The sequence below is a fragment of the Dromiciops gliroides genome, chromosome 3 (genome assembly GCF_019393635.1).
Source record: "Dromiciops gliroides isolate mDroGli1 chromosome 3, mDroGli1.pri, whole genome shotgun sequence".
Taxonomy (NCBI): Eukaryota; Metazoa; Chordata; class Mammalia; order Microbiotheria; family Microbiotheriidae; genus Dromiciops; species Dromiciops gliroides.
Genome location: NC_057863.1, coordinates 373,907,714 through 374,051,892, shown reverse-complemented (window position 1 = coordinate 374,051,892; position 144,179 = coordinate 373,907,714). Strand labels below are relative to the sequence as shown.

At 37.8% G+C, this 144,179-nt stretch overlaps 1 pseudogene; it reads left to right on the top strand.

Moving 5' to 3' along the window:
* The first annotated feature begins 67,700 nt into the window (after positions 1-67,700).
* On the top strand, positions 67,701-128,361 carry LOC122747638 (annotated as a pseudogene).
* Positions 128,362-144,179: the final 15,818 nt, after the last annotated feature.

Here is a 144,179-nt window from a genome sequence, read left to right as displayed (position 1 = left end):
AGGGAGAGGGAGAGGAGAGAGAGAGATGGTTGTAAGCATAATCATGGGGTTGCTTCAGTAGATCTGACATTACATTTCCTCCAGATTCTTGTCTTACCTGGCTGTATCAATTATACCTCAAACAAATGTCCATAGTTAAATTAATCATTTTTTCTCACTTAACCTTGCCTTTCCCCCAAAGTGTGTGTCTGTGTCTGTGACTGTGTATGTGTCTATGTATGTTCCAATTCTTGTCTATATTCTTTGGATATACTTTATCATATTGCAATTCTCCTCAGAATCTTGGAATCATACTATTTCAGAGATAGAAAAGACCTCAAAGGTCTTCTCACCCAAGCTAAGCAACAATCCTCCTACAACATTCCTAACTATGATTCATCTAGCCTCTACATTCAATGACATCCAGTGATGGGGTATTACTACTTCCTGGATTGGCCCTTTCAACTTTTAAACAGTTGTAATTGCAGTGAAAGTTTTTCTTTACATCAAGCCCCAGATCTGTGCTCTTGCAATTTCTGCTCATTGTTCTTAGTTCTGTACTCTGTAGCCTACAATAGGACAAGTCTAAATCCTCTTCCATGTAATAGCTCTTCAACTACTTGAAGACAATTTTCATTTCCTGCTTTGTTTACTCACTTCCAGCTCCCTCTCAAGATCTCCAATTATAATTCATTACTCCTTGTGCTCAAAGACCCTGCCTGCCCTCACAGAATCACTTAACACTCTTTGACCTGTTCTGCAGTAATATGGCTATGGGTGTATTCCTGTGAGCTTTCAAGCAATTCATCTTTAAATAGAAATGCTTTTTCCTCTTGGAAAAAGAAAAAAAGAAAATTCTGAATCTAGCAATAGAAGTATAGCCACTTATAAAGCTTGGGAATGTAATCCAAACCTCAAATCCAGCTGGAGCTCTTTACTCAAACCTCTAACGACATACTTGTGTATTTTCCAATTTTTTATTCAAAAATAATTGTTTATTGAAAGATCCATTTTAACAGAAAGTAACTATTTGTATCAAAGATGGTATTTTAGACCAACTTTTAAAGGAAAAGTGATTCGTGTACAATTCAGTACCTTTCTCAGTTAAGCTTCTTCTTTGTCAGTTTACCCTGAATTACAGAATGTGGTCAAAAAGAATTCCTAAGTTTGGGTTTTATTGTCTCCACTAGTGAAATATGAAAATGGCAGCTTATGAAACATTCCTATGATTGCTTCTTTCACAGCTGCTACTAAAGCAATCCCTTCCAAATTTTAGATTCCTTTCCTGAGAACTCTTCTTCTTTTATTTTGCAATGCAGAATACTGACACAAAAAAGAAATATAAAGTACCCCAGGACTCAAAATGCATAGAACCTCTTAATTCCACTCTGTATTAGTTTCCTTCAGATCAGCTATTCAGGGGCAGCTAGGTGGTACAGTGGATAGAGCACCCACCCTGGATTCAGGAGGACCTGAGTTCAAAGCCAGCCTCAGACACTTAACACTTACTAGCTGTGTGACCCTGGGCAAGTCACTTAACCCCAACTGCCTCACCAAAGGGGAAAAAAAAGCCAAAAACAAACAAATCAGCTATTCAATTGTTCCTGTGGCTGGAACTAAATAAACAGAATGGCTGCAACTAGCAGCAGTTCTAGTTCTAGTTCTGCTAACACCTGCCTCAGATACAAAGTTTTCAGAATTCTTTTCATTCATTCATTTGTTAAAGGCATACTATAAGCAACACACTGGGCTATTTGTTAAAAAGGCTTCAAAGAAAATAAGATAGATCCGCTAATTTGGAGTTTAGGGTTTCCTACAAGTTCTATATTCTTAATACTGAAAAAAAGATTTTGTACCAAAAAATCAAATAATATAGGGAAATGAGCACTGGCTTTGAAGAAACTTTGTGGGTTCTAATCTAGATCCCACTATTTATTACCTGTATCATCTTAGGGAAATCAATTGTCACAATCTGTGCTTCAGTTTCCTCATTTGCAAAATGAAGTATATGGGACTAGATTAGATTAGATTGGAGTTCTTTTCTTTTTCTTTTAGGTTGGAGTTGTTAACCTAGGGTCCACAGGCCATGGTCAGATTTCAGGGGGTCTATGAATTTGCTTTATTTTGAATATTTTGATAACTAATTCAATGTAATTGCTTTCCCTTGTAATCATATGTATTTCTTGTGTTTATATTCATACCACTACTATTTGTATAAGCAAAAAATTGAAAACAAAACAAAATATTATTATGGGGGGCAGCTAGGTAGTGCAGTGGATAAGCACCGGCCCTGGATTCAGGAGAACCTGAGTTCAAATCCAGCCTCAGACGCTTGACATGTACCAGCTGTGTGACCCTCGGCAAGTCACTTAACCCTCACTGCCCTGCCAAAAACAAAAAGAGAAACAACCTCATTGTTATGAGAAGGGGTCCACAAGCTTGACCAGAATGTCAAAGGGATCCATGATATAGAAAAATAGATTAAGGATCCCTGGACTAGATGATCTCTGAAATACCTTCTAGCTATAGATCTTACAAAATTTAAACTAAATTCTTTAGATTTAAAGAGGGATTTTAACAGCTTTTATTCCAATGTGTAAGAGTTTATTTTTCAGGGGCAGCTAGGTGGTGCAGTGCATAAAGCACTGGCCCTGGAGACAGGAGTACCTGAGTTCAAATCCAGCCTCAGACACTTAACACTTACTAGCTGTGTGACCTTGGGCAAGTCACTTAACCCCAATTGCCTCAGTAAAAAACAAAACAAAACAAAATAAAAACCAAGAGTTTATTTTTCATTAGGCACACTGTTATGATTTTCCATAATAAAGAACCAAAGAGATCAGAAACTAGAGGAAAAACCATTATGAAAGACATGACAAATAGGTTCTATCAAAAAATGTTGAGGTCTATTGGTGAAACTAAAAGTGTTTATAGGTCAGTCAGTCAACAAGCACTGTCAAATACCAGCTACTATGCTAAATGATAGAGGTTCAAAGAAAGACTCATCCTCCCCCCTCATCAACATCATCATCCTTTCCTCCTCATCACCCTCCTCCTCCTCCTCTTCCTCCTCATCCTCATCCTCCTCATCCTCATCCTCCTCATCCTCATCCTCCTCATCCTCATCCTCATCCTCCTCATCCTCATCCTCCTCATCCTCCTCTTCCTCATCATCATCATCATCATCATCATCATCATCATCATCATCATCATCATCACCACCCTCCTCCTCATCACCCTCATCACCCTCCTCATCATCCTCCTCCTCTTCCTCCTCATCCTCCTTATCCTCATCATCACCCTCCTCCTCATCCTCCTCATCATCCTTTCCTCCTCCTCATCATCACCCTCCTCATCCTCATCCTCATCCTCATCCTCATCCTCATCCTCATCCTCATCCTCATCCTCATCCTCATCCTCATCCTCATCCTCATCCTCATCCTCATCCTCACCACCACCCTCCTCCTCCTCATCATCATCATCCTCCTCCTCTTCTTCTTCCTTTCCTCCTCTTCATCATCATCACCCTCCTCTTCATCATCATCACCCTCCTCTTCATCATCATCCTCCTCATCATCACCCTCCTCTTCATCATCATCCTCCTCATCATCCCCCTCCTCCCTCTCATCATCCCCCTCCTCCCTCTCATCATCCCCCTCCTCCCTCTCATCATCCTCCTCCTCATCATCCTCCTCCTCATCATCCTCCTCCTCATCATCCTCCTCCTCCTCATCATCCTCCTCCTCCTCATCATCCTCCTCCTCCTCATCATCCTCCTCCTCATCATCCTCCTCCTCCTCATCCTCCTCCTCCTCATCCTCCTCCTCCTCATCCTCCTCCTCCTCATCCTCCTCCTCCTCATCCTCCTCCTCCTCATCCTCCTCCTCCTCATCCTCCTCCTCCTCATCCTCCTCCTCCTCATCCTCCTCCTCCTCATCCTCCTCCTCCTCATCCTCCTCCTCCTCATCCTCCTCCTCCTCATCCTCCTCCTCCTCATCCTCCTCCTCCTCATCCTCCTCCTCCTCATCCTCCTCCTCCTCATCCTCCTCCTCCTCATCCTCCTCTTCCTCATCCTCCTCTTCCTCATCCTCCTCTTCCTCATCCTCCTCTTCCTCATCCTCCTCTTCCTCATCCTCCTCTTCCTCATCCTCCTCTTCCTCATCCTCCTCTTCCTCCTCAACATCCTCCTCCTCCTCCTCCTCATCATCATCATCCTCATCACCCTCATCCTCATTGTCATCATCATCCTCGCCGTCATCCCTGCCCTGAAGTATATGTTCTAATTTTTAAAAGATCAAGGTGAGTCAGTCGGAGATTGGCCCTTTTACTTGCTATATCTAAGAAAGGTCATTTGCCCTAACTGGAAATATCCCAAGTGGGGAGGAAGAGGGGAAAGGAAGGCAGGGGAATAAAGAGAAAGACACAATGGCAGGATCCACCTGTATGCCTTAATAAATGTTTAATGCCCAAAGACTGGTGCTGAAGCTTCTAATTTAAGGTGACCACAATTCAGATTTTAAACATACAGTTTGGCGACCATGAAGGGACTGCTGAACCCCTCAACCTTCTGATCTTCACAGTGGGTAAGAAAATGCTTCATTTTTGTGGACTTTCTATTTTGATTCATCTTTACCTGCTTTTGCCTTTAGTAACTTTATAAAGCATTGGTATTATGAAAGGGAAAGGTTAAAGGGGAGTTTAATGCTCTTGTATCCAATTTTAAATCTCACAAGACCCAATGATCTTTAAGCCATAGTGGGAACAGAAGGTCCATGATGGTCTTGTAGGGATTGCTACCAGGAACTTGACATATTCTAACCCCCAACTCTTGCTGGTATACCTAAGTTTATTGTCACTCTATTCTTTAGGAAATCTCCTAGACCCAGTAAGCTAAAGTGGTTATTTGTTGTTGCTGTTATTTTGTTTTAGGAAGAGAACATAGATCTGATTGGATTACCCCCCTCTGAGGTTATAGCAGTGACTATAGCTGTTCTTGTTCTTCCTCTTCAAAGAAAACCAATGACAGTAAAGGTGATGTCTTGACTTGCTCATGAATTTGATTTGAGGCAGGGCTGCACAAAGTTGTCAGCCTCACTCTTCCAAAAATCACTGAATCCAGTGGCAAAACAAAAGTGAAGATAATTGGTGATGGCCTGGAATTCTGTGAATGACCTTGGTGTTATTCATGTCTGACAAATCTCTAAGGGCTCCACCATGCCTACTTCAGCAGCCTTCATGGCTCTTGGAACAAATTGTTCTCATCTGCAAATTCCACTGGTGAAAGTCTTCATGTGCTTATGGTAGATATTGTCCTAACTTATCAATAGTTTTGAGGCCTGTGGGTTACTCTTGACCTAGTTTAGCCTCTTCCAAGATGGCTTTACCAGAGTGTGACTACTGTGCATGCCTCAACTTCTTGGAGCCACAGGTGAAACATGGGTTGTAGGTGGATACCAAAGGTAGATAAGCAGTACTGAAAAGGGCTCAGAGAGCCCTCACACCAGAGGTGCTCATTTTCCTTGAATATCCCATGCACCATTACATGTAGTTAGGAAACTGGAAATTCCTAGCTTAGGGGATTCTAGGTATCAGAAATCCTTTATAAGAAGCAGCTAAATGCTACGTGGATTGAGTATTGAATGGGGAGTCACAGAAGACCTGAGCCTAAAACCAGCCTCAATCACTTACTAGATAAGTCATTTAACTTTTGTTTGCCTTACTTTCCTCATCTGTAACTTGGGGATAATAACAGCACCTACCTCTCAAGGTTGTTGTGAGGCTAAAACACTAGCAAAAATTAAAGCACTATACAAATAATGACCATCCTCCTCTTCCTCCTCTTCCTCATCATTATTGTTGTTGTTGTTTCCAGAGAAGGAACAGAACGGAAGAGATACAAGGAAAGGGTTGGGGAGCAACTAGGATGCTTGAGAGCTAGCTTCTGGAATAAAGAAAAATTGGGCCCCAAAAACCCAGTTCCATGTTCTTCCACACTATGTCACAAATTCCCCAGGGCAACATTGCTAGCTATATCCATTGCACTGATTACCAGTATCATGAGAAGAGCCTGATACTCCTTTATAGCTGGGGGATAAGAGTAATAATTCAATCCATATGAGCAGCTGTGATTCCTACCAACTCAGTCACAAAAATGCTAGTGACTATCAGTAAATGTGAAATTAAGCTTATAAATTGGAGTCAGACTACAGAGGGCTTTAAATATCCATGTCAAGAGTTGGTATTTTATCATATCACAGGGTATCATGGTCAGACCTCTGCCTCAGGAAAATTATTTTGGCAGCTGTAAGAGACAGATTAGAGGTGGAAGAGATTAGAAGCAGAGAGATCATTTGGTCTCTAAAATGGCTTTTAGTTCAGACAAGAGGTAATGAGGCCCCAAACCATAGTTATATAAGTAGAAGGAAGGGGTGGCTGCAAGAAATGTAGAGATGGAATCAACAGGACTTGAGGAATGAATGGATATGGGATATTAGGAAGAAGAAAGAATCAAAGATAACTAAGTTTTCCAGCCTGGATGACTGGGAGAACAATGGTGTCATCAACAGAAATAAGGAAGTTGCTATAATTAGATGCCCTGCTAGACACTGTACAAAGAAAATTTGTTTCTGTTTTCCAAGAGGGGAAAAAACCCACCCTATGACATGGAGCTAGGAGTTTTAAATGGAAATTATGCTCTATTTAACAAAACACAGGGGGACAAGAGCACAAGTAGTTTGCAAAATCACACTCAAACATCTCTATATTTGTTGACATCATGGGGAGCTAAGACCTTTAGCTACAATAACCTCAAATCACAGAGTACTTAACCTAGTTTAATTTGTAATTCTCTTTGAATCTCTCTGAGATTTGCAAATTTAATTATCCCTTTCGTAACTGGGGTGTAAAACCTCATAGCACACATGCCTATGTAGGATCACTGATTCTAGTAATTCATTTTGTTTCATTCATAACAAAAGTAAGTTATTCTTCATAATGTCCTGAGGAGATTGTTCAGAATTAACATGCATTGTCTACAAGAGGAAATATTGAACCCTGGATGAGAGAGAGATAGAGCACATCTTTTTTTTTTTTTTTAAATGACTCCTACTTCAGTGTGATTACTAGCCCAAGGGTAATTCTCTCAATACTGCTACAATGGCCTTCAAAGAAGAGTACAATTCTCTTGAATTATGTGTGTGATATCACCTAAGTGTATAGGAATAAGTAAGGTGAAGAAAGGTAGTAAGGGGAGGAGAATATAATTGGCATTTGGCTAAAGTGTGATATCACCAAGCCCCAGGAGTTCCTGAATTACTAACAGAATCTGTCAGTTGTGAACTAAATTTAGTCAAAATGGGGAAACTGGTTCAGGAAGTTGACACAGCCCAAGGCAACTTAAGTCAGTGCCATGTAAATGGCTGCATTAAAGGCATAATTTTTTTTCCTCCTAGCTTAAATATCAGATCTTAGAAACCCAGATGCCTAGGAAACAACAGCCATGAAGGTAGAAAAACTCTTTTCTAAATAAACTAAGACACAACCAACCACAAGAGAAAATCCTTTGGACCAGCTCCTAATATTTAGTGAGGAAGCCTGGGCAATGTGACATGAGGCCATTATCTTTTGGTTTGTATAAAAGCTTTTGGTTTTAAGGAGGAAGTAAAGCCAGGCATAGAGAACCTGGCTCATGTTTGGGACACTTGTTTCCTTTAAAGGAGTTTAATATTAATTATTTCTCTGTTCAACTAAGTGGTCCCCCCCCCCCTTTTATGGCTTTTGGACTAAAGGAGAAATTTGGTCTATTGATCTGGTTTACTATCTATTATCTCTTTTAAAGTTGTAAAATGGACATTTGAAGAGGAACTGAATCTCCTGATACCTTTCTGGTATTATGGTAGCCTTTGCTATGAACTGATTTTTGCTGATTGATTGAGCACTTCACTGATTGTTCCCTAAGGGATCAGACTAGATTATCTCTAAGGTCCCTTTGAGCTCTAACATTTTATGTCTCCAAGATGGATATTTGCACTGGTATTTTCTAAATGAATTCTGACATTCCTTTGAACTCTACTAGGGCATCAGGTTTGTGTCTAAGGTGTGGCTGTAATTGAAAGAAATTAAAATCAGAAAAAGAAAGCAATCATTCAAACAAAGAGCATTTATTAAGTGCCTGTTAGGTACCAGGCACCAGGCTAGCCACTGGGGATATGAGGCAAAAATAATAACAGCCCATGCCCTTGAGTGGTTTGCATCCCAGGGGGAAAGAACATATATAGAATATATCCAAGGAAAGATAGTAACTATAGGTTATGCCAAGCCAAATGTCAAGGAATCTAATAAAAGTGAAGGGTTGTATTACTGATTTTTGAACGTTCTCTGCAAATCTGGCTGTCTAATAAGTTTTTGGTTCAAGAATCATTTAAAAAAAGCCTACTATGTACCAAGCAACTGTACTAGATGCTGGGGAGAGATGAAAAAAGAGAAAGAGAAACAGAGAGGGTGGATGAGAGCCCCAACAACTGATTAGATATGAAAAGGCCACAAGTAGGAGGATGTACCCAGCTGAGTTTTGAAGGTCAGATCAATCTTATTTAAGGTAATATACACCTCACTTTCCCTTTTTTTGCTAATACCAGGCAACTCCTCAGTTACTCTCTTGGGCAGCTTGATATTTGTTAAAGTAGATACTAAAACCTACTCTTCTCATAAGAATAGCTCTGGGTTTAATTAATTCCTGTTGCTGGAGTATTCCTTCCAAACTGAATGGCATCTTGCTTGCCATGACTGATTGATTATTCAGGCAATAATGAAGGGTACTAACAAAGGCCCATCTAAGCTGGCACAGCCTTCTCCCTATACTCCTAATTTAGAACTTCAAATATCTCTACTTCCCAATCTCATTTGCAATTATTTTTCTTAAATTGCATTATATTAAAGAAAAAAATGGTAAATTATTCATATTTTTTCTTACCTAATCCTAGATTACATTTCAAAATGATGATAATCAACAGGCTGTAGGAGATGGTATGACATTTATAGTAACATGGTAACCAACTTAATTAAGTAATATCAAAGATAAATTGAAATCCCCATGTTCTTTCTCTTGCTTCAGACAATTTTCCCCATGTTATGAAAATTCAGGATGAAATTACATTGCTTGATAACTTTTTAAAGTGATTATTGAGCTTACCAGATACTTTGCAGTTGCCCAGGATCAGTTCTCCACATTTATGAAACGCTCCATCAAGTTGATAAATCTTTATTTTCCTAGTAATTTTTAACATTGATATAAAGTAGGGAGCAACTAGGTGGCACAGTGGAAAAAGCACTGGCCCTGGATTCAGGAGGAGCTGAGTTCAAATCCAGCCTCAGACACTTGACACTTACTAGCTGTGTGATCTTGGGCAAGTGACTTAACCCTCATTGTCCCACCAAAAAACAAAAACAAAAAACATTGATATAAAATCTTTATGACAAACAATTGTACAAAGTAACTTTTACCTGGAACTTTCTCTTTAGAGAATGAGAATCTGTTCATTAAGGATCTTACCTTACCCATATATGCCCAGATAATTGGGTACAAGTATCTCCAAACTTGACTTATGGTACCTTGTTTGCAAACCTGCAGAGATGGTTCCTATTCACAAAGGTGGCTCCTAACTACCTCTAGGATTAAATATAAACTCCTATGTTTGGCATTTAAAATTCTTCACAAGCTGGTCCCTTCCTACTTTTTCAGCCTTCTTATACCTTACTTACGCCTCACACACACACACACACACACACACACACACACACACACACACACACACACAAAAATACAGTAGAGTCATGCTGTCTATTTGCTTTTCTCCAGTTTCCACTGGCAGCTCTACTTGGTTTCCACTCCATGGAATATAATGCTTCACCCAGAATAAGTCAATCACCTGAAATCTCTTCACAATAATAAATGATTGATTCTCAACACCTTCTCAGTTTCCCATGTTACTTCTCCCCTCTGGAGGGCTGGAGGGTAGAGCAATAGACTCTTTGCAAAGCCTTCCTTTATAGAAAGCTCAGATCAGAACTTTCAAAATAACTCTCCATTTTCCATCAGTATCTTTCCCCAGTTTCAATTCCATGGAACAAGATGCCACTTGTATAGGTGCTATCTGGTGTCCCCCTTCAACCCCCACCCCTTACTATTTTTCAGCTTTCTTGTGTTTGTTGTCATCGCTCATTAGATTAAAAGCTTATTTGGGACAAAGACTGTTTTTCTTTTTATTATGTGCAGCCCCAGCACTTGGCATATTTCCTGGCACATAGTGGACAATTAATAAAAGCTTCAGGAATTGGGAGCAGCTAGGTGGTGAAGTGGATAGAGCACCGGCCCTGGAGTCAGGAGGACCTGAGTTCAAATCTCGCCTCCACTTGACATTTACTAGCTGTGTGACCCTGGGCAAGTCACTTAAGCTCAATTTCCCTCACCAAAAAAAAAAAAAAAGGTTTCATGAATCAAAACAAACCTCACACATAAGACTCCATCTGTCAACTCCATGCCTTTATTCTTCTTTCTCACCTCCCTGTCTTGGTTTTCTTCAAGTCTCGGCTCAATCACCACCATATTTTCCTGGTCCCACAAGTTTCAAGTTTGTGTCTGCTTTGAGTGTGTTTTATTTATATGTTGTCTCCCCTGTTCTAATATAAGCATCATGAGGACAGGGGCTTCTTCACTTATGTTTATGTATTCCCAGTGATTATCAAATAATAAATCATCATTGGCAGATTGATAGGTAAATTGAAATTAATAACCAAATAATAATCAGGAGAATTCAGTGTGTGAAGAAAGCCACCTCAGCCTAAGTTTTTCAAATGTAGTTGCTTTTGTGTTATGTCCTCATTCCTGCTTCTATATGTCCATTTTTGCTCTTCAGTCTTTTTTTACATTATTCTTTTCTCTTCCATGGAATTCAGATCAAGACTCAACAAGACTCCTTTTCCCAAAAACCATTCCTGACTAGCCAAACCCAGCTCTGATTTCCCTGTTATTCTGAACTCCTCAAACATTTGACATACTCAATTTTCTTCTTTCTTCCTCTTTTACAGATATCTTACTATTAAATCAGGGTATTCAAACTTATGTTACTATATGACTTTGGGGTACCATTAAAGACGGTAAAGTAGATAAACCATCAGCATCCTAGAGCATCATTTCTCCTGCTAAAACCTCTAAATGCTTTATGAGACTTCAACTAACAAGGTTATTAACACCTCTTCAGGTGTCTGAATCAAGCCTTCAAAGAAGTTTAAAGGCTATAAATAACAAGGAAGAAAAGGTCACCTTTCTTCTCAAAATTTAAGAAAAAGGAGAAACATATAAGTGGAAGAATGGGGAAGTGGATATGGTATGTACGTATGGATGGATGGATGGATGGATGGATGGATGGATGGATGGATGGATGGATGGATGGATGGATGGATGGATGGGTTATTCAGTCATTTCAGTTCTGTCTGATTCTTTGTGACCCCATTTGGGGTTTTCTTGGCAAAGATACTAGAATGGTTTGTCATTTCTTTCTACAGCTCATTTTACAGATGAGAAAAATGAGGCAACCAGGGTTAACTGACTTTAACAGGTTCACATTGCTAGTAAGTGTCTGAGGCCAAATTTGAACTCAGATATTACTGACTTTAGGCCTGGTGCTCTACCCATTGTGCCATCCAGCTGCTCCTACGTATATATGTAGTCTATACCATATGTAAGGGGCTAAAATTCTAGTTAAACTATTTAAAATCTAATGAGTGGTCACCAATAAATTATAAGCTTTAGCAAGAGTTAGACTTTTAAGCATTTATTAAGGAGAATAAGAATTTGGTAAAGAGAGAGAGAAAGGCCTAGATTCATCTATCTATTAAAGGGAAAGTGCATTTCTAGCTCCCTTCTCCACCAGACTCCTCAGGAAAGAGAGTGAGTCAGAGGGCCAGCCTCCCCCTTCTTCCTCCCACCACCCAAAGTCACTTCCTAATTCCAAATAAAAGCCACATGGCCCTGCCCTCAGAGGCCCTCTCCTCATTTGAATTGAACTAAACATTTCATGCACTAAACCAACCTTTATTCAAATGTCACTATTTATATGGAAAGTATAATAATCCTCTTAAGTTATCCATATTTACAACTTGGAAGTCATCTTTCACTCTTCCCTCTCCTTCACCTCCCTATCCAAATATTTGCCAACTCTTCTCAATTACCTCTATATCTCACTTCCATCCCATGCCCTCCTCTCACACTGATAATTTTGTAGTTTAAACCCTCATCACATCACACCTAGAATAGTAAAATAGTAATAATAATTGCTTGATTGTTTTCCCTGCCATGTAGGAGAGATTTGTTCTCTATATGTCCTCTTCAATTTTGTTTCATTTTTCATCAAAAACTTCTTCCTAAAGCATGATACTCCTCAAAAACCTTCATTTGCTCCCCATTGCTTTCAGGAAAAAATACAAACTCCTCAGTCTGAAATTCAAGGCTCTTGTGCATCTGCTTCCAATCTATATTTCCAACCTTACTTCATATTACTCACCTTAACCAGCTCTACTTTCCAGCTAACCTATAATCAATAGCTATTATCAAAATAACAGTCCATTTTCCAACTTTGTGCATTTGCACAAACCATTCATCCTCTATGCCTAGAACATAGTCCTTCCTCATGTCTCCTTTTTAGATTCCTTATATTTCCAATTATTTATCACCCTTCAAGACTCAGTTCATTCTCTGAAGCTTGTATGAAAGACCTAAAAATGCTAGCTATGGCTCTGATTCTCTGCTACACAAAAGACTTTTCTTCTCCTGACCCATTGGTTCCCAAACAAATAATGACAGGGCTAAACCGTTAGGGTACAAAGGTATGATTTTTTTTTCTGTTGCTAAACATCTGACTATTTTTCCCAAGTAAAATAGAAATAATCTGGGGGTTGTGTCCCTGGCTATACCTTAAGTGATAAAGTTAATTGGGAATCAATTGAAGATCATCCTTCCTTTTGCCTAAAAGCCCAGCTTATTCTAAACCTATTTACATTTTTTATTAATGCTTTCTGGTTTTACACCACTGCTACTAGCTAATAAATCTCCACCCCTTCCAGAACCATTCCTTAAAACAAAGAAAAACAATTAGCAAAGTAATATTAAAGCTGCAGTTACAACAATCCGCAGTGATAATCTGCCAGAGTCTTGCCTGGAGAAGAGAAGAGTGTTTCATCATCAATTATCTGGAACCAATGATTAGAACATGTTATTTAATATAAATCTATTTTTGTATAATGTATTTTATATAATACAATGTTTTTGTATTTGTATAATATGATGTGGTTTTGACATTCTTTCATTTATATTATTGTAATCATTGTATATATTATTATCTTTGTTATATTCCTTTGCTCTGCATTAGTTTATACAAATCTCAGGTTTCTGTGAATCCCTGAATTTACTATTTTTATGGTACACGAACATTGTATTTACATTCATAAAGCACAATTTGCTCAGCCACTCCCCAAGCATTGGGTACTGCTTTGTTCCTAATCCGAATCTAGGTATCTATTCAGAGCTCGGTGTTTTGCAGGACTAGTCTCTTTGGGTTGTTGTATGCATTGTACTGTCCAATTTGGGGTGGGCTTTAGAACCCTTTATGAATGTACACATAACTAAATGCCAATTTGAATTGATTCATTGGTGCCTTTCTTCTATGAAGAGAACTGTGAACTTCAGAATATTGTGCTGGACAACAAATTAAAGGCAGAGCTTTACATCCCACCTCTTGTTCTTGCCATGATATATAACCTGAAGAATGAAGCAAAATGTAATGAAAGCCTGTCTTAAGCAAATACTTAATTGCCATAGTTTTCTTCTGTTGAGAGTGACCTTGGATGCTTCCTTCCTATACCCTTGCTTTTGGCTCTGGATGCATAATTCATATGGCAATCAATTAGCTCACTGTAGTGGCTGCAACAAGGGGGAGTATTTCATATAAATCAATGCTGGCCAAATTGCTGGAACTATTAATAAAGCAGGAAATTTGTAAGCACCAATTTGCAGGCAACTCAGATTCATCAAAAACAAATCACTTTATGTTATTTTTTTTCTTTCCTAGATGAGTAGGCAAACTAAGACAAAGAAAATATCAGGGATCATTAAATCTCTATTTCTTAGGAAGAGCTTGATCAGGATGTTATTATTTGTTGGATTTATGAATGGGGACAAGTATATAAAGCAAGTGCCTGACTTTAATCATGTAAAGGACTCAACAAATAGGAAACACTTCTAACAAATTAAAGCAAAGATATGGGACTGAAAAGCCACGCAAAAGATCCATTAACTACAAGAGTGGTTTTCAAATAGGTTTCCCTCCACATAGGTCTTTTAGGTGGCCCCGGTCTAGTTCAAAAGACAAATAATCCCCCTATCCCATGATGGGTTTTCTTTGTTAAAGACATTGCTCTCTAAAGATTTCAAGTGATATTAAAGTACAAAAAGCTAGCATTTTTAAAAATGCAGTCACATTAAAGGTTATGTTCATTTTAAAATATTTTATTGATGTCCAGTTTTATATCTACAATTTTCTATGGGCTTTCTAATTCCAGTAGAATCCCTGTTTTGTAACCAAAAAGTAAAAAAGATATTAAGGAAAAAAACATTTAAATTAGCCATGTCTAACAAGGTATGCCTCATATCACACCTGTAATCTACCACCTTTCCTCAGAGAGGTGGAAAACAAACTTTCTTGTCAGTCCTCTGAAATTCTCTGATTGGTTACTGTATTGATCACGGTTATCTTCCAGGATTGTTTACAGCACTGTGGTGCAATTGTTACTGTAACGTAGCTACATTTCCATCATCCCTAAACTTAGATAGTACAATGCATATAACAATCCAAAGAGACTAGTGCTACAAAACACCAAGTTCTGAATAGATACCTAGATTGAGAGTAGGAACAAAGCAGTGATTATTGCTTGGGGAATGACTTAGCAAATTGTGCTTTATGAAGGTCAATGAAATGTTACTGGGCCAAAAACATTTACATTGTTCTCCTGGTTCTTATTTCATTCTGTATCAGTTCATACAAATCCCCCATTAAGGACTATTTTATCAGGTAAAAGGTCCATATATGTGCTATTTTGTAGTGATAGTGGAAGAGATTTGTGTCATACACATGATTCAAGTTTGCATATATGCATTTAACTTTTTTGGAAGGTGGGGTGAAGTTAGGGGGAAGGAGGAGCTTGGATCTGTGATTTCATTGGTATGTAGAATCCCCTTCCACTGATGCAGACTGGTTCTAACATCTTTAGTAGAATACTATTCTTTCCATGACCTCAAGAACTCAAATGCCCCCCCAGTATGTGGTTCAGCAGTCAAAAGATCATTGACTACAGAGTCAGGGAAGCTGGGTTGAAATCTTAACTCTGCTACTTATTATCTGTGTGACTTTGAAGAAATCACTTAACTTTCTGAATCTTAGGTCTCTCATCTATAAAATGAGAGAATTGGATGAGATGAGCTCCAAGGTCTCTCACAGCCCTTAATCTATGGTTCCATGATGACTCTACTTCCAAATATGAAAGAGAGAAGAGGAAATACATTGAAGATATATAACTATTGACAGATTTTCCCATTTATTACCTCTCCTTGCTGAATCAAATATTTTTTAAGCTTACAGTTTTATAAATCTGTATGGATTACAAAGTGCTATATATACACTAGCTAATTTGAGCTTCTCGACAGTCCCATAAGACAAGACAGTGCAATGAAACAGAGAACTGAGTTTAGAGTAAAAGATTCTCTACTCAGTACAGCTAGGTGGAGCAGTGGATAGAGCACCAGCCCTGGATTCAGGAGGAGCTGAGTTCAAATCCAGCCTCAGACACTTGACACTTACTAGCTGTGTGACCCTGGGCAAGTCACTTAGCCTTCATTGTCCCACAAAAACAAAACAAAGCACTGGAAAAGATTCTATGCTCAGATCCTAGCTCTAACTGCTTACTAAATATGTGACCTTAGGCCAATCACTTTATCTGAGTCTCAGTTTCTTCATCTGTAAAATGACAAGGTCAAAATAGAAAATCACTCAGGCCCCTTTTAGTTCTCTCTGTGATACTGTTGGGATGGCCAGGTAGTGGAGTGGATAGAGTACCAGGCCTTGAGTCAGGAAGATTCATTTTCCTGAGTTCAAATCTGGCTTCAGACATTTACTAGCTGTGTTTACCTAGGCAAGACACTTAACCCTGACTGCCTTAGTTTCCTCATCTGCAAAATGGACTAGAGAAGGACATGGAAAACCACCCCAGTATCTGCCAAGAAAACCCTGAATGGGGTCATGAAGAGTCAGACATGACTGAAAAACAACTGAACAACAACAAAATGACCCTGTTGTCTCTATTTCATACATAAGGAAACTGAGAATGACATTTCTACATGACATAAAATTGTGATATTTGGGAACATTTGTATTTTTGACTAAACATTTTGCCTACCATCCAGCTATTTGAGATACATCCAAAGCTGGAGGGTCTTTTTTGCCTGAAATGTTCATAAAGTTTAGTTAGCATAAGTCTAACATATAAAGTCTAAGCAATCTTATTAAGGGAATATAGCCTGGAATGATGTCAGAACTAAAATGTTGGTAAATGGGGAGCTGGAGCAAGAAAGAACAGAGACTAAATACTTATAGAATATACAAAAACTTCATATCATACTTTCCTCAAAAAGAATTAGAAGGCACTTGATATGAAAAACACCAAATACCTCCCCCCACCACCCCCTAGGGAGGAGGATTATGTTGTGAGAAATAATTACTAATAGTCAATATCTTGGAGGAACAAGTGATCTACTCTTCTTTCTTAGTCCTTTCTCCCTACCTACCCACCCCAACTCAAAAAGGCAAGTCCTCCTTGAGAGATTCCATCAAATGTCCTCATCTAGGTCAAGCCCAAATCAAGCTTACAAAGAATCCTGGATGGAGACAGATCTTTTTGTCTAGATTGTGGAAGGACTGATGAGATTAAGCCACACCTAGGTGGAAAACTATTTTGGATGAGGGGTCTAGAGTTTTTCTCTTATGTCATCTTACCAAGAGTTGAGTGACTTGAGTCATATATCCCTGGATTTAATTTTAATATAACCTCCTCCAATCATGTCAATTATGATGTTAATGAATTAGATTTGATTGTTAAGTTATGGTCTCCCTGCAGTTGGAAGGGTATATAAAGTGAGAGCTGAATGCCATGAAGGGTTTTTGGTCTTAGAAAAATGACAAATAAACCTCCTTTTATTAATAACCACTGGCCTATTAATAAAATTATTAAATTACCCAGAAACTATGTTTTATATTTTTAATCATCACAATGTAAACAGTTTAGCTCAGCTCCTTTATAGCATTATTCTAAATCTAAATTATTACTGGACCTGTGTCCCTGAACCTTGGCTTCTCAGGATTTCCCTGCTGGAGTGACAACAATGAGCAGCTTGGAATCCTAACTCCAAGAGTGCTATGACTCATGTCCTGGGCCCAAGGACTCCTGGCAGCAAGAAGTGAAAAGGACAACTGCAGCAGATGAAACCTAAGTCCATTTCTCAAGGACACGACTCCTAAAGGAAAGAGAAAAGTGGCCTTTTCCCCTCTCCAGTTTAATGTATGTTATCCATGATGAATGTAACTAAGAACCTCACCCTTGGATGCCACCAGAAAGAGAAAGATCACAACTGTCCTTGTTTGGTATTTTAAAGATGCAGCCAGTTGTGGTTATGCAAGCCAATGGAAAGAGGCTGTTCCTACCCATGTGATTGGTTGGTTTTTATCCTTTGCACCTGAAGAAGATCAAAATGACATCACTATGTCCTGGTCAAGGTACAGTGTGTAGGACCATGACTGATCAGACCAATATGAACTTAGAAGTCTCTACCACAGGTCAGACATAAATAGTCCATATGATAATTTAGAGTGGAGACTTCTATAAATTTACACATCTCACATTTCTTTGGAGCTACTGCAATTCTCCTTGGCTCATAGAGCACAACTTCTTTGATGAGGGCACACCTGGGAAGTCCTGTGCCAGTGACTCCATGTCTCACAGTTGATTCTAAAGTACTTCATAGAAACCTTGAGAGTATCCTTGTATAACTTCTTCTGACTTCGTGTGAGTGCTCACCTTGTGTAGGTTCTCTGTAAAATGGGCTTGTAGGCAAACATTCTTTTGGCATTTCAACAACATGGACAGCCCATCAGAGTTGCACTCTCTGCAGTAGAATTTGAATGCTTGGAAGTTCAGCAGCCCTTTCTCAAAAGGGACCTCAATATCTGGTAGCTTATCTTGCTCGGTGATCTTCAGAATCTTCCTAAAACAATTCAATGGAAGCAATTCAGTTTGCTGGCATGGCACTGGTAGACTGTCCAGGTTTCCTAGGTATTCAACAATGAGGTCATCATAATGACTCTGTAGACCTTCAGTTTGGTAGGAAGTCTAATAGATCTTTTCTCCCACACTTTCCTTTGGAGCCTCCCCCAAAGTAAGCTAGTTCTGACAATGCATGCATTAACCTCATCATCTTCTGGAAAATATACAACCTAGGTAAGTGAATTTGTCCACAACATTCAAAATTTCTCCATTTGATGTAACCTATTGTTCCACATATGAATGTTGTGGTGGTGGCAAGTAGAGAACCTTTGTTTTCTTTGTGTTCATTATCAGGCCAAAATTAGCACAAGTGATGGAGAATTGATGCATACTCTGTTTTACCTCAGCTTCAGAGATTGCATTGAGTACACAATCATCTGTGAACAAAAAGTCATGCATTAACTCTCCCTCCACCTTAGTTTTAGCTTGTAGGCTTTTAGTCTTTTCAAGATTTACTATCAGTAAATTTACAATTTACTATCAGTAAATTGATGCTGTTTTTGAAAGTGTTCAAAATATCACTTAAAACATCATGCTAAAAAGCATGTGAGCAAGCAGAGAGCCCTGCTTCCTTAAATTGATGACTGAGAAATCATGAAAGCATTGTCCATTATCCAGAACCCATGCAAGCATGCTATCATAAAATTGGCATATGATACTGATAAATTTCTACAAGCAACCAAATTTTGCCATGATCTTCCATAAGCCCTCACAACTGACAGTATCAAGGCAAAAGTCATTTAATTCAAAGACTTCTATGATGTAATCCCAACTACTCCCACAATTCTATTGCAGAACTAACCTTATTAATGTATATTATATAATATTAGTGTGTCCTACCTTGAAATCCACTTTTAAAGACGTGTAGACTGGGTGTGATGAAGTTAATTACAATGAGAGTTATGTTTCAATCTCATGGCAATGAAATAACCTCTTTATTGAATAGGCACTGTGAGACTAGACTTGTAATGAATTTCTGTCAGAAAAGCCTACAAGATCCAACAAGACGAGTCCACTGTCCCACAGGACCCATAAGACACATGAACCACTACAAGGAGCAGTACAGATGGATATAAACAAAAAGACTGGAGATGTCTAGCTGCCAAATGGAAGGGAGCCTAGGCTTTCTTGGAAGTGTGGTTCATTTGTGAGATTAACTGCAGTGTCAATACCCAGAGCTGGTAACATGAAAGTTTCGCTTTCATTTGAATTTAAACCCAGGTACTTCTCTCTTCCCACCATCCCTAATATTGACCACATCTTTGGAGCCTCTAGATGTCACTGTTCCTTCACAGCACCCCTAGTGTAATATCATTTATCAGGTGGCCTTAGAGATTGTTCTCCTCTAAGAGATCAACTTTTCCTCCATAGAGATGAAAAATTCAGATGGAGAAATAGTCGTCTGTTTGACATATCTCATTCAATTTGAAATGACTGTGGTATTTTTGAGGTAGGTGGTCTCCACTCAATGAAAAGTTATACTGTATCATCAAATTCTCTGCTTTTTTTCTGTGGTTTATAAAACCAAGCACCACATCACAGAAAACACTATATATTCTACTGTGGTTATTTTATAAATAAATTTCTATTTCTTTACTTTTATATAGCACATAAAATTTTCATATAGCTGAAATGAACTGTGCAGAGAGAAAAGTCAATGCCAGCAGGCATCTAAATATTGTAGCATCTGTTATATTTTACACTCTGTAATCACAAATCTTATAAAGCTTCATTGCATTTGAGACTGGATCCTTTGCACACTACTGAAGATTGATAGCCAGGATAATTGTCATTATACTTATATTTCTAATATATTGAACTATAGTAAACTTTATCTTTTTTTCCTCTTGAAAAAAGTGTCTGCTTTATTTTCCCTTAAACTCATTGTTTGCATTCCCTCCTACTGAGATTATAGTCTTAAAAGTCTAAAAGTTTACATTTGTTTGCAACAGGGCAAAAAAAAATTCATATGTTGTATGTATATGTGCATGTACTGACATATCAGTCATAAGTCTGGTCTATCTGAAGAGGAAAAACCAAGCTTGGACCATGAAATGCATTTTATCGACTTGAGCAAAAACATGTAGCTATATATAATTGAAAACACCAATTTTTCAATCGACCCAGAATTAAGAGATGCTCTGCAAAGGCAACCTTAATTTGTTTGATAATCTCATGTTTATTGGCCATGGTCTATTGCCATATTCAGTGATGAATTTATGATCTCATTAAAGTGAGTACTTACTCTGATAATGAAGATTACAACCCCTTCAAGCTCTCATCCTGTGTTACTTTTGTCTCTGTGTCTCTATAACTACCACACAGAGGATGACCCAATCACCAATCACCTCAGGTGAGGACCTGGGTTCCTCCCATTCTCTTGTTGGGGCACAAATACCATGGGAACATATGGGTTGACCATTGGTTATAACACACTTTATAATGTGATCAGCCCACTTTTTTCTCACATTGAGCTCTGATGACATCCTTTTTGGCTTTTCTGCAATTTGTGTACAAGAATATGTTACACACTATTCATACCTTCCATGCAACTCTACATTTAATTCCTCAGAATCTAGCATTCCTTGATCTGGAGCCATAGACCATAATCAGATGGATGTTGTTTTTATTAAAAGCATCATCAAAAGAAATTAACAATTTTCCTAAAGCAATCCAATCTACCTTGTTATCTCATTTCACTTCAAGGCCAAGCTCTTTTTCCGGGTCTGGGGGGGAAGGGGAGAAGCGTAATATATGCAGAGAGCCAGGTACATAGTAAGCACTTAATGAAGGCTTTTTTATTCATACATATGGATGGACCACCTCTTTGGATTGTCCATCCAACTATACATCATGCAGAACCTGATGTGGTTCCTTCCCTGTGATAGCTGTCATTGAGACCTCATTATATTGGGGAAGATTTTGACTCGGTTCTCAGAATGACAGGAAGAGAATAAGCTCTACTGGATACTACAGAGATGAAAAGTCTTCAAGTATGGACTTGGTGAATGACTAGGTGACCACTGCCCAAGAACCAAACTACACAAATTCAGGGAGGATCATTACTACAAGGTTGATCATCGGGTGAGCCATTCATGAATCTCTCTGCTAATGTTTAAAGGGATTGTGATGTGTGCCAGGGGGTGCAGAATCCACAATGATGACATTTCAGATGCATTGATATATTAAAAAAGCATATTTCCATACACAGGTAAACATCCAAATATCATACAAATATAAAGGGATGATGTTTTAAAACTAGGGAATGTTTCTTCTTTGATTATCTTTCCATTTCTGTATTTTTGTTTGTTTGTTTGGGGGGGGAGGGGCAATGAGGATTAAGTGACTTGCCCAGGGTCACACAGCTAGTAAGTGTCAAGTATCTGAGGTCAGATTTGAACTCAGATCCTCCTAAATCCAGGGCCAGTGCTTTATCCACTGTGCCACCTAGCTGCCCCCCCCCATTTCTGTATTTTTAAGTGAGCTTAAATAACAGAACTATTGGAGAGAATTAGACAACAGAGACATCCAAAGCAAAGAAAAAAAAATTACTAGCAAAATTATTAATATGCGTGACCTATGTAAAACACTAAAATTACTACATTATCATTTTAAAGTTGAGTTATATTTAAAGCACCAATAACATTTATTTTACTTTATTGATGCCTCTTATTTTTATATCACATTTATTCTAAATATGGTCTTTTCATGCTCCTTTTCAGTGAAACTTCTCTTGTAACAAAAAATTAAGAAAATAATATTAATAATAATTATTAGCATTTATATAGCACTTTAAGTTCTTAAAGATGACCTCATTTGGGGGCAGCTAGATGGCGCAGTGGATAAAGCACCGGCCCTGGATTCAGGAGGACCTGAGTTCAAATCTGCCCTCAGACACTTGACACTTACTAGCTGTGTGACTCTGGGCAAGTCATTTAACCCCCATTGCCCTGCAAAAAAACAAAAACAAAAACAAACCAAAAAAAAAACAAAGATTACCTCATTTGATCCTGACAACAACCCTATAAGGTAGGTACTAACATTATTCCTATTTTACAGATGAGGGAAGTGAAGCTGAGAGAGGTAAAGCATCTTACCTGCAATACATAGAGTCTGAGACAGGGTTTAAACTCAGATCCCCCTGACCTAAGTCCAGTATTCCAGCCACTGGTGCACCTACCAAATCCAATGAATCTGATAATACATATGAGAGTACACACCCATAGTCCCCTTCCCATCACCTCTGCAATAGAGTTTCATTTTCTCACTTCTTCTTCAGGGCCAGTCTTGGTCATTAGAATTACAGTGTTTAGTTGTTTAATGTTTCTTTCAATTTATTTTTTCTATTTAGTTGCAGTTTTGTTCTTTCCATTTATATTATTGCAGTCATGTATGTTGTTTCCTTTATTCTGTTTACTTTCCATTATGCATCAGTTCATATTTCTTCCCATGTTTCTCTAAATTCCTCAATTCATTATTTTTTACAGCACACTAACAATTACATTCATAATACAATGTATTTAGATATTCTTTGTGGACACCTGCTTTGCTTCCAGTTCTTTGTTAGTAAAACTTGACATTATAAATATTTCGGTATATACAAAGCCTTTCTTTCTGTCACAGGCCAGAGGGTTTGTGGTGGTTCTTTGGTATTCTTCAATAAAGAATTACACTCTTGCACACAGGTGAATTAGAATTAAAGTGGTCTTTTATTTGGCATTAGAGAAAGTAACCAAGTGGGAAGTCAAAGACTTCGGCCCTCAGGGAGGAGGTGGCTTAGGAACATTCTCCTCCTCCTTGAACAGAGAGGGAAGGGAAACGTGTTTATAGAGGATAGATGAGGTATCTACTTGAAAAATGGAATGTCCCCTTATAGAGTGGGGTGGGGAAAGCTTGGATGCTTGTCATATTCCTGAGAATCGAGGGTTGTTTTTTTTTTTTTTGAAACGATGACCTTTGTTGTTATTTCTATCTCCTAGCTCCAATCAGGTAGTAGCCATGCCTAATTGACTTTCCTGATATAGAATATTATCTCCCCTTACTTCTTAGGTATGTCAGTCCTGATATCTAGTTGGTCAACCTAAACTTTAATAGTTCCTTGATTCCTTGAAATGTCTGTCCTGTTATCTGGTCATCTTTGTTTTTGCTTCTCACAGTAGAAACTTCTGATTTATCCTAAGCCCCATGTCATTCCTTTCTACCTCTGGGTATTATATGACTAGAAGTGAGCTCTATGAGTCAATGGTTATATACACTTTTGTTCTTTAAACAAAATTCCAAATTGCTTTCCAGAAATGTTAGACCAATTTTGATATTTATTTCTATTATTATTAGGGATTTAAAGTAATTTTTCATGTAGTTGTTAATAGTTTGGAATTATTTTGAAAACTGACCATATTATTTTAATCCTTTCAAAAAAGGTGAGTTGCAATAGTTTGTAAATGTGAGTATAAAACAAACCATCATTCTGGATTGTTTTCATGGCTTAACTGCCACAAAAATTGTTCCATCCATTCAGGCACTTCATATAGCACATGAGCATTCTCTTGACATCATGTATTAATAATATATTAATATGTAGATTGGCACTCATTTAAATAGGGAATGTTTCTCTTAGCATTTTGTTCCATTTATAAACTTGTCAATTTGTTTAAAATCATAGTTCTCTAATTGATTACACAAAGACTGTGCTTTCCAACCAAGAGAAATATTAAAACACTGAACATCTGCAGAGACATGGTTTAATGAGCAAAGACAATTGAAGGCATTTGCTGTCCTAATTCCCAGCAAGTTGACAGATAATGCCCCAAAACTCTCTTTCTGATCCAGCATTAACTAATAAGCTAATCAGAGCAGAACAAGTCTTCACTGAATGACTTCATAAGAGAACTGTAAATATGTTTAAGTAGTATGTGTGTATGTTTTTTCCCCTTGCTAAACATGTAAACACAATACTGAAAATTGTTTTCAGTAGAGATCTTGGAGTGAGGTGGAAGGAGATAACTGGAAAGCAGAAAGAAAAAGAAAGTGATGTTATCTGATAGTTGTGAACCTCCTCAGATATTGTGATCTCAGCCTCTGAGTTCCAAAGAATTTTTTGGTAGCACTGCACAATGCCACTTGCTTAGTCTGTTAAGTGTCAGTGAGTTCATTAGGTTTACCATAAGGGACACTTGGTCCCAGTGCCTCAGAGCTCTGTAAACTTTCTTCAGAGGAAAATCTTTCTTCATTTCAAGACTTTGAGGTATACTAAAAGGCAAGTGAACTCAGATTAATTGCAATAATCAATCTTGGTCCCAGAGAATGAACTTATTTCCCTACTCCCAGCAAAGAGATGGAGAATCACAGAAAGAGAAAATTTCGTAAAACATCATATGAGGTCATTTCATCAGTTGATTTTATTTAAATATTTTTTGCTTATTATAAGGGAGATTTCAAAAATAGGGGAGAGGGGCAACTAGGTGGTGCAGTGGATAGAGCACCGGCCCTGGATTCAGGAGGACCTGAGTTCAAATCCGGCCTCAGACTTGTAACACTTACTAGCTGTGTGACCCTGGGCAAGTCACTTAACCCCAATTGCCTTACCAAAAAAAAAAATGGGGGAGAAGAGGTTACATATTTGGAAATTACTGGGTTGTGAAAAAAGGAAAGGAATCAAGAAAGCTTTTATTTTTAATGTAGTGTATCAATTTCTGAAGAAAATAAAGAAAACTAGGAATTTTTTAAACTATTTACAAAAGTCATTAATTCTCATAATTTGATGAACTCATAAATCATAATGTTGTCAGGAATAATGACAAACAAAATAGATGGAATTATACTTGTGGGTAAAATAGTTTAAAGGATATAATAGCGGTATGTGAGATTGTTTTCCAAAATGATCTCTTTACAAGTTTATATTCTCAAGAAGAAGGTTGGCCTCAAAGCCAGGAAGACCTAGGTTTTAGTGCCATCTCTGACACAAGTTGGTTAAGTGACCCTGAACAAGTCACTTAATGTCTTACTCCTCTTGACAACTCTCTAAAATAGAGACCATTAAACTTTTTTTTTTGGTCATGGCCACCTATGGCAGGGGAACCTTTCTTAGAGTAAAGTTTTTAAATGCATAAAGTAAAATATATAGGATTATATTGAATTATAGTAATAAAACATTCTTTAAAACAAGTTCAGACTCCAGACTAAGGACGTCTGCTTTGCATATGGAGTTCCCTGTAGCAATGCAATCACAATTCCAGTCCATATTCCTATCCCTATTCCTATCCCCAAAATGTGGCTATTGAAAAAGCTTGGAAACCAAAATATCAACTAAAAATATCACTCACAAAGATGGGCTTTCTATCTGTGTGAAATCACAGCAGCAAAATGCTAAAGAAAGTGGGACTGTGTCCATGTTCTACAAATCAACAGAAAATAAGTGTTGCTAGCACAATAAATTCCTTTCTGAAGAAAATCTATCAAGATATAGTTATTTTTTAAGCCCTAAATTCACTTAAAAATAAACAAGATAGAGAAATGTTTCTCTTGTTCCTCGCTGTTGGACTGGTTAATTTCATGGTTTTATTATGTTCTTTATAAGTCAAAACTCAGCATGATAAAGAGCATAGGGGAACATTATTTTATGCTGATAACTTGCTAAGCATCAGTTATCCAACTCTCCCTCTGGCTTTTATGTTCTTTTTTTGAAATTGGGTAACTCTTCTAAATTATTTTCCCTCTTTTGAAAGGGGTTTGTTAAATAATATGTATCCTGTAAAAACCAAGAAACAAACTAAAAAGAACGGGCATCAAAAAGATGCCAAATCTCTCACAAGTCCAGAAAACATGAAATAACATACAAGCTTGCCCACACAAATACATAACTCATCTTTGTTGAAATGGCTTTTATTTATTCTCATAAGTACCTTTAAAGCTGCTATTTCTAAAATGATACTTTATATTTCTCTTTTTTATTATATTAGCATTAGTATTAAATAGCCACAGAGCATTTATTTTCCAACATTGTTACAACTCAGATATTCAAAGAGAGTAGATTCTTTTCAAACCAGAAAATGTCAGTTTTCATGGCAAAAATTATCCTAAAGCATGTCCAAGTTAATTCATTTTATCATTCGTGACACCAAGTTGGGCCAAGGCACACTGTCTATCTGTATGAGGAAACTTGGATAATGGCCAATTTGCAGAGTATCTACCTTGAAAGCCTGACATTGTCTCTATGCCTTGCATCTTTCACAAGGATGTAAGAATTTGAAACCCCACTCCCCACCATCAGAGACCAAGCAAACATATCAAGATCATATCTTTCAGCCAAAGGATTTTTGAACAATTTCATTTTCCTTGAGAAAAATAAATCTTAAGTATAATGATAAAAGTCATATCGCAAATCAGCAACTTCAGTCTAGTATACTAAAATAATCCAATTTTCTGAGCGACAGGCAATAGGGGACATTCTAGCAAATTCAGGAAGGGGAGATATCTGTAGGTTTTTGTGGGAATAAGAGAATTCTTTTCACTTTTTTCCTCGCTTTATGTTTTCTTCTCTATTCATCAATTGTTCCTGTTTCTGCCCTCTGGGTCCAACTGAAACAAATCTAATTCCTCTTCAACATAAGAACCCTTAAAAATACTTGAAGACTGCTATCATGCATGCCACCCCCAGTCCCTAGTCTTCTTCTAGGCCAAACATCTTCAATTCCTTTAATAAATTCTCATATGATATGGACACAAATCTCTTCCCCATGCTGACAGGTCTCTTCTCAATGCATTCCAGCTTATAAATGCTTTTCTTAAATAGTTGCAAAGAGATGGTAATATTGGGAGGGGGTGGGAATGATGGTAGGGGATGGCAATAGTGAGGAGGAGATGGTAATGGTAATGGGGATTATGGTGAGAGTGATGATGAAATATAGGGTTATTGCTGTTTTAGCTTTTTTTATATACTTGCGTAGAAAATTATCCAGTCATAGAGAGAGGGGAGGTAATAAAAGGGAGACAGTTGTAAATGTCAGCTTTTTCAATGTAAACTCATTTTTATTTTTCTTCTAAGTCAAATCACTTTTGCAACAGTGAAAATTAGTACTTCAAGGTACATAGTGTCATTGATGGTATTACTATGGCAGAGCAAAATTCTAATTAATACAAAGGAATAAAAGGCAAGAAAGGACAAAGCTCTCAAAGGAATAAATTCATTAACTTGGAAAAGGGAAAAAGTATAAGGTCATAGACTGCTGGGTGGGGGTGGAGGAACCCACAGCACTGGGTGCCCAGCAGTCCCATATCTGCTGCTGTTCCTACTCCAGTTCCTGGTGAAACTTGTTATTGTTCAAAAGGAATGAGAGTCAAGCCCAACTTTGATAACATCTATCATCTTTCTTTGGTTAGATTGCAAGTAATTTATCTTTCTTAGTGAAATTCTCCTCTAACCTCTATCTAAAATGGTATGGTATAGAAGAAAGATGACTGGATTTTGAGTTAGATAACCTGGATTCAAATCCTCTCTCTAATATTTATGAGATGTATAACCTTAGACAAGTCATCTCTCATCTTTGGGGCTCGGTTTTATCAGTAAGATGAAGAGGTTAGAGTAAGTTATGTTATTTCTAAAGTCTCTAAGTGATATACAAATTAAATAAAACAAAAGCGGGAACCCATGAGAAGAATGAATTGTGAGGAAGAAAAGCAATAAGATAATAATTTTCCATTTCCAGCATTGAGAATACCTTATTTTACTAAATACTTCAAGAGGAAAAATGAGACCAACTATTGACTATTCTTTCAGCCCAAATAGAGTTTTTTCAACTGGTTAGTTCTGGTTAGGAGATACTCAGTTGCTCCATCCCAGAACATCCCTTGTCCTATACGTGCTTGTCTTGTTAAGCCACAGCCTTGGCTCATTCCCACCATTTGCCTCCTCTGCTCAACCTCATGTAAGGCTGAATGAAACTTGAGGAAATCTCACAATAAGTATAGGACAAATGCATGTTATTAAACTTCAACTGGGCACAAACTACAAGAAATCAGTTCTTTTATTCATCCCTAATTGATCCCCTAGCTCACACTCCCTGGAAAATATGCCACAGCTTCTCTTCTATACTCAAACCCACATAAATCTCTCTCCCACCTGTCTCAGCTAAGGGGTTTTGTCTCATTTTACTGGGGAAAAAAAGGAAGAAAAATCAATGTGAGTTCTTTCTCCCATTCTCTTCATCTCAAAACTCCTTGACATTATGTCTCACTCTTTCTGCCTCTTCTCCAGTCTTTGACAAAGAGGGTCAATTTCACTTGCCAAGGTCAATTTCTTTTTCTCTCTGTGTCTCTCTGTTGTTCTCTCTGTCATGTGTCCATCAATCTGTCCCACTTCCTTCCTTCCTCCCTCCCTCTCTCCACATCCTCCTCTCTTTTTCAACCTGATGTCTATAAACTACCTTTAAACATACCCAAGTCACTCTTATCCTTAAAAATCTTCACCTGACCCTAAGATCCCCCCAAGCTATTTTCCCATATCTTTTTCTTCATTTTTCACCCAAACACCTTGAAAAACTTGTCTGTGATCACTACCTCCCCTTCCTCTTCTCTCACTCCACTACCTGGCTTCATCACTCAAATGAAACTGCATTTTTCCAAACTACCAATTATCTCTAATTGCCAAATCTGATGGTCTTTGCTCAATCTTAATCCTTCTTATCTGTTACATTTGAAGTTGCTGTTTACCTTCTCCTCCTGGATTCCCTCTCTTATCAGGTTTTCACGACACTAGTCCCCCTTGACTATCCTACTACCTATCTTACCTGTCTTCTCAATCTTCTTTGAATCTTCATCATTGACATCATGCACCCTGTGATGAAATAATGGGATTTAGCAGATACTCAAAGACCCATCTGGAGATTAATCTAGACTGATTGAATCAAGTGAGAGTGATTGACTGCTGATTAGCCTACTTCAAGTTCACTGGATTGTAATCACAACTGGCTAGCCCTTAAGAAGGTATTGTTCTCAGAAGCTAGACTGTGAACTCAACTTGAGAACACCTTCAGAGCCAACGAATTTGGATGAAGCCAACCAATCAACTTGAAGCAGTGTGTAAGGACCACCTCTGTTCCAGACCTATAAAAAGCTTCCACAATCACCTTGCAGGAGGGTTCCTGATTGAAGCAGGCTCTTGGCGAAAGACTTGAGGAAGAACCCAACCAGGCTGGAATTCTAGGCTAGATAGGCCTTTTCTTAACTTTCTGAACTCCATGTTAATTCCTGTATGCTTTAATAAATGTTTAATGCCCAAAGACTGGTGCTAAAGCTTCTAATTTAAGGTGATCACACAACATAGATTTTAAACATTACAACCCTAACTATGAATGTTCTGCCAAAGTTCTACCTCATTACGTCTTCTCTGAGAGTTCTCGCTTGGTTACATCATCATCTCCCATTGGTTTAACTATCATCTCTATGCAGAGAATGCTCTCATATTGCCCAGACACTACCTACTGTGAATTCTGGTTCCACATCACCAAATGCCCATTGGACATTTCAAAGGGTGTCAAAGAGACATCTCAAACTTAATATTTCTAAAATTGAACTTGTTTTTTTCTTCTAAACCTTCACCTCTTCTAGACTTCTCTTTTTCTGTTAAAGGCACCACCATTTTTCCAGTGTGTCAGATTCCTATTCTCAGCATTATTCACCTCTCTTCCCTCTACCTCACCCCACATATCTACTCAGGTGTTATATCTTGCCATTTCTACCTTTACAACCTCTCTCTCACTTCTATTCTCTTCTCTCCATAGTCTCAGCTACTACCTTAATTTAGACTCTCATCTGGATAATTGCAAAAATCTCCCAATCAACCTTACTGCCTCCAGTCTCTCTGCACTCCTCCAGTCAATCCTACACATTGTTGTCAAAGTTATATTCCTTGGGGCAGCTAGGTGGCGCAGTGGATGGAGCACTGTCCCTGGAGTCAGGAGTACCTGAGTTGGGATCTAGCCTCAGACACTTAACACTTACTAGCTGTGTGATCCTGGGTAAGTCGCTTGGCCCCAGTTGCCTCACTAAAAACAAACAAACAAAAAACAAAGTTATATTCCTTAAATGCAGATATGACCAAGTCACTCCTCTTCTCAAACAACTCCTGTGGCCTTTCAGTCAACTCCTATTGCCTCTAGGGAAAACAAACAAAAAAAACCCTTCTGCTTTACTTGAAAAGTTCTACAAAGCTTGTACGGAATCCATTTTTACAATCTTCTTAAGCATTGCTCTCCCTGCCTCACACACATAGAAATCCAGACAAACTCACTTTCTTTCTCACAAATAACACTCCATCACTGTTCTCTGTGCCTTTGCACTGGCTTTCTTTCATGCCTGTAATGACCTTCTTGCTTCTACCTCTTAGAGTCTCTCTTCCTTTAAGATGCAGCTCAGGCACCAACCTTTGTATGAAGCCTCTCTTAATTCCTTCAACTGCTAGTGTCTTTCATCTCAAACTATAAATTTAACTGCAACGTATTTGTATTTATTTATTATATGTTCCTGTATACATTTTATATCCAGTTGTTTCCCCATTAGAATGTAATTTCATTGCAAGTAAAGATTTGTAACGATTGGAATGACGCCACCTGCTGGAGACTTACTGTAGAAAAGCTCCACAATGAGGTGAAGGTCTCTGAGGGCAAGACCATGCGTCTTTTCTTTGGCGTCAGGAAGTGACATTTGCTAGTGGGAGGAAGGAGGGGGAGCCTGGCGCTCTGACTCGCTGTCTTTCCTGAGGACTCCAGTGGAGAAGGGAGCTAGAAATGCACTCTCCCTTTAATAGATAGGTGAATGTAGGCCTTTCTCTCTCTCTTTACCAAATTCTTATTTTCCTTAATAAATGCTTAAAAGTCTAACTCTTGCTAAAGCTTATAATTTATTGGCGACCATTCATTAGATATTTTAGACAATATAGCTAGAATTTTAGCCTTAACAGATTGTTTCATCCTTTGTACTTGCATTTATAGCAAATAGCATAGTAACTGGTACATATTAGACACTTTATAAATACTCAGTGATTAATCAGCAAAGTTTTCTCTACATCCTAGACTAGTTATGGCTAAGAATTTTATTATAGAATCTATGGGTGCTTCTGGAAAAGAATAAAAAGGAAAGAATGAAAAGAAAATGAAAATTTGGGGCACTTTAACAAATTCATGACATATGGAAAAAAAAGACTGTTGGGAAAGGGTAATGAGAATACAACTCATAGCCCACAGACTGTTTTTTTTTTTTTCTTGGCTGCTTCAAAAAGAATCTGAAAGTATAGGGAGACTGTCTAACAAGACCTGAGGGAATCACAATATCAGCTCAGCTCATCCTGTGAAATGACTAACCACAGAGAATCACAACCCTTGACCTGATAGCTATCATAGAAATCACTTAGTCCAACACCCTCTGAGGTTCATAGAGGGGAAGTCACTTCCCCAAAGCCACAACCAGTTAGTGGCAAACTAACATTGAAACCCAGACCCCCAACTACGGACTAGTATTCCATTTACTATAACAAATTATTAGGGGTTACCTTGGTTACTTCCTGCCAAAATGTCTTCCCAAATAGAGGTAGACTGAGCAGCTCCCATATATCTAATTCTAGCTAAAAATGAAAAATCACACCAAACTGAATAAAGATAAAAAATCCAACAAAAAACTTCGGTAAGTGTCATCATTTACCTGAAAACTACATAAGAGTAAGTTAGAAGCCCATGGGCAATGGCAGGAAGATTGGGGGTGGGGGAGAGATGCCACCAAAACTAGCACCCTACAGGCAAACAGGCTAGAAGACACCCAATGTGACAAGACACTACCTATAATCAATTCCAGCCCTAAGGCTTTATATACCAAGGTAATAAGAATGTAGTACTTTCCTGAGAAGGCCCCAGTGTGGGTGGAAACACACAGGGTAGACCTGGAAAGCCACCAAGAACAGCGGTAATCAGTATGGTCATGGCAAAGTTTAGACCAGGACACCAGAGGGCCAGGAGTTCTGAGGTCTCTAGTCTAGATCTCAGTCCTGAAGACACAATGCACTAAACTTCAAAGGCCCAGGGCAAGAGATGTTTACCATAGAATGTACAGATGAGCGCAGGAGACCAGTGAACCAGTTCTAGACCAAGCAGAGATAATCAACCTTTCAAAGAATATCAGGGGGCTGAGTCTATAAGGGGACCCATCAACTGGGAATGGCTGAACAAATTATTATATATAAATGAAACATTATGTTATATGTAACAAAACATAATTTTACCATGAGAAATAACAAAAGAGATTATCTCAAACAATCCTGAGAAACAGGAACTAATTCATGGTGAAGTGAACATAACCTTAATAACAATTTGAACAGTAATACATTCTCAAGAAAAACAACTTTGAAAAACTTGAAAAGTCCAATCAAAGCAAAGACCAACTCCATCTCTGGAAGACCTATGATGAAGCATGTTGCTGTAGGTGTGATGAATAAAAACTATGTAGATGCCCTATTTCTGTCCCAAGTATAAGTAAAAATAGTTGGGGTTTCTAATATGTTTGTTACTTATAAATTAGAAGCTACTGCATCAGTTTGGGGGCATTAAGCATTTATTAAAACATATTAAATATTAGTAAAGAGAGCACACATGGCTCTGAAAGATAGGAAAGCCTAGCTAGAATCTAGGAGAGAGAAAGTGAGCAAAAGGTGACTTCACCTATGAGTCTTAGGCCAAAAAGAGGAAGATCCTGTTCCCGTCAGAGTGGGAGTTACCTATGTGTCTGGAAGAGAGGTGGTCCCTACACACCACTCCAAGCTAATTGACCAGCATCACCCAAATCCATTGGTTCACTGGATTTGAGGGTGGTCCATGAGTAGAATGTGTTTAGGTCAGAGTTTAGATCCTCTGGTGGGAACAAGGCTTTCAAGGTAGGTGTGGTTTTGAGTGAGGTAACTTCCTGACTCTGGGCTGACCTTAAGAAAGGTCAGCCAGCCTCTCTCAGCAGGGGGAGCCCCGGAAGTCCCCAAACCCCTATTATTAATAATTTTCTCACATAGGGAAATATTTCATTATATTGTTCAGAAAATCTTATTTATTAATTTTGTTTAATCTTGCTTGATGTGGCTAGAAATTGGCACTCCTCAGAGATATTCCCAGAGAAGCCCCATGGCTGCAAGGAAGGTCTCGATCCCACCAAGTGTTTTAGGTTACCCAAATTTGAATGTTCATGCTTACATCTCAATTAACCTTATTTTGAATGTTTATACCTATGTAAATAGGAATCTTATGACTTTATATAAATTAATCTTATGCCTATATATGTATATATTTATAGAGAGAGATACTTACTCTATAAGATTCATTTATATATATATATGTACATATATGAATCTTATGCAGTAACTGCCCTCTCTACAAAATAGCTTAACTATTATTTGCTTCCCTGTGAATTAACACTCTGAAACCATGTACAACCCTTCTCAGAGATATAGGAGGGAGCCTTTAACCAGATTTCCTTCTCTATTTAATGATGCGAAATTTTTTTTCTAAAACTATTTTAGATTTTGGAATTTATTCTTATGACTATTACCTACCTCCTAACAAAGAGATGATGAACAGACAGTGGAGGAGACATCTGTTTTTTGGGGGGACACACGTGGATTTGGTTTGCTTGCCATTGTTTATGTAATGAGGACTGGCCCATACAAAGAAGGCTAGCCTGGTGGAAATTCCTTCCAAGAAACTCCTGAAGGAAGTGGCTCAGCAAAAATGTTAAGTATTTGTAGATTTTGTTGTTGTTCAGTCCGTTTTTAGTCCTATCTGATTGTCCGTGACTTGATTTGGGGCTTTCTTGGCAAAGGTACTGGAGTGGTTTGCCATTTTCTTCTCCAGCTCATTTTATAGATAAGAAAACTGAGGCAAACAAGGTTAAGAGATTGGCCCAGGGTCACATAGCTTACTAAGCATCAGAGGCCAAATTTGAATTTAGGAAGATGAGTCTTCCTCACTCCAGACCCAGCCCTCTATCCACTCTTCCACCTAACTCTTATTGGCTACAAAGGTACCTATAAGCCTTGCAACTTGCTTGGACTGCTCTTGGTTTTCTTCTTTGCTGACAATGTCTGGTGCAAGGCAATGCTATCAGGTGTTATGGGAGAAATATTTCCTCTCTGAGTTCCATGGTGGGTAATTGCTAGAAAATATATATTTGCCACAACATAAAAGTTATGGAGGTAAAAACCCTAGATTTTATTAGCATACTCTAAAAAATGTTTGAGCCTCAGAGAAAATATGTAGAATTTAGCCACTATTAAGAAAGCCCAGAATAATCATGAGGATTCTAACAAGGTTTCTTATAGAAAAAATTATGTCAGAGAGACAGAGAAATAATTCATTAACATATTACAATTGTGTAAATACCTCTTAGGCCAAAAAAGTTAAACAAAAGATTGATTCATAATCCCATGGTTCCTTCAGTGTCATAAAAGTTGAGCTAACTTAGTTAAAGAGAGTCATAATCTTATATATCTCCTAAGGAAACAAACTTTACCAATAGGTAAACCAAGTCAGGTTACAGATTAAACTACATTAAGGGGATTTACAATAACCTGATTGAGAAGGATTGCCAAGGAGTGGAGGACAATTGAGATTCTTCCTCTGGCTTCTTAACTAAGGAATATTTAAAACTTAAGTAAATTTTTACATCCCTCTGGAGACAGGTTTTGATCTGGTGAGATTAATATTAAAACAGACTTTCAGTTAACCAAAAATTACAGGTGAATGACCCTGAGTCCTGAATAATAAAAGGAAAATAAAAAATTCCTCTAAGAAAGGGAAAAGGTCTTGGGGCCTAGGCCATGTGGCCTTGTAGATATTGGTCTGAGTTTCTCACTTGCTTCAGAGTTTGTTTTTGCATTTTAGGTGAAGGTAGATCAGCATCTCAGTATCCTCCCCTCCCAGTTTTGCAGCCAGTTTAGTTTCAATAGTCTAACAAATGAGGAACTTCTGGAAGTGAACTTCAGGACCCAGCTCAGAGGTAACTGATAGGACTTATCTGACAGTAATGTTACTTTTGAATATGAACTTTGTGGGACTGGGGTGAGTGTACACTGAGGTACTGTGGGGAAATATTTCTACTTTTGTTCTTATTATTTCTTCGACATAAGTTTCCCCTTCTAAAAATGATGTTGAATGAAACTGGGATGCTTGTCACTTGCACCTAACAGTAGTCGAATAGGAATGCAGCTGGTAGAGATTAAATCTAATAGTAGTAGAGAGAAACACCAAAGCCTTTAGTGTACTTCCTGGAATGATGGGTTGAATCTAATGAAATGTAATTTGAAAATAATAAGTTTAAAGCATTAAGTTTGACTTTTAAAAATCCATTTTGCAACTCAAGATATGGGAAGGTCTAGATTGAAAACAATTTGTCTGAAAAGGATCTTGGGGTTGGATGAAAAGGAGCTTGGATGACAATCTCAATATAGATCAGCAGTGTGATTCTAATGTAATATTAGGATACACTAAACACTTTCCCTGGTCAGACAACCTCTAGATCAAAGTATCCATTTCTGGGTACCACATTTATAAAGGACATTAAAAAGGTACAGAACATCTAGAGAAAAGTTACCTAACAAGAAAAACCACCAGCTCATGCCATAAAGGACTTGGATGAAGAGCTGCAGTTGTTTAACCTAGAGAGAAGAGAAGAAAAGAGGAGAGGAGAGGAGAGGAGAGGAGAGGAGAGGAGAGGAGAGGAGAGGAGAGGAGAGGAGAGGAGAGGAGAGGAGAGGAGAGGAGAGGAGAGGAGAGGAGAGGAGAGGAGAGGAGAGGAGAGGAGAGGAGAGGAGAGGAGAGGACAGCAGAGGAGAGGACAGCAGAGGAGAGGACAGCAGAGGAGAGGACAGCAGAGGAGAGGACAGCAGAGGAGAGGAAAGGACAGCAGAGGAGAGGAGAGGACAGCAGAGGAGAGGAGAGGACAGCAGAGGAGAGGAGAGGACAGCAGAGGAGAGGACAGCAGAAAAGAGGAGAGGAGAGGACAGCAGAAAAGAGGAGAGGAGAGCAGAGGAGAGGAGAGCAGAGGAGAGGAAAGCAGAGGAGAGGAGAGCAGAGGAGAGGAGAGGACAGCAGAGGAGGGAAGGGAAATGTTATAATTATCTTCAATAGTCAATGTGAGAAGTTGTCATGTTGAAGAGGAATTAGACTTATATTAGAAAAAATAGGTGGAAGCTGCAAGAAGGAAGGAATAGAATACATTTTTATAATTCCTAAAAGAGCTATCCTAGAGATCTTTGAGCAAAGGATGGTGATTCATCAGGTATTTTATAGAGGAATTCTTGCCCAAGTATCAGTTGGACCATATGGCCTTCAAGGTCCCTTCCAAGTCATATTCTGTGATCTGACAAAAAATATATATATTTTAAACTACTTGGTGCTCATTTTTAAAAACAGAAAAACAGATCAGTGGAACAATCTATGTAAACAAAAATCAGAAATTATCAAACTCTTATGAGTCTAGTGTCCAATAAATCTGAGAACATAAACAACTTTTAAAATTTTGTATTTTACAAGAGTTATTGGTAAAATTTAAACAAGAAACCACATTACAAAATAAGACCCAAACCAACAATTAACTTAAATACAAAGTCTCATCATATACTGCAAAAATGGAGGAAAATAACATCTATTCTAACATTCCAAGCATACAATAATAAGGACCTGGATTATTACAATGGTGGAAGTGAAACTAGAAAAGAAGGGATGGAAGAATCTATAGGGCAGGAGGAAGGAAGGAAGATTCGCATTCCCCTGTATAACATAAGCACAGTCAAGAAAAATGAATTCACACATTGGTTGTATTCAAAAATACATTTTAGTCAATCATTACTCTGTCATGAAATAGGCAGCATTCTTTCTCAATCCTCTGGAGTCATGATTGATCATTGAGTTAATTAGTTTGTACAATTTTTTCAAAATTGTTTTTAATCAAGCTGTTGTAGGACAAATTGTTATAGTCCTAATCATTTCACTCCCCATTGGTTCATACAAGTCATTCTATGTGTCTGCATTTTAAAAAATTGTTATTTATTTACTTTTAACATTTTTTCTTTTTAAATTTTGAGTTCATAATTCTCTCCATTCCACACCTTCCACCATCCACTAAGAAAGCAAACAATATAAGAATTATACGTGTAAAATAAAGCAAAACATAGTTTCATATTAGTGACTTTTTTTTAAAAAAGCAAGAAAAATACTGGGCATGTAATTTAAAAATGAAGCAGTTTTGAGTGGTAGTGGCCCAGGTCAGGGAGGAGTACAGGCATACTTCAGCTTGCAACCACTGTGAACCAGATTTCTGTTCCCAAGTTAAAGAATAAGCAGGCCTGAGGTAACTTACAGACCAGAGCACAGGCCAGGGAAATGCAGAACGTGCCTCTCCTCAAATCGTACCACCCTGGACCCCCTGAAGCTTGGGACAGTGAATCTGGAAGCAGTGCCCCACTTTAAGAAGGACTTAAAAATCAAGAAATAGGCTAGGAAAATGAACAGACAGAAAAAAATGAAGACCATAGAAAACTTCTTTGGTGGCAAGGAAGATCAAAATACACCCTCAGAAGAAGACAACAAAGTCAAAGCTCCTACATCCAAAGCTTCCAAGAAAAATATGAATTGGTCTCAGGCCATAGAAGCACTCAAAAAAGACCTTGAAGATAAAGTAATAGAGGTAGAGAAAAAATGGAAAGAGTCCAATAATTTTAAAATTATCTCTTCTTGATCTATTTTGCAGGTGAGTTTTTTTTTAAGGATATATTTCACATTTTTTTCATTCTTGTGACGTTTATTGTTTCTTGTGGCATGTATGACTGTTCAGTAAAGACTAGTATGTCCTTGTGTGAGGGCTGCTGAGCCCTTTTCAGGGCTACTTTCCACCTTGGTTGTCCACCTGATTCACCCAACTCTCATCTATGGCTCTAAGAAGTTGTGGCATGTGCAGTGGCTACACCCCAGTAAATCATCCTGGAAGATGGGCTAAACTAGGTAAAGAGTAACTCAGGAGTCTCAAATCTCTCAGTGAGTTGGGGGGTGGGATCTACTGAAAGCATATGAAGACTTTCCCCAGAAGAATGGGCAGATGAGTACAATTTGTTCCAATGGCCATGAAAATACTTGAAGGTGCTGTGGAACACATAGCATGGTTAGACATCCAAGACACCAAGATCATCCACTGCATCCAGAGCCACTTTTAGTCATCTTCACTTTTTTACTGCTACTAGAGTCCAATGACTAGAAGAGAGAGTGAGGCTAATAACTTTGAACAACTCTGTCTCACTTAAATCCAATTTATGCTTGAGTCAAAAGATATCACCCATACCATTTTACCATTTTTTATCTGCCTCAAGGTCCTGTGGCAGCAGGCAAGTGATGAAGTAGCAGGTGTGGATACATGCAACCCTGCACACAGGTGGCCCAGGCCACAGTGTCATCTTCTCACTAGACTGAAGCAGCAGTGGGATTGGGAAGCCCCCTGAGTGTCCAAGAAGCCTTTTTAAGGACGATACTGCTCAGCTCCTGGAATGGGAAAGGGGCTGGAAAAGGTACCCTAAAATACTTCACCTAACCCTGGCCTATTTGCCATGACAGATGGGAACCCCATTTTGTGGTTGAAATGAAAAAAAACATACAAAAATGTTTGTGATGGTGGTTTCACTCACTATCAGTACATAGACATCGCAGGGATGTCCATGGGAGGAATAGAGATAGAAACAGCAACAGCAACAGTCACTCATTACTGAAGTATTGGGAGTCTCATGACTTTCTTGTCACCAACACAGTCTTCCATTTGCCCTAAATGAAATAAAACTTCATTTAGAATCCCTTGCAACAAACATTGGCAATTAATAGACTATGTCATTATAAGGAGAAGAGACAGAAAGGATGTGAGAGTCATGAAGGCAATGTATTGTAACGATTGGAATGACGCCACCTGCTGGAGACTTACTGTAGAAGAGTTCCACCCATGAAGTGAAGGTCTTTGAGGGCAAGACCAGGAGTCTTTTCTTTGGCGTCAGGAAGTGACGCGGGCTACTGGGAGGAGGAAGGAAGAGACTGTCACTTGCTCTGAGGCTTTTTCCTTTGGACTCTGGTGGAGAGCGGAGCTAGAAATGTGCTCTCCCTTTAATAGATAGGAATCTAGGCCTTTCTCTCTCTCTTTACCAAATTCTTATTCTCCTTAATAAATGCTTAAAATTCTAACTCTTGCTAAAGCTTATAATTTATTGGCGACCACTCATTAGATATTTTAGACAGTTTAGCTAGAATTTTAGCCCTTAACAGTATGATGCAGACTTCTCCAAACAAAATATTCTCATTCAACAAAATTGGTAGCCCCCAAACAAGATGACTACCAGAAATCTTAATGTTAACAGATTAGAGTACTTCTTTGAGTATAAACAGTTTGTTGCTAACTTGGAGGGAAAGTTGAGCCAATACATGGTTGGGAGCAGTGGAGCAGAAAAGAGGTGGGCAGCTTTTTGCACCACATTTACATTACCACATCTGGGGCAGAACATTCATAAACATCAAAATTGGTTTAATAAAAATGATGGGGGGGCGCGGCTACATGGCGCAGTGGATAGAGCGCCAGCCCTGGAGTCAGGAGTACCTGAGTTCAAATCTGGCCTCAGACACTTAACACTTACTAGCTGTGTGACCCTGGGCAAGTCACTTAACCCCAATTGCCTCACTAAAAAAAAAAAAATGATGGGGAAATCCAGAACTTGCTCAATGAAAAATGAGAACTCCACAGGGTTTACCAGCAGGACAGTTAATCTGGCTTGAAGAAGGTAGTGTTTAACTCCATCAAAAGTAAAGTATAAGTAAAGATTAGGCAGATGCAGGACTCTTAGCTCAGTAAGAAGACAGATAAAATTCATTTTTATGCTCATAGTAACAATTCAAAGCATTTTTATGCCTTAGAGGCTATTTGTGGGCCAAAGACCTATGGTGTATCTCAATTATTCAGTGCTGATGGAGCCATATTGATTAGTGATAAGGACATGATCCTGGAGAGATGGACTGAACATTTCCATAATGTTCTCAACAGATCATCATTAATAAATGCTGAAGCCACTGACTATATACCTCAGGTTGAAGGCAATCCCTCTCTAGCTAAGCTTCCAACTGAAGAAGAGGTTTTGAATGCCATTAGACCCCTCTCCTGTGAATAAATACCCACTACTAATTCTATTCCATCTGAGAATTACAAAGTAGGGAGTCCACTGGTCATACAAAAGCTGATGGAAATTTTCTAGGTATATGGCAAGAGGAGATTATTCCCCAGTAGTTTAGGGATGCTTCCATTGTCCTTCTCTATAAGGGGATATGAAATACTGTACCTCTTTTTAATCAAGCTGTTAATTCTCTTTTCACAAATTTCTTGCATCATTCTTACTTCTTTCACCAATTTTTCCTGTGCCACTGTTATTGCTTTCTTTATCTTTTCTAGGGATTCTTGTTGGGCTTGAGTCCAATCAGCATTTTTTTTTTGAGGCTGTTTTTCACATAGTTGTCTTCTGAATTTATGTCTTAGTTTTCCCTACCACCATCGTAAATATTATGTCAAATTATTTTGTTGTTGTTTGTTCATTTTTCTAGTCTATTTCTTGACTTTGAATTCTGTGCTAAAGTTCGGCTTTGTTCAGCTGTGTATGGGGAGGCACTGTCCTAAGCTTCAGGATTTTTCATGTTGCTGTTTTCAAAGTTAGTTCTGGGGGAGGCTGCAAATTTTTTGTGCTTTTAAGGTGCTGTGATTAGGGGAGAGGTGTGATCACTGCTCTCCTGACCTGTACTTTTGGTTTTATCCAGGAAAGCCCCTGATGCCCTGTAGCAACAAGCTCTAGCACTCCTCTTTGTCTCAGAAAAGTGACAAGGATACCTGCTTTCTTATTACTGATGCCCACTTCTCTTCTCCACACTGGAACTGTGACCCAGAAGTCCATATAGGCACTAAAGTGGCCAATAAGTCTCAACTGTGCCAACAAAGGTCTCCTATAATCTCTTTCTGACGTTATTGCTTCTCTTCTTAACTCCCTAAGTTTTCTTTGGTCAAAAAAGTGTCTTACCCAATCTTTCATTGGATCTACCACTCCAAAATTTAATTTGAGGTGTTATTTTAAAGTTCTTTGGAGGGTAATATTGAAAGAGTTCAGCTGAGTTTCCTCTAATCCACCATCTTCTTTACATGTCTCTTTGAAACTGTCTTTTTCCTCATTTCTTATAGCATAGTAGTATTCCATTATAGTTGCATACTATTCAACTCTTTCCCAAGCAATGGCCATGCTCCTTAGTTCCCAGGTATTTTCTTGTTATCACCAAAAGAAAATGCTATACAAGTTTTTTTTAACTTATATAACTTTCCAGGGACAGCTAGGTAGTGAGGTGGATAAAGCACCAGTCCTGGATTCAGGAGGACCTGAGTTCAAATTTGGCCTCAAACACTTGATACTAGCTGTGTGACCCTGGGCAAGTCACTTAATCCTCACTGCCCCAACCAAAAAAAAACAAACAAACAAACAAAAAATAGAACTTTCCCCTCTTTCTTTGATCTCATTGATGTTTCAGTCTAGCAATAGTTGAATTGGGTGAAAGGGCATCTATTGTTTACTATTTTTGTGCATAATTCCAAATTGCTTTCCACAATAGCATGACCAACAGTGCATGAGAGTGTCTGTTTCCCCACGGCTTCTCCAACATTTGTAATATTGGGTTTTTTGTCATCTCTGCTGATCTGAGGAATATGAAGATGAATTTCAGAATTGATTTAATTTGCATTTCTCTATTAGCAATTTGCAGCATTTTTTCATATGGCTATAGTGTCACTTCTTTCTTTACTTAGAGATTGTCATATTCTTAGACCTTTTATTAATTTGGAAAGAATATATATACATATATGTTCTTTCCAAATTAATATATATATATGTACGTATATGTGTGTATTTATGTATACATATTTTTTTTCTCATAGTCCTGCCATTCCTCCAAGCAGGGCCTGTTAAGCAGATTAAAAAGTAGTAGAGGGGTGACTAGGTGGCACAGTGGATAAAGCACAGGCCCTGGACTCAGGAGTACCTGAGTTCAAATCCGGCCTTAGATACTTGACACTTACTAGCTATGTGACCCTGGGCAAGTCACTTAACCCCAATTGCCCTGCAAAAAAAAAAAAAAAAAAAGCAGTAGGGACTTTCTTCAAGCTTCCCTTAGCTGATCTGAACATAGTCTTGGGAAATTAATTTGCTTTCCAAATAAGATGGAGGGACCATGAGGGTAAAGAGAATTGGATGACAACTAAAGCAAACAGCATCTTTATCATCTTTTCTCAGTCAAGTGCCCAACTATCTAGAAATTGTGCTCCAAATTCTGACTTCTAATGGGGCTAGAAGTGTCTTCTATTCCTTAGAACTCCACATAATTTTCCATAATTTCCCCTTCTACCAGTAGGAAGGGTCTGTAATACAGAGTAACATACTTCTGCTATGAACACTTCCCTCCCTGAGTTTCCCCAACGGATAACTCATCCCCATGGGACAATTGCATATAGGACATCCTCTAAATGAAACAAATGGGGGGAGGGAGCAGATACTTCCGCACCTCTCATATGTTCCCACAACTACCAACATGCGTGCGCAAACACACATATGCCTGTGAAAATAGACTTGCTCTAGTTCAAACTCCTCAAATTAAGTTTGATTATATCCTTTGTGATTCTCACCCACCCCAGTTATCACTAAATCCATCAGTAACCCTGAAGAATTCAAAGAAAGGGGGAAATGACTGATATGTACACATTTATTTATAGAAATTCTTTGTGTGTATGTATGTCAAAAACATAGGAACTAAGCAGGTGCTCATCAATTGGGAAATGACTGAATAAAATGTTATATGAATGTGATAGAATATCAATATGCTGGGGGAAGTCTTCACATCTTTCTTTTTTTAATGGAGGGGTGAAGGTATGAGGAAGAGAAGATGAATTTTTGCTAATTTAATAAATAAAATGTTAAATCAACTAAATCTATCAGCTACTGACAGGGTATAGGATTGCCCCTTTACTGGTTTTCTTTAAATTAAAAGCATAAGAATAGGGAAGGAGTAGAGATTGAGAACATACCTTGTAAATTTTTTAAATGATGTTTCATATTTTAAATAATTTTATGCATTTGGCTTCATACTTTCAAGTTTTATCACCATGTGGAAATAAAACAATAGGAGATGAGTGTAGCACAAAATAAAATACCATTCACTTGATTAAAAACAAAATAATAGAATACAACATTTATTAAACACCATTGAATCTAGAAAACTGTGTAAGATACTGAAAGCCCATCCAAAGTAAAATAAAAATAAGGTTCCTGCTGTGGAGTGTTTTCAGCAGGGGGGTGACATCAATCAACTTAATTGCCATATGTGGTATTATGACTCAAAAAAAAACCCATCATCAGACTCAAAAAACCAAAATGTTCTGTGAGATCTAAGAGAGGAAGACACCAACTTGGGAAAGTTAAGGAAATCAGGAAAGGTTATGTGGGCCTTTGAGTTGGACCTTAAAGGATGTGTAGGAATCCAACAGGTGACAAAGGCATTCTAGGAATAGGGAAAAGGCTAAGCAAAAGAACAGTAACATGAGAGCATAGGCCTGGTTTGTTTGGTCGTTTTTAATGTGAATAGTTGTGTTTTCATTGGTGATAGGAGAAAGAAAGTTCTCTTACTGAGAGTTCTTAGTGAAGAACTTATCTCTGCCAATGCAAATTGCCAACTCTTCTATAAGTTACAGTGCTAGAGAGTGGTCTGAGTGACTGTCCTACGGCCTCACAACCAGTATGTTATCAGAAGCTGGCCTTGAACAAAAGTCTATTTGACTTTCAGCCTGGGTCTCTATCCACTAAGGCTATGTATTTAGGTGTGCTTACTAATGGAAATGTTTTACAAATGTTTCTGACTGAATGAATGACAATTCCAAGGAAATCTAAAATTCCAAGGTGGCCCAAGTCTTCTATTCTTTCCCAATGACTTGTGTCCTCATTGTTCTTTCCTTCACTGAACTCTTTTTACACATACTATAGTAGTTACTATAGTTTATCACTTAGCTGCATACTGTGTCGTGTGTTAGACTTTCTCTGCTTTTGTATGTTTCATGGCCCCCAGAATAGCTCTGGGCACATCCAAAGCAACTAAAATGTTGGTCAATGAATTGATTGAAGATGCAGAATCCCTAACTATTTTCTGTCACATCAAGGCACCAAAAAGTCAAACCATGACAGCATTTAGCAAAGAAAGTGAGAAAAATGTCCATTGTCTATTTAGCTGTTTGGGAATCTTTCCATTGACTTCATAATCCAATTTTCAAGCCATATTTTGACTAGTCAGGGTTTCATCCAAACAGCACCTGTAGCTGCAGTTAATGACAGGAATAAGGCCAATAATATAGAATGCTTTTGCCAGATCTAAGTTCTGCCAAAATCCTATCCAACCACTAGACTGCTCTGATCTCAACACTAGGCTCAGGGTATGATTGCACAGCTGGAAGGCCATACTGTTTCTCCAAATAAGATACTAAATCAAAAAGCCCAAAAGGAATTCATGCTCTGTTGGATGATAATGAAATGGTTGTGTTTCTAATCTGGCTGAATTGGTTACAGACACCCCCTAAACAAAAGCTCCTTTGCATAAAAAAAATGAAGTGCATAAGATATATCTATTTCCAAGGCCTCTTGCTTGATCAAATAGTGTAACACCTTTTAAAAAGTAGGCTTGAATATGTAACAACTCCTTAAAATTCAGTTACCCAAAGTGTCTCAGGACAGATCTGAACCCAGGTCCTCCTGAATCCAGGGCTGGTGCTTTATCCACTGTGCCACCTAGCTGCCTGTTTTCAGTTTTCAAGGGGAAGCACAACTATACTTGAAATTTGTTAGCTTTCAGACAATGTGGGAACTTCTAGCTGTTTAGTTATATAGCTGGGACAGTGAATGAAATGCTGATCCTAGTGTCAGAATCACCTGAGTTCAAATCCAGCCTTACTGGCTATGGACCTTTCGGCAAATCACTTAACCCCTGTATACCTCAGTTTCCTGTAATGATTGGAATGATGGCACCTACTGGAGACTTGCTGTGGGAAAGCTCCACCATGAGGAAATGCCTCAGAGGCATTATGGCTTTTCCTTGGCGTCAGGAAATGACATTTGCTCGTGGGTGCTGTCTATCAAGGCTACCAGCCAATCAACTTGAGGAGCCTCCTATTTTCTGGGAGGAGACAGGAAGGAGGAAAGGGAGCCTGCGCGGAGAGCGCTTGGGTTTTTGGGTTCCTGACTTGGTGGTGGTGGCGGCAGAGGACTTCACAGGAAATTTGAGGAACGATAGGAATGCCAGGCTGTTGGAATTCTGTTCTCAATCTTTTTCTTTCTATTTTCCAATAAACCCTTAAAAACCTAAACTCGTTTTATCAGTGATTTTAGTCAGTTTCCCCCCAAACTGGGGGAACAGATTAGAATCCACATTTAGAATCTTAAATTGCACATTCCTCAACCATAAAATGGGCACAATAATAGCATTTACCTCACAGGCATTGTTATGAGAATAAAATGAGATAATACTTGCAAAAGCACATAGCATAGTGCCTGACATATAGAAGGTGCTTTAGAAATGCCCCCCCCCCTCTTCCCTTCTCCTATTAGCTCAAGGAAGTATACCTTTCAGCATTGAATCATGCCCAATCCCTTTTGATGACATTCTCAAATGTTTGTTATTTTTTTTTATTTACTTACATTTTCAGCTATGCCAGTACCTTCTCAAACTTGCTCATTTGTGACATTTCTTTGCAAAGCTAGGTTTGGGGTGGTTGCTCTGCAAATAAAATATAAAAATCCCTTTGGAACAGGGAATGAGGGAGGCAGAATCCAATCTGTTTCTAAGGTTTGAGAAATTGTTCAGTGCTCAATAGGCACATGTATCCCATTAATAATTGTGGTTATTTAAGACAAACATAAAAATGCTATTTTTCTTTAATTTTCTTTTTATTTTTTCAAATGGCAACTAAGTTATAAAGATATAAATATTTAACAAGTGTTTTGGTTCTAACTACACAATAAATGTAACTGCTAGGTATTCCTTTTTGCCTAGGGGCACTGAAAAATTTACTGAGACACTAAGAACCCCATGTCCTGAGAAAGTTTGGAAACCTTTCTCTACACTCTAATCAATTAAATTTACATGAATATCAATCTCCTACAATATATTGTCTGTCAAAGTGGTTACCTGGAATCCTAAAGCATCTGAATGTCATTTTTGTGCAATAAGTATTTACTTGACAGTTTATCCTTTTGATAGTCTTCTACCCAGAACCGTATGGTAACTACACCTGGAACAAATTCACTTGCCAGGGGGTTGGGCAGAGAATAGAACAGTAGTTGTGAAGAGGATAGTATGACCACAAGGGCTCTGGGGTGATGTGAGGGGTCCCAGGGAGTAGGGTTCTTGTTCTAGCCCTTCTCAAGCATGATTCAGAGGATCAAGGGATACAAAAATTAAGATCCTTTTCCTAGCATGGATTGTCAGAGCTTTGTCCTAGAATTTACATTGTGATCCAGGCACTCAAATATGTGGTGAATAGACCTTAATTCAATTCCTGTGCAGAAATTATGATTTCAGTGAAAGTGACTTTAGAGATCATCTAGTTCAACCTGCTGAGGAAACTGAGATGCACAGAGATACGGTGATTTATCATCACACAGCTAGTTAGTAAAAAAAAAAAAAAAAAAAGAGCTATAACCTAGGTCTTTCAAGTTCTAAAAACCCAGTGGTTTTTTCCTCTACACCAAAGTCACTTATGATGGTTTCTACTTAGAAGAGTTAGAACAGTAAGTAACGCATTTATTCAGTTCCCAAGGAATTTGGCATTTATAAATTCAATTCAACAAGCACTTATTTAGTACTTGCTATGTTCTGGATGCTGTGCTAGGAGTTATGGATACAAAATAAAATAAAAGCAAAATCCTCCCTGCTCTTGAAATGTATGGGGGTGGGGGGGCAGGGAAAGAACAACTTGTATACATATGAGTAAATATATATTAATTTCATTATATACCTATATATGTATATATAATATATGCATATAGACACAAATATATATATTGTGAACATATATACACATATTACACATATTGTGAACATGGGATCTGTAATGCTTATAATAACTAACTAAATATACTAGAGCTTCCCTTTTTCACAGGGAAATCAGACAATGGAATAGCACAACTAGTCAATCAGGAGGACTTCTGATGCCCAAGGCTATTTGACATATCAACAGTCCTTTGCAGTGAAACCACCTGGAAGCTCATACCAGCTTTGAGGCAGACCCTGAACCATTTAGTGGTTTTTGGACCTTCAAAAGACATCCCTGTCTTCAAAAACTTTCCTGTCTATAGGTTATAAGACAATAGATACAACCTGTTCATGGTTTTTGGTTTTTGGTTTTTGTGAGACAACCTTATTTCCAGATTCCTTTAACTTTGGTTATGGAGCTCTTGGAATATCCTATTTTTTGAGACATCCCCTCATCAGGCCTTGAACTTTGGACTGTTTATTACCAAAAATGCTTTCTGATTTGTTTTTCAGAGGGCCTTAACTCTAACACCTGGAATTCCTCATTTCCCTTGTTTCCTGGGACTTTCTTCCTAACATCTACCCAAATTCCTACCTTTTCTCTTTTCTTTGTTCAATGTATAAATATCTTACTCATGCCAACTGGGCTTTGAACATGTCAAAACAGGCATTGTTCCAGCTTGCAAGCTTTTCCTTCTCTGGCAATAAAAACAATCTATAATCTGTGTAAACTGTGATCAGACTCTGGTTCATTCCAGGTCCCCATTTGGGGCCTAGAGTTTCTTTTGTTTAATAGTTCATAGGGGGTTTTCTTTAACAATATATACATATGGGGCAGGTAGGTGGCACAGTGGATAGAGCACCAGCCCTGGAATCAGGAGTACCTGAGTTCAAATCTGGCCTCAGACACTTAAATACTAGCTGTGTGACCCTGGGCAAGTCACTTAACCCCAGTTGCCTCACTTAAAAAACAAAACAAAACAACAACAAAAAAAATATATCCATATATATATATATATATATATATATATATATATATGGATATGTGTTTACGTGTGTGTGTATGTGTGTGTGTGTGTGTCTGACTTGCACATTGTGACTTTCCCCATTTCAGTTTCGATATGTCTTGGGTGGGCGTGAGAAATTCAATGGAAATTTGGGAGGAGTTTTTGCAGAAGCTACAGACAACACACAAAGGCCAGCAAATTACACAGAAAAGTTTAGAAACTCAGAAATGCAATGGGGGGGGGAGGGAAGGGGTAGGGAGAAGAGGAGAGGAGGGGAAGGAAAGGATAGAATGAGGAAGGGATGAAAGGGGAGGGGACCAGCAGGGAAAACGAGTTCTACCTGTCATCAGGGTAGGGTCAATGGGGTCCTGGGGCCAGGCTGGCCATAGATGAGTGAGGTATGTTGCAGACAACTCACTCCCAGCAAGCTCAGCTCTAATAGATCAATAAATAAATATTTATTAAGTGCCAGTGCTAGGTACTATGCTAAGTGCTGAGGATATAAAAAAAGAGGCAAAAATAGTTCCTGTTTTTGTAGAGTTTACAGTCTAATACAGATAACATGCAAATATATATATATTTACCTATATATGTAAAACAAGCTATATACAAGATAAATAGGAAATAATTAACAAAAAGAAAGCATTATCATCAAGGGGAATTAGGGAAGGCTTCCAGTAAAAAATGGGATTTTAGTTGGGACTTACAGGAAGCCGGAGAGGTCAGTAGTTGGAGTGGGAGAAAAGAGCATTCCAGGCATGGGAGACAGCCAGAGAAAATGCCCAGAACAGAGAGATGGAGTGTCTTGTTTATGGAACAGCCAGGAAGTCCATGTTACTGAATTGAAGAATATGTCAGGAGTAAGAGGCAAGACTGGAAAGGTAGGAGGCCAGCTAGTTTATGGAGGGTTTTGAATGCCAATAAGCATTTTGTATTTGATCCCAGAGGCAACAGGGAACCACTGGAATTTATGGAGAGGGGTAACATGACCAGACCTGCACTTTAAGAAAATCACTTCAGCTGTCAGATGGAGAATTGATTTGAGATAAGAGAGACTTAAGGCAGGCAGACCCACCAGCAGCCTTGATCATCCAGGGGTGAGGTGATGAGGGCCTGAATGAAAGTGGTGGCCAAGTCACAAGAGAGAAAGCAGTGCATATGAGCCAATGTTGCAGAGGTTAACTCACTAGGCCTTGCAACAGCTTGGCTGTTGGGGGTAGGGGTGGAGTGAAAGCCTAAGATAGCTCCTCGGTTTTGAGCCCAAAGGACTGGGAGGATGTCATTGCCCTCTACAATAAAATGGAAGGTAAGAGTGAGGAGGGAGGGTAGGCAGGGGAAACTCACTCTAGTGTTGAGGAGATAAACTCATCCAGCATAGGGGTGGGGGTGGATTAGGAAGGATTTTATTCTTAGACTTGTGGCTATAGTGGAGTGAAAAAGGCAGTAGGGCCTAAACCCAGTCCCTAATCCTTCCTGATTGCCCAGCAGGAGTTAAAGAAAACAAAGAAAAAACCAGGCCTTTGGTGGAAAAAATAAACCACAAAACCACAAAGAGCCTCATTGACTTTAGAGTTATGGAAAATCGCTGGCTATATTACAGTATATTTATCCAAATACATGGCAGACCACACTGCAATAAGTCAAATATAAGACTTCTCATGCAGGTTTCAGATATCATTCAGGGCCAATTTTTCTCCATTTAAAGTGTTCCAAGAAATAGAGTACATGACTTGAGAGGTGGCCAAGACAAGGGCATTGAGACTGTGGGTAAGCATTTGAAAGCATCCTACTTGAATTCAGAGACAATTATAATTTGTAGTGCCAAGAATAAAGGTAAAGATCACAGGAAGCAGGATGGGAAGATCACTGGGGCCAAGTTTAACCTGGACAGAAAGTATCCCACAAGCACGTAGTGAAAACCACCCCAGGCTGAGGAGGTGATAGAACCCTGGATTGGATGTTACATATGTGTGCTGGGATAAGGACAAATGGAAATGAGAGACCTGGTCCCTACCCTTGGAAAGCTAATAATCTAGTTAGGAAGATGGGAGAAGAACACATGTAAGTGAATTAGTATGCTTACAGTCAGAGATCCTCAAGTGCAAGTTAATGTTATGCCAACCAAGTATATAAATGACAAGGATATGCAGGGCACATGTGATCACACTGGTATAGAGGTTAATAATGAAGGTTTTCTGAGAAGCAGCACATTGTAGGGGAAAGGCTGGGAACCTGACATTCAGGAATAGGGTTTTAGGCCTGATTGTGCTCCCCACACACACACCCCATTGAATCCCCTATCACCAAGTCTACTGTGGGCTATGAGAAATTGTCCAAGTCACTTAACCAATTTGAATTTCAATGAGATTGGCCCCAAGGCAAAATGCTGGGTGAAGGACTTCCAATTCAACAAAAAATACTAGGAAAACTAAAAGGATATCTAGAGGAATTAAATTTAGATAAGTTTGTATCAAAATAAGTTCCAAATATATGTAAAATTAACATAAAATGGCTCATTTATTAAAAAAAAACTAGAGGAGAACAAAAAGAGGGAACTTTCAGATCGATGGTTGGGGGCGGAAACTCATTAAGACAAAATATATAATTTTGGTTGTATAATTTTTTTTTTAATTTCCCACAACAAAATCAACACAATTAGAATAAGAATAACTGTTGCCTAGGAAAAAATAAATTAAATATATTTAATGAAATTCTGATATTTAAAATATATATATATTATATATATATATATGGAATTGATCTAATTATTTCCAACTCTAGCATGTGTGATGAAATAATGGGATTTAGCAGATACTCAAAGACCCACCTGGAGATTAATCAAGACTGATTAAATCAAGTGAGAGTAATTGACTGCTGATTAAGTCTACTTCAGGTTAATTGGATTGTAATCACACCTGGCTATCCCTTAAGAAGGTATTGTTCTCAGAAACTAGACTGTGAACTCTTGAGAACAACTTCAAAGACAATGGATTTGGATGATGCCAACCAATCATCTTGAAGCAGTGTGTAAGGACCGCCTCTGTTCCAGATCTATAAAAAAGCTTCCACAAACAGCTTGCTGAGAAATGCTGATTAAAACAGGCTGGTGAAGGAATTCCTGATTAACACCAGCTCGTTGAGGAGTTCCTGAAGAACCCAACCAAGCTGGAACTCTAGGCTAGGTAGGACTTCTTGTTTAAACCTTCTGAACTCTTTGTAAATATCTGTATGTTCTAATAAATGTTTAATGCCCAAAGACTGGTACTGAAGCCTTTTAATTTTTGGCGACCACAATTTAGATTTTAAACATCACACATGTTAACCAGAAACCTGTCCTCCACAAAAACATAAGCAGAGTGAATCACAGTTATAAGGAAAAGCACCCATTTTTATTTCTCTTTCACAACCAGTTACATGCGTTGCAGGGAAACCCTTCTAAAGGTTCCAGTGAGATTTGGGGGAAGCAGAGTATTTAAGCAGTTTAAAAGGTAGGGTGGGTCATACAGTTCCTGGATGATTAAACTTTTAAGTCTTTATTGATAAGTCAGTCAGGTCCAATTTGATTAACTCCCTGCATCCTGGTCTTGCAACAGGATGCTCTTAATTCCTTTTGCACAATGTCTAATAGCTCATTCCTTCAAAGCAAACAATATGGATAGGAAGCATCTTGGTGATCTTTGCTGATAAGAAAGATGCATGTAACCCCTCAATTGGTTCAGGGATTTGGGGGGCACTGAGACAGCACAATGCTGTCTCCAGATGACTCAGAAGAAGCCTACTTGGTTTGTGCTTCTATTGTTCTCAGGAATGTATGATTATTTGCATATCAGCCAGATTCAATCTCCGTTACCATAAGGGACCTTTGATTTGTTAGACTAAGTTTTCATAGAGTTCTTCTGGAAAAATAAGGGCATTTTACCAATAATCATCAAGCTCTAAAATTGTATGATTTCCATACAAGCCTGAGTCATTCCCTAAAGATAAGTAATCAAAGAATATAAATCATCTTCAAAAGAAAGACTACAAACTATCAATAATGTATGAAAAGTTGAAAGTCATCAATAATAAGAAAACGTAAATTAAGATAAATCTAAGGTTTTACCTCATTCCCAGCCAATTGACAGAGGTTATAACATGGAAATGGAAGTTGGAAAAATAGGAATACTAATATTCACTATTAGTGAATCTATGAATTTGTCCAACCAGTCTCCAAAATAATTTATACCCACACTAGAAATTGTTCATTCTATTTAATATATCAAAACAACTACTAAGCATAAAACACAAGGGATAAGAGAGAGGAAACGGTGTGTGTGTGTGTGTGTGTGTGTGTGTGTGTGTGTGTGTGTATATATATACACACATACACCAAACTATTCATAGCAGAACTTTTGTGCAACAGAAACAATGTAGATGCTTGATAATTCATGATTGGCTGAACGAATTATAGGATATTGCAACAGTATAAGAAATGTGACAAATTCAGAGAAGCTTGGAAAAATCTCAAAGTGAGAACAACCAGAAAAACATTATATACAATAAGTGTAATGCAAATGAAAAGAACAATAAAATGAAGCCAAATGTTGTATTTTTATTTTCGCAACCAATCTGAGATATAAACATGAGAATTAAGTGAGTTTATCTCCATTCCTTATTTGGAGAGAGAGGGAATTATGCCTGTGAAATGTTACATAAGCTGTCAGATTTAGTGGATATGTAGAATAGTGTTGCTTAACTTTTTTTTCTAGTGTTACTAAAAAAAAGTCAGTGATTAGTGCTGAGGGTATTTGGACTGCAGCGAAGTGGAGTATTATATCCAGAAATTACAGTAACATAAAAGTAAAATTTATATCAATTATGGAATTGAAACTCTTTACCACATTTAAGTTCTAAAAATCTAGCGAATTGGTTTTCTATTTAATTTTGGATTATTGTCAGAGGGGAGGTTGGAAATATTTTCTTGATTGGTAATAATAGGACAGATTGATGGTGATCAAATGAACAAGTTGTGGTATATATTGTGACAAAATACTACTGTTCTATAAGAAATGATCAGCTCAGTGACTTGCATGAAACAATGAAGAGCAAAATGAGCAGAACCTAGAGAGCATTTTATACATTAACAGCGATATTGTTTTAAGAATGACTTTGAGGGAAGCTAGGTGGCGCAGTGAATAAAACAGTGGCCTTGGATTCAGGAGGACCTGAGTTCAAATCCAGTCTCAGACACTTGACACTAACTGTGTGACCCTGGGCAAATCACTTAACCCTCATTGCCCTGCAAAAAAAAAAGAGAGAGAGAGAGAGAGAGAGAGAAAGAAAGAATGACTGAATGAATAAGTTTTTGTCTTTCATAAAAGCCCAAATTAATTATAAAGGACATATGAAGAAAGATGCTAGCTGCATCCAGAGAAAGAACTGATAAATAGAAGTATGCATAGAATAATTGCATATATGTGAAATTTCATATATAAATGTACATATATGTGTGTATGTATTTGTGCTTATTTATGTCCAAAGCCATCTCTAGGTGGAGAGGGGGATAGAAAAAAAGAAGGAAAAAAAATAAATCTACGTGATAATTTTGTTGTCTATTTGAAAGGAATAGCAAGTTGTGGATAGTAGATCTGCAGTTTCATACAGTCATCTTTTTTATTGTACTATGTTATGAAAATGCTGTTTCAATTCATAAATATGTATTAATGTAATTTTAAAAAGGGAAAAACAAGTAAATTTTACTGATTAATTTTTTTAATGATGGGGGTTATATTGGGTACCAGGTATTCACAATGCATTCTTCTTTACCCTGGGGTTCAATTCATCTGAAATTTTCAACAACAAAAACCAATTAGTTAACTAATTAACCAAAAATGAATTTAATCAGCCAACACACATAAACTAAAAGGCATATATGACCTAAATGCCACCTGTCCACTACCACCATTTTATAAATGAAGCTTACTAACAGTTCTCCTAGTAGGCTTATAACAAATAGTAATTGGATTTGAAGCTGAATGTAACTAATTACAAATTAAATAAAGTGATCAGCTATGGAATCAGAAAGACATTGGTTTGAGTTCTGTCCCTAACCTATACTAGCTATAATTGTGGACAAATCACAATGTCTAAAGACTCCTAGGCAACCCTGTAAGACCACTAAAAAAAAAACTTGGTAATTTGTACTGGTAGTCCATGCTAGGAATTACCTATTAATCAACATTAAGCAATGACTATGTGCCAGGGAAGACAGATAAGTTGTATAGTAGATAGAGTGCTGGACCTGGAGTCAGGAAGACTCATCTTCATGAGTTCAAATTTGGCATAAGACTCTAGCTGCATGACCCTGGACAAGTCATTTAATCCCTTTTCCCTCAGTTTCTTCATCTATAAAATGAGCTGGACCAAACCACTCCAGTATCTCTGCCAAGAAAACCCCAAAATGAAATTATGAAGAGTCATACATAACTGAAATGACTCAACAACAACAATGTGCCAGGAACTATGAGTATTAAATCACAAGTCTAGGTAATTAATCATTTTATGTAGCCTATACATATATGAATTCATTAACATATGATACAAAATTTAAAACCATGGATTTTCTAGGCAAGGAGAGATTTGAAACTCTTTACCACATTTAAGTTCTAAAAGTCTAGTGAATAGGTTTTCTATTGAATTTGGATTATTGGCAGAGGGGAGGGGTGGAAAAGCATCTTGATTGATAAACAATAGGACTGATGGTGACCAGAATATCCAAGCTTATACAGGAGTGTGCATACATGCCACTGTCTGTGCATGTACATACACACACACTGTGATGGGTCCTTTGGAAAAAAAGTAACTTTAAAAGAGAATTATCACATTCTAGAAATACCAGAGATATGTGTATTGTTATGAATTCATAGAAATAAAGTATTTGTTCCTGCCAGAAATGCCATGAGGCTTAAGTGGAACCCTAAGAGTACCTGGAAAGCAGAGATTGCTCAAGAGTACTCCATGTGAGAGGAATTTGTTAAGTCCTTCCTTTGTTGACCTACCTTTCATTGCACTGAATCCTACAAACCAGAAACTAAAACAAGTCCTCTAAAACTATACCTTCCATAGTCAACTCTCTTCTCAAATTACACACATAAATCAATCCTCCTTCTTAATTTTATTCTTAAATGAAACCATCCCCTCAAGAGCAGCCTAGAGATGGGAGTGAGAAGAGACTAATGTTATTAAATAAATGTATGTAATGAATTTTAATAGGTTAGAACTCTCCAATGATGGGTGGTTCTTTAAAGCCCCAAAGAAATTTGTTACAAAAGATAAATGCCTCCAATAATACATCAGGTAGGATGTTGGAATCTCTGCTTTTATTCCACTGTTATTCTTCACTCTAGTCATTGCCCATCTGAAGGCCATGAGCTAGCCAAACTCTGTGTTTGGCTGTTGTCCCAGCAGCAAGAAGAGCACATTGAAAACATCCTGACATATAGGAATTTTCTAAACTTTAAAGTCTCTTTCTTTCTTGGACCATATGTCTGGTTCTTGCCTTCTTCCTCCCAGTCCCTGCATTTTCTCTGATTGCTGCTCATTTGGCTTCTATCCTCTGGGGCCATCTTTGTTATAAGAAAGGCACTTCCTGGTCAGGCCATTTCTCCATTTCCCCTCAGTTCTCATTCCTCATTTTTCCTGTTTCTCCCAGTTCTGACTCTCCACTCACTGTCCATAATTATCTTCTGATATGGGTGGAGAAAAAAAAGGAAAAAAAAATTTTAAATTCAAGTTAAGGACCTTTTAATTCCATGATGAGGCTATAAATAACCAAAAATAGAGTAGAATTCCAGAGCAAATTCAAAGCCTGTCAGATTTTCTGTTGTTGTTTTGAGCAGTTATGGAAATTTTGTTCACATTCATGATGCTTAAAGGTTACACTTGAAACTACCACTTAAAGGTGTAAAAATATAAAATATCTTTAAATCAAAATAGGATGAATTAGAACCTGTGAAATTTGCTTGGTTATATATGCATAGAAGACAAACCAGCCCTGATTTCTCTGTCCTATATATACATGTAGAGGGTGTTCCAAAAGTCCTAACGTAGATTTAAGATTTGTGTGTGTGTGTGTGTGTGTGTGTGTGTGTGTGTTCCCAACACTTTACCTCCTGTGTATAAGATTTCAAAGGCACTGAATGTTTTTTTTGTAATCACTATTTTCTCTGTTTTATTTTTATTTAATTTCCAAATATTAGAGAAAGAAAAAAATTAGTAAAATTAACCAACATGTCAATTGAGCCTAAGAGAATTCCAAGGTTCCCCATCTGTAATCCTTTCCTTCTCCAATGAGAGAACATTTGCTTATCTCTTCTTCAAAGACAGGCTTTAACTTCATTAATTCTAAAACCATTCTTCTATTGTGTAATATACATGTTCTTGTAACCCAAGCTTTTGTTGTTATTTTTACCTCTACATACCCTAGCTAGAGAAGGATGGGCAAATGAAAAGATTCTCCTTTTTTGGAGTACCATTGCTGTAAATCATAGCATCACAAACATCATTATGGATAACTTGACAGGCAGTAGAAAAACCCCAAATGGGGTCATGAAGAGTCAGACACAACTGAACAACAACAAAATGGATCTAATTAGGTTGCAGTATATCACCAAGCATGACATATGCAATAAGTGTTATAAAAGATATCAAGGAAATGAATGATGGTTGTGGGGGAGGTAAGCTAGTCATGTAGCAAGGGGAGAGCCAAATAGATTTATGGCAAAGTGCTGTTCTCACACAATGTTAAAGACCTAGAGGAAAAAAATATAATGCGTTGAAAGGATGGTCTATGAAGGATTGGGGGGGGGGGAGGAAATGGACAAGAACTTTACAGAATGAGAAAGCATGAATGAGATTCAATTTGTATCAGTGGAAGGAGTACCTACATGGAGGAAATCCCATTCAATCAAACTATTAATAAAGGCTCATTAAGCAAAAAAATGCATAAAATTGCTGAAATTAATGCCATTATCACATGCATACTCCTTTCTTCCCCTCTGTCTGCTGGAAGCATTCACTATTCTTTTAATTCTTCTTGCATTGACTTAGAAAGTAAACATCAGGGAATCAGCTAGGTGGCACAGTGGATAAAGGAAGACCTGAGTTCAAACCTGGCCTCAGACACTTGACACTTACTAGCTGTGTGACCCTGGACAAGTCACTTAATCCTCATTGCCCCACCAAAAAAAAAAAAAGTAAACATCAAGTCAATGAATTTTGTTATTAAAATAATTCAAGCACTTTTATCTTAAACCTGAAGAGGCTATGTGGTTTGAAGTTTGGCACTCAGGTAAAGCTTGGAGACCTCTTCTCAGAATCATGTTTTTAAATGCATAAAATAAGATACAGAGGATTACAGAGGAAATCCTTCATATTAAAAAAGTTATCAAAAGATTTTTAATAGTCCACAGCCCACAGGTTAAGAATCCCTGTTTGAAAGGAAGGACCATTAAGCTATGAGTCAAAAGGGCTAAGTTAGAGACCTAGCTTTGTCATTTACTATTTCTGTAAGCTTGTGCACTTCATTTCTCTGAGCCTCAGTTTCCTCATCTGAAAAATTAGGGTATTGAACTAGATGGTTGCTATGGTGTCTCCCATTATTAACACTTTTATTCTGAATGATATGCATTCCCACTAAAACAGTGGGGATTATTAGGAATAATCAGGAATATTAGCCTTATTTTATCAATAAAAGTAATAGTACTAAAATGAAGTCAAAGCACTTTATTTCTAGTTACTCTTTTTTAACCCAAAGTGAATTATTAGGTCTTTTGGTAAAATGTCTATAGTTAGAAAATTACTTTAAACTGATTAACAGTCTCTATTCCACTTTGACAAATAGAAAGTTCATAATAAAATTAGTTTTTAAGGGGATATTTAATATTAAAGTTAAAGGATTCTTTGAAAAATCCAATGCAGGCCCCATGCATGGCTGCTCATAAGTATTTTGTATTTTGCTTTCCTTTTAGTCATCTTTCAAGTTTTGCAATTTGGCTGAATGTTAATCGAAAAGCTACGTGACTTTATGATATATTATTAGAGGCAACTACAATTTTCTATTCCTTCTCATAGAGCATAGATTGGACGAATCCTTCCTTTTTCTAGCATGACATGTAGAAGCAATAGTCCCATTAGCTGGGGGAGCATTACCTAATTATCAGTGATTGAAACATGTCATAGGGAAGCAAGGGACTACTTCTGCTAGAGAACAGAGTGCATCCCACAGCTGTGCTATTATTTCCATCAGAACAATTACACTCATGTCAGTTATGCTGAATATAAGTAACTTCTCTCAATCAGGCAGGTGTTATCAGATAGCATCAATTAGCTAAATTAAAGGACTAAGAAACATTACATTACCATTAGTGGAAAGCATGTCCATGACTAAGAGTCAAGTCATCAGGTATAAACCAAATGTTTGTAAATGTAGAATGGAGTTATAATATTTGAGATGATTTTAGTATGACTATTAGCCAAGAAAAATACCCAGAGTAGATCCAATGATTACATAAAATCACCTGATAAATAAGATATACTATAAATCTTAAATCAGATTATTAGGTACTTCAGTTCTTCACTTGGGCACCTGTTCTAATATCCAGGATTGCACATTTTGGAAAGTACATAGAAAATAGAACACTGTACTGGCTAGCATTGGTATCTCTACTGCAAACCCCCTGGCCAGTCTCTAAAAAGGAATTGGGTAAGGACCCTCAGGTCACATGATCAACAAATGGAAGACTAGACTTTTTTTTTCCAATCCTAATCTCAAACTTCTGAGTTTTCTCATTTCATTTTATATTATGTTGGGGTTTTTTTATTTTAATGCTACTTTTATTTTTTTAATAATAAACATTTTTGAGCAGCTAGGTGGCACAGTGGATAGAGCACCAGCCCTGGAGTCAGGAGGACCTGAGTTCAAATCTGACCTCGGACACTTGACACTTACTAGCTGTGTGACCCTGGGCAAGTCACTTAACCCCAATTGCCTCACCAAGAAAAAAAAAAAGTAATAATAAAATTTTTTATTTATAGTTTGGAGTTCCAATTTTTATCTCTCTTTCCCTCCCCTCTCCCCTCCCTGAGGCAGCAAACAATCACATATAGGTTATACATGTATGATTATGTAAAACATTACCATATTTGCCATTTATTACAAGAAAACTTGATTAAAAGAAAAAATGAAAGAAAGTGAAAAATAGCATACTTCATTCTGTTCCATCAATATCAGTTCTTTCTTTGGAGGTGGATAGTATGTTTCATCAATAGTACTTTGGGATTGTCTTGGATCATTGTATTGCTGAGAACAGTCAAATCATTCACAGTTCTTCATCAAACTATATTGCTGTCTCTGTGCACAATGTTCTCTTGGTTCTGCTCACTTCACTATACATCAGTTCATACATGTCTTTCCAGGCCTTTCTGAAGTCATCCTGTTTGTCATTTCTTATAACACAATAATATTCCATCATCATCATATACCACAGTTTGTTTAGCCATTCCCCAATTGATGGGCATTCCTTTGATTTCCAATTATTAGCCACCACAAAAAGAGCTGCTATAAATATTTTTGTACAACTAGGTCTTTTTCTCTTTTGGGGGATGTCTTTGGGATATAAACTTTGCAGTGGTTTTGTTGCATCAAATAGTATGTGCTCAGTTCTATAGCCCTTTGGGCATAATTCCAAATTGCTCTCCAGAATGGCTGGATCTTTCCACAACTCCACCAACAGTAGATTAGCATCCCAGCTTTCCCACATCCGCTCTCCTTTCTCCAGCATCCAATATTTTCCATCAAACTTCTCCAAAATAGAAATTTCATACAAGAGATAAATCAATTCTACCTGTTTCCACAGGCTACAAAATCAAGAACCCAAATGAGATAACAATTCAGTAAACTGAAAGCAAAGATTAATTCCTAGCCCCTAACATATTCAATCAATACTTCCTTTCCTACCACCTACCATGCTTTGACAGCAGGGCTTGCAACAGAATTCAACTTCCCCGCCCCCTGCCCCCTGTCCCCTCCCCCCTCAACTTACTGTCAAGGAAAAACAAAAGGCAGAATTTTACTCTGACAGGCATAGCAAAGTAGCAATGCTTTGGGCTGCAACAAAGTTGAACCAAATAATTGAGAAACAAAGAGAAGTGGAACAAGACATATGTGTGACTGTGTAGCTCCTCAGTAAGAATGAGAAAAGGAATATAGCATCCAGTTGGCCCAGATCTGTTTCCCTAGAAGTCACTTGAGGCAGAGATTGAAGTTGTAAAATGGTGAATTGACCCACTAAGGAAGGAAGATAGGACAGCTTTGAGATCCAGCCCCCAGTTAAAACAAAATCAAAGGCAAAGAGTTGGAAAGTGAATGATCAAATATAAGGAAATATTACTGAAATTGTCTAAGGTCTTAAGAAGTAGAAAAAGTTAAAGAAAGACCATAAGTCCATAAAGCAACAGGGAAGATAACTAATAACAAGAGAATATGTCCTCCAGACCAACTAAACAGGTCCAGACACCTGTAAATAAAGATTGCAAGATAAAGGAAAATGAATCAGTACCAGATGAGGCAGAGAAAACTGTGGATTTCCAAGATTGAATGGAACCAAAGGAGGATATTCCTGAATGGTTTAAAATAAAAATCAGAATTGTGAAAGTAGAATTCATAGCCTACACAGCAAAAATAATTGGCAGAATAGAAAAAACTTGACTCTATGGTGACGCCTCACTAAAGAAACAAGAGTGAATAACTGATTAGAAAATACAAATACATAGAAGTGAAAGACAAACTGGAAGAGAAGCAAAAGCAATAATTTCAAAACAAGTATCATCATTATAAAAGCAAAACATATTGATCTCAAAGGCCGGATTTGTAAACTACTTCAGTGTTATAGATCTCCCAGAAGAATATGAACGGTTAAAAAAATTGAATACCATAATGCAAAAAATAAAAAATATGAGAAAGCTGTCCAGAATTTCTGAACACAGAGAACAATGTGCCAGTTGAAAGAATTCTCATATTGCTTCCAGAGAAAAAACTTTATTTACAGAGGGGGAAAATGGCACTAATGAGGAAAGCAATACCCAAGGCCACTTCTAAGGGATTTAAGCCTACTAAGTTTAGGGGCAACCAGAACCCCATCACTTAGACACAAATCTACCTAGAAGACATGGCCCTACCACTAAACATGTATATCAAAGTTGCCAGAAATGATGAATATGCCTCTTCCTTGCTGAAGAGAATGACTTAAGTGACAGAGTTGACTATAGACTATCTGAATTATTAAGAGTAAGAGGGAGGGGGCAGCTAGGTGGTGCAGTGGATAAAGCACCAGCCCTGGATTTGGAAGAACCTGAGTTCAAATCTGGCCTCAGACACTTGGCGCTTACTGACTGTGTGACCCTGGACAAGTCACTTAACCCTCATTGTCCTGAAAAAAAAAAAAAGAAAGAAAGAAAAGAAAAAAAGAAAAGAGTAAGAGGTAGCAGTTATCTCAGACCCCTAATGAAATAATGATTGTTCTTTAGGTTTCTATGAAATCCTTCTATCTTGATTCTTTTACTTCACTCCTAACTTCTTTCACTCTCACTTCTTTGTCTTCTTACCTAAGTGGTTGTTGTTGTTGTTGTTGTTGCTGCTGCTGCTGTTGTTGTTGTAGCTGCTACTGCTGCTGCTGCTGCTCTGAGCCTGTGATTTAATCAGTGAACTCAAGGTGTAGACACTACCTTCACTAATGCAGATCAGCAAATCACCTTTATTTTGGCTCTGAGAGGGTTGATTGAAGGTTAAATGCCAACCCCAATTTGATACCTCTTGTCCACATGAAGGGTAGGGCTTAAACTTAGGGAAGTAGTAGGAGGTGGGGGGGAGGGGGAAAGAGAAGAGAAAGAAATAAGAGGATAGAACACACACCTTATCTTTTCAAAGTCTTTTAGTTCCACATTTTCTGCTACCACTACTATGTAGTTGACACCTAAATCTATAGTTTTAGCCCTGATTCCTCTCTAGAGCTTTAGATCCATCTCCAACCACCTAAAAGACATCTGCATTTAGATGTCCAGCTGGCACCTTAGAAGCAGTGGGACCAAAATCTTCTCCTTTTGCTAAGTTCTGACAAGGTCAGTAATAATTCACCTAGTTTCCCAAACCTTGCTATTATCTTTGATTCTATCATTTTTTTTTCTCACACCCAAACGAAGTTCTATCATTTGTACCTCTGTAATACTTTTCTTGTTCATTCTCTCTTGTCTCTTCACATTATTACCACCCAAACTTAATCCACTACCGCTCAGCTGTACTACTCTAAGGACTAGCTTAATTACAAGCCTTTCCACCTCTATTCTCTTTACATGCCACCTTTCCTCCATATGTCTTTACATCTTTAATGGCAGATTAATATTCCTTTTGCATAGATCTTTCAGATGGTTTTAGTATCAGAGGGAAAATATCAGAGGTGTGGAAAAATTCAGTTTTTACTATTATAGTGTGAGGGCCAAAATTTGATATACAGAGTATTAATTGGGTGACTCGCCTAAATATTGGGTTCCCAGAAATATGAGGGACCTTTTAGGTTCACCCTCCCCTCTGAACTGCCCTTTTTAGATAGTTCTCCCAGGCCAATAAGAAGGGAGCCTTTAAGCTTTAATTCACAAAAGGATCAGATTTTATTACTTTGGAATTAATTAAACAACAACGGTGAAATTAATAAAAATCAAAGACAAGGAAATAGGAAAAAAAGAAATACAGATAAATGCTCTTAACTCTAAACTTAGCCTATGCAATTCCTAGATTGTTTCCAATTAAGTGAATTCAAAGGAATTTAGGATTTTCTGTAATTAACTCACCAAAACCTGGACAGTCTACAGTTGCTCACTCCACCGGAAAAGCAGTCGCCAGTGAGACAGCGTTTTGGAAGAACCTCTGCCTCCCCTCATGGAGCATTCAATGTTCCTTCCCCAAAAGGGGAGGTCCTTCAAAAACTGCCTATGGAGAGCTCTCCTTCTGACCTCAGTAGTATACGTAACTTCAGGGTGAGCCAGGTGTGGCCCCTCCCAAATGAGTCAGCTAAAACTCCAATAATTTTTACCACAATAGAAAAATACAAGTGTAAGATACTAATAACTACTACTCATGTTACTATTTTGCAATTCTTGGTAGATTATTCACTCCATGTGGACAGAGATCATAGGTTCTATAAATGTATTTCTCTCCAGCATCTAATAAATACAGTTCATGGTAGAAAATAAATAAATGTTTGTGTAATTGAATAATCTTCCTAGGAGCTCTCACTGGAACTAAACTTGATTTCTGCATATCTCATCAAGTCTCTTTGCTAGGTCCTACCTACAGCCATGTCCCATTGTTATTCCTCTTCTGATGAAATCTTGTGGAGCAGGCATTACCATCTTCAAATCGGGCATTCAATCAAGTCTCTTACTGCCATAGGTAGGCAACTTCTGAACACTGAGTTATTCGATGACCACCCAAATTCACTGTTGCTCCACTCAGGATGAAATAGCTAGACATCTTCAAAAAGATTACTTTACCCATGTTAAATTTTTGCTGGAGAAGCACTGCTCCAATAATAGCTATACCATTTACTTCTGAGACCCACCCACCTCTCTATTTCCTAGGGTTCTAAGAACAATTAAGATTATGTGGAATCATATCACAGATGCAAGATTTGTTAAATAAATGGAAGTTGGGAGACTAAGCCTTCTCACTAGACCCCAACAGAGTCCTGGAGCTTTGGATCATCTTTATAAAGTGACCTCTGGTCCAGATATGAGTCAGATCAATTTATTCTGAGTATATCCACATTTTGCCATATTCTAAGATAGTAGCCTATCTCATCAAATGAAGCCAAAAGTGGGGGGAGGGAATTCAATGAACAAATATTTATGAAAAATCTTCTAGAAGACTTTTCTTTTTCAAGTCTTTTGGAAACCAAAGGGTAATCAGCAGCAGGAAAAATGTCACCCATGTAGAACCCATAATATTGGGGATGAAAATGGGAGTACCTCAATTACTGATTGTGTAGGGATAATAGTCACTGGCAAGAGCAAATATAAAGCCATCATCTGGGGAGTTTAGATCAACCATTGCTATCCCCTTGGAAGAGGCACTCTAAATCCCCCCCACAAGAGATTTATTCTGGCTGTTCACAATTGTTTAATGATAACTTGCCTCCTAGCTTGCTCTTATGTGTATGGGTAACTCTCTAGTACTTTACAATGAATGTGGACAATATAGAAAGGAACATCCTTCTGCAATACTTCCTCTTCAGTTGGTATCCTCCCTTCCAGATATGAGTTTCTCTGTCTCACCTGAGCCCAAGAACATGGCCACTGGCTTCAGAAAGAATAATCTGGTCAGTTTGCTTTGGAAAAGAGGTACCTTTCTGGATTTTTCTTCTAGAAAGGGATTGGGGTCAGTCCATTGGATAATTTTGGTAGCAAATCAAATGCAGGCAGGTATGTAACCCAAGACAAGGCTAATAGTCAATGGGCTGCTGCCTGAGACCATCACATAGTGCATTAGTAAAGAGCTTCAAATAGGCTCTTCATAGCCTCATGTCCTATGTGACAGAGTAGAAGTGATGGCCATGATTGGTATAGCAACCTAAAAAACAAGAAGGATGACCAAGGTGTAAATATAACCAAACAATATCTTTTCATCCACTCTTATTTATTTCTTGTTTTCTCTTTTGGAAAGTGAATGATTTATCACTATTAGCATAAAAGCCTCCCAACCAGATGCCACAATGCTGGGAAGAGCATGACCACACCATAATTACAGAGAATGGCAACTGGGAGTCATTCAATGAATAAAAATGTTCTCTCACACACACATATATGCAGATATGCAGTACCCCTTCCCAGGCTTTAAAGTATGTACAGGGGTAAGAACATGAATTTTTCCATCTCATCTTGTTATGTTTGGAAAGAAGTCTAAAAGGGGGTATAAACTTTCTAGTAGAGACTAATGCATCTCCAAGATGTGGAAAAGACTCAGAATGATTTAAGAAATAAGAATGTCTTAAATATAACTATACTTAAAAGAATGGGAAGTTTTTAAAAATTTGAAGAAAAGAGGTGCTGTTGGTAATTCCACTCCTAGCATGCACATCTCCCCATATAAATATGGCTGTTTTTTTGGTAAAAGGAAACCTTTCCAGAAAAAAAAATAGTAATTTCCATTTAAAGTACATAAGTGATCTCAACTATTTTTAGTGGTACAAAATTTTTACAACCTTTGACTCAGTACCTCCTACTAAATACATCCTTTCAAAAGCATGAAGGGTTGAAGGTCTGTCTATATTATTCAAACCAGCAATTAGAACCAGATGTTACTGCACTTTATATTTAGACACTAAATTTCAATATCTAAAAACGAAAGACTACTCATGAAGGACAGAAAGAATAATTTATAAATGCAATTATAGCATATTGTTTAGATTCCCTCTCACTAATTTACCTGATTGCAAAGTAAAATTAAATGAATTCATATTTAAATTTAAAATTGGGCCAATGAGTAATGAAATGTCTTTTTTCCCCTCGAACTGTGTATCAAGAAAAGCATTTACCAGATACACTATTGTTGTCTATCTGATACAACATTTCTTTATCAGCTTCATACCATTTTCATAAAGACTTCCATCTTGTTTACAAGGCAAACATAGGTTGTAGATAGCATACAGTTTACCTGATACTAGGTAGGAAAATCTACATGTAATATAAGAAAAATAACAACAGAGATTTGTCAGTCTGCTATTCATATAGTAGAATAATTTAGTGAGGATCCTTGTAGAAAGCTGAAATCAACTATTTCCCCTAAATTTTGGGGTGTTCTTCACATAAGGGAAAAAATATAACAGAAATGAAATACCCAACAACCAGTACTTGAAAATGTTTGCATGGATGCACATGGAATTCATAGGTTTGATTATATCATGCAAAATAGAATATGCCCATTTGCCAAGAGCTACTGAAATGATGGTCAACTCTCAATTGTCTGAGCTAATAATAGAAATGAACATGGGTAGTGAATAATTCAAAACCAAAAGGTAATTCTTAAAGATTTTCATTTTTTTTAAGAAATGTATTGTGGATTTTCCTTGCTTGCAAACTTTCTTCCTATTTATGCTTTATTGTTGTTGCTATTGTTGTCATTTTATTGAAGTCTTTTGTTTTTATCATAGTCATTTATTGATATGTCACACTCCAAAATGAACCCTCGTTTTTACCATAGTAACAGTTAATTAGAACTACTCAAAACAGCCATTCTATCTGGCATTATACATAACATTCCATGCCAGTAGTCATGCACCTTCCTATCAAAAGAACCAAGATACTTCCAGAACCAAAAATGCTCATTACAATTACTCAGTGTTTGATTTCATTTTTAGTATCTTTTCATTTAAGTTATTGGAGTTTTGCATATTGCTATGCTCAGCCTATTCACTTTGCTCTGCATCAGTTCATATAAGTCTTCCCTTGTTTCTTTGTATTTCTCATATTTGTTCTTTATGATTTATTAATATTCCAGAATATTTAAATAAAAAGTTAATTTATTATCCCATTAAGGAAGACCCATTTTTCCATGTTTTTGCTTCACAAAAAAAGTATTGTTATGTATATTTTGGCATGTGTGGGAACTAGGCATATTTTTGTTTTCTTTTATTTTGCAGTATGGCATAATATAGAAAAGCCTATTCTTGAAATCAGGAACACCTGTGTTCCAGTCTGGCTCTGACACATATTAGCTACATGAAGATGGACAAATCATTTAACATTTAAGTGACCCAGGAAGGACACTAAACTTTAAAAGTTACAGATGAATTACCCAACAATAGAGGGAAATTCCCAAAATCTTGAAATAATTGTAAGGCCAGGGAAAAATATTTTTTTCTATTCTCTGAATAGAAAATGTCAATTGCATAGTGGTATGAGGGAAGGAAGAAAACAAGAATTTATTAAGTTTCTACTATATGCCAAGGCCTATGCTGGATCCAGGGATACAAATATTAGCAAAAAGTCTCTATCCTCAAGAAGCTTACATCCTTACAAGTAAAGACAACACACAAAAGGGAATTGAAAAGTGCAAGGGGATAGCATGGGTGGAGCAGGTAACCACTGTACAGTCATAGCTCTGCAGACCAGAGAAAATCAAAAACAGGGTTGATGGGAGAATAAAGATAATATAGCTTATACTTAGACTAAAATTCATTTATTCCATGAATCACCATTACTTAAAAACATACTATGTGCAAGAAGACATCCAACTGGTCAATGAGGGAAATGCTAAGATAATTTAAACACAGTCCCTGACCTGAAAAAGCTCTCAATTTTGTATGGGTGATATATTCATGTAAATAAATAATTCTATAATAATTATAATGCTGAATAAAATAGCATAAAATGTACAAGGTTTGAGGAAAGAAACAATTTTCAGCTAAAGTAATTAGAGAAGACTTCTAGTTTTTGAGCTGAGTCTTGATCTGATGCAGAAAAGAAAACAGAACCAGGAGAACAAGACTCTGAAGGATGAAAAAGAATATTGAAGATAATGATTTTGGAGGGGGTGATGAGGGAGGTAGGATAAAGACATTCCAGGTATAGGAAGCACCATGAGCATTGATGTTGATGAGCAATAGCAACTAATCCAGTTGCACTGATGAACAGCCCATGTGGTAGGTAGGATTGTAAAATGGAGTTAGATATAGAGGTGTTGGGAAGAGGAAAAGTTGTGAATGTCTTGATATTCAATAAGCAATATGGAAACACTAACAAGTTTTAAAGGAAGAGTGACTTGACCATAGCTAAAGCTGTCACATGATTAAAAATCTCCAGCAAACATTCACAGATAATTGAGAGCTTATTGTCAAGTAAATTTGTAAGAGGTATCTGGTGCTTTTTATAGTAGAAAAAAATAAACAAAATATGAACCTATTGAATGGGAAAAGTTTGACTAAATTTAGGGTATAGAAATATCATGGAATGTTTTTGTGCTACAAAAGACAGCAAATATGAGGAATTCTGAAGCCATAGGAAGACTTATATGGTCTGATGCACAAGGAAGCAAGCAGAACCAGGAGAACAAAATCACCAACAACAAAATGAGCCAGTCAAACTCAAAATAATAGTAATGACCAATATACAATCTTGTGATGAGTTCTCCCTGAATTCTGAAAAAAGCAGACGTGGACAACCAGTTTCTCTATTGGTTGGTTTGACTTTCCATTTTAAGGAAATTAAAAGGAAGGAAATATAAAGAATTGGGATATAAAAAATATAGTCACTAATATTTTTAAATATAGCAGACTAAGTGTTAGCATTTATGGATCTGAGATGAATGTGATATAATACTTTATATAGATAATTAAAAGGGACCTCAGGGACTTCCAGTCCGAACCCCTCATTTTACAGATGAGGAAAAAGAGGCCCAAAAAGAGTAAGTGGTTTGCCCAAGGTCACACAGCTTAAGTAAGCATCAGAAGTAGGATCTGAATCCAGTCCTCTGACTTCAGAGTTAGCATTCTTTCTCTATACAAGATGCACTTATAAAGTCTTTTTTTAAAAAAACTGAACCTGAGATTCCATTGGTCTAGGGAATGCCCAATGAGGAAATTACCTCCACCAATGCAAGCCAGCACCTTCTCTATAAGACATAGTCTTAGAGAGTTACCTGGGGCACTAAAAGGGATTTGCCAAGGAGCCAACAGATTGTGTCAGAAAAAGAACTCAAACTGAGGCCTCCTAATATAAACCTTTACAATTGCAAATCATACCCATGATCTCTCTGTGATGTAGACAGGGTAAATAGTATCATCTTCAGTTAACAGATGAAGAAACTGAAGCTCAAGAAGTTTCAGTGACTTTCGCAAAGACGTGCACTTTGTTTAACAGCAAAGCAAGCACTTCAACCCAGGTCTTCTGTCTTTCCACAATGCCGTGCTGCTTTACTCCAGGGTGAATTACAAGGCTCTATTTAAAGTTTAGGCTGTCAAAGCCACCTGTACTCTCCCGAGGCCAGCTGCCATCTCTTCTAAATGACCTCTCCTACTGAGGAAGCCAAAACCAATGCACCTCTTCCACATCAGCACCTCTAATTAATATTCTGATGATCCAAGTGGTTAACATATATTGCCGCAATGTTTTACCTGTGCATGCCTGCCAAAGAGATGATACAGAAGCAGTTTGGAGAAAAATAAAATGTGTTTTTATAAACAGTTTTATTTCAAGTTTTGAGTTCCAAATTCTATTCCTCCCTCCCCTCTCCTCCCCCTTCCCTGAGGTAGTGAACAGATATAGGTTATACATGTGCAACATTACTTTATCAGTCATTTTGTATAAGAAAACTTGAATAAAAGAAAAAATGAAAGTGAAAAATAGCGTGCTTCAGTCTGTGTTCCATCAATATCAGTTCTTTCTTTGGAGGTGGATGGTATGCTTCATGATTAGTCCTGTGGGATTGTTTTGGATCCCTGTATTGCTGAGAATAGTTAAGTCATTCACAGTTCTTCATCTGACAATATTGCTGTCACTGTGCACAATGTTCTCCTAGTTTTGCTCACTTCACTATACATCAGTTGATATAAGTCTTTCTAGGACTTTCTGAAATCATCCTGTTTGTCATTTCTCACAGCACAATAATATTCCATTACAACTATATACCATAGCTTATTTAGCCATTCCCTAATTGATGGGCATCCCTTTGATTTCCAAGTCTTAGCCACCACAAAAAGAGCTGCTATAAATATTTTTGTACAAATAGGTCTTTTCCTCTTTTTTGGGATGTTTTTGGGATATAAACCTATCAGTGTTATTGCTGGATAAAAAGGTATGCACAGTTCTATAGTCCTTTAGGTATAGTTCCAAATTGTCCTCCAGAAAGGTTGGATCAGTTCAGAACTCCACCAACAGTGGATTAGCATCCCAGTTTTCCCACATCCCCTCCAGCATCCAACATTTTCCTTTTTTTGTTATATTAGCCACTCTGAGGTGTGAGGTGGTTCCTCAAGTTGTTTTAATTTGCATTTCTCTGATCAATAGTGATTTAGAGCATTTTTGTATGACTATAGATAGCTTTGATTTCTTTGTCTAAAAACTGCCTTTTCATATCAATTGAACATTTATTAATTGGGGGATGACTTGTATTTTTATAAATTTGATTCAGTTCTTTTTGTACTTGAGAAATAAGGACTTTATCAGTGATAATTTTTGCAAAGATTCTTTCCCAGTTTTCTGCTTTCCTAATAATTATGGTTGCATTGGTTTTGTTTGTACAAAAGCATTTTAATTTTATATAATTAAAATTATCTATCTTACAATTTGTAATGCTCTCCATATCTTCTTTGATCCTAAATTCTTCCCCTGTCCATAAATCTGACACATAAACTATTCCATGTTCTCTTAATTTGCTTATGGTATCACCCTTTATGTGTAAATCATTTACCTATTTTGACCTTATTTTAGTATAAAGTGTGAGATGTTGTTCTATACCTAGTGTTTGCCATACTGTTTTCCAGTTTTCCCAGCAGTTTTTGTCAAATAATGAGTTTTTAGAACAATAGTATTTAATTTGGGGGGGGTTGTTGGTGGTTTTTTTGGGAGGTGGGGCAATGGGGGTTAAGTGACTTGCCCAGGGTCACACAGCTAGTGTCAAGTGCCTGAGGCCAGGTTTGAACTCAGGTCCTCCTGATTCCAGGTCCTGTTCTCTATCCACTGTGCCACCTAGCTGCCCCTTAGAACAATAGTATTTAAATATCAGTCTTACCAACTGACTAGATAGACAGATACATAAACATACACGCACAGTATAATATTTAAATACTATGGTTCTAAAAACTCATTACTTGACAAACACCTGTGTGTTGACAATAAAGGCAATCTAGAAAATAAATGTTCATCAGGAAACCCATGATCCCTTTTTTTTCTTTGCTGCTTTCATAAAAATCTAACTTCATGACCAGAAAAGGGTAAATTTTGGCAATAAAAAAAGGTCAAGTAATTTGTTTTGTTTTCTAAGCCTGCATAAAACTCTTTCTCCACCTTACTAGGGCTTCATTTTCAAAGGCTAGGCCAGTAAGGTGTAACCTCTAGCAAACAGCCTACCAAGATGGAAAGGCTTGGGAGACCAGACTGGTAACAAACTATTTCTGCCATTGGAGATCTGGCCTAGCTAACTTTAGAGATGTTTCTCAACAAAAGTTCTGGTAATAAATGTTTGGGGTGTGTGTGTGTGTGTGTTTGTGTGTTTGTGTGTGTATAGGAGATAGGTAGGTTGACAAATAGATAGATAGATAGATGATAGGTGATAGATAATAGATACATAGATACATAGAGATAGATAGATTAGGTAGATTAGATAGATGGATGGATGGATGGATGGATGGATGGATGGATGGATGGATGGATGGATGGATGGATGGATGGATGATAGATATGTAATTGGCCAAAACAATTTATAAAGACTGCCTGCTGATATGGAGATATTGTGATCAATTAGTAACCTCAGTGTTGACATCACAGATTGAATTAGATTCTATTTTCTGGAATAATAGGAAAGGAAATTGAACACTGGGAATATTAGCTAAGGACAGAAACTACATCAAAATAACTAGAGGTATGTTGTAGCCAGATCAAAAGAACCCACTCTTAAATTTTTGATGTGAAGATTTACACCTCCAAAATCAGCAAATATTACAAATCAGGATTTGATTTATTGTTTTATTGATTGTCTAGACTAAAGAAATGATGGAGAAAATATTAATCATTCAGATTAAACCTTAAAGTGAACCATGCATACACATTTTTCCAGCAATTCCATTGTTAAACATTTACTAGCACACCTTCCACAGCATACATACACACAGGAAAGAAGGCTGAGAACAATCAACAACAATTATACCACCTATAACACCACCCCATCATGGAAAAAAACTGTCAAATTGAGAATCATAAAGTCACAGAATCTTTTTTTTTTTTTTAGTGAGTCAATTGGGGTTAAGTGACTTGCCCAGGGTCACACAGTTAGTAAGTGTTAAGTGTCTGAGGCCTGACTTGAACTCAGGTACTCCTGACTCCAGGGCGAGTGCTTTATCCACTACGCCACCTAGCTGCCCCAAAGTCACAGAATCTTAAAGTTGAGAAAAAACCTTAGAAAGTGTCCGGTCTAATCCATACCTATCAAAAAATTCCCTCTACAATATCCTTGACAATTCCTCACTCTGGATTTACTTAAAGACCTCTACTGGGGGAAGCCTATTACCTTCCTTGTATGGGTTATACAGTGTAATTTTGGCTCATAGACTAATAATGAAACTTTTTCAGTTTGTGAATTTTTAATGAATCAACCGCTTATTTTAGCTTTGTTCTCCCCCCTCAGAGGATATCCTATACAATATCACTTAAAACAGCCTACTAATTGACTATAAGTACTGTAAATATAATCTGTTTCTTTATTCGATATTGTGAGTTTATAAGGAAAACACAAACTTCTGTCAAAGAACTGACTAGGAAGATTAGGCTGAACTCTGAGAAGGAAGAGAACTTACTTCCTCCCTCCCATCTCCTCTACTTGTTATCTTTTTGTTCCTTTCCAAAGTTAAGCTTCTGAGCTTTGCTAGAGGGAGAGAGAGAGAGAGAGAGAGAGAGAGAGAGAGAGAGAGAGAGAGAGAGAGAGAGAAGTCATGTTCCCTCTACTCAGCTCTCATTCTGTCTGATTCCAGTACCCTTGTCTATGCCCATCTTCCTCTAGTGCAGCAAGACTAAGGTCGAGGGGTAGTTACAAAATTGGTTATTGATTTTAAGAGTAAAAAATCTGAAACTCTCTATTTCTAGTGCTAGGAAGCTGCCTTGTTAAGTGTTCACAGTGCTGAAGAATCATGCACTCCCCAAAGCACTATTTCTTCTCTAACTGGTTTTTCTTCAATTGATATACCTGTGTATATGCTACTATGTTCACCACATTCAATAGCTCTCAAGGTTGCCAGCTGTAAAGACAAAATTCCAGCAAAATGTAGACCCTTTGAGGGCAAAAGCTATTGTTTCTTTTTTCGTTATATCCCAGTCATATAGCACAAGATCTTCTATATACTAAGTGTATAATAAATGATTATTGAATTGAAACAAATTAAAATGAAATATAGTACAAAAAGTAGAGCAGCTAGGTGGCACAGTGGGATAGAGTGCCAGGCCTGGAATCCGGAAGACTCATCTTCCTGAGTTCAAATCTGGCCTCAGACACATACTATATGACCCTGGGCAAGTCACTTAACCCTGTTTGTCTGAGTTTCCTCATTTACAAAATGACCTAGAGTAGGAAATGACAAACTACACTAGTATCTTTGCCAAGAAAACCCCAAATGGGGTCATATTGAGTTAAACTTGACTGAAATAACCAAACAACAAAATGAAAAACATGTTGTAATAGTAAAGAATTATACGAATATGAGTTACTGTTGTTGTTGACCTCTTTTCTGCATCTTTCCCCTAATTGCTATTTGCTTCCTCTTTTCCTCTCAAAGACACCCTGTTGCTCCTGTCAGAAGGAACACTTTTGACAAGTCATTAACACCTTAGTGTGAATTAGTTTAATGTGTCATCCTGTCTAAAAACACTTATATTTCAAAATAGGTTCTCAAGGAGATGAACCTAAGGGAATGGATGATAGACTATGCTAATAATAGAATGTCAAAAACCATAGCAATTGTTTAAGAGAGATATTAGCAGAAAACAAAGCTTCCTAGGGTCCTTTAAATCACCTCATAAGTGACAGCCTAAGCACAAAGAGGGCCTGCTAGAAAAATCATTTCAGTTGTAGTACATGTTTTGGATTTCACATGCAGTAATTCAGGAATTCTTCACTTGAGTTTGTTACACCTTAATGCAGTAAATTCCCTTTTATCAACTGTTCAAAGAAAAAAACTTTGAAGTGACCAAAATTCTTTTTTCTCAGTAACATTTTACAAAGCTACTTGCAATCTAAAATGATGGCCTTGAGGTACTGCCACACTTTTAAGTGCCTTTGAAATCATCAAAGAGAGACTAAATTCTGTGCCATAAAGTGTGGAGGGTAAGTGTGTCTCACAGAATTCTATTTATGTGAAAATAGACAATTTTCCATATGAAATAATGCCTATGTATTGCTTATTAACTAGAACATTTGTTTCAACAGAAAAAGACTGAGTCAAAATCATCTCTAAATGACAAAATAATAGTTTAATTTCTTAATTGTTCATTCCCCAGTTAATTCATTCCTCCTTCTTAGATAACATCAGTCTTTACCTCCAAGATTAGTCAGATGACTTTTTTTTATGTTGGCACCAGAGCCAAGTGGCATGACACTTTTATTTTAAATAACTAAAGGGGAGGAAAAGCAGAAGTGTTCACACACACACACACACACACACACACACACACACACACAGAGGATTGCCTTCATTGTGCTGAGTGAACTGTTTTTAAGAGTCCAGATAGTGGAGCTATAAAGAGCCTGTTTAATTAAACTTCTTTTTTTCTTCCCACACACAATTTACACATCGTAGTTGAAGAGACATGCCTCTTAGCATGTGAACTTTCAGCATATACTGTGAAAAGGGGGTGTCCTGCTGACTTTAAGTGAGAGCCAGGAGAAGTGCTGGCTTCAGACAAAGAACCACGAAATCTAATTACAGGATTTGGAACAGGGTAAGTAAATATCACTCCTAAGACTCTATATCAGATTTCTTGATTCAGTGGGCAGGCCTGACCTTAAGACTTCATTTCCCACAATTCATGAGGCTTAGAGAGTACTACTCATTGGGAGAAAGTTTCTAGGTTTTCTAAAGGAGAATTCAATTATAATTTCCGTGAAAGTGTAAGAAATTTTACCTACTTAGTGCATGAATGAATTTTTTTTTTTACTGTTGGATTCTCTTTGCTTACTTTGTTTCATGTCTTAATTAAATGTTTTTGCTTCTGAGTTTTGATATCTCCAGCATAGTTTAACAACAGAAGATGAATTAGATAGGAATATTTGATTACCCTGAGATACTCACAATCAACTTATGCATATCAAGATATGCATATTATTAAATGGAGCATGTAAATAATACCCATAGATTGAAAGAGTATAGTGACCATTGCTTTGGGAGCCCTATTGGCAGACTTTTCCTTGATTTAGTACTTCATGTGAAATATACAGGTACTGGAGGTCTTGCCTTTCAAACAGGTTCTCTGTGCATATAAACTATTCCTGGGAAGATGGCGGGTCCCTCTGGACTCTGCACTAACTGTTGTACTATCAGAATCATGTTTATTATACTGATGGGGTTCAATGACTCCCAAGAACCATTCATTCATTTAACTAATGGATGGTGTGGCAACCTGTAATTTTCCAGGATGGAATAGTAGTGGTAAGACAGTAGAATTTTATGATTGTAAGGGTTCTCAAAAATGTTAAGATTCACCTCTGACCCACATGTTCCCTTTTTCCTTGGTATGTCACATGGTGCATCAGCAATGCCAAATGAGTCATGGTAAGGAAGTCAAAATACTCCTTACCCCATTACTTCTTCTGAACTCTCCCCCTCCTGCCATCTCTCAGTAATTTCTCCTCCTTTGAGGTTCATTTAATGCATATTTATCACTCAATCAAGATTCTGATAGCTGCTTTCTGACTTCTAAGACAGTCTCTTTCCTTTCTCAGTGAGTTCTGTTCCTACTTCAAAGTCTTTCCTCCCCAACTCCTGCCCTCATATTAGGAGATTTCAACATAGATATTAGTACTCCCTCAAATATCATAGCCTTTCAGTTCCCCAACTCAATCATTTCCCATGACCTCAGTTACACACAGAGATTCTTTTAATCTTGCCATCACCCATAAAACATTCTATGTCTATGTTTACAAACCCTGAAACTCCTTTATCTGATCAGAATCTTTTGTCATTCCACCTTAGTTTCTGCCTTACAACCCCTAAACCCTAATCTTCATCCTCACTGTGACCACTAATCCTTCTACACAACAGTGTGACAATGGATACATTCTTCTCCAATCACAATCTTGAACCTTTGGTGAACCGATTCATCTTTACACTATTGTCTTCTCTCAACTACATTACCCACCCCTCCCTTATTCTATCACCAATCTTGCCTTGCCAAGTCCCAGTCTTGGATTTGCTCCCACTATCTGTCACCTTCATTCTCATTCACATGTTTCAGAATGAAGCAAGAAAAAAAAATATGCAACCATGCTGAGTTCATTAATATTACAAAATCTCAATTGAGCCTCCACTATGGTATGGCATTACTCCCTTATCAATTCATCATTCTATTCACCAAAGGAGCTTTTTCAAACCCTTTCAACCCTCCTCAAAACTTCTATGGCTGTCCCTTCCCACATATTCTCAGCTAAAACTACTCTCTCCAAAGTTATCATTGAATTGAAAATGTTCCCTTGAAAGTTATTATTGAAAGTCAAACCTAATGTCATTTTCTCAATTGTCAACCTTCTTGAATTCTCTATTGCTTTTAACATTGCTGATCATCTTTTTCTCCTCGATACTTTATTTTCTCTAGTTTTTTTGTTTTTTGTTTTTGCACAACTCTCTTCTGGTTCTCCTGTCTTCCTCTCTGATCACTCCTTCTCAATCTCCTTTGCTTAATTTTAATCTCAGCCATGCCCACTATTCATGGGTGTTTCCCAATGCTCTATCCTAAGCCTTCTTCTCTTCTCCCCCTATACTATTTCACTTGGTGATCTTATCAGGCCCCATAGACTCAGTTGTCATCCCTGTGCAGATGATTCTTAGACCTATTGATTCAGCCCTAACCTCTCTCCTGACATCCAGTCTCACATTTTAAATTTCTAATTAGATATCTTAAACTGGAAGTCCTGGAGACATCTCTAACTCAACATTATCTTTCCTTCAAAACTCATTGTCAGCGGCAGCTAGGTGGCGCAGTGGATAGAGCACTGGCTCTGGTGTCAGGAGTACCTGAGTTCAAATCCAGCCTCAGACACTTAACACTTACTAGCTATGTGACCCTGGGCAAGTCACTTAACCCCAATTGTCTCACTAAAAAAAAAACAAAACAAAAACAAAACAAAAAAACACCTCATTGTCTTTTCTTCTAAATCATCTCTTCAATTCTTCTAAATCATCCCCTTCTATTACTGTCAAGAGCACCATTCCATTTCCCCAGTCTCCAAGATTCACAACCTAGATGTTATCCTCTACTCTTGAATCTCATAGCCCATATCCAATCAATTGTCAAATCCTGTCTATTCTATCATCATAAAATCTCTAGTATATAGCCCCTTCACTGATCTGAAACTGCCACCACCATGATGCAGGCCTTCTTTACCTCACACATATTCTATTACAATAGTCTTATTTTTGGTATTCCTGCATACTCTAGTCAATCCTCCCCTCAGCTGCCAAAAGGATCTTCTGAAAGTACAGGTCTGACCAAAACAATCCAATACTAATAAACCAACTGGCCTACTATTACCTCCAGGATCAAATACAAATCTGTTTTAGCTTTTAAAGCCCATAATAACCTGGCCTCCCATACCTTTCCAGTCTTCTTACACCTTAGTGATCCTCATGATCTTTGTAATCTGCTTACATCGATATCCTTGATGATTCCTTCACAAGGCACCATCTTCCAAATCTGCATTTTCATTGACTTTCTCCCATTCCTGAAATTCTCTCTCCTCATCTTCACTTCCTGGATTCCTTCAAGTTCTAACTAAAGTCCTGCCTTCTACAAGAAGGCTTTTATAATCTTCCTCAATGCTAGTGCCTTCCCTGAGATTATCCCCAATTTATCCTCTAAATATCCTGTTTGTAGATGGTTGTTAGCATGTTGTTATCCATCATTAAATTGTAATTTCTTTAGAACAGGGACTGTTTTTGCCTTCCTTAATATCCCCAGAGGTTAGCACATAATGTACACTAATTTAATGTTTGTTGACTAAGTGAAATTTGGCTATAATTTATGTTAATGGAGAATGTTTATGTCATGTTCCCTTTGGGAACTACATTTCCCCGAACTCTGTGTGGAATTCAGCAGCTTTCAGCACACCCAATTAAAAGCTCTGGTCAGGAACTCTCATAAGAAAACTAGTGGGGAACTTGCAGGGTGGAGCCAAGATGGCAGAGGAAAGGCAGTGAGCTCCTGAACTCATGACACAATCGCTCAAACAAACATCCAAATAATGCCAAAGGACAATGCCTGGAGCAGCAAAACCCACAGAAGAATGTGCTGAAATCATCTTCTAACCAAGAACATCTTGGAAGGTCAGAAGGAGGGAGCTGCTGTGCTGACACAAGAGTTGAGCCCAACCCCACAGTCACCCTGACACAGATCCAGTCCCAGGAAGGCCTCACCAGAGAAGGAGACCCCCAGAGACTTTGAATCAGCTGAAGTGCCAGTGTCATATGGAACTAAGCTCACAGTCTGGTGAGAGGGCTGAGCACTTGGCAGGGGGGAGACTACAAGAGTCTATGTTGGTGGTGAGGCAGAACTTGGGTTTTTCACTCCTGCTGGGAACCAGGAGGTAGGCTTGAATAGCAGTGGCCCAGGTCGGGGAGGGGCACAGGTTCATCAGAGCTGACAAGCACAACACGCAAAGCTGGTTGATTAGCAAGTTGGTCTGGGGTCATCTATGGACCAGGGAACAGGCCAGGCAAGTGAAGTCCCTGATTCTCCTTAAATTATACCACCTGGGACTTCTGAAACTTGGGATACTGCAGCCTGGAAACAGTGCCCCACTTTAAGGAGCTAAAAGTCAAGTAAAAGAAAGGCAAGATGAGCAGACAGAGAAAGGTGAGTACCATAGAAAGTTTCTTCAGTGACAAAGAAGATCAAGATGCACCCTCAAAGGAAGATGTCAACATCAGGGCCCCTATATCTAAAGCTTCCAAGAAAAATATGAATTGGTCTCAGGCCATAGAGGCACTCAAAAAGGACTTTGAAGATAAAGTTAGAGAGGTAGAGGAAAAAATGAAAAGAGAAATGAGGGTGATGCAGAAAGACATGCGAAAAAAAATCAACAGCTTGAAAAGTCAAATTGGCCAAATGGAAAAGGAGGTACAAAAGCTCTCTGATGAAAATAATTGCCTGTGAGATTTAAAATTGGATATAAGATCATTAAACTTTCCCTTTAACTTTATCCCTTATATATCTCCCAGACCAGTAAGAAAAGAAGCCTCTGAGCTTTAATCAGAGAGGGACTAGCTTTTATTGTTTGGGAATTAATTAGCCAACAAACAGGTGATACTGATTGGGGAAATAGGAAAGTAGAAATACAAATGAATAGTCTTAGATCTAAGCTTAGTCTATATTCTTTTATAAAACTCACCAAATCCCAAAACTGCCTCTCAGGCTGAGAACCAGAGTCAAACATGTGCCGCCACCGAGAACCAGAGCCAATCACCAGAACGTGCCATCAAACCCGAGCCATAGTGTATGAGCCGAGAGAGAACTTCCATTCTCTACTCCATTTTTTAAGCTCGCATCCCAGAAGTCTCGCGTGCTTGGCCACGCTCTCCCGGGCAGCAGCAGGCACACGGCTGTTCATCATGGTCTCCTCCCCAAAAGGGCAGTCCTTCAAAACCTGGCGGTCCTTCAAAAACCATTTCAGTAGTATGCATTCAACTCTTAAATTTCAGTTAAAACTTCCATTTTCTTACCACATGCCTAAGAATTAGGATTGAACAAATGGAAGCCAGTGACTTGATGAGAAACCAAGACACAATAAAGCAAATTCAAATGAATAAAAAAATAGAAGACAGTGTGAAATATCTTCTGGGAAAAACTGCTGACCTGGAAAATAGGTCCAGGAGAAATAATCTGAAAATTATTGGTCTACCTGAAAACCATGATAAAGGAAAGAGCTTAGACATTATCTTCCAAGAAATTTTGAGGGAAAATTGCCCTGATATTCTGGAAGCAGAAGATAAAATAGAAATTGAAAGAATCCACCAATCATCTCCAGAAAGAGATCCCAAAAGGAAAACTCCCAGGAATATTATAGCCAAATTCCAGAGCTCTCAGGTCAAGGAGAAAATATTGTAAGCTACCAAAAAGAAAGAATTCAAGTACTGTGGAGCCCAGTCAGGATACCACAAGATCTAGCAGCTTCTACATTAAAGGCCTGTGGGGCATGGAATATGATATTCCAGAGGGCAAAGGAATTGGGATTGCAACCAAGAATCACCTACCCAGCAAAACTGAGTATAATCTTTCAGAGGAAAAGATGGGACTTCAATGAAAAAGAGGACTTTCAGGTATTTGTGATGAAAAGACCTGAACTGAATGGCAAATTTGACTTTCAAATACAATACCCTAGAGAATCATTAAAAATTGGAGTTGGGGAGCATACCTGGGGTCATGTAGTGGGTGACTGTCTTGTCTCTGAGCCCAGATTTTGGCTGCCCCCCCCCTGGGTCCAGGGGTAATGCTTTGTCCAATGTGTCACCTAGCTGCCCCATGATGACATCTTTAGGGTTAAATTGAGGGGTGAGGGGAATGCACTAGGGGATGAGGAAGGGCAGAGGTGAAATCCTACATGAAAGAAACAGGAAAAGATTTATGGAGTGGAGGAAAAGATGGGGGAGGAGCAGGGCAGTAAATGAATTTTACACTTATCAGAAAAGGCTCAAAGACCTTAAACTCATCAGAGTTGCCTCAAGGAGGGATTAACACACACACCCAACTGGGCAGAGTAATCTATTTAATCTGGGCAGTAAATGAGCCTAACACTCATCAGAATTGGCTCAAAGACCTCAATCTCATTAAAACTGTCTTAAGGAGGGAATAACATACACACTCATTTGGGTGAAGTAATCTCTCTAACCCTGCAGGAAAATAGGAGGGGAAGGGGATAAAGAGAGAGGGGCAAAAGAAGGGAGGGCAGATTGGGGAAGGGGACAGACAGAAGCAAATCCCTTTTGAAGAGGGATAGGATGAAAGAAGATGGATAATAGAATAAATATCATGGGGAAGGGAATAGGATGGAAGGGAAACAGTTGACAATAGTAATCATGAAAAAGAGAAAAGGGGGGGAAATTGTACAAAAAAATATTTATAGCAACTCATTGTGGTGGCTAAGAATTGACAATCAAGGGAATGTCCATCAACTGAGGAAGGACAGAAGATGATTGTGGTGGAATGGTATTGTGCTATAGGAAATGACAAACAGGATGATCCCAGAAAAACCTGGAAAGACTCATATGAACTGATGTATAGTGAAGTGAGCAGAGCTGGGAAGACATTGTGCATAGTGACAGCAGTATTGTTCAGTGAGCAATTGTGAATGACTTAACTACTCTCAGCAATGCAATGATCCAAGACAATCCCAAGGGACTAATTATGAAGCTTACTATCCACCCCCATAGAAAGAACTGATAAAAAGAGCACTTGTAGGGGCAACTAGGTGGTGCAGTGGATAGAGCACCGGCCCTGGATTCAGGAGGACCTAAGTTCAAATCCGGCCTCAGACACTTAACAATTACTAGCTGTGTGACTCTGGGCAAGTCACATAACCCCAGTTGCCTCACCAAAAAAATTAACTAAAAAAAATTTTTTTAAAAAAGAGCACTTGTGAATTGTACATATATAACCTGGTTGCTGTCTTATGGAGGGAGGAGAAAAGGGAGGGAGGGAGGGAGGGAGGGAGAAAAATTTGGAACTTCTAAATCTTGTGAAAATGAATGTTGAAAACTACCCTTACATGTAACTGGAAAAAATAAAATAAATCTTTGTTGCAAGAAAAAAAAGAAGAAAAAGAAAACTAGTAAAAAAAATGAGCTGAAGGAGAATGATAAGAAAGAGAAAAGAAGTGGGGGGGGCACACTTCCAGCTCATGTTAGTGTTTATATCTAAGATGTTTCCAGTTTGGGGTTTTTTTTGTTTGTTTTTTGTTTTAGTTCATGCTGATGCTAGCAACAAGAGTTATTTCCTCTTGGGGTATCTATCCCATGACTGTGCTAGTGGCAGGGGTCATTTTCTGTAACCACATCTAGACAATGCCAGCATTAGCACTTCAAGTAGAAATAGTATCAAAAGACTTCATTCCCTTCAAGTCCCATGAAGAAAAAAGTCTCTTTATAATGCTTCAAAGTTCATGTACTAAGCCACCAGCACTTTCTAGGCATTAAAGCTATAGCATTATCTGATGAGAAAGTTTATAATATCCCACGGCTTGAAGTTAGATGCTGAAAAGCAGCATAGAGAGTGGAACTGAGTAGACCCATAGCTTGAAGTTCCTACAGGCTCTCTGGATGTAGTAGTTTAAAATAAGGGCAGGAGAAGAGTGCTTACTGTTTGACTTAATTTCTTTGTTATTTAACTTTAATTTAATTAATTTAATTTAAGTAAATTTCATTTGTTTTGCTATTATGTCACGTGATTTATTTTTGGTTTGTTCAGGGGAAAATTAGCACAAATCAAGGTGTATGAGCTATGGATTGAAAAAAGGACACTAAACACCCATTGAACATTATGGATAGTAGGACACCTTGTGGAACCAGGGTGCGATGTAGGAGATATATGCCTATACAATGCCTGTTAAATAAAACTTATTCAACAGGGAAAAAAACCCAGAGATCAGTTATAGACATGTCAGACTTAAAGAACTTATGTGCAATGGGTGTGGGGGGGGGAGGTGGCAGTTAGGTGGTGAAGTGGATAAAGCACCAGCCCTGGAGGACCTGAGTTCAAATATGGCCTCAGACACTTGACACTTTCTAGGTGTGTGACCCTGGGCAAGTCACTTAACCCTCATTGCCCCACCAAAAAAAAAAAAGGACTTATGTGGAATGAAATCATCAGAACCAAGAGAAAATTTTGTACAATAATAATAATAATCTTGTAAGGACAATCAACTCTGAAAGACTTAGTAACTCTGATCAATAAAATCACCAACAATAATTTCAAAAGATTCATGATGAAACATGTTATCCACTTCCAGGCAGAGAAGTGATGGATTCAGAGTACAGACTGAAACACATTTTCTTTCCCTTCTTTCTTTGTTCTTTTTTTTTTAATGGACATGTCTAATGTGGGAATTGTTTTGCATGACTATATGTATTTGTGATGGCCTATTTTTTCTTGCCTTTTCAATGCGTAAAACTGAAAATAAAATAAATTGAATTTATAAAAAAGAAAGAGGAAGAAAGAATCTGGAAAATTAGGACACTGGCCATCTGAGAATAGGGACAAAAACACTATCTACAATGTTCTACAATTTTTCCTGGCTACATATAAGAAAATTATATCAGATCCCACTATTAAAGTACAAAAACGTCACAGAAATCAAAAATTTTGCCCTGAATTAATAGTCTTTAGTCCTAGTATCAAGTGTTCACATTTAAAATTTAGATCCCACAGTCATTCAACCTGTTTCCCACAAACCCTTTGGTAGGAGTCAAAGCTTAATGGGAATGATGATCATATTTGCTGGCCTTTGCTACAATTAGTAACCAAGCACCTTGCCCTTCTTATGTCATTTTCAGGCTCCTTGACGGGATAATCTGATGATCTAGCAATGTTTGAGGTAAGAATAATTTTTCAGGTTATATTATGCTCCTACAGGAAAGTTTCAAGATCTCATTTGTGTTTCTGTTGTGCCAATCAACAAACAATTTATAATTATCTACTCTGTTCCAGTCACTGTGCTAGACACTGAGTATGCAAATATAAAAATGAAGTGGTCTTTGAATGCTACATAGTACTGGTGATAGCTTACTCCATTATCTACAATTTCTTTTCCATCTCGTTATCTACCTGAACTCCTACTCAAATCATAATCTTTATGATGATTTTTTAAAATAATTGCCTACAAACGTCACTATTTTTCTTCAAGCGAATTAAACTTTCAACCAAAGCCCAAAATTTCCTAATTCACAAATATTTTATGTTATATATACATAGTAGTGCAGTATTTTTTTTTGCTAAATTTATAAACATATACTGGTATACTTGTGTCTGTGTATGTGGCATTTTAAAAGTTCCAAGTCAGCTAATAATCAAAGGAAAGAAGATAAATTAGCAAATTCATAAATTATCTTTTAGTTTCTTCAAGAAAATTGTTTATTTCCTTACCTAAGAACAACATAAAGTCCGATCCATATTTTCACATAGAAATCCTTCTTAAAAGAATTTGAAAGCGAAGGGAGGGGCAGCTAGGTGGCGCAGTAGATAGAGCACCGGCCCTGGAGTCAGGAGGACCTGAGTTCAAAACCCAGCCTCAGACACTTAACACTTATTAGCTGTGTGACCCTGGGCGAGGGACTTAACCCCAATTGCCTCACCAAAAAAAAACCCAAACCATCAAATATTTGTTGATTGTTATGGATATGCCAATATCTTCTTTACCAATAAGAAGTATTCATAGTTACCATCATGTGTGAATAAAAATGTCACCATTCAAAGGAGAGGATTCATTTGTTGGTGATTCCCTATTCAAGAGTGTTCAGATGATCCTATCTAGACATAACATGGCTATTTAAGAGATCAAAGAATCATAGTATAAATAGCTAGAAAGGCTCTAAGGCACCATTTCATACAAACTACTGATTTTATGAAAGAGGAGACTAAGATCCAGAGAAGATAACTGATAGACTAGGCCATATGTGTAGTAAGTAGGAAAGCTGTTAGAACTTGCCAAGTACTATTTACAAATGTAACACATGCTCTGGAGCTACTATCCAGTACTTAGCACAGAGCCTGACACATAGTGCTTATTTAATGTTTATTGCATGGTCTATCCCAATGCCTACTTTCCTGCATGAGTCAGATCCCCAGAGAGTATATACTACCTCTCCTCAGGTCTTTAGAGGTATCTCGAGGTGTAAACTGAGTGCCTTTTCTAGTGTTATAACCCCAAACTGTCACCAGTGTGCTTCTCCTCAAGATTTTGAGATGAGATACTATTTAGTAAGCCGACCTTCAAAAACTTTTAGAAAGGAAGTATTTATTAAGGTTGTACAATAAGTACAGTTGATACAAAACATGCATCAGCCCTTTCAAACGTCTTGTACTTAGTCTTCAAAAAATACAGAGGCTTGAGGAAAGTGGGAAAGTTTAGAAAGCACATGTAAACAAGGGGCAAAGCACAGTTTCCTGGTTTCTGCATGTTATTTATGGGGTGGTCAAAAAGTTTCTTTTTTCTGTACTTTGTAGCGCTGTGAATTTCTGTCTGCTTCGTCATTTTCTCCCGAGGTACTCCTGACAACAGTTGTTCCCGTCCCAAGAGAACAATGCCAGGATGACAGGAAAAGGGGACATCCAAAATCCTCCAGAACTTTCAAAGCTCACAAAGTCCTACTCTAGCCAAGGCAAGGGGAGAAGAGATCAAGGCCAAATTCAAAGTGTTTCCTCCCTCCTACCTCCACAAATTTATCAAGGAGATTAGCCAGAATATTTTCTTTTTTTACTACTGGCTAGAATTTGAATTTCCTCCAAATGCTTGAATAACTCGGGTTCTGAATTGCTTTTCCATTTTATAGATGATCCACAGGGTATGACTAAGTTTCCTCAGCCAATCTAAACACTCTTCCTGGGAACTTGCTGTCACTAAGGGTTCATTATGAGGACATTTGGCACTTAATCTAAAGTATTAGATTCATTGTTTGACTGAGTGGTTCTTACCTCATTAAGGTATCTGGGCATATTATCACTGTAAGAAAAGTTTTGTGACTTGATTGATTTACTCAATCAACCCCACTTTCATGCAACTATTTTAACTCCTGAGATTTAATAACACAAGATTCTAAAAACATGGAGAAATGTCTGAATGTACTTTACTGACTTAGAGAGCAATACTTGCTTTTTACTGTTGTCAAGAAAGCTAGAAGAATATTGATTTTTAATAATTTTTTTAATTTAATAAACAATACTAATCCTAACTAATGTTAACCAAGAACTGCTCTCAAAGACTTTACATTCATATATATATACATACAGATAGATAGATAGATATGTAGGAGAGAGAATATGTGTGTGTATCCATATATAGACTGCAAAGTAGTTTGGTGATGGGAGGGAAGACAAATAAAGAAGGAAGGAAGGAAGGAAGGAATTAAGAAAACATGAATTTATTGACCTATGATGTGCTGGATGCTGTGCTAAGTGACATAAATGTTATTTCATTTGATCCTCAAAACAATCCTATATGTCAGATGCTCATATGAACACCATTTTACAATTGAGGAAATTGAGGCACACAGAGGTTAAGTGGCTTGCCCAGGGTCACATAGATATTAAATGTCTGTGACTGGATTTGAACTCAGGTCTTCCTAACTCCAGGCCCAGTGCTCTATGCATTTGAACACCTAGCTTAAATCAGGAAAGATTTCAAATGGAAGTTAGGGCAAGCTTGAGTTCAATCTTGAAGGAAACAAGGCACAAGAGGTATATAAGGCATAGAAGCCAGATAATGCATAGAAAGAAACAAGGCCAATTTAGCTGGCTTATAGTACTCAGGAAGGTGAGTTAATGAATAATTGGGCTGGAAAAGTAGGTTGGGGCCAGGTTGTAAAGGGCTTTAAAATAAGAGGAGTTCATATTTTATCTTAGAGGCAAGATGGAGCCACTAGGGTTTGTTAAGTAAGGGAGTTAAATGGTCAGTCCTGTACTTAAGGAATCATGAATAATATAAACTTTAGTACTTATGGCACAGGATTGTTGAAGGGTGAAATGAGTTCATGTTCATAAAGAATTTTTCAAAATTTAACATATGTTATGTGTCAGGCACAATTATTACTATTCTTTTCGACTGTCATGATGGACCACCCTTCATAGCATCCAAATGGAAAAGGGGTTCTGTAGAGATAATGAAGCTCTTTAGATGTTCCTACTTGTGGATGAAATTGTGTTGCTTGCACCAAACCCCAGGGTCTCCTCAACAAAATTCATGATTATTTAAAATAGATCAACCTAGAAATCCATGCAGGAAAAACCAAGTGGATAAAGAATACCTACTGCTGACATTAACATGTAGTTGATGGGTAGTCCATTGGGTATGGTATGTGAAAGGTAAGATTGATAACAAAGATATGATGGTATCCTTTATATTGTGGTTCATATTCACAATTGTGAACTAATATTGATTGAACACAGATTGAAGCATGCTGTTTTTCACTTTATTTCTTTTTTTCTTCTATTTAAGTTTTCTCCTATAAAATGACTAATATAACAACGTTTTAAATAATTGTACATGTATAACCTATATCTGCTTACTGTTTCAGGGAAGGGTAGAGGAGGGAAGAAAGGAGGGATAGAATTTGTAACTCAAAACTTTTTTAAAAGTTTATTTAAAAAAAATTAAAAAGCATTCACAATCATGACACTTGGAGTAAGTCTGTAGATTTAGGTATTGCTCTATAATCTACAAATATCTTACACAGCTCATCATGTATCAGTTAAAGCTATTTTATTCAGTTCCTGGGGCTTAATGTGCAGTCCCTCACTCAGTACAGGTATCATAGATGGACAATAATCTGTGCCCAGAATTGAAGAGGAGGAGAAAAGTGGGTTGAATTGCACATGGGAAATTACCCAGCACTTTTGATGATCATTAACTGCACCCTGACACAAAAGCCTATCTGGTATCCAATACCAGTATTTTTCTCACTGATAAGATATAGCTGCATATTGTAGAACATCATTTTTTATGAAGAGTAAAAACTTCTGGTGACCAAAAGAGCACAAGAAAGATACCCAGGGAGTATAAACAAACTGCAGAATATTACAAAAAATTACTTACAAAAAAGAAGCATAAAAGACTTTATTTGGGATATATATGCCTGGAAAAGCAAGTGGTCCAGTGACATAACAAAAATGAAGGATGGAAGGAAGGAAAAAATGTTTATTAAGTCCCTACTATGTTCCAGACACTGGGGTAAGTGCTTTACAAACAGTATGCTATTTTATCTTCAGAACAATCCTGGAAGGTAGGTGCTATTATCATTTTGCAAGTGAGGAAACTGCGGCAGAGGTAAATTACTTGCCAGGAGTCATACAGCTAGTAAGTGTCTAAGGCTGAAATCAAAGTTAGGTCTTATTGCTTCTAACCCTAGCACTCTATCTTCCGTGCCACCTAGCTTGCTTAACTCCAAGTACTATCATCTATCAAATAATAAAAATAACAACAAATCAAAAACAGAGGTTCTTAACCTTTTTGTATAATGAGTCTCTTTGGCAGTCTGGTGAAGATTATGAGGCTCTTCTCAGAATCTAGTTTTTAAATGCATAAAAAATTCACTTACAAAAGAAACCAATTACATTGAAATATAGTTATCAGTTTTTAAGTTCCCAGAACCCAGGTTAAGAATCCCTCCCTGATTTAGAGGAAGGCCTCCATTGTATTGTTTAAATCTGTGGAGTATTTATGGAGAGACATGGGCAAGAATATGGAGATGAAAAGGTATAGATGGGTTATAATCAGCTTCAGAGTAAGAGAGGATACTTATATCGATAATATCACCTATACATAAGAGTTACACTGATGAAATAGAAGTTGCCTCGGGGGCAGCTAGGTGGTGGAGTGGATAAAGCACTAGCCCTGGATTCAGGAGGACCTGAGTTCAAATCTGGCCTCAGACACTTGACACTTACTAGTTGTGTGACCCTGGGCAAGTCACTTAATCCCCATTGCCCTGCCAAAACAAACAAACAAACAAAAAGTTGCCTCAATGTCTGATAAATTCAGTCCTTGAAGACTTATAGCAAATGATAAATTTCCAATACTTCATAAATAATTGGAATTTGGTGCCTACTGATTCTAGTCATCCTTTCCTTTTCCCCTCCCTCCTATATATCCAAAGAACCTCAAAACTAATCTGAAAGCATAATTTTCCATACATTAGACCCATCCAACAGACTTCTACTTCTAAAAGTAATGAGCATCTCATTATTAGAAGTATTTGAGCATATAATCAATTGTCAGGAGTAATATCATACTGAGTCAGCTGGAAAGTCATATTCAAATTCCCTTATGAGTCTAAGAATTCCAGTAGGAAAAAGTTTGTCAGGGACAATGCAGTTGGGAGGGATTGGAGGGTGGGATGGGAGAATTCACTTTTTTTAGCCCAACTTTAAGAACTGATTGTTAATAGAGTTTATGGACTTTTATAAAACAACATATTAAATTCCTAGGAGTTTTTTTAATATTTCCATATCTTTGCTAACTACCACTAACTTCAGTGATTATTAATAAATCTTATTAATTCCAGAGAACCAATGATGAAGTATGCTACCTACCTTCTGACAGAAAAGAGATAGACTCAAGATATAGAACAAGATAAACATTTTTGACATGGAAAATATGGAGATGTGTTTTTCTTAACTAGGAATATTTTTTCATAACTTTTTTCACTTTAGAACAATTTGGTTTTGCTTCCTCTCACTTCCTCCCTCTCATTGAAAAAAATAACAAAAATCTTGTAACAAATATGTGACTGCATATGCAACTACGTGTATTTGTTACAAGATTTTTCCCCCAATGGGGAGGAATAAGTGGGAAGGAAGAGAAATAAATGTTTAATTGAAAAAATAAAACAAAACAAATAAATCATATTACTGTCCTGACTCTGTCAATGTAGCCTTTCTTTGTTACCGAGTTGGTAACGAAAGGGAGGCTAGATACCTACATATGAACAGTTTTACAGAATCATAGTTGAAAAGGACCTCAGAGACCATCTCACCCAACCTGTACCTGAAGAGAAATTTATGCTACCACATCCATGAGAAGTGGTCATTCATCCTCTACTTAAATACCTACAATGATGGGGGACCCACTGTAAATTCCATATTTTTAAATGTTTTCTCTTGGAGCAAACCATTATATTTTTGGACAATTCTACGTGTTAGGGAGTTGTTCTTTATGTATCAGAAAGCTTCCACAGAAGTTCTACTTCCCTATCATGGTATAGAGATAAGCCTGGACTTTTGAAAGGCATGCCAGTAGAGCACAAACTAGAAACACTTCAAGTAAGTGCAAAAAGGCTGACCAAGAAGACCAGAGTTCAAATCCTGCCTCGCAGATTTATTAGTTGTGTGACCCTAGGAAAGCTATTTGACATCTCTAGGCCTCAGTTTCCTTCTATAGAAAATTAAGGCGTTGGGCTCTGTGGCTTCTAAGATCCCTTCCAATTCTAAATATCTGTGGCCATTGCAACCCACAAAACTAAGAAAAACACAAAGCGGCACTCAGGCCTGTGCAGCAGACTGTCACTTCTATGAGACTGAAAAATGGGAAAAGTTACCCTAAGTATTGCTGAAATATTATAACTTTTTGAAGCCTTAACCTATTTGTCAGTACTCTAAGTGTAAGATCCTCATCCAATGACCAGCAGAAAGATAATAACAACATGCTACTGGAGCAACTGCATTACTACATATGGAACAAGATGACCAAAGTCTAAATGTAAAGATGACTGGGGTATCCTCCTTGGAGAGGAAATAAAGGAGCTGGCAGTATATCCAAAGGCAATAAGAAATGGGATTTCATGGCACACTTGAGCATCTTATATTTAACTGCTCATTATAAGCATTTGCAAAAAGACTACCATGAAGATAACAGATTAAATGTCATCATCTATTGCTGAGGAAGAAAATGCAGACAACTATTATAAATAGCTCACTAAACTGTTACAAATTAAATCAGCATATGCTTTAAAATTCAGTGATGTTAATATAATGGTTAGCATAGAAAGAATGGTAAAAAGTAAGTCAAAAATTAGATATGATTAAAAAATAAAAGGCCATAATTAAGTGTGATAAATACCTCATTCCAGAAGAAAATAAGGAAGCATACATGATGACAAGCATCGCATAGTGTCACATGCCCATTAATGAAATTATGATGGCCTTAGCAGAAAAAAAATAATTAATGATCTATGTGAGAGTCATATCTGAGTCAATTGTTTAGGTGGAGTCATACCATCAAATTATTAGAGCAAAAATATTATAATTGATATCAAATTAGAATAAACATGAGAAATAGATATGGTATACAATTAATACATCTCCAACCATACCTAATTAAATAAACTATTGAAAACAAAAAATGGGAAACAGAGAAAAAAACAAATATTAAAACAGACTATTACCATTTCTTGTGGAAATTTACCTGATATAAATCAATCATCATAATGAAAAATTCAAAAGAACCTAGAATCTGCCTAAGTGAACTAACACTTGATCTTCTTTCCAAGTGAAGAGATATGGTTGTCAAGGACAACATTATTTTAGAATATAAACTAATTTATAAAAATCTTATGGAGGAGGATAGCAGAATGTTATGAGCAGTATCACTTCATAAAGCACTGAGAAGCAAGGAATAAAAAAATATTACTAAAAGCTTTTTTTTTTCCTGAGCAATGGGGGTTAAGTGACTTGCCCAGGGTCACACAGCTAGTAAGTCAAGTGTCTGAGGCCGGATTTGAACTCAGGTACTCCTGAATCCAAGGCCAGTGCTTTATCCACTGCGCCACCTAGCTGCCCCACTAAAAGCTTTTTAAGAGACAAAACTAAGGTTATCCTGAGACCATTTAAGGATAAAATGAAGGATAATGAAAAATGGAAAATAGCTCACAAGACTTTTATTAAAAACTACTTCAATGGGGGCAAAACCAACATTTTTGCATCATAGTCCAGTGTGTTTTATGAGAAAATAGAAATGGCACTAAAGAAACAAAGATGGAAAAGTAATTGAACCTGAACAAAAATAAACAGAGCAGGTATAAGCAACATTATTTTTAGGGAATCTAGAAATCAATTCTTAAGCTATCTAAAAAAAAATTAAAGTATATCAAATGCTTGGAAGAAATCACAGATGTTATTACTAGCAAAAAGGGGAGGGGCAGTAAAGGAAACCAATAATTATGGACTCATATGACTACTTTCCCATCTCTAAAAAAAATCTTTATGAAAATAAAACATATGTATACAGGTTATCCTTAATGAAAGTAGAAGAAGATTTTCCCCAATAAAAATGTATGGTCAGTAGGACAGCTAGATGGCGCGGTGGTAAAGCACTGGCCCTGGATTCAGGAGGACCTGAGTTCAAACCTGGCCTCATACACTTGACACTAGCTGTGTGACCCTGGGCAAGTCACTTAACCCTAACTGCCTCACCAAATAAAACAAAACAAAAAAAGTATGGCAATCTATATCTTGATAGTTAGATAACTGACTGAAAGATGCAAAAAAAATGCGATCCACTGTGTATATTTTTTTAACTAAAAAAGCTACCTTGAGGACTTTGCCATGATGAAGTGTCATTATAGTGGTAGGACATCCAATCATATCTTAAAATCATACAAATTTCTATAAGGAAATGTAATGAGATAACTTTGTTAACCCTCTGGTTATTAATATAAAGTAAGGATATGTATTAATATTATTAATAACTAAAGGTCACATACAATGTTTAGTATAAAATCTAGATAGAAGAGGAAATCCAAATTGATGACAAATTCCCCCAGATGATATTTGTGAAAGATATTGTAACAATTATAATCAAACCTTAGAACATTGTGGAGCTTCCCAAATAAGATTCATAATTACTCAAGAATTCAACCTAACTATAGTCAAATGTATCTATAATTTCATCACTTAGTATAATTACTCTAGTAATAGAAATTACAACCCAACCATGCTTACCAACATGCTGGAAGTTGTTTCTTATTTTCTTCTCACTTTCTTAAGATACCAGTCCAACTATGGACACAGAAAGAAAAAAAAATGAACAAAGAATGGCTGTTAGAACTGACTCGTTGGCATATTTATTTTATAGAGACTGGACAATAAGCTGGGCACACACTTGAATTGGAGGAAGAAACAGAGGAAGAAGGCAAGGGTCGGCCTAAGGACTGGGGACAGAACCTGGCAACATTTCCCATGAAGCACTAAGTCCAAAGTATAAACACTGATTATAATTGAACAAGGCCTCAGTTTCCTTGAAGCTATATAGCCTAAATATTAGTTGATTGGGACATAGAGAAATGTACTGGTGAGAAAGAGGAGGATGCCAAGAAGAATGAAGAGAGTAGAATGGCAATAACCAGGAACATAAGCAGTAAGATGAGTATGAACCTTTGCTGTTAAGCCAAAGGTAGTATATTTATCAAGTGAGCAGAGCAGGGAGAATTAACATCCTGACTGTATCAAGCTACAGGAATTGGTAGCACATCCAAGCAAGGATACTAATGCTAGGTTCTAGGGATTCCTTTCCTGCTCCAATAGCCTCACTGCAAAGAAACTTATCCAACCCTTCCACTATTGAAGATGTGAGTTGTTGGAAAGGTTTAAAATAAAACTACTTTGGGTACACAGAGAATGAGATAATTTCTGCTGAAAATGTAGATGTTTTATTTTATCTTTATTTTAGAATTCATTGCTATGCAGGAAAAAAATGAACCATTTCTAAGCATATTGAAAGCATTGGTTTGCTAGAAGGGATAAAACTGAATACTTTAGACATGAATTAACTCCAGAGTTGCCAATTGAGTGGGCAAAGTGAGCCATAGAGGTTATTAATTATCCCCACAGTATCCACATATGGCCCATCAAGTTAGAGCAGAGGTTTTAACAACTTAATTTAACATTTACATGGAAGTAAAATCTTCCTCTTTGCAAGATCCTAGTTCTGCTTTGTGGGACCTAGCAGAATAAATGGAATCTCTTTGACATGATAACCCTTCAAGTATTTATCAAGAGATGATAACCCTTCAACTACTTGAAGAAAATTATCATGACCCAATCCTCCCACAATAATTTTTTTCCTCCTGTCTAGGCTTCCCCAGGTCCTTCAAATTTTGGACCAGAAAAATATTGAGCAATTATATGGTTTTTTACCCCCTCAACATTTCATGGAATTAGTCTTCAGCTTCTATCTTCAAATTTCTAAAGAAAGTGTCCATTGATTGGAAAATGGTTAAACAAATCATGGTACATGAATGGTACATGAATGTAATGGAATTATAATGTCTATAAAGAATTCAAAGAAACTTGGGGAGATTTGTATGAACTGATACAGAGTAAAATAATCAGAACCCAGAAAACAATATCAGCAAAGACAGCAATATACATGGAAACAATAAAACAAAATTGAATGCTGTTATTATAACTAAACTGGGTTCTAAGAAAATTTTGAAAATATGCACTTCCCTCCCTTCATGGCAAAAGTGAAGGTCTGAGATTAAGCAATCTTACATATATTGTTATATGACATGATATGTTGATTGGTTTTGATGAGCTGATTTTTTAAATGTTGTTAATACAAGACATTTCCAAAAGATTTAGATGGAAAATGCCATCCACATCCAGAGAAAGAATTGTAGAGTCTGAGTGTAGAAGAAAGCATACTATTTTCATTTTTTGTTGTTTTTTTGGTTTTTTTATCATGTTTTTCCCTTTTGTCCTGATTTGTCTTTTACAACATAACTAATGTGGAAATATTTTTAACATGATTGTACTGTATAAACTATTTCAGATTGCTATCTTGGGGGAGGGGAAAAAGGGAGGAAAAAATTTTGGAACTCAAAATCTCACAAAAATGAATGCTGAAAACTATATTTACATATAATTTAAAAAATAAAATACTATTAAGTGAAAAAAACTAAAGTCACTTTTTTTCCTAATAAAAAAAATGTTTATTAAAAGGGAAGGATTAACCATTCTGGAAAGCAATTTGGAACTATGCCCAAAGGGCTATAAAACTCTATACCCTTTGATTCGACAATACCACTGTTAGACTTTGGACTCCAAAGAGATTTCTTTAAAAAGGAAAAGAACCTATTTGTATAAAAAAAAAATTTACAGCAGCTCTTTTTGTGGTGACTAAGAATTAGAAATCAAGAGGATGCCCTTCAATTGGGGAATGGTTAAATAAGCTGTGGTATATGATTTAATGTAATATCATTGTGATATAAGAAATAACAAACAGCGTAATTTCAGAAAAACCTGGGAAGAATTACATGAACTGATACAAAGTGAAGTGAGCAGAATCAGGGGAACATTGTACACAGTAATCACAATATTGTACAATGTCAAATTGTGAATGACTTAGCTATTCTCAGCACTACAGCAACGTAAGACAATACCAAAAGACTCTTGATGAAAAATGCTATTTGCCACCAGAGAAAAACCTGATGTTGTCCGAAAACAGACTGATGCATACTATTTTTCCCTTCCTTCCTTCCTTCCTTCCTTTGAGTATTCATGCACAAAATGACTAATATGGAAATGTTTTATATGACTGTACATGAATAACCTATATCAGATTTTACTACCTCCAGGAGGGTTTAGGAGAGGAAGAGAATGGTAGAATTTGGAATTCCAATCTTAAAAAAAATATTTTAAATTGTTTTTACATATAATTGGTGAAAAAAATGAAATATTAAATAAAAGAGAACAGTTACTGACTAAGTGCTAGAGGCATATATTTGGAATGAACATGAAATAAAACCAAAAGGTGTGACAGTAAAAATTTTGAAATACCTTTCAAGGATCCTCTCAGTAATACATTCAGGAAACCTACAGAAGACTGCAAATTAGTCATAGTTTACCAATCCATCTCCAAGTTTATTTGCTTTTTAAATAAATGACTACTGCCATATACCTTGTTCCCCTCAGCATATACATATATATAAACATATATACACTATAAATATATACATATATAAATATATAAACATATAAATATATATAGATATGTATATATACATGTGTGTATGTATATATGAGTGTGTATGTATGTATGTATATATGTATTCATAGTATTTAAGGTTAAATGGGACTTGCTTCTGTCATCAACTTGAATTCTAAGCGATTCCAATCAAAAGCTTGCACCCTCAGGGGCAGCTAGGTGGCGCAGTGGATAGGGCACTGGCCCTGGAGTCAGGAGTACCTGAGTTCAAATCTGACCTCAGACACTTAACACTTACTAGCTGTGTGACCCTGGGCAAGTCACTTAACCCCAATTGCCTCACTAAAAAAAAAAAAAAAAGCTTGCACCCTCAACACACATACACACACACACACACACACACACACACACACACACACACACACACAGAGTATGGAATATCTTCCTAAGCCACTCTTGGTGCAAATGAAATCAAATTTAGCACATGCACCAATTGGCCTGAAGAGTCACAGACTACAAAACTCTTGATGTTAAAACCATGCCAGCTCAGGGGTTTCGACTTTCCCTTCTAAGAACTCCAGAATAATTTAATCAAAACTTCTTTTAGATATTTCTATACAAACTAAGGAAAAGGATAAATCACTTTTATCTTAACTTCTAAGCAATATGGAAGAGTGGGGTTTTTCTTGAGCTTGGGATATTCAGAGATAGAAATACATATATATCATATGACCTTTCCAATATTTAATTGGACTCTTTAGCACCATGTGTAATGATTTGGACTCAGTCCTGATTACAATACTGAAAAGCACAGGCAGTAGATCCTGAGTCTGAAACTAGGGGACAATTAGTTGCTTTCATTAGTGGGAGTTTTATGAGTTCAGTAAATGAAGAAGATCTGGTTGAGTGGTTAGTAGGAGATGGGGAATTTGCTGTAGTAAAATCAGAACTTCTTGCTTATTCAGAACTTTCTTAGGAATCTAGGGGCCAATCTCCTTCCAATCCCAAAGAAATAATACCCTGCTGAAACCTCATGAGCCATTTACTATCTGCCAGTCGGTGACCCAAAGACCATGCAAGCATTTCTTCTCAGGGGTTTGATACTCTTGTCAACCTACACCCTCAAGTAAACAGACTCTGAGTACAGGGGACTTCTGCTCCCAGGTATGTAGCTTAAGGTTTGTTTGATTTCCAAGGAAATGATTAGTGACATTGGCTCCTTTTTCTATTGATCTTTCCTGCCATGGCATACTTTTTTATTCTTGTGCTGACGTTTAAAACAGAACAGTTTGAACTACAAATAAATCTCATTGAGAAACATTATATGGGCTAGTTTACTTTATATAGTGTGGAATCTGTTTAACTTCTGATGTAGTAAAGTTGCTAGATATATTGGTATCTTATGTTCTAAACATGTGACACTTGATGATATTACAAATAATAGTGTTTGGGGGCAGCTAGGTGGTGCAGTGGATAGAGTGCCGGTTCTGGAATCAGGAGAACCTGAGCTCAAATCCAGCCTCAAACACTTGACACTTACTAGTCGTGTGACCCTGAGCAAGGCACTTGACCCCAATTGCCTCACCAATAATTAAACAGATGGATAGATAAATGAATTAATGGATTAATTAATTAATTAATAGTGTTATATCTACCAGGCATGTTCTTGACAAGATTTATTTGTATCATTTCTTAACTAAATCAAATTTGAATTACATCTCTTGAATTACATGTTAATTGTAAATGTGCTTTATCTTCTTTTCTGACTGCCCTTCAAGTGTTAGTGGCTCAAAAGGTCTACAATTTAACAAATATTTCTTATTACATACTTACTATATGCACAAGGGCAGCTACATGTCCCAGTGGATCAAGTGTGGGGCCTGGAGCCAGAAAGACTCATCTTCCTGAGTTCAAATATGGCCTCAGACACTGGTTATGTGACCCTGGGCAAGTCATTTAACCTTATTTGTTTCAGTTTCCTCATCTGTAAATTGAGCTGGAGAAGGAAATGGAAAACCACTCCAGTATCTTTGCAAAGAAAACTCCAAATGGGGTCATGACAAGTCAGAAACAACTGAAACAACAAATTAAATAACAACAAATTAGAATAATAGAAATAGAGATGAAGAGGAGTAATTAATTGTACTAAAGGATGCTGTTTTCAATTTCTAAAAGAAAAATATAATAATATAAATATTACATTTATACATGTATCTATCCTCTTCTGATCTAGGAATATAAACAAACAAATGAATAAGTAAATGGATGAATGAAAGAATAGCCTAATAAATAAATGACTTAAATAAATCAATGAGTAGATAAATAGATAGATAAATGAATAAGAAAATAGATAAATAAATGGATGGATGAATGAATAAATGAATGGATGAATGGATGAATGAATAAGTGCTTGGATGAATGGGCAGATGAATAAATAAATAAACAAGTGGATGGCTGGATGAGTGAATTAATTAATTAATTAATTTTAATAGAAAAATTAAATAGGTAGATTAATTAATTAATAGATGAATGAATAAATGTTTCAACATAATTTCTCTCTCAAATTTATTTTTCAGTATCCATGTTTACATTGCACTTTCTTTACTAAATAGTTAAAAGTAATGTGTGTCCCCCCCCCCCACAGTGCGTCTTGCTGACTAGTAGTATGTGACTTCTCCATGCCAGCCAATGTTTGAAAGGAGAGAAATCTGGATCCCCAAATAGAAGGTGACTCAGGGCACTTTATCTCAGAAATTATAACTGGTAAGACACAGGAAAAGGCCTAATGCCTCCACAACCTTCTTTCTCCTTATGTTTTTTGGAGTAGATAAATACAAGTAAATATGGCTATGCAGATTCTAAAATAAATCCACCCTCTAAAACAATGAGAGTAGCAAGGATAATTAACCCAAGTCATGTGGAGTCTGAGGATAGACATCTCTATATCAACAGTGAAATTGTCTCCGTTAGTGAACAGAACATATGCCAGCAGCCCTACTCGTAGGGAGGTCATCACAAGCATGATATAAAGTCTTTTCAGAAGTTTACTACCATCAGAATAGCTGCACTGCTACTGAACATGACAAAATAATTTTAAAATATTAATAGTATGTTTTATTGAAGCAACATGAGACTTAGTAGAGAAATGTATATGCCAACTTGTGTGGCCATCCTTATCTAGCTTGACTAGTATAGTAAAAGATACCTTGGTTTTGCTTACCCTTAAGTGGTACATCTGTAAAGGGTACCACCTCTATTTGTCTTCTCTTAAGTATAAAACTTAATAAAGTTTGATGTTTAAGTGTATAACCTTGGTAGGGCAAACTAGCTCCTGGATGTAACTCACATGTGCTGTAACATATCCATAAACAGGAAAAAAAAAAAGCACTGGCCTTGGACTCAGGAGTACCTGAGTTCAAATTGTAAAGAATTAATTGTTATTTGATGTTTTTATGACCCCATCTTTTGGCTAGAATTTCTTAAAAAAACCTCAGTGCACACACTGGCCTCTGGGGCTCCACCCACTGGTTGTAGCCATCGCCATGGCACTGGCACCTCATGTCATCACCACTCGGCTACACCTACATGGACCTGGCAAAATTATAATGATTGGAAGCCTAGTGATGGCAGTCATGTGACTGTCAGAGCAGCCAGCCAATTGGCTGGGGGCTGTCTGGGGTCTGCTGGGAAGAAGGGAGGAGGAGATTTGCCATTCTAGCTGAAAGCTGGAAGGCGACAGGACGCTGCTGTGTATTCTCAGCTGATTCCTGGGCGGTGGTGTTATTCAGGTTGTATAATTTCCTTTTCCCCATTTTATTTCCTTTCTCTTGATTCTACTGATCCTGTTTGTGTTTTTTTAAGTTCATTCTTGTTAAATAAATCCTGCTCTGTTTTGAGGGAGGCTGTCGGTCTCCTTCCTTGCCCCAATATTGCAGCGAGCTGCTTAGCTAACATTCCCCAATTAAAAATTGGTCCCCACAAAATCCAGCCTCAAACACTTGACACTTACTAGCTGTGTGACCCTGGACAAGTCACTTAACCCAGTTGCCTCACCAAAAAATAAATAAACAAATGAAATTTAAAAATTTTTTAAATTTTTAAAAAGAATAGATAAAACATATTTGGAGGCTATATACCGCATAGGAACATAATAGTATTAAGCCACATATAGTAAAACTGCCACTAAGGTATTGTTGCATGCTCAGAACACTACTAAATCACAGTAATACATAAATTGCTCTGAAATTAGAGGTTCTAGGGATAGACACAGATAGTTTTGTCTAACTCCCCAGGTTACTTGGAGGCAAAATTAACTCAAAATACCCCAGAGTTTTCGTTGCTTACCATAGTCTCAACTGACACTTTGAGATTTGCTGGGATTGATTCAAGCCTCCCCAGTTTCATCAATATCCTGGATCACAACCACTGCATTCAAATATTTTAAGGGTTATCATGGGAGAGAGGGATTGAGAATTGGTTTCATAGACCAAAGAGAATGAAACTAAGACTAATGGATAGAAATTGCAGGCAGATTCCATATCATTAGAAAGGAAAAAACATCATAACTATTTTAAAAAGAAACAGATTACTTTGTATCCTCAACACCTAGCTCAGTGTTCTTCATGTACTGGTGCTTAGTAAATGTTTGTTGAGTTTAATTGCTAGAGCAATACATGACAATTGTGACAAATATAAACAAGAAGCAAACTACAAATTAAAAAAAAACTAGAAAATACAGGTTTGATAGGAGTATGGAGAAAATGGTATGAGGATCTGAGAATTTATGTTTATTTGGGAAACACTCACTTTATAAAAACCAATCAAACTCTAGGTCTTCAGTCAATCAACAATCACCAAGCATTTATTAAGCATATTCCAGGAATTCTGCTAAGTGCTTGGGATACAAACAAAGGCAAAAACAATCTATACCCTCAGGAAGCTAACTTTTTATTTGAGAAACAGAATGCTTTTATCTGCTTTCAAATTCCATCTGTTCTTTCTCTGGAGAAGAATAGTGTTTTTCTTTATGAGTCTTTTGCAATTGTGTTGAATCATTGTATTGCTGAGAAAGAATAAGTTATTAACAATTCTTCATCTCACAATATTGCTATTACTGTGTACAATATACTACTGGTTCTTTCCACTTCACTTTGCATCAGTTCATGCAAATCTTTCCAGGTTTTTCTGAAATCTTCCTGCTTATCATTTCTTATAGAACAACAGTATTTGATTAAAATCATATACTACAACTTGTTCAGCCATTCTACAATTGATGGACATCCCATCAATGTCCAATTTTTTGCCACCACAAAAAAGAAGTATTATAAATATTTTTGCACACATAGGTCCTTTGTCCCCAGTTTTTTTTTCTTCATTTATTTAGAATTTGTATTTTGGAAGCTAACTTTCTAATAGAGGAAACAACATGTAAATAACTAAGTATATAAGAAGAAATGGAAGGAAACTGAAAAGGAATGGCACAAAAAAAAAACTTGTAAATAAAAGCTTATCCTTTAGCAACTGTAATGTCAGGGCACCTAGGTGGCACAATGTATAGAGTGATGACCCTGAAGTCAGGAAGACCCATCTTAATGAGTTCAAATCTGACCTCAGAAACTTTACTAGCTGTGTGACCCTGGGCAAGTCACTTAATCCTATTTGTTAAACCCCTCCAATGTGGTTGCCAATAAAACCCAAAATGGAGTCATGAAGAGTCAGACATGATTCAAATGACCAAAACCCAACTGTAATATAATAAGAATAATAACCAATAAAGGATACATAAACTAAAGATGAAAGCCTAAATAGCAACTAAAAAGAAGGTATTCTAAATAGTGAGTGAATCAGAAGACTAAAGCAATTTTTAAAAATTATTAAAAAATAATTACAATAGTAATATGGTTTACCATATTATATGATATGCAGCTAAAATAGCCTTTAAAAGCAAATTTATTATCCTTGAAAGTGTATGCTAACAAAATAAAAAGAGGATTAATTAATTGAGCAGGCAGTCAAAACATTAGAATATCAACAAAGTAATAAACACAAAACAAACACAGAAAGAGTTAGAATATTGAAGGTGAAGTAAAGAATTGAACATTTTTTAAATCAAGTTAAGCAAAAAAAAGTTGTTTTTAAAAGAACATTATTAGGGCAGCTAGGTGGCACAGTAGATAGAGCACTGGCCCTGGAGTCAGGAGGACCTGAGTTCAAATCCAGCCTCAGACACTTAACAGTTACTAGCTGTGTGACCCTGGGCAAGTCACTTAACCCCAATTGCCTCACCAAAAAACAAAAAACAAAGCAAAAAAACAAAAACAAAAACAAAAAAAAGACCATTATTATCAATAAAGTATTAGCTAACTAAATAAAAAAGGCAGAAAACCAATTATAAAACACAAAAATCAGGAAGAAATCATATCAAATGAAGATTAAGAGATTATCAGATATTTTTAAATTATATTGATAAATATTAAAATATAACATGCTAAAATTGACAACACAAGTAATACATAATCTAAACAATTAAATCTAAGAAAAACAAATTGAGTGTGTCATAAATTAAAAAGAGAAGCAGCATGGAATAATGTTTAAGAGCTGGCCATGGAGCTAAGACCTCACTGCAAGTCCCTGCTCTGACACAGACTAGCCATGTGATCCTAGACAAAACAATCAACTTCTAAGTGTTCTATAGGCAACTAAATGGTGCAATGGATATTGTGCTAAACCAGGAAGACCTGAATGCAAATCCTGCCTCAGACACTCCCTAACTGTGTAACCCTGGGCAAGTCATTTAACCTCTGTTTGCCTCAGTTTCTCCAACCTTAAAGTAGGGATAATGATAGCACCAATTTCCCAGGGTTATTGTGAAGATCGAATGAGATATTACTTGTAAATCACTTAGCAGAGTTTCTGGAACATACTAGGTGATATATAAATGCTGCTGGTGGTGATGATGATAATGATGACACAATTCTCTAAATCTATAACTTGCAGAGAAAGTGAAAACCTGTATCAGTAGTAGGAATTTTCTCTATCAATAGAATGATAGGTTCCATTGATAAGCACCTATCCTATAGATGAACTATCTCAGAAAAAAATATTCCAGGTTTAATGATTTCTATTGCACTGCATAAACTGTTTTTAAAAACAGAAAAATGGAACACTACAAAACTCCCTCCATGAGACAGATATGATTCTGATATGTAAATAAGGGAAAGATAAGACAGAGAAAAAGAACAATAGACAAATATTACTAACATATATTGATGTCAAAATAGGAAATAAAACACTTGTAAAAGGCTATAGCGGGGCAGCTAGGTGGCACGGTGGATAGAGCACTGGCCCTGGAGTCTGGAGGACCTGAGTTCAAATCTGGCCTCAGACACTTGACACTTACTATCTGTGTGACCCTGGGCAAGTCACTTAACCCCAATTGCTTCACTAAAAAAAAAAAAAGGACTATAGCAATATATCTCAAAAAGTGTTAACTATTACCAAATTAGAATTAGAGAATGTGAGGATAGTTCAAATATTTAGAAAACAATTAGTATAACAAATCATAATATCAAAAATAATAAAAGCCATATTATTCAATCCATAAATTCAGGAAAATCCTTTGATAAAACATACCCGTTTCTCTTTTTTAAATTATTAAAGAGCACTGGAATGAAAGGAGCTTCTTTTCATATGTTACCTCCTAAGAGCATCTAAAACCAGACTATCATCATGTGTAATGAAGAAACACTGAAAGTTTCCCACCTCAGATCAAGGATGAAATAAGGTTTCCCACTATCATCATTTATGTTTTATATAATAGAAAGAAATTAAGGTAAACCTTGGAAAACAGGAGACAAATATATCTCTAGTTATGGATCTTATGATTATTTACTTAGAAAACCCAAGAGAATCAATTTTTTTTAATTGACAGAATAAATAGTTTAAGCAAAAAAGTCAGAAAAAATCCACAAGAAATGATCAGTGTTTCTGAATATTATTAACAGCAATGAAGAAAAATTGATAGGATGATAAATGGTTTATGTTTTTTGCAACAGCAAAAACTGAATTAAATATCTGGGAGGTCTTCCAAGCAAAAGTTGGATGCCCATTGGTCACAGATTTTGTAGCAGAGATCCATGCTTAATTAGGAGTTAGACTAGATATTTGAAGTCCCTTTCTACTTTGAGAATCTATATCCTGACCACAGAATCAACCAACACATACTCTGTGGTACATTAACAAAAGACTTAACTAGTTGTTCTTGGGATTTTCTTTGGATAGCTCTATTAGCCTTCCTAATATAGTAAACATACTTTTGAATTATTATTCTCCCTCAGGAAGTCACAGTCCTAGGTGAAAACTAGCACCCATGCAAGTGGCAGACCAGAGACATAATAAATTAGAAAGAAGATACCTAATGGAAATGCTACTGGTATATATACACACACACACATATATATATATACATACCCAACTGATACAATTCTGTTCCCCAAATTTCTCCATCAGATACCTTTTCCTATACTTGAATACATTAACATATCCTTGATTTCATGGCTGGATTCAGATCCTCTATCAATGCAGATTGTAACTCCTTCATATCTCATCTTCTTTGATTCTAAATGTCTTTGCAAAGAATCCACCTGGGACATCTAGAAAGAAAGACAACACCATCACCACCACCACCATGAAGGGCTCCATTAACTTCTTTCCTCACCCTTACCCCCTTCTCCAGCTAAAGTTATCCAGGACCTATGTGTCCAGAAATGGGCACAGAAATGTGTTGTTTGAATGCAATGCAATATTACTGAGCCACAAGAAATTATGAAAAAAAGATATATTTAGAGAAACCTGGGAATTCTTCTATGAAGTGAAGTAAGCAGAACCAGGAGAACATTTTACCCCATTACAACAATGATGTGAAGAAAAACAACTTTTAAATGTTTTAGAGCTCTGATCAGTACAATAACCAATTATGCATTCTGACAACTTATGACTAAGTAGGCTTCCAACCTCTTAGCAGAGCGGTAACAGACTAAAAGTACAGAAAGAAAATTGCATTTAAAGACATAGCAAATGGGCTGCTTTGTTTTGCTTTATTAGTTGGTTACAAAGGAGGATTTCTATTTTAGCAAGGTCAAAGTAGGAATGAGAGTTATACAACAAAAACAAAAAAAGAAAATATGATTAATGAAATATTGCTAAAATTTTGTGACCTACTGCAAAAAGCAGCCAAAAGGTCCCAGAAACTTTTTCAACCTGCAAATGTTTCATATTCTGATAATCTGAGATATAAAACAGCCAAAAGTCACCATGCTTTTTAGTGCAAGCTCATTTATAAAATATTATAGAAGAAGATAACTCAAGACTGGTACAGTTAGAAAAGTACCACATTTGGACCCAGTTTGGGAATTTTGTCAAGCACGTCTTCTCTGGAATTTAGTTTCCTCATACATAAAAAGAGAGGATATACTTCTAAATCTATGAAAATGGCACAAGCCAATGCACAGACTTGCAACATAGTGTAATTCTACACTGCTTCTTCCCTATGCCAAGGAAAACCAAAAAGCAGAAGCTGCTCTGGCTGGGACAGAAGAGATCAGTCAGAGATCTGAGAAACAGAGTGAACTGGAGCAGGATTCCAGCCACCATGGGGAGAGTGTGTGGCATTCCAATAAGCTGCAAAAAAGAGGCCAGTTATTTCCCAGAATTAACTTGGAACAAGAGACTGAAGCCAGTAATATGTGAATGGCTCAACTTGAGGAGAAGTTGAAGTGGCTTTGAGGTCCAGCCCCTAGGGAAACCACAGTTAAAGGAGGAGTCAGAAAGGGCAATTTGAAAGGAAAAGATCAAAATTGTGAAAGAACTCAGAAGAAAATACAATTAAAGACCTTGAGCATAAGCTGATAAACCAAGAGGAAAGATATTAGTAACAGAAATGAATATGACCCCCCCCATCAGGTAAAAGAGTTCAGACATCTATCAATAAATATTGTAAAACAAAGGAAAATAAATCAGCCCCTGATTAAGACAAAGCACCCTGTGGATTCCCAAGAGAAACCATGGAACCACAGCAGAATTTATGCTTTAAAAGAGAAATAAACATTGGGAAAAGAGAATTTATGGCCTGCACAGAGGAACTAAATGCAGAATAGAAAAAACTTGAAACCAAGGAGGCAAGTCTCATGAATAAGAGAACAACCAACTAGAAATACAAATACACAGAAGTGAAGAACAATCTGTAAGAAGAAAAGGAAAAAGAAATAACATTTTTAAAAAACGCATGATCTCCATACAAGTAAAACATATTGATCTTGAAGATAGGATTCATAGAGATAACTTATTAACTTTAGGTCTCACAGTCCAAAACCGGAACGCCACAATACAAGAAATTATACACACCAAACACCCAGCACTTCTGAACACAAAAACAAAGTTCCAATCAAAGGAATCCATAGATTGCCCCCAGAAAAGAAAAAAGGTGGGGGAGAGAATGCCCCATGTTACACCCAAGACCTAAAGTAGTTAATTTAACAGTTCCACCAACATATTCTGCATATGGCTAGGCAAAAGACATTCAAATAGAAAGGAAATTCGAATAATACTCCACCCACAAGCAACCACTGAAGGGAACATAGTAATGTATACCAAAAGGCAAAGGAGTTCAAGATCCATCACAAGGTGACCTGTCCTACAAATCTTAACCTAATGAGTAATAAAAAAATATGGAAGTTAACCCTGTCTGCCTCAGTTTCCTCAACTGAAGAATTGATAATAGCACCTACCTCCCAGGGTTATTTTATCAAATGAGGTAATATTTATCAAAAGAAAAATTAAAAAGCACTTAAACCTGGCATATAGTAGGTGCTATATAAATGATTATTTTGTTGTCATCCACCACCAACCACCAAATTACAAAATAGGGAGGTGCATAAAAGGGTAAAGGAGAGGAATAATATAGGGGAATATGTGATATAACCTAATCGAGTCAAAGATCAACAATGAAGGAGAAAGAATTCCTGTAATATCTCAGGAAAAAGAAAACATACAGGAAGAAAAGAAAGGGGTTGAACCAGAGAAAGAAATGGGGGAATCTAAATCTATGAAATAATAATAATAATGAACAATCATTCAGCATGCATTTAATAAGTGCTTACTATGTGCAAGACAATATAACTAAGTGAAGAAGATACAAAGAAAGGCAAAAACATGTTTCCTAGTCAAAGACAGCTTAAAGTTTGGCAGGAGGAGGTCTGTTATACCAGGGTGAGAGAGGAGCTCAGGGCATGGCACAAATCCAGCTACAGGCAGGCCGTGTCTCCAGAATCTCAGAATCTTCAGCATCAGTGGCTTTTTCTGAATCTTGGCTCACTGACCAGTGAGGGGGTCCAGTGGTTGCCCAGCAGCAAATAGTGGGGGTCACTGTAGGAGCAGAGGCAGAGCACATCACACAGGAAGTGGACTTGAGTGGCAGAGGCCCAGTGGGTTAGGGGCATAGGCACACCAAGCTTGCAGACCACGAAGAATCAGATTTCAATCAGATTTATACTTCTGGGTTAAAGAGTTAGCAAGCCTGTGGTTACTTACAGACCAGGCAGGCTGAGAATGAGCCTCTCCTTAAATTGTACCACCTGGGACCCCCTGTAGCTTGGAACAGTGCATCCTGGAAGCAGTGTTCCACTTTAAGAAGGACTTAAAAGTCAAGAAATAGATAGGCAAGATGAGCAGGCAGAGAAAACAGCAGACCATCAAAAGTTTCTTTGGTGGCAAGGTATATCAAAATACACCCTCAGAAGAAGATAAAAAAATCAAAACTCCTACATCCAAAACTCCCAAGACGAATTGGTCTCAGGCAATGGAAGTGTTCAAAAAGGACTTTGAAGACAAAGTAAGAGAGATAGAGGGAAAAAAATGGAAAGAGAAATGAGAGTAATGCAGGAGGGTCATGAAAAATGTCAACAGCTTGAAAATCCAAATTGGCCAAATGGAAAAGGAGGTGCAAAAGCTCTCTGAAGAAAATCATTGCTTAAGAATTAGGATGGAGCAAATAGAAGCTAATGACTTTATGACAAATCAATACACAATAAAGCAAAACCAAATGAATAAAAAAATAGAGGGCAATAAAAAAATATCTCCTTGGAAAATCAGCTGACCTGAAAAATAGATACAGGAGAGATAATGTGAAAATCATTGGACAATGTAAAAACCATGACCAAAAAAAAGAGCTTAGACATCATCTTCCAAGAAATTGTCCAGGAAAAGCATAATTTTTTTGTTAGCTCCTCTTTCTAAAGGTATTTTGTCTGTTTTCTTTCAAAACCTGACTAATGTGGAGATGTTTTGCATGACTCACTTGTATAACTTATATTGAATTGCTTGATTTCTTAGGGTGGGGAGAGAGGGAGGAAGAAAATTTGGAACACAAAGTTTTAAAAAATCAATATGAAAAATTTATTTTTATATGTAATGGGGAAAATTCTAAACAAATAAATAAAGACAAAAGTGAAACTGTTCTTTCAGGCAGCCTAATGTAAGGTCTATCTAAGGCAGATCCTCGCAAAAACATTTATGGATGAAATGGGGAAGAGAACAATGGAATAGATTTGCCAAAAGTTTTTTGGGGGGTCAAATTGTTCTCAACAACAAAGAGAATAGAATCACTGCATTTGAACTTCACTTCTTCTGAACCTAATATAATATGTAAGGAAGAGAATAATATTTGTTGTTGTTTAAGTCTTATCTGACTCTTAGTAACCCCACATGGAGTTTTCTTTTTTTTTTGTTTTGATACTTAATAAATGTTTATTGATTGATTGACAAAACTGCCAAACTAAAGTGGTTTTCTTTTTTTTATAAAAGTATTTTATTATTTTCCAGTTACATGTAGAGATATTTTTCAACATTTGTTTTTATAAGATTTCTATTTTCAAATTTTTCTCCCTCCCTCTCCTCCCTCTCCCTCCCTCTCCTCCCTCTCCCTCCCCAAGACAGCAAGCAATCTGATATAGGTTATATATGTACAATCACATTAAATATATTTCTGCATTAGTCATGCTGTGAAAGAAGAGTCAGAGCATAAAGGAAAAACCTCAAAAAACAAAAAAATAGAAATAGTATGGTTCAATCTGCATCTAGATTCCATAGTTCTTTTTTTCTGGATCTGGAGAGAATTTTCCATCATGAGTCCTTTGGAACTATCTTGGACCATTATAACTGCTGAGAAGAGTCGAGTCTATCACAATTGATCAACACACAATGTTGTTGATACTGTGTACAATGTCCTCCTGGTTCTGCTCATCTCACTCAGCATCAGTTCATGTAAGTCCTTTTAGGTTTCTCTGAAATCCACCTGTTCATCATTTCTTACAGCACAATAGTATTCCATTACATTCATATACCACAACTTGTTCAGCCATTCCCCAATTGATGGGCATCCCCTCAATTTCCAATTCCTTGCCACCACAAAGAGAGCTACTATAAATATTTTTGTACATGTGGGTCCTTTTTCCTTTCTTATGATCTCTTTGGGGAAGAGACCTAATAGTGGTATTACTGGTCAAAGGGTATGCACAGCTTTATAGCCCTTTGAGCATAGTTCCAAATTGCTCTCCAGAATGGTTGGATCGGTTAACAGCTCTACCAACAATGCATTAGTGTTCAAATTTTTCCACAGCTCCTCCAACATTTATTATTTTCCTTTTTCCCACATGGAGTTTTCTTGGCAATGATACTGGAGTGGTTTGCCATTTCTTTCTCCAGCTCATTTTACAGATGAGGAAATTGAGGCAAACAGGGTGAAGTAACTTGCCCAATGTCACACAGCTAGTAAGTGTCTGAAGGCAGATTTGAACTCATGAAGATGAGTCTTCCTCACTTCAGGCCTATCACTTTATCCACCGTACCACCTAGGTGCCCTTAAAAGTGAAATAACTGGGGCAGCTAGGTGGTGCAGTGGATAGAGCACCGGCCCTAGGGTCAGGAGGACCTGAGTTCAAATGCGGCCTCAGACACTTAACACTTACTAGCTGTGTGACCCTGTGCAAGTCACTTAACCCCAATTGTCTCATAAAAAAAAGTGAAATAATTAAATTGTCAAAATGTAAACAGAAGACATCTACATTAGTGCCAACATATTTATTAAAGCACTCAGTCCATTCAAGATATCTCAAAGAGAAGATTAAAAAAAAATAGAAAAGCCAATAATAATAATAATAATAAAGAGCATTTATATAGTGTTTTGTTTTTTAAAGCACTTTACAAATATTATCTCATTTATACTCACAGCAGTACTGGCACATGGGTACTATTATAATCCCTGTTTTACTGATGAGGAAACTGAGGTAAGCAGAGGTTAAGTGATTTCCCACTGGTAATATAGCTGGTAAGTAGATGAGGCAGGATTTAAACTCAGGCCTTCTAAACTCCAGGTTAAGCTATTAGCAAAAATAAACAACAAAAAAATATCAGTAAGGGCTATTCCACATACCTCCTAGCTCTTCTCTTTCTCATTCTCTATAAAATCTTGGGAGTGGTCTATTCCTTGATTGATGATATCCTTGGTGAAAATGAGAGAAGAAAAGTCAAGACAGAATTTCATGGCAGGTCACCCTGTCAATAACACAATTCACTAAGAGGTGTGTTTAAAGAATACAGGATCCTGATGCATAATTTTCTTGATCATAAAAGTAAAATGATACAGTCAAGCAAAATGTAACCTTTAAAAGCTTTCTTCCAACAAGATGTCTCCCAGGCATTCAATTCCTTAGAAGTAACTTATTAAGTTACTTATCAAGGTCCTACAGAGGAAAGAGAGCTGAGTCAATAGTCTGAAGACCTGGGTTCAAGTCTTAGCTCTGCCGCCAGTTACTGACATAACTTTTATCAAGTCTCTTAACCTTCTGTGATCCATCTGTAAAGTGACTGAATCAGACTAAATGATCTTTTAAGTTCCTTCCAACTCTAAACCTATGAACTTTGGTAAATGACCTACTGATTAAAATTTTAAGTAAAAAATATATATAAAAAACTAAATCCAACTTATAAAGAAGGCAAGTCATTCCCCAACTGAGAAATGGTCAAAGGATATGAACAAGCAGTTTTCAGATGAAGAAATTAAAGCTATATAGCCATATGAAATTTTAAGTAAAGCATCAAACGTTTTCCTATATCCTTCCTAAGTGAATTCCCCTGCCTACTGCCCCTCTCTTCCATACACACTCACAGAGAGAGAGAGAGAGAGAGAGAGTCTGTAACCATAAGTTGAGTATTAGAACTAAACATTTTCTAGGTAAGAATTTTTTTAAGCTCTTACTTCTTATTCTTCTCACTCATTAATCATTGTACCTGTGGGCAGGTGGCACAAAGTGCTTGAAGTACCATAATAGATGCTCTGGTTTCATGATTAACCGATACCAAACTGAAGTGTTACCCTTCATAAATGTAATCAAGTAAAGATTAGAGTTTTGATTAGCCATTGAACAGGTCTAGAAACATAATCAGATACTTGCCTAGTTTGTCAACCTCTGATTTAGAGGCTTTATTCTAGCTGAATGGTCTTAATCTGCTCACAAATAAGATATCTGATTTAGGTAGATGCAGAGGGGGGATGGTTTTGCTAGGAAATATTCCCTTTCTCTCTTATGCAAAGAAATGGTTTACAAATATCCTAAAGGTCTGTGGGAATTTTAAGTGAGGGAAAAAAGAGGAAGATTACTTTACAGTTAGAATACAATGCAAAATTATTTTAATACCAAATCTGTCAATAAGTTCTTGAGCACTGAGATGTGTCTAGCCCCAAGCAGGGCATTTAGGTAACATGACAGTATGATGCAAAGTTCAGAATAATACAATACAGGTACCTTAGCATAGTAGAAAAAACACTGTACCAGCAATTAGAAAACCTGGGTTAAAAAAATTGCTTCAGGTATGAAAGAAAAGAGGAAAGGAAGGAAGGAAGGAAGGAAGGAAGGAAGGAAGGAAGGAAGGAAGGAAGGAAGGAAGGAAGGAAGGAAGGAAGGAAGGAAGGAAGGAAGGAAGGAAACATTTATTAAGCACCTACTATGTGCCAAGTATTGTGCTAAAAGTTTTTACAAATGTTATCTCATTTGATACAGCAACACTTAGGATGTAGGTGATATTATTAGTCCCATTTTACAGTTAAGAAAACTGAGACAAACTGAGCAATCAAGTGATTTTCTATGGTGATACAGCTGGTGTCTGAGGCCACTCTCTGTCCACTGCTCCTCCTAGCTGCCTCACAGATCTAGGTCAAGAGCTCAAAGAGAACTTGGAGGTCCTCTAGTTATAAGATCAAAAATTTAGAGCCAGATGGAAACTTAGAAGCCGTTAAGTACAATCCCTTCATTTTATTCTGGTTGTTCATTTTTCCAGACTACTTCTTGACTTTGGACTTTATTAGGGATGGACTCTGGGGGAGAATGCTTAGCCTGAGCTTCTTTTATGTCCCTTCACAAATCAATCTCGGGGTATGTAAGTTTTTGGTGTTCCCACAGTGATGTGATCTTGGGAGAGGTCTAATCACTGCCTTCCTAAATTCCCAACAGGGTTTGAGTATGTTGTCTTGTTTATGGTTGTTTCCTTAGACAACTGCTCAACTCAGTCTCTGTCAGCCTGCTAGGAACATCTGTAGGTTCAGAAAGGTTGAATTGTTGGCTCCCCCTTCATTTTGGTCCCCTGCCCTGATTTTTTCCACTGCAGGCTTATGTGTGGAACTAAAAGTTAGACCTGAGTCTAGTCTCTGCTCTTGGTCTCAGAGCCAGACACCCTAGAAAATCACTTGATTGCTCAGTCTCAGTTTTCTTAACTGTAAAATGGGACTAATAATATCACCTACCTCCTAAGGTTGTTGCTGTATCAAATGAGATAACATTTGTAAAAACTTTTAGCACAATACTTGGCACATAGTAGGTGCTTAATAAATGTTTCCTTCCTTCCTTCCTTGCTCCTTACACAGGTAAGGCCTTTGCTCCCTCTCAACAGAGGACTCTTCTCTCCCCACCTTGGAACCATGACCTGAATATGGGTAATGTGACAGTTACTAGATGGGACCTGCTCCTGTGTCCAGTGGTCCGAAGGTCCCTGGGATCTCTTTCTGCCCAGGTGTTCAGTTCCCCTCTCCATTCCTGGGCTCTGGCCTTCTTCCTTCTCCCTGCCTCTGCCTCTGCTACAGCTTCTACTGCTGCTGTATTCCTGGCCAGCCACACTCCAGTAACTGCAGGATTTTCTGTCTTCTTAACCTGTCCTGGACTGGATAAATAGCTCAATATGAGTTTTTCTTGGCTTTCCCAACCATAATTCAGCTTATCAAGTTTTCTGGGTCATTGTAGAAGAGGTTGTGGAAGCAAAAAAAAAAAAAAAATGCTACCTCTCACTGCACCACCTAGACTTAGTATCCCTTCATTTTATTCTGAAGCACAAAAACATTGAGTGGTTTGCCCAGGGTCACATAGGTAAGGAGTAGCAGGTACAAGGATTTAAACTCAGGTTGTCTGACTCTGAACCCAGTAATCCTTCCACTATAGCCCTATCCACTACAACCCTTTAATTTTTCAGATAAAGGTACAGGGCAGCTAGGTGGTGCAGTGGATAGAGCAGTGGCCCTGGAGTCAGGAGTACCTGAGTTCAAATCCGGCCTCAGACACTTGACACTTGCTAGCTGTGTGACCCTGGGCAAGTCACTTAACCCCAAATGCCTCACTAAAAATAAATAAATAAAATAAAATAAAGGTACAAAGCTGAGTGACTTATCCATAAAAATAAGATGTTTAACTCAGGTCTTCTGACTGCAGAACCAGTACTTTTTATAGTACACTACCGTGCTTGTGTGACCCAGAATAAGTAGATTCACCTCTCAGGGCCTGTTTCCTCAATTGTACAATGAGAATGAGAATGCTGGTACCACCTACCTCATAGACTTGTTGTGACAAAATGCCTTTGGAGATATGAATTATTTAGCTTATCCAGCAAACTCTTCATTTTGAGTGAGCTTGAAATGATACCCGTGAAGTAGACTTGCAACTAAAACTATTCTGTAGATTTGATTACCTTTGATCATAGAATCATAAGATTTAGAGCTGGAAGAGACATCAAAGGTCATTTGGTCCCAATCCCCTCATTTTACAGGTGAAAAAATCCAAGCCCAAATGATTAGAGATGGAAAAAATCTGACTTTAGGCTCTGCAATGACCATTGCTGACATCAGCTTAGCAAGTATGCCAACTGTATAAGTCACCTAAAATCAAGTTTATCACTGCACTATCCTTGGGCAGGGTGTGAAGCCCAGCTATGAATCACCAAAGGTCCTACCCTTCTATTCAATAAAAATCAGGATAAAATGGATATCAAGGGCATTTTGAAGGAGAAAAGAATTCATAAAATTTGCACCCTGAAGGGATGATATAGAAAATGATTGGGACATCTCAGTTGTTTTCTTTGGCTATGCAGATTACTAGATGTTTAACTGTATACATACCCAAGGTCTTTTTTTATTGTCAGGTAACTGACTGCCTCATTTTTCCACTGACCAGCTGTATGGTCATGGCTGAGGTCCAGACTCATAGATTTAGAGCTGCTTATAGGTCAGTTGGTCCAACCTGCTGATTTTATAAATATTGAAACTGAAGAAGAAAGATTAAGTGATTTGCCCAAGGGTGCACATGTAGTAAATAACAGAATTTGAACCCAGATCCTCTCATCTCAAATCTAGGATACTTTTCACCATAACCCACTCAATGAACTACCTAAAATCCTAGTGGAATGGTCACCTTGATTTACATCTCATTAAAAACTCCATCTGAAAATATGACATGGCCTTTCAGTGGTGTCTTAAATGAGCTGTTTTTATATGAGAGGTAATTAACATCTCGGCATGATAATTTGCTTTTGGAGAGTGACATTCCAAAGACAGCTGGTGGAAATATGAATAAAACACAGAAAAAACACCTTTTCAAAACAAAACAAAATTACAGACTTTATGAATTCAGCTACTTTATCAATAGTTTGCCCAGAAACAAAATAGATGTCCCTCAATTGGGGAAGGGCTAAACAAATTATGGCACATAAATGCAATGTGAAAATTCGTGTTCCATTAGAAACAGTGGTTATAAAAAGTCCCGGAGCAGCTAGGTGGTGCAGTGGATAAAGCACCAGCCCTAGATTCAGGAGGATCTGAGTTCAAATCCAACCTCAGACACTTAACACTTACTAGCTGTGTGACCCTAGGCAAGTCACTTAACCTCAATTGCCTCACCAAAAAAAAAAAAAATTAAGTCCAAAGAAGAAATGGGAAGGCTTATATTCCTTGATGCAAAGCTAAGTTAGCAGAACCAGGAAAACAACAAAGTAAATAGAAGGAGTAAGGAAAAATGAAATTAAGCTTACTGTACTTATCATATTGATTGAGTTTGTCTTCAAAAAAGAAATGAGAAAATATGCCTACTTCCCCCCTTCTTTGTAGAGGTTGGAGCCTACAGGCTCCATGCTCATTTGATACAGTCTAGTTTTTCTGGAATGCTTTTTCCCCTCTTCTCTTCTCTTCTCTTCTCTTCTCTTCTCTTCTCTTCTCTTTTCTTCTTTCTCTCTCTCTCTTTCTCTCTCTCTCTCTGTGTCACTCTGTCTCTCTCTCCATCTCTATCTCTGTGCCTCTCACTGTGTGTCTCTCTATCTCTGTGTCTCTCTGTCTCTGTCTCTGTCTGTCTGTCTCTCTTTTATTTTTATTTTTTTGGTGAGGCAATTGGGGTTAAGTGACTTGCCCAGGGTCACACAGCTAGTAAGTGTCAAGGGTCTGAGGCTGGATTTGAACTCAGGTCCTCCTGAATCCAGGGCTGGTGCTCTATCCACTGTGCCACCTAGCTTCCCCTGTCTCTCTTTTATAAGGAACATTTCTCTGGATAGGGATATATTTGGAAATGAAAGTGGATACTGTCAATGGGAAGTCTGGCCAATGAGAGCCCAGGTCTCAGCATATGTGTAAGGTGCTTTGTCTGTTACCAGCTATTTCAGAGCCTTGGGCAACCTCTTTTGGGAAATCGACAATGATGGCATGGAATGGAAGGTCCTGGCTGTCTACTTCAGAACATGTGAGAGTATTCTATAATTGTTTTCTGTCTACTTCATAAAGAATGAATGAGAAGCCTTTTGGTTGATTGCTAAGCCAGAACTGGGAATGAATACAAAAAAGCCCCAGTGGAGAAATTGGCTCTCATTTTCCTTTCTATTGACCACAAGGTATAAGAATGGCTCATTAAACTCTAGTGGATCCCTATTACTTTTAGAATCAAAAACAAAATTCTCTGTGCGACATTCAAAGCCCTTCATAAACTAGCTCCCTTCTACTTTTACACACTTTGTATTCCTTACTCCCCAACACCTATTCTGCAATCCAAGGATATTGGCTTCCTGGCTATTCCACAAATGAGACACTCCATCTTTCAGCTCTGCACATTTTTTTTTTTTTTCTGGCTGTCTGAAATGTCTGGAATAGTCTCCCTCCTCTAAAATTCAGAGGAGTTGGGAAAGGCTTCCTGTGGAATGTGGGATTTTAGCTGGGACTTAAAGGGAAGCAGGGAATCCAGGAGGTAGAAATGAGGAGGAAGTGAAATCTAGGCATGGGAGATGGCTGGCGAAAATTCCCAAAACTTAAAGATTGAGTGTCTTGTTCAAGGAAAAGTAAGAATGCCACTGGATCTTAGAGTACTTGAAAAGGAGTAAAGTGTAAAAAGACTGGGAAAGTAGGGAGTGGGAGTAGATGGGGGTGGGAATACCAAATAAATGACTTTATTATTATTATTTTTTTTTTGCGGGGCAATGGGGGTTAAGTGACTTGCCCAGGGTCACACAGCTAGTAAGTGTCAAGTTGTCCGAGGCCGGATTTGAACTCAGGTACTCCTGAATCCAGGGCCGGTGCTTTATCCACTGTGCTATCTAGCCACCCCCTAAATGACTTTATTTTTGATCCTATAAGTGATAGGGAGCAACACGAGTTTGATGAACAGTGAGGTGGTTAGACCTCTTTAGTACATTGATCTGTGTGGAGAGACTTGTGTCAGGCTGACCAAACAGCAAGTTATTAGGCTAGTCCAGGAGTTAGGAAGTTAGAGCATGTACCAGAGTGGTGGTAATATTGTTACAAAAGTGACATAGGCATATACTGGTAGCAGATTGGATGGGGGGAGGGGGTCAGTAAGAGAGTAAGGAGCCAAAGATCTCACTCACATTGTGAGCCTGAGGAACTTAGGAAGACAGTAGTGCCCTCTACAGCAGGGCTTCTTAAACTTTTTCCACTCACTGCCCCTTTTACCCAAGAAATTTTTATGTACCCAGGTATATAGGTATATAAAATAGGTATATATAACCTTTTACTGTGCCAAATTTTTCACCACTCCCACATTCAGTTACATGACCCCATACAGGGTCACAACCTATAGTTTAAGAAGTATTAATAGGGAAAGAGAACTCCCAGGGTCTATGTGGATTATAATTAAAATGAAAATTATGTTAAGAAAAGATAACAATTTTTAAAAAAATAATTTACTAAAACCATAAATTTTTAAATCTGTGGAAATTTGTCATCCTTCAACTCTTATTTTGATTTTTAACACATTTTGAACAACATTCAAATCATTTTAAAATATTCAAATATATTCAATGATTGTTTTAATGCCCTGAAAAAATATGCTTAGAATTTATAGACCTATGGCAGTGTTGGCCTTAGATAAGTCTGTGGAGGAAGTAAAATTAATTTCTAATACCACACCACTTATTTTTGCAGTGGAATTCTCATTCCTGATTACCCCATCTGCTATATCCCAAGGATCACCATGATTCTCAAGTCAAGTCAAGTGAATCTGAATATATTAAGCACACAAAATTTCTATGTCCTCAATTCTTTTCTGAGGGAGACACAGAGGGAAAGAGAGAGAAAATTGGGGCAGGGGGAAAGAAACAAAGAGAGACAGAGACACAGAGAGAAGAACAAAAAAATCCTTATACACAATTCTCAATGACAGTGAAACAACACTATGACCCTATTTTAAATTGTTAAGTTCTATTTAAGTATATTTCTAAAAATCATTTTTCATTGTAAGCAAAAGCTCTCTTACTAAAGTGGGCTGAGTGAAAAGCAAGTGATAAAAGTTCAGGTGTACTGCATTGGTTACTAAGGGAACCACAGTTTGTTGGAGTTTTGTTGTGCTTTGAAAGCAGAATCAGAAAGGATGATCCTACTTTTAATTTTGGTATGGGATGCTAAAGACTTCTTATTGTAATCTTTCAATAGTTTTGTGATTCTTAATCTGTTCAGACTAATCTAACCTCATCAGCACTTCCTATGCAGGTACAGATCACAATCCATGGAAGACTTCTGGTTTACATCATCTCCTATTCCATGAATCCTTCTCAATAAAGGCTTTCCCTAGGTGTAGAAGGACGATTTTATGGAAACCAGGGCAGGGTTCAGGCCACTACTGTTGCATGACTGCCCCATCTCCTTTTCCAATCATAACCTTTCTTTGATGAAAGTTTTCTTGCCACTTCTCCAGTATAAATCATTGTTGCTATTATGCTAAAGGCTACTTGAATAAACCGTAAGTCTTTCCAGTGGCCTTCGCCTGTCCTAAATTATGATTTCTCTGAGATTATGCTGTCTACAATCCAAAATCATATAGGAGATTTCAAATAAAACATATGTGTATATAATATATTTATATATGTGTGTATGTGTATATGTATATATGGGTATGGGTATAGGTGTTTGGCAGGCCTAGATGACTGGAATGCTAGTGAAATACTAGAAAAAATTATTATAATTGCTAATTTCTTTTCTGATTTACCAAGAAGCAAAAGAAGAAGTAAAGGAGTGGATGTGATACAGAACAGAGAATTTTAGCAATTACTAAAAAGACAAAACCAACACTAAGTAATGTCATCCATCTTTATTACTACAAGATAATTTTTGGTTATGGTAGACAGAGAATGCTGACAGCTGAAAGGAATACCCAGCAGGATTTTTGATACCAAACTGGATGGAATTTTCAAAGTTATGGAAAAAAGTCCAAGGAAAGTCCTAGAAAAGGCATTCAAGAGTGAAAGAGAAATCATAATTAAACTAAGATGGATGAAAAACAGTTAAAGATTAGAGAAAATATCATAGAATCCTCATTTTACAGCTAGAAGTCACCGCACAGATTGTCTTGTCCAACTCAATTTTACAGCTGAGATTTGGAGCTATGACCCAAAAGCTATTGAGCTGCATATAACCTTTGACCCAGCAATATCACTACTAGATTTATACCCCCAATGAGATCAAAGATAGATCAAAAGAACCCTTATATACAAACAATATTTATATAAACTATTTTTGTGGTACCAAAGAATTGGAAACAAAAGGGGTGACCATCAATTGAGAAACTGCTGGATAAATTTGTTTTTGGTTTTGGGGTGGGTTTTTTGAGGACTTGTAGAATTTCATTTTTCCCAAATTGCATGTAAATACAAATTTTGACATCCATTTTTTTCAAACTTTGTGTTCCAAATCCTCTTCTCCCTCCCCCGCCACCCCCTCCCCGCCAAGTACTCAAGGAACATGAGCAGTCATGTAAAACATTTCCACATTAGCCAGGTTGTGAAAGAACACAGACAAAAACAAAATTTTGGATAAAGGAACTAACAAAAAAAATTATGCTTCAATCTCTACTTAGAGAAACTGCTGGATAAATTGTGGCATGTGAGTGTAAATGAAGAGCTATAAGAAATGATGAAAAGAATGGCTTCAAAGAAACCTAGGAAGATGCATATGACCTGATACAGAGTAAAGTGAGGAAACCTGTGATGATTAAAAATATGGACATATAGTTTCTGGGGAATTTAATTCTTTTATTAATGTCAGTGGGTTATTAATAAAAGGAGGTCTATTGGTCATCTCTTTCAGACCAAAGACCCCCAAATGGTTGTGGGGTATCAGTTCATATGCCCTTCCAAGTGTAGGAAGTCCATCACATAGCAATCAAATCTAATTGGTCACTCAACTCTTAGTACTAACATCAAGGAAAGAATGCCCTGAAAAAATATGCTTAGAATTTATAGACCTATGGCAGTGTTGGCCTTAGATAAGTCTGTGGAGAAAGTTTCCATCTAGGTGTGGTTGTACAGTCCTTCAGCTACCTAGACAAAAGGATCTGTCTCCACCCAAGGCTCCTTTGTAAGCTTGGCTTGGGCCTGACCCAGATGAAGAGATCTGATTGAATATCTCAAGGAGAACTTCCCTTTGAGGTGGGGGAGGGGGGGAGGGGGGAGAGAGAAAGACTAAGAAAGAAGAAGAGAGGGCAGCTAGGTGGCACAGTGGATAAAGCACCAGCCCTGGATTCAGGAATACCTGAGTTCAAATCCGGCCTCAGACGCTTGATACTTACTAGCTGTGTGACCCTGGGCAAGTCACTTAACCTTCATTGCTCCACCAAAAAAAAAAAAAAAGAAAGAAAGAAAGAAGGAGAGATCACCGAGTCCCCCAAGACATCAATTACTAATGATTATTTCTCACAAACTAGAAGAATAATACAATAACTACAATATTGTTTGTAAAAAAGCAACTTTGAAAGACTGATCAGTTCTAATCAGCACAATGACTAAGCACAATTAAAGAGGACCCATGACATGAAGCCTGATACCCATCTCCTGAAGGAGATGATATGGATACAGAATATAGTGTTGTGGGCCCAAAGCACCCCAGAAGTTCTCTGGGGCACATCAAGGAATCTTCTCCTTGAGAAACTAAACCAGAGGACAGATACAAACAGATACGCCTAGAGAGAACCAAATCAGACTGAGCTAGCTTCAGAATCTCCACCCTTCATTCTGGTCTCCCTTATCCCAGGGGAGATAAATTTGGGTGTGGCTGTGGCCTTTGTGTCCTAAAGAGAGATCAGTAGCCACCCCTCACCCAATTCCTCTCGTCACTACCAGTGGGGGATGGTCTTCCACTTGTCACCCAATTCCCCCAGCTACCACCAGTGGGGGTTGGTCCTCCCTCACTAAAAGAACTTTCCACAGTCAAATGGTCACCCCTCCCCCTGAGTACTCTATAAAAGTACCTGCCATTCTCCTGCTCGAGGAGTTTGGTAACTCTGAGCCATGTGCTTTATGCCAAATCTCCCCATGAAAAGTCCAAGGATTTCTTTCATGGTTTCCCTCCCACCCCCCTTCCCTTCCCTTGCCCCTAAATAAACTACTACCTTATTCTAACTACTTTTGTATGCAAGAGGGTGTAATTCTTTAAAGAGGAATTCCTAAGAACCCCAACCTCTAACCCAACCCATTTCCCCCCATTACAATAGCATGAAATGTATATATTCTGAACATAGCTGATATGGGAATTTGTTTTGCGTGATTATGTACTGTAAGAAAATGGGTAATTGTCTCCTCTCAATGAGGATATAACAGTCAATCATACTCCTAACCAGTTTTTAGGACAAAGGTCTCAGATCCCCTCATCCCACTCTGGCTAACAAAATCACATGGTTCAAAGAGCCCTGAGTTGGTCTCAATAAGGTCCACTCCTGAGTTGTGTCCATATAAGGAAGAATTGATTAGGGATGGGACTACTGCATTCTGATTAGCTAGTTTTTGTGTGTAGATTGTAACCCTTGAGTAATTGGACCAATGATGAAAAAGTGGGGGTCCATTCACATTAGGGACTAGGGTTTAAAACGGGGCCTTTGACCCCCATTCTTGGCATACTCGGGTGCCCCTTTCTCACAAGAAGGAAATAAACAAGTCGAGCTTCTCTTTGTTTCCAATGGGGGGGGCAGTGAAAAAGAAAATAGAATTTTGTTCTTTGAAAAAATAAAACTTAGTTTTTAGTTTATTTTACAGCTGATGAAACAAGTTTAGAGATGTGACATGATTTGACCTGTCTCATCAGAAGCAGGATTTGAACCCCAGTTCTTTGACTCTTGAGCCAGGATTGCAACCTGAATCCTTTACAGAACCTCTGCTCATTCCACTATACCAAGCTACTTTGTATTACCTTTAATCAAACCTCCTTATATTCCTTTACATCTTGTTTCTTTTGTATATTCTATTTAAATAAAGTGATTGATAATACTGCCCACTGTTTATATGGTCTTATCATTTGTTTTAAAAATCTTTACTAAGTATAAAAATATCTCAGTTTCCCTGATGTTGATGGGAAACCTAGAAGTTTGAACAACTATGCTCTTTGGATTATAACTAAAGAATCACCATCTACTAAAAGGGAAAAAAACCATAATCTTTTGAGTTCTGGTCTTGCAGACTCAGACTTGTGAAGCAACAAGAATAACAACAGGCCACAACAGGAATGGAAGAAGAAATAGGGATTTATGCTAAATGTTTGCTTGGCTAAGAGGTTTGATGAAGGAGAAGATTGAAATTATAGGCTAAATTTAGTTTTGGCTTAACCATACATTTTAATTATCTATGCCATCTGTTTTCTATTAGCATGATATTAAGAATTAATATTGAATGATTGGATCAATTTTCTACATGATGAAATAGAACACTGGATTCAAGGTCAGAAAACCTTTGTTTAAATCCAAACTGGGCGGGGGGGGGGGGGGCAGCTAGGTGGTACAGTAGATAAAGCACTGTCCTTGGATTCAGGAGGACCTGAGTTCAAATCCAGACTCAGACATTTCACACTTAACTAGCTGTGTGACCCTGGGCAAGTCACTCAAACCCTCACTGCCCTGCAAAAACAAAAAGCAAATAAACAAAAAATCCAAACTCAAACCCTCACTGCCCTGCAAAAACAAAAAGCAAATAAACAAAAAATCCAAACTTTAGGGGGCAGCTGGGTGGTGAAGTGAATGGAGCCCCAGCCCTGTATTCAGGAGGACCTGAGTTCAAGTCCAGCCTCAGACACTTGACACTTACTAGGTATGTGATCCTGGGCAAGTCACTAAACCCTCATTGCCCCGCCAAAAAAAAAAAAAAATCCAAAGTTTATTACTGTTAAGGGTTAAAATTCTAGCTAGTCTGTCTAAAATATCTAATGAGTGGTCGCCAATAAATTATAAGCTTTAGCAAGAGTTAGACTTTTAAGCATTTATTAAGGAGAATAAGAATTTGGTAAAGAGAGAGGAGAAAGGCCTAGATTCCTATCTATTAAAGGGAGAGCACATTTTTAGCTCTCTTCTCCGCCAGCGTCCTCAGGAAAAAGAGCGAGACTGAGCGCCAGTCTCTTCCTTCCTCCTCCCACTAGCCTGCGTCACTTCCTGACGCCAAAGAAAAGCCACAATGCCTCTGAGGCATTTTCCTCATGGTGGAGCTTTCCCACAGCAAGTCTCCAGTAGGTGGCATCATTCCAATCATTACATTACTTGTGCAACTTCAAGTACAATATTTGAACACTCTAAAGCTCAACTTCCCTATCTGCAAACAGAAGAAGTGGAAAGAGATCATTTGAAAGCCGTTGTAGCTCTAAATTCTTGATCCTGAGAATTCATAGACCTAATCAATCACACATGATTCCCAGATCCATCACTTATTCATCAAGCTCTTCTCATACCAGTACATACCCCTTTCTCTAGACAGTCTTTTTTTTTTTTTCCAGTGCAGAGATTCCTGGTGTCTGACAACTGTGCCATTCAGATGGCTCAATATGCCTCAAAACTCATTAGCATTGCCTCTAAATCTGGAGTCCATCTGTAGAACCTAGCAACAGAACGCACAATACTCTCAACCTCAGGATTCAGAGTGTCAACAGAGTTCTAGCCTCAACCTAACATCAAAAATTTGGCTTTCAAAGATTCACTATTGGGTCTGGGGTCTGTAAACTTCAAAAAAAAAATTATTTCAAAATAATTGGTTTCCTTTGTAATCTAACATGTTCATCTCTAAACATTGTTCTGAGAAAAGATTTTCTCAGAACACCAGAGTAGTCCATGACACAAAAAGTTTGAGGTTCCCTACTCTAGGGTGAACTTAATCACGTAGGAATCCTCATTAAAAAAAACACCACTAGTATTATAGTCCTGATTTCCATATAGTCTAATTATCCTGCTATCATACTCTCCCTTTTTTTGTGTTTTACTGCATCTAAATGGTGTTTGATAGGGGGCAGCTAGGTGGTGCAGTGGATAAAGCACCAGCCCTGGATTCAGGAAGACTTGAGTTCAAATCAGACCCTGGACAAGTCACTTAACCCTCACTGCCCCGCAAAAAAATAAACATTTTAAAATTTTAATTTTTTTTTAAATAGTGTTCAAGAGAAAACAAGCTCCTTGAGGGCAAGAAATATTTTTCGAGTTTGTCTTTTGTCTTTTGATGCCTAGCAAAATGTTTGACTTCTAAGTGCTTAGTAAACTCTTGGGGAGCTGAAAAACCCTGAAGTTTGTAGGCATTGACTAAATTTTTATGAATGACTGACTGAATACCACTTTCTCAAACCCTTTCCAACTCCCCTCATCCCACCCAGGATGAATTTTTTTTTTCAGGGCAATGGGGGTTAAGTGACTTGCCTAGGGTCACACAGCTGGTAAGTGTCAAGTGTCTGAGGCCGGATTTGAACTCAGGTACTCCTGAATCCAGGGCCAGTGCTTTATCCACTGCGCCACCTAGCCGCCCCAAAACTTCCATCTTTTCTTTTTTTTCTTTTTTTTTTGTAGGGCAATGAGGGTTTGAGTGACTTGCCGAGGGTCACACAGCTAGTAAGTATCAAGTGTCTGAGGCCAAATGTGAACTCAGGTCCTTCTGAATCCAGGGCTGGTGTTCTATCCAATGCGCCACCTAGCTGCCCCACCCAGGATGAATATTAGGCAAAATTATCAAGTAGGTAAAATGTCTTCAATGCCTTCACATTTCTCTTTCACCCTTTCAGGAGTACTCTCATCCAACTTCCTAACTACTCGGGAACATCCCTTCCTACCACCCATTCTCACTGGGCATAACAGAACCAAGCCTCTGACCTTTCCCTAATCAGTCATTTTTTTCCCCCAGGTGAAATATAATTGTCTTTGTCTCATCTCTTTAGGGTCTTCACTGCGGAGTATAAGTATAAGACTGAGCTGTATGAAAAGAAGCTGAGTGGAATGCCTGGGGTAATTTGTTCAAACGAGGGATCTTAACTTTCTAAACTGTCATGGATCCCTTTGGCAGTCAGTCTAGAGCTAGGTAACAATGAATTGTAATTGATTTAATCCATTTTACAGCCTCAGGCCTGTGGACTACCTAAAAAGTCTCATCATTCAGTAGACCGGATTCTGGCACAATGAGTCTCTATAATTATGACTCTATAATCACAGTCTTCTTAGCTTGATATAGCCAGTAAGGGGTCATGCTCTGCTGGCATCATTGAAACAAAGTTGATTTGGAATCAGAAAATCTGCATTAAATTCTATGTCATTTACTATCTAAGTTCAGAAATCACAAAACAGCTCCAAGCCCAGTTTTCCTTGTCTATAAAATTGAGGGGAGGGGGTAGCAGGGAAACAAAATGAAGCAGGGTTCCATCTAGCTCTGTATCTACCATGATGTTACCTCTCTAACCTAGCTTACATTTTTCCCCTTAGCAAAACAGCATGATGGCTCAACCCAGTTCAAATTATTTTTAAAGGCCATTAAGGAGGATGGAAATAGTGGAAATTTTGCTGCATGATAGAAGTAGAATCACTATTGTTTAATATTAGGCCAAGGAAAGCACTCATAAGCACAAATTCAATAAAATTCAACAAGCATTTATTAATTACTTATTTGCCAGGTACTGGTCTTGGCCCTAGATCTACAAAGAAAGAAAGAAAAGAAATCGTCTCTTTCCTCAAGAAGATTACATTCTACTACAGAAAAAAAAAAATAGGCACTCAGAGAATATCAATGTAGTTTGAGTCACAGAGCCTATTGGTATGGTACCACTGCCTTATTGATGAAAAATGCCCTGTACCTCTATGAAGGGATCCAGTCTTTTCAGTCTCTTAAGGTTCTTCTTACAGTTTCAAGAGAGAAGATGGATGTCAACTCCACTTTAGATTGGTAAAGGGAGAAAACAACTGTGGGAAATAACTGACACAAAAAAAGTTGACAATCTACCTCCGACTTGCTATGTGTTCATTATGGAATTGATATTTGGTGGGAAGGGAATCAAACCTTAAATCTAAAGCTTGGAGTGAGCCCCCTTTCCCCATTAATGAATAAAAATCAGGAGTTTACCTTTAACCTGAAATCTATATCCCCTAGACTAATGATGTTTAAAGGAACAAACAGATATAATTCTAGTTTAGTTCTTTACTCTCTGAAGAGAGCAGAATGGTCAGCCTATGTCCTCCACCTCCTGCTTTCTCTCTTGGCAAGAACTAAACTCTCCCTTAGAGAATGTGTGTTGGGGGCAAGGGGGGGGGCAATATCTATTCTGGCCTCCCATTGAGCCAAATCAATTTACTCTCTGTTACCCAAAATTTAGATATGAAGACTGAGAAAAGGTTAAAACAAGACTGGGTGAAATCCTGGGAACTGACCCAAATCAGATCCTTCTCTCTTTTTGACTTAGGTATTTACCTGCTTTTTAATTGCAGAAAATTTCTAGAATTAGTGTCCAGGTTTCCACATATGTAGGTAACAGGGATTCATATTTCCCATAGAATACTCAAGGTAACAACCACATGTTGGATAGAAAGCAGTCTTAATTTCACCCCATAGAAAGTGCAAAAGAGATAAAGGACCCCAAGGTGCCAATACAGAGATATAAAAAACATAAAAGGTATTCAAGATATTCAAAGAAGCCCCTAAAGGGACATTAAAATTATATAAATCATTCACAATAATTCCCCTTAGAAGTATCAGAACTTCACCATCAGGACAATCCTTTGATTTACCACTAGATTCCTAATTCTTTCACGGTCTTCTAAACAGTACCCCACACCCACCCAAGATTTGTAGCGTGTCCTACAGTTTAGACTCCCTCCAGAAGACAGACACACTTTGAATATCCTGGATAAATAATCTCTTTCCCATTAAACTCACATTTTCCAAATAAATCATTGTAATTATGAAGGTTATCAACATAAAGGGAACCCTTGCTTCTCCAAGGTGGAGCCTCCTTCACTGCTCTTCCAACTGTATACCTGGGGCAGCTAGGTGGTACAGTGGATAGAGCATGGGCCCTGAAATTGGGAGGACCTGAGTTCAAATATCACCTCAGACACTTACTAGATGTGTGATCCAGGGCAAGTCACTTAACCCCAATTGTTTTCTGGAGCCATCTCCAATCATCCTGTTATATATCTTGCCACTGGACCCAGATGAGTCTGGAGGGGAGAGTTGATGACCTTACACAGCCCTCTCTCACTTAAATCCAATTCAGTGCAAGTCGTGCCATCACCCTGATGTCATGGTCCTCTTTGAAGAGGAAGGACAAACAACAAAAAGCCATGTTCTGGATGCTCTTCTTTGTCTGACTTCATTGCTGCTCAGAAAATCCCTTCTCTTTCCAGACCAGGAGTTCTTAATCTTTTTTATATCTTGAACCCCTTTGGTAATCTGATGCAGTCTATGGACTACTTGTCAGAATAATGATTTTAAATGCACCAAATGAAATATATAAAATTACAAAGGGAACCAATTTTATCAAAATACAATTATCGGCAGGACTTCCTGTTTCCCCGGAAGTGTCGCCGGACTCTGGCTGCCAAGGTCCCAGTGCTTCTCCTAGGGTCGTGAGTCAGCGTCGAGGAGGGAACTTGGAGGACATCGGGTGCAGATGAGGAAACTGAGGCCCTGGGAGGCTGAGTGACTTGTCCAGCAATGCGCAGAATTTGAACCCAGGTCTGCCATCTGGAGATCCAGCCCTTTGATGGACCAAGGAAGTCGGGAACCCCCGAGGTGTGAGGGGCCGTGATAGATCCAGTTAGGGCCCGACAGCTGGCAGCTGAGCTGGAGGTAGAGATGATGGCCGACATGTACAACAGGATGACCAGCGCATGCCACTGGAAGTGCGTCCCTCCCCATTACAAGGAAGCCGAACTTTCCAAGGGTGAATCTGTGTGTCTGGATCGATGTGTCTCCAATGGGTAAAAAACTGACAGAACTGTCCATGCGCGATGAAGAGCTAATGAAGAGGATGCAGCAGGGCTCAGGGCCGGTGTGAGGGCCCCAGAGACAGTGAGCACCCAGCCCTAGACTGCAGCACTAACCCTTTTGCACTTGTCAATAAAGATATTGGTGACTCTTTAAAAAAATACAATTATCAAAAAAAAAAATTGAAAAGAAAATTCAAGCATCTCAATTTGAGAGCCTCTGCTCTAGAAGGTCTAAATCTCAAACAAATTGGATTACCCATGAAGTAGGCACTACACAGTAGAGCTTACATATCTGGCTATAGAACACTAGATTCTAGAGTCATGCTGCTGAACAGTTGAAATTCCCTCTATTCTATTACTAGAGGTTGAGTTCCAGGAACAATATCTGTGTGCTAATCGTTAGCATTTATATAGCGCCTACTACGCCTACTATGTGCCAGGCTGCTGTGATAAATGCTTTACAAATAGTATCTCATTTGATACCTACCTTTCAAGCCATATGGGAGAGTGTGTATCTGCTTTTCTAAGAATTATCAGTGCCTCAGTCACTTTCATCTTTTACTTGGAATTAGAAAGTCCAGTATCAGGTGTCCAGTCTGTAGTCACCTAGAGAATGATCTTCAGTTTTTATTTTTAGCCATCTTGGTTTCTAATTTCAATTGTGTTTGTAAAGGATAAGCTGTGGGAAGATATTTCCGGTTAAGTAAACTTTTCCGCACCTTCAATGTACCCCACATAATTGCCTGCTTCTCTTCCACCTACACATAAATCCAGCTTGAGGTCTGCATCACTCCAGGCTAGTGGGAGAGCATAAAAGAAGATGTCTTTGTTTTATCTGACAGATACCACTGCTATTTCTACCTACAAACAATTGTTTTGAGTTCTCCAGCATAGTTCTTCATCGGGTATTGAGATTCTTGCACGTCTGTAAATTGTGGCTGAGGCTACACCAGATGTTTCTCCATATAGGCTGCAATATGCTACCCTACAGGCCTTAGTCAAACCCAGATTGCAGCTTGTGCCCTGGGATAAATAATAGGGCTTGACTTTTTCACAAATAAAAACAGCAAACCAAAGCTAAGCCCATAACTAGGGTAAGATGATCGAGGTTTTGTACAGAGGAAATGAAATTTAGAAGATGTTATTGATAGTCCCAAGTATACTATTCCCAACACCCTAGCAGCTACAATTCAGGTGCATTCCTACATATCCTGCTCTCACCCTTGGTAACACCTGCTCTATCCCAGTGCAAGCTTTTCCCCCTAGAGAACCTCTACTGCAGCATGAAACATCCATCAGTATCATAGAAAGCTCAGTGTACTGGACCATGCATAACCTCTACTGGTAGCCACACCCAGGTGAGTTCCTCACTCCCCAGTTCTCTCTTCTGCTCTGACCCTAGCCCAGACACAAAAATGTCCAGTTACTTCTCTTATCAAAGCTGCCTTCTCAATGTATCAGTATCAACTAATACTATCATAAAATCATTAACTTTGGGGGGCAGCTAGGTGGCGCAGTGGATAGAGCACCAGCCCTGGAGTCAGGAGTACCTGATTTCAAATCCTGCCTCAGACACTTGACACTTACTAGCTGTGTGACCCTGGGCAAGTCACTTAAACCCCACCGCCCTGCAAAAAAAAAAAAAAAAAAAAAAAGTAGCTTCATCTTGTGGGCAGCTAGGTGGCACAGTGGATAAAGCACCAGCCCTGGATTCAGGAGGACCCAAGTTCAAATTCAGCCTCAGACATTTGACACTTACTAGCTGTGTGACCCTGGGCAAGTCACTTAACCCCCATTGTCCCACAATTAACATCAACATGAAAATACTTTCTCTTGCCTTTTTAATATAAACATTGAGGGGCGGCTAGGTGGTGCAGTGGATACGGCCCTGGATTCAGAAGTACCTGAGTTCAAATCCGGCCTCAGACACTTGACATTTACTAGCTGTGTGACCCTAGGCAAGTCACTTAACCCCCATTGCCCTGCAAAAAAAAAATATATATATATATATATATATAAACATTGAAAATAAGCTCCCTTCCAGCGTGTATTCAAAAGTTAAGTATTACATTCAACCTAAATAAAGTTGGTGCATCTCATTTAAAAAAATGAAATAGAACACTTACCACCTAGGAATATAAATACATTTTTACAATTACTTCAAGATTCAGAGTGTGAATTTTTTAATACTTAATATCCTAGGTCCTTTTCTTCATTTTCTCAGAAGTAACTGCAACTTCCAAGCTAATCCTGATGGCCTGAGCTGTTTTATTTTTCTTTAAACTACTTCTCCAAATCACTGAGTTAAAATTACTTACTATATCTTTCAGCTATGTAAAATCATTTTGCTTGTTAGTCCTTGAAAAACAGTTCCCATCAATCATCAATGGCCACTGAAGCACTTTATAAACTAAGCAACATTACCTTCAATTGAAATACCACTAACTGGTGACAAGAATAATTTTTGCCTTTCTAGTTTCTGACATTTCTTCCAAACAGGTGTTGCCAAAATATAAAGTCAAGTCAATCTTGTGGCAATACTTCAATTATTCCTGAGACTTAAAGGTACTATAGGAAAAGAAACTCCACTGAAACTCCATTAACATAATTACATCTACTTGAGAGTCAGTTTAGTGAAGTGACTAGATGATCAACTCAAGTCAGGAAGATACAGTCAAAGCCTACCCAGCCATCTATTAACTGTGACCACGATTAAACAACTTAACTTCTCAGGATCCCCCTGGAAACTTCTAAGCCCATATTTACAAAAAGCACATCATTCTGTATAGATTTAAGAAATTTCCATATGAGATTTCCTCATGCTCATCAAATTATATATAAAATAATGCATCTGTACGCTTGAACATCATATACATTTTCAGCAAAGTCACACTGCTTGGAGAAGGCCATGTTTTTATTATCAGTTATTACTTTCACATAAGAAGTATTTAGGTGGCAACTAGGTGGCACAGTGGATAAAGCACTAGCCCTGGATTCAGGAGGACCTGAGTTCAAATCTGCCCTCAGACACTTGACACTAGCTGTGTGACCCTAGGCAAGTCACTTAACCCTCATTGCCCTGAGGAAAAAGAAAAAAAGCATTTAGCTTTCATATTAAATATAGGCCAAATTGATCAAAACAAAATGAAAGACCACATTTTAGAAATAAATGGGGGGGGGAGGCAGCTAGGTGGCGCAGTGGATAAAGCACCGGCCCTGGAGTCAGGAGGACCTGAGTTCAAATCTGGCCTCAGACACTTGACACTTACTAGCTGTGTGACCCTGGGCAAGTCACATAACCCCCATTGCCCTGCAAAAAAAAAAAAAAGAAAGAAAGAAAGAAAGAAATAGGGGGCATCTAGGTGGTGCAGTGGATAAAGCACCAGCCCTGAATTCAGAAGGACCTGAGTTCAAATCGGGCCTCAGACACTTGACAGTTACTAGCTGTGTGACCCTGGGCAAGTCAATTGACCCTCCTTGCCCTGAAAAAAATTAAAATAAAAATAAATAAATGAGTATATTTGATGTTGATAGTGTCTTAATCATGATAGTTAAAGACCTCCTGATCTAGTGCCCAGTAGCTAGGTGGCACAGTAAATAGAGCATTGGGCCTAGAGTCAAGAAAACTCATCTTGAGTTCGAATCTCAGCAAGTCACTTAATCCTGTTTGCTTCAGTTTCCTCATCTATAAAATAAGCTAAAGAAGGAAATGACAAACCACTCCAGTATCTCTGCCAAGAAAATCTAAATGGGGTCTTGAAGAGTCAGACATGACTGAAAACAACTAAATGAGAAAATGGCAGTTGTAACAACCCCTACCCAGGTGGAGCGGGCAATTCTCTGAAGGACAGTCCTGTGACGTTTCATGTTGTCGATTCAGAGAGAGATGCGTGTTGTAACTGACTGAGAGACCTCTGAGCTTGTGTGAAGACAATATGTAGAGACTTTGGCGGGAAGAAAGGAGACTGACAGAGACAGGCGAGTAGCAAGGCACATTAGGGGAGCAACAAACATATTAAGGGAAACTTCAGCTCAAGAACATGTCTGTTCTTCCAAAACCTGTACCCTCAAAACATAAGAATGATCTTCCTTAGTGAGACTGTTGTCTCCTTAATGGAGCTAAGACTCTTTTAAAGTAAAGTATTGTGTATTCTTACATCTCCTACCATTTGTATAGCTTTTTTAAATTTCTGTTTACTTTTTGCTTGGATAAATGGTTTTGTTCACTAAGATGTGTGTATAAGTGTGCATATATGAGTGTTTGTATGTGTATAAGTAGTATGCATGCATGGGTGTTTGTGTGTGTGTGTGGGTGGGTGGGTAGGTGGGTGTGGGTATGTGTGTGGGTGTGTGTGTATGTGTATCAAGTGTAAAGAATTAATTGTTATTTGAGGTTTTTATGACCCCATCTTTTGGCTAGAATTTAAAAAAAAAAAAACATTGGCACGCTCACTGGCCTCTGGAGCTCCACAAATGGCACGATGCTCCACTCACTGGTTGTAGTCGTTTCCATGACTCTGGCACTTCATGTCATCACCACTCTATAACGCCTACGTGGGCCTGGCAAAATTATAATGACTGGAAGCCCAGTGAGGGCAGTCATGTGACTGTCAGAGTGACCAGCCAATTGGCTGGGGGCTGTGTGTGGTCCACCTGGGGATTGCTGGGAAGAAGGGAGGTTCTCCGCCATTCTAGCATGAAGCTGGAAGGTGACAGGATTCTGCTATGTGTTCTCAGCTGATTCCTGGTCAGTGGTGTCGTTCAGGTTGTATAATTCCCTTTCCCCATTTTATTTCCTTTCCCTTAATCCTACTGATCCTGTTTGTGTTTTTTTAAGTTCGTTCTTGTTAAATAAATCCTGCTCTGTTTTGAGGGAGGCTGCCAGTCTCCTTCCTTGTCCCAATATTGCGGAGAGCTGCTTAGCTAACACTCCCCAATTAAAAATTGGTCCCTACACAAGCATTTAGTGGGAGGGAGCTAAGCTAGTGAGAATAAACTGTTGCCTTCCCCTTTAGAATGACTAGGAAAAATGGCTTTCATTCTGAACAACTAAAAGGAAGCATTATACTCCTAAATGATAAATACTAGAGGTACAGTAGATAGACATAATAGAATATATAAAGAGAAAATAGAAATAGCCCAATAGTGTTCTTGGGGATAGGCAAGTGAAGGAGTGAGTGCCCAGCCACAGCTCCCCTCCAGCTCCTCACAAAGTTAGAAATTGAAGTATCCTTTGGGGACAAGGTGGGACAGATCCGGATATATCTATCCACTCATATTATATAGGTATGTCATCTGCAGGCTAGCCAAAAGGTATTAGACGGTATGCTCATCTATATTACAGAGCTCTTTTTTACAGTAGCATTTGTTTGCTAAGAACAAGTCAGCTGCTAAATTCTTGTACCACTTTGTTTATAATATCATTCCTTAAAAGGACAAAAATGAGGAGAACTGCTCTGATTCTGGTCTTGTTTCTGACCAATACATAGCAATTGGTTACTAATGTCTGTTGGAAGAACACTGGAATGAAATTAGTAAATGGGGTTCAAATCTTGGCCCTGCCACTAACTAGCTATATGACTTCAGGAACGTAAGATAAAGGTACATATTCTTTTACATCTGCTTATGAGTTATGGGAAGAATCCTGATTATACCCTGTCATTCCCGTTGCTCTGAAAATTAACATGTGTTCAGTCGGCCAGACTGGAGCTTTCTTTGCTGTCATCATAAATGGCAGTATTGAAACAAGAAGGAAAACCGAGATACTAGTAACCTATTAGGAGGAAGAGGTCAACAGAAAAATATTACTCCAGGGCTTAATAAGATCAAACTAATGACTAGATCTACACCACAAGCTAGAGATTCCCCATTCTTGACTTATGGACTAATAGATCTGGAAAAGGCCATAAGAGAGGTTCTGATCCAGCCCTGTCTTCAGACTAATGAACCCTTAGTTCCTGGGGAGCTCCCCCCACCAAAAAAAACTATTCCAGAGACGATCATATTTCCATAGAAATAGTCTATATCTTTCCAGATGTTTTACATTATTCTACTTCAAGCATTTTACTATCTAGTCAAAATTGTCTGTTCTAATAGTTCTCTTAAATGATGTTCTTACTTCTGTGCCTTTGCACAGGATACTTCCCACATCCACAGCCTCGCGCCTGCCTCCCCATTCCTGGATTGTATTCCCTTCTCAGCTTTATGACTTAAAATTCCTTATTTCCATCAAGGCTCTGCATACTTCCTACAATGAGACCTATGCTACAATGAGACCCTGCCCCAACCTTGAGCCCCAGTTATTCATGTCTTCACATACACATACACACACACCACACACAATTATATTGTACGTACTCTATCTGTATTGTGTTTTTACTTACCTGAGTACTTGTCCTTTCCCTTCCCCAAAAATAATACGAGTTCCTTGAGGGCAAGAATGTTTTCTGGTGGGTTTTTGTGTGCCCAGCACTTCAAAGATGTTTCCAAAATGCTAAAAGTCACTTTACAGTTTTAACATAAAGGAAATTTCAATCCAACGCTCTCAGTTAGACGAGTAAAGGCAACAATGATTAAATGAGGGCGGCCATGGCCTTCCTTGAATTTGCTGCCTCTCCATGTATCAAATCCTCTTAGAGGTGAAACTATCATCAACATGCAGCCTCAGGAAAGAACATGACTGATAGAGTTCATATTATGATACCTGGTACTACCCATGCCCCTGGCAGGGAAAGAAGGAACCATAAAATAAAGATGTCTGTGCCATGAGATACTCAAATATATTCTTCGGCATCTAAATGCCTTCAATTATTCATTGACTAGGGCATTCTTTGGAAGAAGAAAATAGAAAATGAAAACAAGGTCCAGTTTTCCAACCCCAAAAGAAAATATCAGCTTTACTGTCCAAATGCACTCATTGCATACAGTCTAACTTCATATAAAAAAACTACTTTAAAAAAAGGGGGGGGGGAATGGCCTGTGTATGCAAAAATGAGAGGGGGGAAACAAAGAGAAAACAAAGGCACTCAAGAAAATAGCTCACAGCAAATGGCATTTGAAAGGAAGCTAGACGAGCCACCCCCATTTTGTTCTCCACTCAAATAAGGGCCAAGGGCAGGAATGTTCCAGAGACATTTTATAATCAATGCAGCTTTTCCCTGAGGCTTCCATATATACCTAAAATCTGATTTAAAAAAAAAAAACTACAAGAAAATGGAACATTTAAATTAGAGTGGTTTAAAAAAATAGTTTAAAGGAGAGAAAAAAGAAAAAAGAAGTTTAATGTTCTTTTTTATGCCTAGGAAGTCTTCAGGGAAAGATGGTTTTTCATGGCCAGTTTTGCTGAGCGATGTTAGTGGAGGAAAAAAAATATCTGAGGTCTCTCCTGTCACTGTACCCTTCATAATCACTACAATTCAACATGACACCATAACTTGTAAGGAATTCTCACTGGCATCCATTTAAGTGGACACTAATTGGAAAGTTCAGTGAACAGAGAAGGGCTGTGAACAATATATATTTCAACACTCTGTACCCGATCTTGACCTTAAATGACAAGAAGGGGAAAAAATGGCAAAATACAATCCCTGCATTTAACTCTGTATTTTGAGACAACAGTTTGGAATGAAAAAATGTATGTGGGGGCAGGGAAAGGGCACCTGGGTTATTCCAGATTCTCGTTTTGTTGCTACCGAGTTCTTGTTGATTCTAGAATAAGCAGACTTTATTGGGGTGGATCCACCCATTAAGAATTATCTATCAAGGTGATGTAAGGTTCGTGCCAGCTTCGGCACAGCAGATTTAACAGCCAAAAATGAGGGTTTTAGCCAGTTAAGGCAAGTCACTTAACCCCTCTGAGCCTCAATTTCCTCCTCTACAAAATGAGGAAAACCTTTACATTACCTACTGCTTTGCACCTATCTAATGAATGATTATGTTGTAGCTGTTAGTCCCACTGGGAAAATGATGTTAGTGAACAGAGAGCCAAGAAAATTTAGGTGCAGATCCCAACTCTTTGAATTATTTTTTTTTCATTTTGGGGGGTCAATAAGGGTTAAGTGACTTGCCCAGGATCACACAGCTAGTAAGTGTCAAGTGTCTGAGGCTGGATTTGAACTCAGGTCTTCCTGAATCCAAGACCAGTGCTTTATCTACTGAGCCACCTGGCTGCCCTGATCCCAACTCTTAACACAGGTGACACATTTAATCTCATAGTGCTCCAGTCAATTATCTACGACCAGAATAATCACTACAATAATAGTAATCAGTAACATTTATATAGAGCTTACTCTGTGCCAAGAACTGTACTGAACCCTTTACAAGTATTATTTCCCTTGATCCTCAAAACAGTGCTGGGAGGTAAGTGCTATTATTATCCCCATTTTACAGATGATAAAAGTAAGGCAGACAGAAGTTAAGTGACTTTCCCAGGGTCACTCAGCTAGTAAGTGTCTAGGGTTAAGGTTTGTAGGGGGGATTTGTATGCAATTATTTTTAATCTCACCAGAACACTGTAGCAAGTTGTCACAAAAGAAAAACCCAAATCCCCTGCATTTCTGAGGCTAAGATTTGAACTCGGGCCTTCCTGACTCTAAGTCTGGTGCTCTATCTACTATGCCATGTAATAAGAGAGGAGATCTGTAATAAGATCTGTATCACAAGAAGCAGTTTTCACACAGTTTCCTGTAACAATGAAATCATTGGCCTCGACTCCTACAGAAGCACACACACACACACACACACACACACACACACACACACAAGAATTGGGTATAGGGTTGACAAAGTGGATAAAATGCAAAACTAGGAGGAGTCAGACCTGAGTTCGAATCCTTCTTCAGACACTTACTAGTTATGTGACCTGGGCAAGTCATTTAAATACTCTCAGCTCCAGTTTTTATATCTGAAAAATGGAGATAATAAAAGCACCTACCTCATGTTGTTGTGAAGATCAAATGAGATAATATATGTAAAAGTGTTTTGTAAACTCTAGTTTTTATTTTATGTTTGTGTCTTATTGCCCACTAGATTGTAAACTCCATGAGTGCAGGATAATTCTTTAACCAATTGTTTTATCTCTTCCGAGGCTTAGGATATTGCTCTACACCCAGCAGGCACTTCACTGTTTGTTGAAAATCACGTTTATGAATATAAAGAAAGACTATTGCGCCATAAGATATGATGAAAGGGATAGATTCAGGGAAAGCTGGAAAGAATTATACAAACTGCTGCAGACTGAAGTGAACAGTGAAGAAAACAACATATACAGCAACAACATTTTGTAAAGACAAACAGCTCTGAAAGATTTTAGGTTTGTTTTTTTTGTTTTTTCTGGGCAGTGAAGGTTAATGACTTGCCCAGGGTCACGCAGCCAGTAAATGTCAAGTGTCTGAGGCTGGATCTGAACTCAGGTCCTCCTGAATTTAGGGCCAGTGCTTTATCCACTGCACCACCTAGCTACCCCCAAGATTTTAGAATTCTTATAGATGCAATGACCAACTATCATTCCAGAGGACTGATAATGATCTTGGTTACCTACCTCCTAACAAAGAAGTGATAGATTTAAAGTGCAGAATGAAACATACATTTTTCAATGTGGTCGATCTGGATTTTTGTTTTTTGCTAGACTAGACATATTTGTTCCAAGGGTTTGGTTTGGTTTGGTTTGGTTTTCTTTTTTTTTTTTTTGGTGGGGGGGATTTGAGGGGGAAGAAGGGAAATAAATGCATGTTAATAAAAAAACAAAATGGAAAAAAGAAGTACATTATCAATAAAAATAGTTTAAAACCCTAAGTAAAAAAAAATGTTTAATTGAAATTAGGTACATGTGTATGTAAAAAGTTAACTAAACATCTAAGGTTCCTTTAGTTCTAAATTCCCATGATAAATGTCAGTTATTATGTAACCAGCACAGAGCTAGACACAAAGGGAGATAAAATAAGTCATGCTCTTTACCGCTAAGGCACTCAATCTGGCTGGAAAGATAAGGATTATGTACAAAACAAGGAGAAAACAATACAAAAAAAAAGCTATGAGGTACTGCAATGCTAGATTGAAACTCTGGAGCACTCTGAGTCAGGAAATAGGGAAAGAAGCATGGAAAAGATGCTACTTCTATACCTAGCAGTAATAACTTAGATTTATATCATACACTACAGGTGCAAAATACCCTCCCACTAAGTCTTTGGATTCTCACAGAATGTGAGGGAAGGAGGCATGAGTTACTGTTCTTGTTTTTCAGATGATAAAGTTGAGGATCAGGGAGTCTGAGTGACTTGCACACAGTCAAAAAACTAGTAAGTGCTAACAGAAGAACTAGAACCCAAGCCTTTTAATTTCAAGTTGATCTTTCCATATTTTCCATGTTCTTTCCACTTCTTCTTGTTGTTCAGTAATTTAAGTCATGTACAACTCTTCATGACCCTATTTGGGGTTTTCTTGGTAAAAAAAATACTGGAGTGGTTTGCCATTTCCATCATTTTACAGATAAGGAAACTGAGGCAAACAGAGTTAAGTGACTTGTCCAGAGTCACACAGCTAGTAAGTATCTGAAGCTAGATCTGAACTCAGGAAGATAAACCTTCCTGACCTGGCATTCTATCCACAGGGCCACCTAGCTGTGCTTCCATTATACTGCACTAAGTAATGAAGAAAAGCTATTGAGAAAGGAATCTACAGTAATTAGGAAGCTTTGTTCAAGGTAGAAGGTACCTAATAGTCAGGGACTGTGCTAGGCTAAATTGTGAGAGACAAAGTTGTTTTTTGATACCCTTTTATTCATTCTGTTCCCTGTTCTCTCTGTGTTTCCTTTTCCTTTGTGCTACCCAGGACATATCTTTCAGACCACCCCACCAAGCCACAGCTGCCTCTTCACTCTGCTTCTTTGGGGCCCTTCTCCCATTGGTAAGTTGTTCCTAGAATTTCCATTTTATAGAAGGGTTCAGCAACCATCCCTTATTCTCCAGACCACTGATCTCAAACTCAAATAGAAAGATCCCTTTAGGCCACTTATTGACATAGAAAACCACAAATTACCACCATCTATGTTATATTGTATTTTAAAAAATATATATATATATTTATTTCATTAAATATTTCCCAAGTATGTGTAAAAAAAATTGAACATTCATTTTTAAAATGTATTGTATATCTGTTTATTTTATTAAACATTTCCTAATTATAATTATCCCTTCCACATCATGACTTTCCCCATTGTGGTTTCAAAATATCACAGATCAGCGTAAGAAATTAAATGGGAATTCGAGGGGAGTTTTGCAGAAGCCACAGATAACACTCAAAGGCCAGCAGACAACACAGAAAAAGTTTAGAAACTCAGAAATACGTAAAATATGTGTGTAGTATTGTATAATCTCAACATATTTTATCTTTTAATACCACAACTCAGACTTCTCTGGTATGAAGAGAGGACCAAAAAGTTTTATGTGGATTTTCCATACTGAGGGGACATTGTGCTCTTAACCCCCATGATGTGCAAGGAATAACCATACATTTTCATCTAGTTCTGATCCTCCTAGGAGTTCTGTAGCTGCTTGAGGCTTACAGGGAGGTTGATACCTCTCCTCCAGACTAAACCAATATGCCTCCGTTGCCTTATGATTCCACTCCCACTGATCCCTTCTTCCATAAATGTCTTCTTCCTGGAACTTCCAATATGGGGAAGGGCCTCAGATCATGCCTGATTCTCCAGACTTAGCTAGTTATTGTCTCCCCTCACTGGAATGTCATTTCCTTGAGGCCTGCCCTGTCTTCCTTTCTGCTTACATTTGCTTTCCCAGTGTTTAGCACAGTGCCTAGCCCTTGCTGAATGACTGAGATTGCTTATTGGGCTTATCTGGAATGCATTAGTCCAAAGGTTCTTAACCTTAGGTGTGTGAATTTTTTTTTTGGGGGGGGGGGGAATATATATATATATGTATATATATATATATAGGGGGACAGCTAGGTGGTACAGTGGATAAAAGCACTGGCCCTGGATTCAGAAGGACCTGAGTTCAAATACAACCTCAGACACTTGACACTTACTAGCTGTGTGACCCTGGACAAGTCACTTAATCCCCATTGCCCTGCAATTTATATATTTGATTACTATATTTCAATATAATGGATTTATTTATATCCTATATATTTTCTTTTCTGCACTTAAAAACATTATTCTGAGCAGGGGCCCATAGATTTCATCAGACTGCCAAAAGAGTCAGTCACCCCAAAAAGGTTAAGAACCCCTACTTTTGGTCTTTTCTTATTCTCCCATTCAAATTTGTAGGTCCTTAACTGAATTTGTTCAGGTTTCTTCTTTCCTAGGAGATAACAAATAGATTAGATAAATTAATGAAGACAGCATGTTAGCTAGTTAGCATCCTATCCCTTCCCAACAAAAATACCTTAAGATGAATAATAGTGAGGGTAAAGAAAAAGGTTTGAGAAGAGGGGCTAGCTTCTAAGATGTGGGTACAACTAATGGGGCTATTGGGAGGGAACCTGGAGACATGTCACTTTTAGAAGGAAAGCAATGGACAGGCAGAGATTTTGTTAATCAGAGAGTTCGTTTTGGAATGTCGTTTTGCTGCAATATGGTTGTGTGACCTAACCATGAAAACTGTTCTTTCCTTCTGTCAGTGAAATCAAAGAAAGAAGGTCCACATTAACAAATGCTGACATTTTCTTTAGGCTGGTCTAGCCCTCAATTGAAGAAAAGTTTAGGAATAAACTTGGTGGCCAGAAGAATTTGTGTTGGAATTTGTGACAGGATCATGAAAATTAATGCCCTGTTTCCTAATTGCATTCCAACATTTTCGTCACATTTAATTGAATTTTGGATATTTTGATGATTCACAAAGAAACAGTACTGGAATGTTCCTGATGGGCTGAGAGTATTGGGTGGCTGAGACAAGGTTAATTCGTACCCTGAAAACCAGATGAGATGTTAACTACATTCAGGTTGCACTTCAGCAGTTTGAAAGGTAATTGTTTTACCTTCTCAGCACTTAAGAAGGACTTCTAAAAATAGATTCAACTATCAAACTTTTGAGAGACAATAAAACACTGGATTATGGTTTCCTTAAAAATTCTTTTTTTGTCAGTCAGTACTTCACACTATGCCACCTGGCTATGGTGGAAGATAGCTATTTAGAATTCAGCTATTACCATCAACAAAGCAGTCTACTTTTTTACATAGGCAGCTTCTTGCTACAGCTTCTTGGAGCCACCGTTGAGTTGGGTGATAGTTCCACATCGATATCCACAAAGGTGGAAGAACAGCCCTGAAAAGTATTTAGCAAGCAAGCTCTCACCACAAAGGTGCTAGTCCTCCCTGAACACCCCCAATATCATGATGTCATTGGTCCTCTTTGAAAATGAAGTAGGAACAACAATTGTTTGTTGAAAGAGCTCTGGGGTGGATAAAGCACCAACCCTGGATTCAGGAGGATCTGAGTTCAAATCTAGCCTCAGACACTTAACACTTACTAGATGTGTGACCCTGGGCAAGTCACTTAACCCCCACTGCCCTGCCAAAAAGAAAGAAAAAGAAAGAAAGAGCTCTGGTGTAGAATTCTAGCGCATGTCTTTAAGGTATGCATCTGGATTTAGCTATGTTAGATCAATTTAAGATGAACAACTGCCCAGGCCTCAGTCTTCTCATGTATAAAATAGTGACTAGACCTCCAAGATCTCTTGCAGCTCTGAATCTCTGAATCCAGAATTTTTTAAACTTGTTTCTCAAAATGCATCTTTGAAAATTAAAAATCTAGAACATTTTTAGGGACAGATATTGTAGTATGTCCTCTGTAGAGTTGAATGTGTTGGTAAGGAGACCTTTCCTGATTAAATTCCCAACACAATTAATGTCATGAGATTTCAGCAAGACATGAGGTTTCCCTTTATGATCTCTGGAATGCTGAAGTTTGAATTTGATGAAAATGAAATTTCAGAGGTTTAAATTAAGAGATGCAGATGTATCATTGGGCATTGTGTAAATTCACTGAGCTCAGGCTCTGATTTGTTTACTTGAGAACATTTCAATAAAATTCCTTAAAATGTTCCTGCCACCCTAAATAAGTGGTTCAGTCACAGATTCTAAGGGTATGAATAATTTTCATGCAGTTATACACCGAAATTAGCACTTATTACACTTTTTTGAATAAAAACCCAAGGTGGGATGTACAAATGTCTCCAATTTTCTTTACTAAGGAAACACAGCTGATGCTGTGACTATCAAGAAACAGGGTGGCAATTTCTTAAGGTGGCACAGGATCAGGCTCCAATCAGAAAAGAGGTAAGAAGATGATTTGCTTTCCTGATTTTCATTTCAGGTTCAACATGCTGTGCAAAACCTTCCACTCGACTCATCCCTTTGACTTGTCTCAAAAACACCTGGCAGCTTTAATTACATCACCTTTGAAAGGTTTTCTAGCTTTTCCTGAGACTAAATTTATAAGGCAGCACTTTTCCTTCTTTACTGTAAATTCATTGGTTCTGGGACTCAGATTATTGTTTACTCATAAAGATCATAAAATTGATGAACCATTGTTATTTTGTAATCAGTAAAAACTTAGGCATGATGAATGGGTTAAACAATATCCATTTACCCCCAAACCCATAGGACTTTCCATCAAATATTTTATAATTGCCTACCAGGGACCAGGTACTATGAGAGATGCCAGGGGATGCAGGTACAGAATTGAGACAGTTCCTGATCACAATTTGGGATTGTGGTTTAATCTTTTTTTAAGCCAATCATTCACTTTCATGTCTTTTTATCACCTATTAAGAACTGATAACTTTGTGCAGCACTGCCTCAGTTAAAACCAGTTCATGAGCAAGTCAAGACATCACCCTTGTGATGTCATTGTTCCTCTTCAAGAAAGAATGTCAAGGGGGCAGCTAGATGGCACAATGGATAAAGCATCAGCCCTGGATTCAGGAGGACCTGAGTTCAAATCTGGCTTCAGACACGTGACACTTACTAGCTGTGTGACCCTGGGAAAGTCACTTAACCCTCATTGCCCTGCAAAAAAATAAAAAAAGAAGAAAAGAAAAAAAAGAAAGAATGTCAAACAACAACATTCTTAACTCTCTCAAGAAAGAATGTCAAACAATAACAACAGCAACAACATTCTTATGATCGGGGCAATAGCCTCAGCCTGGAGAATTGATGATCTGATCAGACATGACAAACACATACACACACAGAGAGCATATGACTACAGATCATAGATTTATATTTGGAAGAGACACCTCGTAGAGCAGTTCTTAATCTTTTTTTGTCATGGACAGCTTTCCCAGTCTAGTGAAACCTATGGACACTTCAGAATCATATTATTAAATAATATAAGAAATGCTAAATTCGAGGTAGAGATTTTTTTAAATGAAGATGTAATATTTTCCCCCTTCCAAGTTTGTAGATCTCTGAAATGTGACCCCTTCTTTAAGACCTGATCTAGTCCCGAGACAGCTAGGTGATGCAGTGGATAGAACACTGGACCTGGAGTCAGGAAGACTCATCTTCCTGAGTTCAAATCTGGTTTCAGACACTTACTACCTGTTTGACCCTGGGCAAGTCATTTCATCCTATCTGCCTCAGTTACCTCATCTGTGAATGAGCAGGAGAAGGAATTGGTAAAATAGTTCATTATCTCTGCCAAGAAAACCTCAAATGGGGTCATAAAGAATCAGACATGACTGAAAATGACCAAATAACAAGATCTAATCATAACCTCATTTTACAGTTGAGGGAAATTAGTCCCAAAGAAGCTAAGTAGCTTACTTACTCATTCACACAGGGAATAAGTGGCAGAGCTGTGATTCAAACCTAGGTCTTTTGACTCCACATCAGGAGTTATTTCCCCCATGCCACTATATAAAAGCC